The sequence below is a fragment of the Globicephala melas genome, chromosome 8 (genome assembly GCF_963455315.2).
Source record: "Globicephala melas chromosome 8, mGloMel1.2, whole genome shotgun sequence".
Lineage (NCBI taxonomy): Eukaryota > Metazoa > Chordata > Mammalia > Artiodactyla > Delphinidae > Globicephala > Globicephala melas.
The window spans coordinates 7,182,969-7,315,816 of record NC_083321.1 but is presented as its reverse complement, the minus strand read 5'-3'; the positions used below and the strand labels follow the sequence as shown (position 1 = coordinate 7,315,816).

Genomic DNA, 132,848 nt, shown 5'->3' with positions numbered 1-132,848 from the left:
AGAGAAGAGGTGGCCGGGCCAGGTAAGTGACATCAGGAATGGGAAGGGAGGCATCGCCCACCTGGTGCAGGGCATCCGCCTTGTTCGTGTGCTTCTGTCGGCTCCTCTGGGCGGCCGCACGGTTATTCTGTTTCTTCTTCAGCTGCCTCTGATGTTCCTCAGGGTCCTGTAGGGAGGCAGGCCAAAAGCTCAGGGGTCCTGGCAGGGGCTGGCTAGCTGTAAAGCCATGCCCTTCTTGAATCAAGTCCCCGAGGGTCCCCCTCCTCCTCGAAGCCCTCTCTGGCTCCCTCGGTGTCCACACACCCCATCGCAGACACAGCACTCCTCGGTGGATTGCCAGCCTCACCCACGTGTCCTGCTCACAGCTCACGATGGGGCAGCACAAGCGAGGATTCAAACCCAGACAGGACCAACTTCACACCCACCGTCTCCTTATCAGCCGTGCTACTCTGAGCAGATCACTCACTTCTCTGTGCCCAGCTACCTGATCCATACAGTGGAGGCACCAGCGCCTTCCTCGCAGGACATAAAGCAGGCAGGGGTTAATAAAAGCCAGCCGCTCTTGTTCTGATCGCTATTACTTCCACGGTCAAGGTGTTGATTTCTCTAGCCATGAGCTCTGTCTGTAAGGGCAGGGCGGGGGTTCTGATTTCACTCCATATTCCCATGCCTAGCTCAGGCCCAAAGCTGATATTCACTTACGCAACGCAACAAATATTTCTTGTGCACCTACTATGTGCCACACACTGAGCTATGGGGACACAGCAGCAAAGAAAAGAGGCAAAACTTCCTGCCCTCAAGTTGCTCGCATTCTAGGGGGACAGCAGCCTAGAATGGGTGAATCGAGTCCCTTCTGATAGAAGAGTGGACTCAAAGGTTGACAGCTGTGACCCTCCCCCTACACTGGGGTTCATGAAACTTAGATGAAATGTTTAACCCAAATGCCCAGGGCTCTGGAAGGTCAGACAAGAGGGAACATTGGAGACCCCACAGCCCAACTCGCCCTCCCACAGGTCACTCTGGGAGGTGTGTTCTGAGTGTAGGGACCTCAGGCAAGACCCTGGCCTCCCTGGTGGACAATTCTGTGCTCCTAGGTTCATGGCCATAGCAGGCCCCTTCTTGGTGATGTGGGGACTGAGAGACTGGAGCCTGGGGGAAAGACCTGCAGAGAGAGAAGTGGGTGGGCCTCTGGTACCTGGGTCCTGGGAGAGAGGCAAGGTTCCAAGGGAACCATGGCTAGAGAACTTGGGGAGGAAAGAGAAGCCTCCTCTAATGGCAGTGAGCAAACAGGTAGGTTAGGAGAGAGCAGTATTCAGAGGCTAAGTTCTAAACTGGAGGCTGGATCTGCAATGTGAGAGCAGGAAAGCCCTCGATCCAATCCCCTGGAGAAACTGAGGCCCAGAGAGAGGGTGTGTGAGCCCTCGGCCACACAGCCCATGTGAACAGAGCTGGCACTGGGCACCCTGGGGCATATTCCCCTTCTCATCCCCTGAACCTGGCCCCTGTACTCACCATCCTGATCAGCGGCCCATCAGCCCCACAGAGGTGCATGGTGGGGCAGGAGAACAGAGGCTCACACCCGGTTCAGGGCGTCCCTCCTCCGCTGTGACCTCCCAGTACCCTCTGGGAACCCCAGGAAGTGGCAGCTCTTTAAATTCCCCGTGACCACTCCACCCCCAGCAAGCCAAGTTTCAGTTTCTCCTAAAGCCACCGGCTGCTCAGAATCCCAGGCTTGGGTTGGCTCATGTGGCTGGAATTTCCTAACACGAACTGGCCTTCCGGTTGGGCCCCTTCTCTGGAAGGAGGACGGTGGAGGGTGGCGAGAGGAGGAGCCCGGATGCCAGGTGTGGGGAGGGGTGTTCTGGGAGAGGGAGGGCAGGCTGCCATGGACAGAGCCAAGAGGAAGCCAGTGGGGGACGGAGGGCTCACATGGGATACGGGAGAACCCCTGGTCTCTACAGTTGCAGGAGCCCAGGTTCACAGTCCACCTCTGGTTTGCTGGAGCTGTGCAGCTTTGAGAAGGCGATTTACCCTCTCTGAGCCTTAGCTTCCTCATTTGTAAAGGGAGATGATACAGACATCCACTCACAGGCTTGATGTTGGAACTAAGCAAGATAATACAACCGCCCCCAAACCCTGTGAGACTAAAGTTGAGGCATGTCTGCAAAAATAAGCAACGGCCCTTAAATAGGAGAACAGATGGCTAATGACTGTGTTTTCATACAACAGACCACGCAGCAGTAGAGAGAGTGATGTCTAGCAATTAAGAGCACAGCTTCCAAGCTATGTGACTCGGGTACATAATTTCACCTTTGTGTGCCTCTGTTTCTAAATCTGTAAAGTGGGGATAAAAATAATTTTGTCGTGAAGGTTAAATGAGTTAAGGCAGGTAAGGCACCTAAAAGCATGCCTGGTATAGAATGAGGGCTCAACAAACATTCACAATTATGATACGGTGGAAGATTCAAAGCTGCACTGATCATCACGCCTAAAAGTTCGTAACATCCAATTGTATGAAAATGACAAGTGGCAACAAGAGCTGAACAAAAATAATTTCTGTAGTGTTGAATAATATGGATATGTAATTATGTGAGAAAAGTATAAAAACATGCGTGAGAATGAGAACCACAAAATTCAGGGAGTGGTAGCCTGGCGGGGGTGGAGGCAGAGATGGACTGAAGGGGACACACAGGCATTTCGGTTGTGTCAGGGATGTTTTGTTGCTTCAACTGTGGGAACACAATTGTCTGTGATAATATTATTAACTACACTTTGGGGTATACCTGAATGTTTCATAATAAAAACTTCTATTAAAGACCTAAAAAAACCTGAAGCCCCAAGCAAACCTGTATGGTGGTTGTGTCTCTAAGAGAGGCCATGCTTGGAAGGGACAACAGTTCAAGGGATGGTGGAGCCATTAATCCCTCTCCAAGAACAACACAGCAACTGATGTACAGTGAAGAGTCCTGTGCCCTGCTGACTAGAGCATCTGGGGGTTGTGCCTGAGTCCTGAGGACTCAAGGCTGATGGTGTGGGCTCACCGGAATGGCAAATACTGTGGATTCGATCTTCTGATAGGAAATGGTGTCCTGGAGTACTGTGTTTAGGAGTTCACAGCTGCCTCTGAACTTACTAGAAAAGAACACTGCAATTGATCAGCAATGTCTGCCATCCCATGATTGATTAGTGATGTCTGTCATGAGCAGGGCATTAACTGTAATAGTCTCTTGCTATGCTATGAAGTGGGTATGAAACCAGTTTGGGCTTTAGAGTCAGACTTGACTCTGATACCTGGCACTCTACTCACCAGGTCTATCACCTGGAGCCTCAGTGTTCTTGTATGCATGCTGTGGATGACCAAGAAATTATACCTACTTATAAAGTTGATTTGAAGACTGAAAAGAATGAGATGAGAAGAGAGCTCTTTGCATATTGGCTAGGATCCATTCCCACTCCTGAGATTTATGGGTACACAGGATTAATTATGCAGCCTCATAATTTAAAACACCTGGGTGGGTGGGGCTGGGCATGACAGCTGGGCCTGGCCCTCCTTGCTTGTGAAGGGCATGGGAGAGGAGCCTCTCTGAGTTATTTTTGTTTCCCAGAAACCAGGAGGGCTGAGGCATCTTGCCTGAGGAGGGCACCTGAGGGGCTCATTAAGCCATGAGCTCCTCAGGGAAGGATCCAGAGAGCCTTGCATGATGTAACCAAGAAAAAACATCTGGAGGCAGATGGGGTGGGGGGAGGCTAGGGCCCAAGTATCCCCACTCTAAGCCCCCAGCCCCAGACCTGGACCACCAGTCTTCCCCTCTCAAGACCCTGGCTTCAGGTGTAGAGGAGACAGTCAGCAAGTATGCCTGTGGCCCCTCTCAGAGGCCCACAGACCTGAAGGAAGATGGAAGAAGGCAGCGTTTATGGCTTGATCTCCCTGAGGAGTGGCAGGGAGGGAGGGACACAGAGTGGGTAATGTTTAACCATGAATGGTCATGGAAAGCTGGCAGAGCAGGCTTCAGGGCCAACCAGTCCAAACTCTCACTTAGAAGGTGAGGAGCTAATGCCCAGAGAGGCAAGGTCACCTGGCGGAAGGGGGCAGAGCTGGTGGGAGGACGCTCTTCTCTCCTCCAAACCCTCAGTCTTTCTCCACACCCAGCATGGAAGGGCCTGGTCCTTTAGTCCCAAACCTGCTGCCCCCTGTGGGTGGAGGCTCAGAGGCCTCCCCAAACCAGAGCTGCAGAGTGAGCTCCTGGGCAGCCGGATCGTTGCCCATCTTACTCTCTGAAGCATCCCCAGTGCCTCAGACACTGCCACCACATAATAGGCACTCCATTAATGAATACGTAAGTGAAATCCAGCAGGCAGCTTGCCATCCGGGAACCCCAAAAGCTTCCTGGATGAGTAAAAAACTTCTGCTTTACTCATTCCCACAGGAACTTTCCTAGGTTCCTGAGGGACTCTCCCTAACCATCCTCCTCATTTTACCAGTGAGGAAACTGAGGCACCGGGAGGTGACAGTCACACAGCTGGTTTGGGAGAGGCCAGGATGCATTGATACCCTGTCCCAATTTCTTCCCACGCCTCCTGGGCTTGGAGAGATGCCTGCGGTCTTCAGCTGCCCGGGGATGAGGACCCCTCTCTCCAGGTCCCCCACCATGAGCACCCCTCATTTGCCTCCTCAGGGCACCTCGAGGGAGCTTCGGATGATGGAGAGCAGAGAAAGAGGCCAGGCGACTGCTGGTGGGGCTGAGGCTGGCTGTCGACTTCCTGCCCACAACCATGGATGGGCCTGTGTGGAAGCTAAGCCTCAGCTGAGAGGGGTTCACAACCAGATGGGGTGTAGGACACATGCCCAGCACATTGACTTGCAGGGCAGGGCAGGAGGGTGACAGCCTGCCTCTGTGAGGGCATCTGGGGCGGCCAGGGGGCACTTCCTGTTGGGGAGATCAGAAAAGGCTTTGCAGAGAAAGAGCTCTTTGGGAAAGACATTGAAGAATGGGGGGAGGGGCTTGATCCCAGGGCCTGGAACTTGATCTTGAGCAAGTCATTTAACCTCTTTATGCCTCACTGTAATAATATAAGTATTTAATGAAGTAATATATGTAAAGGGCTTAGAACTGTGCTTGGCACACAGTAAGTCCCATAATCATCTGTTCAATGCACTTAATAATGACTTAATAAATGCACTTAATAAACGACTGATGAATTTTTTGCTCACATACAGCAGGCTTGTATTTTATTATTATTATTCTAAGAAAAAACGGCAGAATGCAAGAACAGGGATGAGTTTTTTTTCTAATGAAATACATTTGATGAAAAGAGTGTTAATGATTGTGTCCATATGTAAGAAGCAGCACTTAATATTTGATGAAATCTGCTAAAAATTTCTCATGCTTACAAAGGAGTCTCAATAAGAGATGGGAAATTAGTTATCTCTGGATCCTTAGCTTCCTAAATGATCTAATTAAGCTTAAGTTACTGACAAGTCTCGAGTATAACAGCTTCAGGTGGGCTAGATCATGATGCCCAAGCAATGTCATCAGCAGTCATTGTCTCACCCTATCTGCTCTCCCCCGGCTGGATACATCCTCAGGCAGGTCTGGCTCAAGGTGGTAAGCTGGCCACCTGAAACACCAGCTTAGCTGCCCCAGGAGGGCGCATCCCTCCATTCCCTGCCACTTTCCCAATACTTCCAACAAAGGTCCCAGACCTGGCTCTGCTTGGTCCGGCTTTAGTCCTGTGGCTATTCCTGACATCAGTCACTGTGGCCAGGAGATAAGGTGAAAGGGACTGGGGGTGAGGGAGGGGAAACTTCCAGAGGGTACTGGGGTGCTGTTGGCAGGAGAAGGGGGAACGAATGCTGGGCTGACACCACCACCTTGGTTCAGATTCAGATATGAGGAAGCTGCCGCTCAGCGGTACATCCCTTGGCCAGGTCACATCCCCAGGTGGGATGGACTCAATCCCCACTTGTCTCTGACACCAAGCCCAGCCCTCTCTCTTTTTATTGTTTCACAGGGACCCATAAGTGGGAAAGGAAAGGCTTGCTAAGGGGATGACTCCAGATGAACTGAATGCTGGGCAAGGACTGGGGCAGTGACATCGTGGGGACAACCCAGGGCATAGGGAGGAAAGGATTGACCTTCACTTCAGCACAGCACCTTGACCTTGGGGGCTCTCATTAAAGCTGGAATCTGCCAATAGCTGGGCCTCCCAGGAACTGGGTGACTTCACAGGGGCTCTATGACGCCATCACCGCCCAGTCCTAGGTGGGAGCTGGCGCACGTTCCCACCCCCCAGTCCTGCTGGGCCCCCTGCTGCCTCCAAAGCCTTGTGCTTCTGATTCTCTGCTACTCCTTGAACGTACACATCTTTCTGGGAAGCCGACTTAAACTTCTGGAAGAGGGCAGGGACTATAAATTATAAACAACTGAGCACTGAAGAGTCAGCGAGCCTCCCAGGGTTTCGTGGGATGTGACAGCAGTGACCACAGCACGTGGATTTTCCCCAGTGGTCCAAGTCCCAAACAGGCTTGAGTTCAAATCCCTGCTCTGCCTCTTTTAACCATGTGATCTTGGACAGGGCCCTTGGTTTCTTTGGGCCTCAGTTTCCTTGTCTGTATAATAGGCTGTCATGATAACTGAAACCAGGCATGGAAAGCAGTCACCAGGGAGCTCCTTCTTGTCCCAGTGTCCCTGGCTGTACCTCCCTTGTGATGTCACATTCCCACTGTGCACTTTGGATGGTGGAGAAGTCCATGCCGGGCACCCTGCTGAGATCCTGGACACTGGAGAGAAAGGACAATCACCCCGGCGCTGGAGGGAGCCTTTCCACTCCTCAAACAGCTCTCTCCCTTCTTAGCTTCTGTGTCGGTTCCCACAAGAGCACTGAGAGACAGGAAGGCCTCACTCAGAGGCCAGTTTGGGGAAGTGGCCAGCCAGGGTCACGAGCAAGAGCCTGGAGGGCTGGGGTGGGATGGGGGATAAAGCCCAACCCTGTGTGGCCAGTGACTCACAAGCACAGACAAGAGAGGGCTTGCCTTGGCCGACCCAGCCCGGGACTTGTACCAAGGGTGCTGAGAGCTCTGGCAAGGTGGACTGGCCGTCGGTCATGGTCAGAAGATTCTAGAGATTGTCGTCCACTCTCCTCGCTTTATAGCTGGGGAAACAGGCTCAGTGAGAGGAAGGTACTTGGCCCCGGGCGGGGAGGAGGCAGAGCCAGGCAGACGGGGTTCTGTTGCAGCTCCGGTGCGCTCTTCCCATCTTACTCCTCGCCGAGCCAGCTAACATCTCCCAGCTCTGGAGTGGAAATAACAGGGCACCCTCAGAAGGGTGGGGAGCATTCGCACCTGTGGCAGAAACCTGCCGTGGGTCAGAGGGGGCAGGACTGCTGAACTTCACTGAAGCACCATTGAGGATGGGGTCTCCCACGGGTCCTGGGCCAGGGTTCCTGAAGCCGGGAGGGGGCCCCAGCCAGAAGGCGGCTAGGAAGTTGTCCCAGGAGAACTGGGTTCACCTGCAGTCAGGTGCTACCAAGTGCAAGGCCTCAGGCAGCCTTGTGCCCTCTCTGGGGCTCAATTTCCTCTATGGAAAATGAAGGAATGTGACAACTGACCTCGGAAGGCTCCTTTTCTGCGGCTGGAGGTTGGGATTAGCCTGAGGCCTCTTGGGAGGTGGACACCTCCAAGGCTGAGGGGTGTTGTGCCATTTGAAAGAACAGAGTGGGCATTTTACCGAACCAGGGGCTGACCACTGAACTGAGGGTGGACGTGTGGGCACAGGAGACCTGGCACTTCCCTGCCTTCCACTCCAGGCCCCAGCTCCCACTCTGGACATGTGCAGGAGGGCTGCCTATGAGATGCCCTCCTTGGTTTGGGCCTGGTCTAGGAGTTACCCTCTGTGGGATTTCACAGGAGACAGTGGGGGCCAGGCCTGAGAAGCCTGGAACAAGGCTGATGAGGTTCTGCTGCTTTCTGGTTGGGTGAGTAGCTAGAAAGCAGTTAATGAACCCTCTGCTCCATTCCTTTTACTTAGTGGATATTTATTGAGCATCTACTATGTGGCGGGCCTTGTTCTAGGTGCTGCGAGACAGCTTTAAAAAAAAAAAGATCCAACTCTCTGCCCTCATGGTGCTTCCATTCTAGAGGGGACGGAGGGGTGGGGGAGAATAAATGTAATAAATTAAGGGAATTATATAGGCTGGTAGAAGACCTTAACTGTCATGGGGGAATATAGAGCAAAATAAAGGATTTGGGGAATGTGGGTAGGGGATTGAGCAGTTTCAGACTTAAATAGGGCGGTCAGGCTGGGCCTTATTGTGATATTTGAACAAAAAAATTTTTTGAGCCATTGGACATTTGAGCAAAAAATTGAAAAGAGGGAGGTGACAGGGAGGTATGGGTTAAGGGTGCTGGCCCCTAATGCACTGGCCAGCTGGAGAATTGGTAAGCAGGGGAGGAACAGGTGATGGGGGCACAGAGCCATGGGGACCACTCATGCAGGGCCTGGTAGGTCACTGAAGCCCTTGGGCTCTAACACGTAAAGATACGGGGAGTACCCAGCAGACAGTGGAGGGCTTTTTTTTTTTTTTTTTTAAATATTTATTTATTTAGGCTGCACCCAGTCTTAGTTGCGGCATGTAGACTCAGTTGCAGCACGCAGACTCTTAGTTGCGGCGTGCGTGTGGCATCTAGTTCTCCGACCAGGGATCGAACCCAGGCCCTCTGCATTGCAAGCGTGGAGTCTTACCCACTGGACCACCAGGGAAGTCTCCAGTGGAGGGCTTTGGGCAGAGGCCAGACATGATGTGACCAGAGGTTAAAAGGTCCCTCTGCCTTGGGGAGGAGGAACAGGGAAACGGGTGGAGAGGCTACGGCAGCAATCTGGGTGAGTGGAGCCCCTGGCTCACCTGTCGAGTGGAGGTAAGTGTGGTACCTGCCTCTCAGGTTGCTGAGTGAAGGCACAGCAACTACTCCCTCCCCCCAGCCCCATTCACCAGGCCAGGCCCTGCAGAGACACGAAGCTGCTGGCACAGCCTTACTCTTGGGGATGCCAAGGCACAGGTCAGGTGGACGTGGACGTGATTGCTGGAATAGCTCAGATTGTCATATCCTTAATCACTCCTAAGGTTCTGGAAAGGCCTGAGGATGTCACGTGCCCTGAGGAGGATGACAGGGGTATAACAGCTCATTGCGTTATCTGGAAGTTGAAGAGGATACCTCCTCTGTCTCCCACAAGAGGCAGCTGGGCTGAGACCTAGAATGAGGATGCTCCAACACTCTGACTTGCCATCTGAGGCGTTCTGCTGTGGCCTGCACGTTGTACACATGCACTGGGGACAGGATGGCCCTTGGATACTTAAGGCTTATAGAGAGATAAGGGGTGGGAGTGCAGGAGCAGGCCAGGGTAGAACTGTCGTCTGTAGGCAGTTGCTGGTTCAGTGATTAGGATGTACATTCAAGCCTCCAGTTGTTTACTCATTAGTAGGACGAAAGCTGCACTTGGGTATGCTGCCATCAAGTGCTGGTTGGTGACTCTGTCATATGCATGTGGTCCCCAAAATAAAACTTGCATCACAGATGTGTTTCAACAGAGAGAAAAATAGGATTCCTCTTATCAAAACTGTAACTTGATTTTAAACCACCTCACATGAACATTACAGTTTAAAAGAATCAAATAGGAAATTCATCTAGAGCAAGTTTAAATATTTATATATACAAATAAATAAATAAAATACTTAGATATACTTCTTGCTAATGCTTAATGATCAACAATTATACTTAAGCAGCATCTTTTCCCCCGGCTTTTTGTTGTTCTTGTTGTTTCTGAGTAAAAAATAAAGTTTCTTTTATGATTATAAAGGTGATACATGGACTGTCTGGATCAAAAAGGCTACACCTCTTAAAATTAAAACCATAAAGCCAAATTTTCCTCCCCAGACATTGGGTAAATTTGCCCTTTTAAAAGGCATCTAGAACTCTACCCTCAAGTTATAATCCACTTACTTAGCCCCAAGAAACTCTCCTTTCAAGCGCCTGTTTCACAGCTGTTAGGATTTGGGTATTTTAATCTCATGATTATTTCCTGTGAATATATATATATATTCACAGTTATATATAACTACAGCTCTAGAGATCTTCTTTCCCAGTTTTCTTCCAAAGGTATTCCCCAAAGATTTTATTTCCTCAGGAGCACCCTTTCCACCTTTCCATGAGGCAAATGAAAATACTGTCATGAGGCCCCTACATCAGTCCTTAAAAGCCCCTCCACCTTCACTCCCCTACCCTTGACTTCTAGCTCCTGGCAATCATTATTCAAAAGTTCAATACAGTTACCCCCTGGTCTCCTAATGTTTCACCAAGCTATGAGGTTGTTTTTCAAATTGGTGTCCACTGCAATCCTACTCTAACCCCTGGGAAGCTACACTAACAGCTTGGACAGGACAGGGCTTTAAAGCCTGACATTTAAGGATTTCAATGCCAGTAGTAATAGTGAAGTAAAACAATCCAGAAGTGCTTATGGTAACAATTTTAAGTTTCCCTCAAAACTGCTCCAGAGTCAACAGCTGAACTGCAGCAATTTTAAAACTTTTGGGACTGTGACTCAGTGTGTACATATATCCATATAAGTATCTGAAACAAATGTTTCAACAAACACCACTTACCTGCTCTTCAAGGGGGCAGCGGCAGCAATGTTTTCTGCTCTGTTCATTCTACTTAATTTTTGCTAATGCTACTAGGTTGAGCTATATGAAACTGATATCTTTGTTGTCAAAATGGTCAAATATGGGCAATTTCATACATTTCAACTTGTGACACTAAAATAATTTCACAATATACTTAATGGGCTGTATCCCATAGTGTGAGAAAACATTGTTTAGGGGGTTATTGTTATTTTAAATGTTAAAATGGGTTTGAAATTCGGGTTTGTTTTTCACTTAATATGGCATGGACAGCTTTCCACGCAGGTACTTCACCTTTCTCAAAGGCTTCATGGAACCCACCACACAGGGGTACCCCGGCTTAGGTAACTGATCCCTGGTGAAGGCACTTAGATTTTTTCCAATTTCTTGCTGTTCCAAACCATGCCAAAGTGAACTTCCTTGTCATAAAGGTCCACGTGCTGGTGCTAGAAATTCTGTAGTATAGACTCATGGAGGCAGGATGGCAACACATTGTGATCTTAGTTGTGTCTCAAAGGCTTTGAAGAGGAGTTCCGCTCACTTTCTTCCCTTGTGTGCGCTTGGTGGAGAGCAAATGGTGCTGATGGAAGGGGCCCAGCCAGGCACCCGCTTCTGTCCAGCCCTCATCTGTCTACAACCTTCTTCTGCAAGATGGGGAGCTCCAGCTCACTCCAGACCTCTCCCTCTCTAGACAAACACCATGGAGGGACCCAGAAAAACAGTGCCCTTTCCTGTTGACCAGACCCGAGTTTAAATTGTTGCCCAAGCTCCTTAAACTCTGGGGACTCCACTATCACATCTACAAAAAGGAAATAAACCTCTCAGGGTTGCGGGGAGGATAAAGTAGAAAACGTGAATGCTTTACAAAATGACACAGAAGTTAGCCATTATCTTCATCTGATGCCTCACTGTTCTTTCCCAAGCATTAGAAAGAGCCCACTCTGCTGCCTACTCACATTTACCCTGTGGTGGCCTAGGGGAAGGGCTCAAGAAAAGACAATAAGGCTCACCCTTCTGTGTTTACAATCTGTCTAGTCCTCGGCCTCGGCTTCCTCACTTTTTCTGGACTTGAGCGCTAAGGTTAAGAACCAAACGCTTGCAGTCATTCATTCAACCACAAATATTTACTGAGCACCTACTGTATGTCAGTCACTATGTCAATCACGCTAAGCACCATGTGAGCTTCAATTTTCTTATCGGCAAAATGAAAATTATGCTTCTCAATAACGAAACAATGAGCATCTTGGGCGGGACAATTCTTTGTGCAAGTCTTTCCCCTGACCTCTAAACGACAGGGACTCTACCTTGTAATCGGTACAATTCAATGACGCCTCCACACATTTCCAAAGGGGCCCTAAAGGCCATTTTCACCCTGGGTGGAGAATCCCCGGGCTACCCTCTACGATTTCAGGAGCCAGGAAAAGTAGGGAAGCCCTGTAACTGGTAGATTTGGGATGATGTCGAGTCCCAAGATGAGCAGGATATGGACCATGCTTCCGGGGAACTGAGCCTCACAGTGGCCGCAGGGTGACGTCAACATCCTTGGGGCTCTTGGTTCTGGCTCCTAAGTCAGAACTCCTACTCCCTATATGCAGCCAAGATACAACCCAGGAATTTCAGGTTTCCGTTCCCAGCCGAGCCTGGGATCCTGGAAAGGAAAGAATGGCGATGCTCTAGTCACCCAAGCCCTCGGGATGCTAAGGGTTAACGCAGGTGGCCGCGCAGAATCCGCCAGCGCCGCTAGAGGGACCTTCCGTCGCAGCAAAGCCAGGCAGCTTCACAGTCACGTGGGAACGAGGGCGGGACTAAGCGCGGAGCCCACCAATAGGCTGTGCTGTCTGTGGGCGTGATAGCCAATAGGAGCAGGGAAAGGGGTCCCGGGATTACGAAGAAACGGCGGCCGGTAAGGGGCTACTGGGACATGGGGCTTCTGACCATTCTGAAGAAGATGAAGCAGAAAGAGCGGGAGCTGCGACTGCTCATGCTGTATCCTCCCCGATGCCGGAGCCGCGAGGGTAGCAGGGGGCCCCCGCCGGGTGGGCGGTGCCAGGCGCCCCCTACCGGCTGTGGGATGTGCTGCCGGCCGGCCCATACCAACTGCCCTTTGTGCGTCACGCTCGTGGGCCCTACCAAAGCTTTTGGCGGGTGGCCGGGAGGAGGCCGTACCACCGGCTCGGGGCGCGGGGGGGTCGAGAGGCTTCGTTCCTAAGGCCAAAGGTGTGGGCGTAAAGGCGCAGCGGCCGGACCAGATGTCCCAGTGTAGGGGGAGGTGGGGCCCGGAGGTGACTCGAACGTTACCACCCGTCGGTCTGGCCCGAGCGTGGGGCCGCTGTCCTCTCGGGCCCTGGGCGCCTCCTCTCCCTGTCGGAAGGTGCCCGGCCTCGGCCCCGCCCTCAAGGTCGGAATCCCGGGGGCGTGTGGGCCCCGCCCTTCACTCCTGGGAGAAGTGGGTGTGCAGTCCGCGGGTTGTTCAGCCCGTGGGTCCAACCGTGCGTCTCCTTACTGCTTCACGGCCAGTCGGTGTCCCAGCGGCTGACGGCTTGCAGGCCCGAGGGCCCCGCTGACCTTCTGAGTCCCATTAGCAGTCATCTGCACTCGTTCGCCCTCCTCTGTGCCAGGCCCGGGGGCACCCCTAGAAGAGAGAAGACACTTCTGTGCGCAGATAACTTAAAAATAAAATTTACATCATGTCTGTTTTGAAGAACTCTGAGAAAGGCACAGAGAATTCACTCATGCAGTAAACATTTATTGAGCGCCTACTGTGTGCTAGGCACTGTCCTGGGGGCTGGGGTAAAACAGCAAAACAAAAAAACCCGAACTTCACGGACATTCTAAGTAATGCTGAGGGGAGAAAGACCTTAACAAAATGAGTAAAATGCATAGCATGAACGGAGAATAATGCAGCTTAAATAAGGTGGTCAAAGAAGGCCACACTGAGAAAATAACAGTTGAATAAAGACAGGGAGGTGAGGGATGAACCATGTAGATACCTGGGGAAAATTATTTAAACAAAGGGAGCAGCAAGGGTAAGGGTCTCCAAGGAGGAGCTCAGCTGGTGTGTTCAAAGGACTGTCAAGGAGGTCAGATGGAAGAGCCACCTCACGTGGGACCTTTTGGTTCTGGACTTTTCCTTGTTTTTCTTCTTTTAATTTATTTAATTTTCATTTTATATTGGAGTATAGTTGATTTACAATATTGTGTTTGTTGCAGGTGTACAGCAGAGTGACTCAGTTGTACGTTTACATATGTCCATTCTTTTTCAGATTCTTTTCCCATAAAGCTTATTACAGAATACTGAGTAGTGTTCCCTGTGCCATACAGTCGGGGACTTTTCCTTAAATGAGAAGTGCAGAGAGGAGGTGAGATCTGGGACTAGTTAGGCCACTGCAGTAACACAGGTGAGATACTATGGGAGCTTGGATCACGATGGAAGCAGTGAGGTGATGGAAGTTGAGGGACGTCTTGATAGTAGGCCAGTAGGAATTGCTGCTGGATTGGACATGAGTGTGAGAAGGAGTGTAAAGTCAAGTGTGACTCCTAGGTTTCTGGCCTGAGCAATTAGAAGAATGAGGAGCCACTTGTTGAGAGGTAGAAGGGGGCGGGGAACACATTCCGGGGGGAGGATGAGAGCTCAGCTTGCGCCATGTGAGATGCCTCTGAGACATCCTAGAAACGTCATCTAGGCAGCTGGATATAGGGACCAACGTCCAGGGGAGCAGCTGGGTGGGACGTGTGAATTTGGGAGTCATCAGCATAAAGATGGTATTTGAAGCCGTGATCCTGGATGAGATCACTGAGGGAGGGAGTGTGGACAGGGAAGAGAACCTAGGCTGCTCAGATCTAGAGGTCAGGGAGATGAGGAGGAATGACCAGGTAGGCCAGGGGAGACCCAGGCAAGGGCGTGGCCCGGAGTGGGGGGCGGGGCTGGGCTCTGTGAGCGCTGCTCATTGAGCCGGGGGAAGAAGGCTGAGGACTGCCCAGCCAGCTGAGAACAACATGGCGTCTCTAAGGACTGACGTTGGCCAGAGCAGTTTCGGGGAAGCAGTGGGAGCAAAAGGCTAACGGTTTCCAGAAAGAGAAGGAGGATAGAAATTGGAGAGGGTGAGTATGGACAACAGTTCTGAGATTTGCTATAAAGGGAAGGAAATAAAGGAAAAAGTCAGGGGGAGAGGGATCAAGAGAGGTGTTGGGGCTTCCCTGGTGGCGCAGTGGTTGAGAGTCCGCCTGCCGATGCAGGGGACACGGGTTCGTACCCCGGTCCGGGAAGATCCCACATGCTGCGCAAAAAACAAAAAAAAACAGAGAGGGTGTTGTTTGCTTCTTGTCAGCTGACAGAAGCATCCAGTGGAGAAGGAAGCATGGATGCTGGAGCTGCGGCGGGTGAGGGGGGACGATCAGCCGCCAATTATCAGGGACTACGGCTGGGTCTCCGGAGAGGTCCTCCCGCCCCCTCCCAGCTGCAGGCCCCCTTAAGTGTTCGAAGGAAAGAGGAGGGTGGTTCTCTCCTGCTGCTGAACTTACCCATTTGTGCGCATGCTCAGCAGCAAAGGGTTTGGAATATTCGAAAAACAGAAAAGGCAAGGGTGGCTGCCCCCACATACTTTGTTTTGTTATTCCCTCTGCCTAGAACGCTCTTCCCCCAGTCCTTCAAAAAGCTGGCTTCTTGCAGTTTGGGCCTCAGCTCGAGACGGTCAGAGAGGCCTTCCCTGGTGCTGAGCTAAAGGAGGCTCCTCGATGGCCCTCTCCGAAAGCCTCTTCACTGCGCTGACACTCACCGGGCTCTGACAGCGCCTTCCTTCTCACTTGTGTGCCCCGTGCCACTGTCCCGCCCTAGAGTGTAAGCTGCACAAGGTGGGGACTGTGGCTCCAGGCCGCCCGCAGCACCAGAGGTGTTCTGGCTCAGAGCAGGCCGCCAGTATATGTCGTGGGATGAATTAAGGAGCCTCTGGTCAGAAGATGATAAGGTGTTTCTTGACACTTTCACATGTATCGTGTGGGTCTGGCATGTATTCAACTTATTTTGATATGTGGTGGGAAATGATTTGTCCCCCAAGAGAGGGGCACTGTGACGATGTCCCCAGGCTGCAGAGCATGGGGACTTCTCCTTAACCTGGTACACCCCAGTGGCCTGGACAATGCTGGCAAAACAACCATCCTCAAGAAGTTCAATGGGGAAGACATCGACACCATCTCCCCGACGCTGGGCTTCAACATCAAGACCCTGGAGCACCGAGGGTGAGCGGGGTCCCCGAGGGGGGGCCCGCCCAGAGCAGGGCAGGGAGGGCAGGCGAGGGGCCAGGCTGACCTCCAGCCACCCCCTCCCTGTCCAGATTCAAGCTGAACATCTGGGATGTGGGCGGCCAGAAGTCCCTGCGGTCCTACTGGCGGAACTACTTTGAGAGCACCGACGGCCTCATCTGGGTGGTGGACAGCGCCGACCGCCAGCGCATGCAGGACTGCCAGCGGGAGCTCCAGAACCTGTTGGTGGAGGAGGTGGGCAGGAGGCCTGGCTGAGCAGGGGAAGCGGGGCTTTCCCCCGTGTCCGGGCCCCAATACTTTGTGCGCATATGTGGATGTGTGCACGCCTTCCTCAGCAGATTCCCTGAGGGGGCCGTGAACCCAGAGGGACACCTCAGGTGGGGTCTGTTCCTTCACTGAGCCCTCACCACGTGTCCAGCACCCTTGTGGAGGCAGAGACAACCTGTACACCTGGTCTAGGGAGGCCCACGGTGCCTTGAGCAGGACACTCTGTGGATGGAGACATTAGTTTACATCCCTGCGATGTCACTGCTTCACCACCCTGAGCTTCAGTTTCTGCACCTTGAATTGGGCTTCAGGGAGGATGACTTGAGGCCAGTGTGTGAAGCTTTGGGAAGCAGTGGAACCTGGCTCAGCAGTCGGACTCTTCGCTGTGTGACCTCAGGCAAGGCACTTAACTTCTCTGAATCTCCACTGCCTCATCTCTCAGATGGGCATTATAATTATGGCGATCTTAAAATTTATTGTCTGGGCCAAAATGCTCTTCTTTAAATAAAATTTTAGATCTACAGAAAAGTTACAATGATAGTAAAAAGATACCCCATATACCTTTCACCTCGCTTCTGTTAATGTGAACATCTTACAGAACTGCCATACAAATGGCAAAACTAAGAACTTAACATTGGTAAGTTACTATTAACTGAACTCCAGGTTTTATTTGGATTTCACCAGTTTTTCCACTAATGTCCTTTCTCTGTTCCAGGGTTTGAGCCAGGTTACTACACTTCATTTAGTTGAAAACCAGGACACTTTTGAGAGTAAAAGAGAGCTGTTAATAATTATGGAGGGACAACTGGCATAAACAAGGGTGTCGAGCAGGTCCAGTGAGACCCTGGCTGTTGAGTGCTCAGCCCTGGGCTGGCATGTCATGGCCCTTTTTAAGGGCCAGATCCACCATCCACATGGAGGAACTCCCAGTCACAAACACATATATGGAAATAACTGGAATCACAGGCAGAGAGTGAGGCCTGTCAGGGTAGTGGGACAGTTAGAGGGTTACATGAACTTGGAAGAGGGAAAGGTCATTTCCAACAGACCCCATAGCCTCTGGGACAGTCGCATTCCTTGTGCATGTCAGGTCATCAGATCGGAGCAGTCTAGAACTGGGGAGCATCTTACCCATCACCCCCTCCCCATTTATGGAAGAGGAATGTGAGGCATGGAGGAGAGAAGTGCCCACTGGGCTGGTGATTGGGCTGGAACCAGGGTCTCAGCCCAGCCCAGGGCTCCCTCCACCCCATAAATGGCTGGGCACGAAGGCCGTCTCCACACTACCCACCCCGCTTGTGCCTTCGCAACTACCACGGGACGTTGCCCTGAGCTTCCAGGTTGATCTCTGCCCCCAGGTGCTCTGGGTGATTCGTGCAGGGGCCAGGCTGCCCTCTGAGCCTCCGCCCCCTTGACCCCCTCTGTTTCTCTTCCCCAGCGCCTGGCTGGAGCGACCCTCCTCATCTTTGCCAACAAGCAGGACCTGCCCGGAGCACTGTCCTCTAATGATATCCGTGAGGTGAGTCCAGGCCTTGACGCAGGCTCACGGAGGAAAAGGGGCATGCATTTCTTTGTTAATTTATTTAAAAAACATGTATTAGCCCCTCCTGTGTGGCTGGACCTATTTGGGATACTGGAGATTCAGTGATTAATAGGATATAGTTGTGCCCCACAGCCTGGGGGAAGGCAGACCTGCAAATAGATTATTCCACAGGATAACAGTAGCCAACAAGCAGTGGGTGCTTTCTATGTGCCAGGCCCTTTGCATAGGTTAACTCATTCAATTCTCAAAGCAACCTCATGAGGTAGGAACTCTTATAATCATTCTACAGAGGGTGAAGCAGGCTTAGAGAGGTTAGGTAACTCACCCAAGGTCACACAGCCAGTAAGCAGAGAAGCCAGGATTTAAACACAGGCCTGTGTAACCCCAGGTTGCATCTTAACTCCTATTCTAGGGCTTGAACACCAGAATGAGAAAGAGTGGGGTTAGAATCTAGGTTCTGCCACTTACTAGCTGTGTGACCTTACACAGGTTGCTTAACCTCTCTGAGGTTTCCTCCTCAGTAAAATGGCCAACACATCCCTGGCTTATGGGGCTGTTGTAGGGCCCATAGCACAATGTCGGAAGCCCTTGTTGCCATCTTATTACTAAGGGGTAGTACTGGCGTGGCGGTGTACAGAGAGCCTGGGTGCCCTGGGGCCCTGACATCTTCACCAGGGGTCAAGGGAGGCTTCCCAAAGCAGGCCCTTGAGGGAGGCATGCATTTCCCCTGGGCCAGCAGAGGGCAGGGGCTGAGGGTGGGCAGGGCCTGTGGTTACTGGGGCCCACCATCACCTTCTACCCTCCCAGGCCCTGGAGCTGGACTCCATCCGTAGCCACCACTGGTGCATCCAGGGCTGCAGCGCTGTCACTGGGGAAAACCTGCTGCCCGGCATCGACTGGCTCCTGGATGACATCTCCAGCCGCATCTTCATGGCTGACTGAGGCGCTCCCAGCAGGCCCTCACCAGGCACCATCCGTGGGGGGATGGGAGTAAGCCAGGCCAGCTAACACCCCCTGCCCACCCTGTAACCTGCTGCTACTGCTGCTGACTGCTGCGCTGTGGCCAGCCGGTTCCCATGGCAGGAGGGCTGCCGCCCTGGCTGTCACCCTGGCTCCTGACCCGGCCTGCTTGCAGCTGCTGTACCAAGAGGAGAGGGCTGGGGCTGGGAGGGCCTGCCTCTGCTGCTACCGAGGCTGTGAGCCTTGCCATTCGCTCAGCTGTGAGAATAAATTGTTCCTCGCTCCCATTCCTGGCTGAGTCATTTGTTGATTCAACAGCTCTAGAGACTGCCTAGAACCCACAGTCCAGTGGGGGACAGAAAGGGACAGATGATTTCAGTCAGAGGGTTAACTGTCGCTGTGTCAAAGGGATGGCAAAGAATTATAGAAGCACAGGACAGCGCTGTGTAATTGCATTTGGAAGAGTCCAGGTGGACTTGCCAGAGGTGGTGACATGAAAGCTGAGAGTTGGGACTTCCCTGGGTGGCGCAGTGGTTAAGACTCCACGCTCCCAATGCAGGGGGCCTGGGTTCTATCCCTGGTCCAGGAACTAGATCCCACGTGCATGCTGCAACTAAGGAGCCTGTGAGCCGCAACTAAGGAGACTGCCTGCTGCAACTAAGGAGCCCCCCGGTTGCAACTAAGACATGACGCAACCAAATTAATTAATTAATTATTTTAAAAAGCTGAGAGTGAAGGATGAGTAGAAGTTTTCTGGTGAGAGGATGGGAGGAAAGTTTACTAGAGCAACTGCTACCATCAGGGGGTATGAATTAGAAAAAGGAATGCACCGCCACATCAGGGCTCACAGCTTATTGACTGGAACGTGGGCTGAATTTCAGCTCCCAACTTCCCACTGCAGCCAGGAACCCATGTGCAGTAGACAACCTGCACAGCCCTGTGAGGCAGCATTGGTTCAAGTAGAGATAATTACAGGAAGAAAAAAAGAAAGCAGAGCAAGGGCTCTTGGGAAGCACAGAGGGGTAAGGTCTCCGGTAAAGGATGTGGACATCAAGCCAGGTTAGCTCACCAAGAGCGGAGCTGGGAAGGGGCCTTCCCTGAAGGCTAAAGGGCACTCTCTGAAGCTGGGAAAGAATGGGAACTGGTGCGGGGCGGGGATGCCAGGGCCTCCATCCAGGTGGCAAGATAGACGGATGTTTTCACAGGGCCCTCTGCTATGGTCCTACCAGCGGGGCCTTACTCTGTAGGGTTCGGTTTGAAGCAGTCTCACTTGCCGTCACATTGAAGAACAGCCCCAAGCAGGACAGACTCTTAGTGTCCCCATCTGTATAAGAACTGAGCCTCCAGAAGTTTACGGGACTTACTCAAAGCCACCCAGCTAGGAAGCAGGGGGGCTGGGATTTGGACCCAGCATGCTTAGCCACTACACCCTACTAACCTGTTTTCTTTTTCTTTTTTTTTTTGAATTCGGGTATAGTTGCTTTTCAATGTTGTGTTAGTTTCTGCTGTACAGCAAAGTGAGTCAGCTATATGTATACACATATCCCCTCTTTTTTGGATTTCCTTCCCATTTAGGTCACAGAGCATTGAGGAGAGTTCCCTGTGCTATACAGCAGGTTCTCAGTAGTTAATCTATTTTATACATATTAGTGTATATATGTCAGTCGCAATCTTCCAATTCATCCCCACCCTTTTCCCCCTTGTGTCCATACGTTTGTTCTCTACGTCTGGGTCTCCATTTCTGCCTTGCAAACTGTTCATCTGTACCATTTCTCTAGATTCCACATATATGCGTTAATATATGATACTTGTTTTTCTCTTTCTGACTTACTTCACTCTGTATGACAGTCTCGAGGTCCATCCATGTCTCTACAAATGACTCAATTTCATTCCTTTTTATGGCTGAGTAATAGTCCATTGTATTCTGGCTTTGTTTCTCTGCTTGAAATTCAAGTGCCAGATAGAGGGAACCTAATGTGTTTATGAGGGAAGGTCAGTTTTCCCAAGGGAAAGGCGAGGAAGAGATACTGACTTACTCGTAGACTGCCACTGGGATCCCTCGTGGAAGAAGGGAAATGGATGTTGGGTGGACAACCTTAGAACATAAACTGTCCTTCAGTGTAGAAATTTAGAACCTCTTGCCTTGTCCTCTGTGCAAGACTGGCACTGTGGTCCCCAAGGTTCCATCCCTGCGGTGAGTGGACACCCAGTCTCCAGAGCCAAACCCTGGCTCTGCCACTCACTGATTGACGCTGAGCAAGTTGCTTAACCTGTCGGTGCCTCAGTTTCCCCATTTGGGTTAAAGATAGTGTCACCTACCTCCTAGGGTTGGGAGGAGGACCAAATGGGTGGGTTCCTTGTGTGTCATAAGCACTGTATGTCAGCTATAATTATCATTATTTGAACCAGTAGGATCCAATCAATGTGAACTCAGCCATCCACTGATCTGGGTTGACTCACTCATCTGGGCAAGGGAAGGGAGGGAATGATGGGCAAGAAGGGAACTTGGAGCCACAGCCCTGCTGAGAGAACTCTGAAGACCAGGAGCGGATGTCTAAAGGGGTCTCCAGAGGAGCCCTGGTGTGGGCTGTGGGAGGGGACACCACTCCATCCCAAACACCTCCTGCATGTACTCCCCTCTTTGCATGCTCCCAGGAGTCTGATTTGAGAGTTTGCTTTGTGTTTCTTTCTGCAGTTACAGCGCCCACTCATCTGAGGTCCAGTAACAAGAGTAGCCATGAGCGCTTCACCCATGGTACTGCATTCAAGCTTCGAAACCTGGTGGTGGTGGTGTTACCAAAAGCTCGGCCTCTCTGTACACCAGTGCCGAACCAAATCCCGGAGACAGAGTTTTGGGTGAAGTAGAAAAGGATAGCTTTATTGCTTTGCCAGGCAAAGGGGAACACATCGGTCTTCTGTCTCGAAAAACTATGTGCCCCGACCCCAGAGGATTTGATGGAGGGTTTTAAAACAGTGGTTCAAAGGTGGGGTCTTTGGGCTTCCCTGGTGGCGCCATGGTTAAGAATCCGCCTGCCAATGCAGGGGGCATGGGTTCGAGCCCTGGCCCGGGCAGATCCCACATGCCGCAGAGCAACTAAGCCCGTGTGCCACAACTACTGAAGCCTGTGCCCCATGCTCTGCAGTAAGAGAAGCCACTGCAATGAGAAGCCCGCGCACAGCAACAAAGACCCAATGCAGCCAAAAATAAAAAATAAAATAAATTTAACAGCAACAAAAAAGAAAAGGTGGGGTCTCTGACAAGATAAGGGCGTAAGCAGGCTAATCTCAGGTGGTCATCTCAATCTGGGTGAGCTTCTCTGGTCCCTTTAATCTCGCCTCAGGTGGTTTCTTGGCTGCTCCTCCCTTGATGAGCAACTGTTCAAATCCGCCCTTTGGAACTCAGGAAAGGTCATGGAGGCTGGAGTCTTGCCTAAAAGAAATGGTGGACAAAAGGAGGCCTCTGTGCCCAGGCCCCACTCGGTTTCAGCAGTATCAGTCAGGGTCCTGGATGGTTTGCCCAGACACAGATTACTGTCTTTAGCAGAAAAAGCCTCTCTCGGAAGGATACTGGGAACTCATGGCATCTCGATGGAGGTCGGACATCCAGGCTTAGAAAACAGAGTGCTCCAAAGGCTGGGCAGCCAAACCCACAGCCAGCACTGTACTCAAGGAACAACTTAGTCCCCTTGCCAGGCACTGTGCCCTCTGTCCCTCACTCAAGATTCAAGGCTTCAGGAGGGAATCCCCCACCCCCACTTGGGACCTGGAGCAAGGAAAGGGGCGGGCATCTTCGGATTCTGGACTAAGAGGCTGGAGGGCTGCACATACTAGCGAACTACCTCTAAAGATCTGGTGCTATGGTGCTAACAGAAAGAGGCAGGGGTGAACGCTGGACAGACCAACAAAGGAAAAAGAAATATCCACTGCAGTAGATTCTATTATAAACATCCCCATTCTAGAGATGACAAACTGAGGCTCGAATAGTTAAGGGAATCTTTTGCAGCTAGTAAGACATGTGACTTCAGAACCCATAACGCCATTGTGCTTCTCTGGAGTTCTTTTTGCTCCCCCCACCTTTCCAGAAAACGTGAATTTAGTGAATCCTCGGGAAGGAGACAGGGAAATGACTTGGCGATGTCTGGCACATACTGAGCACAATAAAAGTTGGGTGGATGGATGAAAGAAGGGAATTGGGGAGCAAAGGAGAGGTCATTTGGAGATATGTGATGAGGGTTTACGATCGCATGGGGTGGGCTTATCTCTAAGCAGACCTGAGTTGATCCAACCTCCCCAATCCTTATTCTCAAATCACTTAGTTCCTGCTTTACCAACAACCGAGGACTTTTTAGACGCTCCCTTGGCCAAGCGCCCTGGCCGAGAATTGCACTGTCACTTGCGACCAGCTCCCTGGGCCCGAGGACGAAGGGCGCAGGCCCGGGAGAGGCTGTGGCTGGCGGAGACTGACCTGGAGGGGCAGGGGCGGGGGCGGCGTGGAGGAGGCGGAGGCCGGCGGTCAGCTCTGCTCCAGCTCGATTGCCATGTCCCGCCAGGCGAAGGACGACTTCCTGCGGCACTACACAGTCTCGGACCCCCGGACCCACCCAAAGGGCTACACAGAGTACAAAGTGACGGCTCAGGTGAAGTGGGGCCCAGCGGGGACTTTGCCCTTTTAACAAGGGGGGGCCGTGTTTTACGTTAAGGCAAGACGCTGCTGTAAGCTCCCATGTTAGACGACAGATATGGATTTCCCCTTTAAGGGGAGGAGCCGGTAGGGCCTTAGTTTACTTCTTTAGCCATCAAGGGGCGGGGCCATAGGAGGGCGGTGCCTTTTTAAAAGGGCGTGACAGCCGTTCCCAGACTGAGGTGTGGGTGACCACGCGCAACGCGTGACATCTATCCGTCAGGCTGTGAATTTCTTTTAAGTTAACATGAAAACTCTGGCTCAACTCAAATACTGGTTAGTTCTCCAATCTCTTGGAGTAAGTTTTATCTATTGGTTTGTTTGATATTTATATAAAAGCCCTTTAAGGAGTTGAATTACTTTTAATTTTTAAAAAAAAAATGCTTTGTGTATGACTAAAAATTCATACAGGTCAAAAGAAATTAAGGAGTAAGCCTCTTCACACAGCAGGAAGTCAATAGATAAAGACTGAAGTTGATGTATGAAGCAGTAACAACGTTATAAGCATATATAAAGACGGAGGAAATCATGAAAAGAATTAAAAACAAACAGTATAACAATATCTGTAGAATGATATACAAGAACTGCCTAGGGAAGATTTTTCACTGTAAAATTTTTGTACTTTTACAATTTTGAAGTAGGCAAATATTAAACTGGTGCATTAATGACTATTAAAGTGGAGCAAAAATGTAGAGACTTCCAAAGTGATTTAGAAATTTATTTATTTTTATTTTTGGCTGCGTTGGGTCTTTGTTGCTGTGCGCGGGCTTTCTCCAGTTGTGGTGAGCGGGGGTTACTCTTCGTTGCTGTGCGCGGGCTTCTCATTGTGGTGGCTTCTCTTGTTGCAGAGCACGGGCTCTAGGTGCACAGGCTTCAGTAGTTGTGGCGCACGGACTTAGTTGCTCCGTGGCATGTGGGATCTATCCGGGCCAGGGATCGAACCCGTGGCCCCTGCATTGGCAGGCGGATTCTTAACCACTGTGCCACCAGGGAAGTCCTCCTCAATGTTTTTTAAATATAGTTTCTTTTATCCAAAATATTTTAGGCAAGTCTGTTGTGAAAAGCAAAGTCCAGGGTTTCATTGCTAGCAGTCCCTCCACAGGTCATGTCCCCTCTCTGAGCCTCTACTTCCTCATCTTTTAAATGGGCATGTGAATCGTGTCTGCCTCCCTGGGGTCTAGGATAATGAACAGATGTTTTGAAAACTGTCAAAGTTACTTCAAACTGTAGGATTTTTTTTTTATTATTATGAACGTAACATAATGAAAATGGAGTCTTTTTTTCCACCTAAGACACCAGTCTGCTCTTTCTGGGTCACAACCCCAGTGAGGGTTTCTTCTGTGTCTGGGAGTGTTCACACACACAGGCTTCCTCCTTTAAGGGAGAAGTGGCTCCTGGGACAGAACCTCATTCTTTAGAGAACTTGGGGTTCTTTGTTTTCCGAAGGAGATGCAGGAACTTGGCCCATTGAAGGACCTGAGATAAAAGTTGGGCTGAGAATGGAGTCCTCTAGATGGGCCTTTAGGGACCTGGGGCCCTTTACTGGAGTGCTTGCACTTGCACCTAGACAAACAGAAAAAACAAAGAAACTATAAGGGGCTAAAAATAACTGTATGCCTGCAAAGCCTAGGCAGTTATGAACAATAAGATACAAAAAGACCACAAACCAGTTGCCACTTCTGAGGTGCCTGGAGCAGAAGCAGGGTACTGCGCATGATCCCCGCACACAGCACCAACAAGGGGGTGGGCAGACCACCTAAGCCGCCCCTCCAGCCCAACCCACAGATCTGCCCCTGCCCTCACCCCATTTAAGGAAACAGTCAACCCTCCTCGGAGACAGCGGATAAGGGCACATGTTACTTGTTTTCCATCCCAAACCAGTAAAGCCTTAGGTCCCAATGAAGCCGTGCCTGAATTTCTCAGCTGGCCTCATCAATTTCTGTTGATTAAAGAGTCCAAGGACCGGTAACAATTTGACAGATGAAGAAACTAAAGTGCATGGTAGAAAAACTGCTAAAAGTTACACTCAAAGCCTTAAAGCCAGGACACCTTGATACCACTGGCCAAAGCGCTCTAACCCCTTTGAAGGTGGCTAGGAGGTGGCCCCGATTTTACAGGGTGATGGGGTGTCTGCGATGTCAATCTCTGGTCTCACTGGTTCTTAACTTTCTTCCTCAGTTCATCTCAAAGAGGGACCCGGAGGATGTCAAAGAGGTGAGCCTCCTGGGAGGAAGGGACCATTTCGTAATTCCAGATCTGGAAACAGTAAAGGGACGGGGGTAACTCTGCCAGGAGACCAGCCCCCTTCCTCGCTGGCCCTGGGAGGAGAGGGTGCTGTGCCCTAATGCACACACAGTGTGGGGCCAGGCTGGGGGTGGGGAAGGCCACTTCCTACTGTTGTTCAGCCCTGTCGAGTCACGTGTCCCTCTTAGGTGGTGGTCTGGAAGCGGTACAGTGACTTTCGAAAGCTGCATGGAGACCTGGCCTATACCCACCGCAACCTCTTCCGCCGCCTGGAGGAGTTCCCTGCCTTCCCCCGCGCCCAGGTGTTTGGTGAGTCTTGATCCCAGCTTTCAGGCCAGAGATGGAGAGGGCATTGAGCAAAGGGGACCCCTGCTGGTGAGGGCTGGATAGAGGGACCCTGAAACTCCTGGCAAAGACGTGTTTCAGACAGCTGGAAGGGCCCTTAGAGATGGCCTCATTTGACAGATGGGGAAATTGCTCTGCCCTTATTGTGTGTTGAGCCCTTTAACATTCCTGTTCTCATTAGCCCCATTTTCAAGATGAGGAAACTGAGGCTCAGGGAGATGAAGGGGCTTGACCTGTAAGTGGCAGAACCTGAACTCCAAGCCACAAGCCAGTGTTTCCTCTAGACCTGTGCAGCCACGGACCACCTGTGGTTGAGGAGCCCCAGAGATGTGGCTAATCTGAACTGAGATGTGCTGTCTGATCGAATACACACTGAGAAAAGAATGTAAACTATCTCAGTAATTTACATATTGATTACATGTTCAAATCAGAATATTTTGGATATACTGGGTTAAATAGAGTGTATAATTAAAATTAACCTGTTTCTTTTTACTTTTGTAAAATGTGGCTTCTCGGGAATTCCCTGGTGGTCCAGTGGGTAGGACTTGGCACTTACACTGCTGTGGTCCTGGGTTTGAGCCCTGCTCGGGGAACTAAGATCCCACAAGCTGGTGCAGCACGGCCAAAAAAAAGAAAAAAGGTGGCTTCTAGAAAATCGTAAATTATACGTGAGGCTCATATTCCTTGTTACGTGTATCTCTAGACTCAGAGGAGATGTTCTTTTGTAGCAAGGTGAAAGCTTGTTCCTGGTAGATTATGCCAGGTAATGCGAAGTACAGCAGGTTCCCCACCCTGACAGCATGATAACTAGCCCAGAGTTAAATAACCCTGCATGATACCTAGACCAGAACAGTGAAACTGTAAAAATGGGGCTACTTGCTGTGTGACCTTGGGTGAGTCAGCTCCCCTAAGTCTTACTTTCCTCCCTAATACATCAAAACCACCTGTAATTATCTGTTTCCTGTTGGTTGCCTGCTTCCCCCTGTCTAGGATGTGATACGCATGAGGGCAGAGACCTTGCTTTTCTCTCATTCACCTTCTGAACCTAGCACATAGTAGGTGTTCAACAAACATCTGGTAAATGGATGAATAGGGAGGTTGGTCCCTCCTTGCAAGACCCTCACCCCAGGCAGAGCCAAGGAAGATTCCTAGGAGAATGGGGAGGGGGGCAGTGGGCTCCTCAGAACCAGGAAAAGTGGCCTGGGGGCCAGAAGCCCTTGTGGGTCACTGTTCTCTCCCTGCCCCTTGTCCTGGCGGGTGCAGGCCGGTTTGAAGCCTCGGTGATCGAGGAGCGGCGAAAGGGGGCCGAGGACTTGCTTCGCTTTACTGTGCACATCCCCGCACTCAACAACAGCCCCCAACTCAAGGAGTTCTTCCGGGTATGTGTACCTGCTCTCCCCCTGTCCTCCGCACCTGGGAAGCTTACCTGCCCACCAGGGTGCACCCTGTGACTCCCCGTGGCTGGTCTTTCTCTCCTGAAGGGTGGGGAGGTGACACGGCCCTCCGAGATGTCCAGAGACGTGCATATCCTGCCACCCCCTCTGATCCCCACACCGCCCCCTGACGAACCCCGGGTGCAGCCTCATGAGCCCTGGTTGCCCCAGCCGCTCCCTGCAGAGAGGAGGGGCCTCGAGGAGTTGGAGGTGCCAGGTACATGGGGTGGGAGAAGGAGCCAGGGCTGGAGGGCCCAGAGCATGTGTATATGGGGGGTGGGGACCACTCCCTCCTCAGTGAAAAGCCTGGGGTGTTTCGCAGCTCCTCTACCACCATCCTGCTGAGGAACTCTGCACAGGTCATTTTCCTTCTCTGGGCTTTAGCTTCTTAATCTGTAAAATGGGCACAAACCCTAAGAACGGGCTTATGTATGCCTGTGGTTGCTGAAAGGATACAGTGAGAGGGTAATTACATTTTGAAAGCTGGGAAATAATAAAAGCAGGCATGTCCCCAATGATCTATTCCTCAGTGGACCCCCTGCCATCCAGCCCTGCCCAGGAGGCCCTGGATCTCCTCTTTAACTGTGGGAGCACCGAGGAGGCGTCCAGTTCCCCCGGCCGAGGCCCCCTCACCGAGGCTGAGCTTGCCCTCTTTGACCCCTTCTCCAAGGAAGGTAACAAGTTGGGACAAGTGAGGGGTGGGGCGAGGGCGGTAGCTGGGCAGGAGGTCCTTAGGGGCAGGGAGGCAGAGGCGGGCACAGCCAGTGGCTGGCCTCGCCTTGCCCGTGTAAATCTGAGAAAGGAGGCCCCTGTGGGTGAAAGGCAGCCTTGGTGAGAATTAGAAGCAGTGACCTTCCCCCGTGCTGGCGAGCTGGACGGTCCCGTACAGTGAGCAACCACGGAGGAAGTGAGCCACTTCCCACCATGGCATCTTCTCCCTGAGAAAGCTGTGGAACCAGCAGGATGTCACTGTGCCCCGGGAGGATTTCAGTTCCTTTGCTGGAAGCCCGAGGTGGGGTTTCCTGGCTAGCTTGGGGTCTGGCTGTAGATCTTCTGCCAAGAGGCCCTGTTGGTCAAGGGAGGGGAGGTCTGGGTTCAGAGGACAGCAGAGGAGGCCCCTGGAGCAGCCACTGACATGTGACGGCACCAGAGATGGAAGGCCCCCCATGGAGGCCCTGGTCCTGAGCTCCTTGTCAGATCAGGGACTTGACCATCCCAGGCTCTGAGACACGGGGTCTTTCCGTTTTAAAATTCTCCAAGTTTATGCTGTTACTGCAACTGGGGTATTGAAGTGGCTGACTGCACTTCCGGATCATCACGCAGCAGTTTCATTCTGGATTCCGCAGCAGTCTTTTTAAGCCCATTTTTTGGCTTCCCTTGGTGACCTCTTGGGTAGGCCCTTAGCTTTCTGAGGTCCGATCCAAATCAGGACCTCAGTCTCCCATCCACTTTTCTCCCATCCACGTCCCCGCCAGCTCAGGCCTGACTGCCCTTGGCCATGGTGACAAGGGTGTGAGGACTGTCCTTTTACTCTTCTTGTTCTTCTTATCCCCCTGCCCCGCTCCCAGGGCTGGGGAAGGGAAAGAAGGGACTGGAGGGGAAAGGCAAGAGTGGTGTCACCATGGCTGATGAACCGGCCACAGGTGGGCGGGCATCCAGATACTCTGCCTTGCCCCAGCCAAACCCCCTGGGGTACCCAGTGCCCAGATGCTTGGGCAGGAGCCTGTCAAGACTCCTCAAAGGCAGCTCCCATAAGACATTCCCTTGGCCCACGGACAAACTCCTAAACCCTTGCCCACACCAGGCCTGGAAGTGCACTTCACTCAGATGCTGCCTTCTACCCTTGCCCCTCTTTGTGGGCACCTCCAGCCAGCCTTTCACCGTCGGAATTCTCCAGGCGAGGAGCCGGCGCTCGTCTCTCTCTTTTCAGCACATACACCAGGGTCTTGAACTCAAGTACTAGGGCATCCCAAGAACTCTTCCGTCTTCTGCTCCATTAGCAACACAGGGAGGGCTGTAGTCCAACTGGGAAGTGAGATGTCACCTCCCCTTCCTGTAAGAGGCCCCTGGTCTCCACATGGGGTCCCTTGGATAGGGTTGGAGAGAGGCCCACCCTTCCCTCTCCAGGCCGGTGGTGTGCAGCGGTGGTTCCCAGTCCTGCACCTTCCCTTCAAAGGCCCTTTCATCAAAGATTCACCAAATCTCTAGCCTTCTTTTGTGTAAGCTATGGAGGGCATCTTTAACCATCTCTTTGCCAGTCCTAGAGGATATGAGAGCCCTTCTGTCTGGAATGTGCGAATACCTACCACCCCCTGTCTTCACATTTGGGGGCCTCAACTGAAATTGTAAAACCTTAAAAAAGCCTTGAGATTTTCTGGATCCATTATCCTAAGATTACAAGGCTTGGAGCATTTCTGCCCTTGACCTGGCATAGTTGGTCTAGCATCCTTCAGTTAAACTTTATGGAGGAAATTCTTGGATTTATAGGTCAAGCGTAGTCAGGACGGAAGTAGAACCAGTGACCCAGAGCTTGCAAACTAATGTTAATGTGTACCTAAAGAAAGAATTAGGCTACACTGTACATCTGAAACTTATATAATATTGTAAATCAATTATACCTCAAAAGAAAGAAAGAAAGGAGGAAAGAAAGAAAGAAAAAGAAAGAAGGAAAGGGAAACAATGAATTAGGGAAGTAAGGGTGTTTTTACCAAAGTACATGAACTCCACCAATCAAATAGATCATGGCTAGTGTGCTATGTACAAGTGGCTTTTGGATTGCTCAGGCACTGAAGAACCCAGGACAGGCTGGTGGGCAAGAGAGGTCTGGGGATGGACAGCAGGCCCTGGGAATAGGAGGTCCAGTCTGGCTTGAGTCCTCCATATCTGATTGCAGAAGGTGTAGGCCCCAGTCCTACCCACATGGGTGAGCTGGCAGCATTGGAGGCAGAATCTGAAAGACTGGACCAGGAACCCTGGGAGCCAGGAGGGCAGGCGGAGGAAGAGGACGAGGAAGGAGGGCCCGCCCCTGCCTATCTGAGCGAAGCCACAGAGCTCATCACCCAGGCCCTACGGGATGAGAAGGCAGGCGCCTACCCTGCAGCTTTGCAGGGTTACCGGGATGGTGTGCACATCCTGCTTCAGGGAGTTTCTGGTGAGCGGGACTGGAGGGCGGAGGGTCAGGCTTGGGGTACTGGCTGGTGCAGTGAAGAGAGAGGAAAGTAAAAAACAAGTCAAGGATCAGAATTGCTCCTCACTGGCCAATTGTATAACCTTGGGTGGCCTCAGTTTTATTTGTAAAATGGGGAGAATATACCTCCCTCCCAGGGAGCAGGGAAAGACACATGGTGATGCTCTGAACTGTAAGGGGCTAGACCAGGGGTTCTGAACCCAGGTATCTCTGCTGAGCCATTCTGTCTTCACAGGTGACCCATCACCTGCCCGCCGGGAGGGTGTGAAGAAGAAGGCGGCTGAGTACCTGAAGCGGGCAGAGGAAATCTTGCACCTGCATCTGTCCCAGCTCCCACCCTGAGACGGGAGAGGACCCTTTCCCAGGACTCTAGCTCCAGCACTGCCAGCCACCCTCTTCTCCTCTCCCTGGTGCCTGGCCTGATCTTCTGGTCTTGTAACTCCAGAGGCCATTTCTGTGTGTAACTGGACCAAGAATGAGACAAATAATGAATTCTCAGCTCCCTGACCACACCTGCCACCTTGGAATCAGGGACTCACAAGTCTGATCCTGCCTATCTCTATCTTGATATGTGAGCAGCAGCTCTGGTCCCTAGGCTCTTTGTTTATCCATCTAGAACCGGGGTCTGCAGACTATGTCCCGCACCCAAATATGGCCCACTGCCTTTTTTTGTAAGGCCCACAAGCCAGAAGAGTTTTTACTTTTTTTTAATAGTTGAAAAAATTCAAAAGAATAATATTCTGTGGCAGGTGAAAATTACATGAAATGTAAGTATCTAAAAAATAAAAGTTTATTGGAACACAACCAGGCTTGTTTGTTTATGTGTTGTCTATGGTTGCTTTTTCACTACACCAGCAGAGTTGAATAGTTGCAGAGTTGACTGGTTACGACCTGTAAATCCCAGAACATTTACTGTTCTGGCCCTTTGCAGAAAAAGTTTGCTGACGCCTGATCTAGAAAATAGGGAGAAGAGTCTCCAGGGAAACATTAGAGAATGACAGCAAGGCCCCTTGAGCCAGGTTATTGGGTGAAGAGGAACCAAAGCGGGTGCACGCACTTCGGGCCCGTGGTTCAAAGCCAAACCGTGATGATTCAGAGGGCTGGAGCCTGGGAAGGCGTGGCCCCACTCCTGCCCCGCCTCTCCTACAAAGCGATTGGTTCCGGAAGGGACTACAAACCGGAGCATCATGGGAGTGGCCCAGACCGCCGAGGTGCATGATGGGCGGGCTTTAGCTGGGCCTGAGCGTGAGGAACAGTGTTGACCCTGAACTACAACGCAGAGCATCTCGGGAGGCCTGCTCGAAGATCTGTGGGAAGCCACAGGACTCGGTGAGAAAACGGCGGAGCCAAACGAACGGCGGGGATGCTTAGACCAGGGCGGGGAGGCGGGCCCGTCGGGGTCGGCCCCGCCCCGCCTCCCCTGAGCCTCCGCCGGCCTTGGCGTGCTCTCCCGCAGGATGGGGCGAGTAGCCGCACCTGTGCACGGGATGCTGAGCGCCCATCCTTCCCCCCCAGCCCACCCATGCCCGGCTACGAGCTGCCCGTGGGCACGTGCGTGGACATGTGTCCGGCCGCTGAGCGCGCCCAGCGCGAAAAGGAGCGCCGCCTGCACCGCTTCGAGGTGGCGCCGGGGTGTCGCGGGCACAGGCCCCGAGCCGACCCGCAGCGCGCAGTGAAGGAGTACAGCAGGCCGGCCGCCGGGAAGATCCGGCCCCCACCGAGTCAGCTGCGTCCGCCGTCCGTGCTGCTGGCCACCGTGCGCTACCTGGCCAGCGAGGTGGTGGAGCGCACCGACGCGTCCCGCGCAGAGGTAGCCAGCTTCGTGGCGGACCGTTTGCGCGCCGTGCGGCTGGACCTGGCCCTGCAGGGCGCGGGCGACGTCGAGGCGGCGTTGGTGCTGGAAGCGGCGCTGGCAGTGCTGCTGGCAGTGGTGGCGCGGCTCGGACCCAGCACAGCGCACGGGCCAGCGGACCCGATGTTGCTGCAGGCCCAGGTGCAGGAGGGCTTTGGTTCTCTGCGGCGCTGCTATGCGCTGGGCGCCGGGCCCTACCCCCGGCAGGCCACCTTCCAGGGCCTCTTTCTGCTCTATAACCTAGGTGAGTCGGGGTCCCCACGATAGAACAAGGGGCAGGCGGCCCTCCGTGAGGACAGTGGAGGCCGGGAAAGGAAGGAGAAGCCTTAAAACCTCACCAGAAGCTCCCTCTCCATCCCTGCCTCCTAAGTGTGTGTCTCAGCCAATGCACAAGATGTACCGGCTCCTACTTGGACCTTCTGGCCTGTCTCTTCCCATCTTTGGGTCTCAGTTTTCTCGTTGCAAAAGTGGAGGGGATGGGGTTAGAATGGGACAGTTGACCTAGATAGTGTTTTTTTTGTTTGTTTGTTTTTGTTTTTGCGGTACGCGGGCCTCTCACTGTTGTGGCCTCTCCCGTTGCGGAGCACAGGCTCCGGATGCGCAGGCTCAGCGGCCATGGCTCACGGGCCCAGCCGCTCCGCGGCATGTGGGATCTTCCCGGACCGGGGCACGAACCCGTGTCCCCTGCATCGGCAGGCGGACTCCCAACCGCTGCGCCACCAGGGAAGCCCTAGATAGTGGTTTTCAACCTTTTTTTTAAACCTCCAGTTCAGTCAGTGTTACAAAGCAGCCAAGAACACATATGCTAACAAACGTATCTGAAACAGAAGGTTCAAGACTAGATCTTTTCTATGGATGGATGGTGCATTTTAATAAATTCTTTTTAATTGTAATAAAATGCTGTTGACTTCACAACCACTAATGGGTCAGAAGCCTCAGTTTACAAAAAGTGACCCAAGTTTCCAGTGTCGTGATTCTTGGAAGGGGAGCAGAGGCAGAATTTGAAAAAATAATTGCCTCACCAGGCGGACAGAGGAGGATGTGGCAGAAGCAACTCCCAAATCTTGGGGCAGCTACGGCAGTGGAGAAAGGGCTGGGTTGGAAGTCAGAAAACTCAAGATTTGGTTGGGTCAAGTTCTACTACGTACAAACTCTAAGGCCGTCTGAGGCAAGTCATTAAATTATCTGGGCCTGTTTCCTTCCTCTGTAGACACTGCCTCACTTTATTATGAGGACCCAGACTATTTGAAGGGGTTCTCGAACCTCTGGCAACAAATTCTGATGTGGCTTAGGAAGGGGCCAAGGGGGAAAGGGGGAGGGAGGGTGGGCTTGGCCTGGGGGAGGGGCGTGGCCAGACTGGGAGGTGGGGGTGGGGTGGGGAGTGAGGTAGCGTGATGAGCTCCGAGGAGGGCCGGAAGGAGGTGGCGGAGGTGGCGGAGGTGGCGTGGCTGAAGACCCGAGCAGGTGGGAGGGGAGATAGGGGGAGACCTAAGGGGATGGCACGGGAGGTGGGCCTGCTCCAGAAGGAATCAGCGTCCTCATTTGGGCTTCCCGCCCTCACAGGCTCGGTGGAGGCCCTTCACGAGATTCTGAAGCTGCCCACTGCCCTGCGTTCCTGCCCAGCCCTGCGCACTGCCCTGGCAGTCGACTCTGCCTTCCGCGAAGGCAACACTGCACGCCTGTTTCGCCTGCTCCGGACCCTGCCCTACCTGCAGAGTTGCGCCGTGCAGTGCCATGTGGGCCGTGCCCGCCGGGGAGCCCTGGCCCGCCTCGCTCGTGCCCTGAGCACCCCCAAAGGCCAGACCTTGCCCCTGGGCTTCATGGTCCACCTACTGGCCCTGGATGGGCCCAAGGAGGCACGGGACCTGTGCCAGGCCCATGGACTGCCCTTAGATGGACAGGAGAGAGTTGTGTTCCTGAGGGGTCACTACACTGAGGAGGGGCTGCCACCTGCCGGGACCTGCCAAGTACTGGTGGGGAACAAGCTTGGAGGGCGCACCCTGGAAGAGGTGGTCACGGCAGAGGAGGAAGATGAGGCTGTAGACACACCCAAGTCTGCGGCATGAGGAGGGCTGTGCAGTCTCCCAGAGCCCCAGGAGTGGGGCTGAAGCGCTCAGGGTTTTTTTTCATGATTCCCACACAGTAAAAGGAACTCGTTGGGCATCCCTGGTGGCGCAGCGGTTAAGAATCCACCTGCCAACGCAGGGGACACGGGTTCGAGCCCTGGTGAGGGAAGATCCCACATGCCGCGGAGCAACTAATCCCGTGCGCCACAACTACTGAGCCTGCGCTCTAGAGCCCGTGAGCCACAACTACTGAAGCCCGTGCGCCTAGAGCCCATGCTCCGCAGCAAGAGAAGCCCCGGCAATGAGAAGCCCGTGCACCGCAGTGAAGAGTAGCCCCACTCACCGCAACCAGAGAAAACCTGCGCACAGCAACGAAGACCCAACGCAGCCAAATATAAATAAATAAAATAAGTCTAAAAATAAATAAATAAATAAGTGAAAGGAACTTGTCTTGCAAGGACAGCAGCTAGGCTCAATTTATTTGGGGAGGGCAGGGAGGAGTTGAGACATGCTAGGGGCGTGGGGGGAGCGGAACCCAAATTGGGCAATGCCCTATCCACCCTGGGCCTCAGTTTCCCTGCTGGTCACTGAGGAGTAGCTCTGGTGGTCTCTGAGTTGACATCTAAGGTTGCCATTATGCGTCCCATCCTAACCCACCCACCACCAAGAGCAGTTGGTGGTTTTGCCATCCCCACCATCCCTATCTCCTGTTCACCCTCTGCCAACCAAGAGCCAGGAAGAGGGAAAGTTTCATCTGGGGCTTGTCACTCCCTTCAAGTGTCCGCACCGGTGGGGCCCTGAGCTGTTGCCTCAGAAGTTTGAGAGGGTCCTGTGGTCGTGCCCTTTCCTAGCATCAGGAGAGACGGGGACACACTCAAAGAAAACTGGAGTGGGAGAGGGTTAGGATAGGGTGGGGATGGGAGCTGAAGAATGAGGGCTAGGGTCAGAGGTCAGCCACAGGCCTCAGGGTGGCTGCTGCGCCCTCCAGGGCCACCACCAGGATGCTGAGCTGCCTCTGCACCTCAGCCCAGGCTGCAGATCCGGGGCCTGTGTTCATGGCCTTGGAGCAGGCATTGGACAGGCCCGGGAACGTGGGTACAGAGCCGGTGCGGGGTGCCCAGAGCACATGGCTGACAGGAGAAATGGGGGAGGATAGGACCATTCAGGGGCCAGGAGAGAGGGGAGCTTCAGCCCGGAACAGCTCCTGTATACGGCTAGGCACAAAAGCCCCTCTCCACTGGTGGTGGGAAGAGATGCAGGTTCTAGTCCCAGGGTGACCTTCACCGATTTGCCTCCCATCCTTTAAGCCTGACTCCCCAACTGTCTCAAGGGAGTGGGTTGTGCTCTAAAGGCCAGCAAAACTGACATTTTCGTCCCTCCAGCGGGTGCCCATTGCCCAGCCTCACTGCACCTCGAAGAGCTTCAGGACAGGTTCACCTGTAGTAGCGTTCCTCTGGGAAGGCTCGCGAATTCAGGAAAGTCCGTTCCAAGAGCATCAGCTGGTCATTGAGCATCCGCACCTGCAGGGGGCTGGAGGCGACAGGGCCCTCTGATCACCCTACAGCCAGCAGCCCAGCTGCCAGCCTGCGTCCTGCCCTGGATGCCGCCCTCCCAGACACCTGCTTGCAGCCCTTGCTCACTCGGGGGTGCCCTTCTGCAGTGCTGATACGTGTTGGCCCAACACCGTGGCTGCCTCCTCAAACTTCTCCACTGCGGTCACCAGAGGTCCTGTGGGGAACAGCCAGCATCTTAGCCCTGGGGGTGCAGGGCTCCCCATGCCTCAGTGTTGGGGGGGCTCCATACCCAGGCTGATGTTGTGCTGCTCCAACAGGCCACCAAGGTCCTGCTGGGCAGCCTGCAGGAGGCTGCGGAGGGTCTCGCTGTAGTCACTGACATTGAGAGGCAGGAAGAGGCTGTCACTGAGCCGGAGAAGCACACTGCCCACGGTCTGGGCCACGGCCTGATGGCTGCTGAAACCTTGCAGGAAGCGCAACAAGGCCAGGACTCAGTCTTCAGCCCATCCTCCTCCAGCCTCAGGATGCCCCTTGCCCTCATCCTCACCAGGGTCCACAAACTTGTCCACGTAATCAAAGGTGTCAAAGGCTGTGTGGTAGGTAGGGTAGATCCGGGCTGAGGTCTTGCTCTGGGGGAACAAGACCCAGAGGTGACAAGCTTGGGATGGGAAGTGGAGGGAAGCATACAATGTAGAGACATTATTTCAATTCAATTGTCACCACATCTGTGAGGAAGGTTCTAGGATTCCTACTTTACAGAGGTGGAAGCAGGCTCAGAGAGGTTAAGTAACCTTCCTGACATCACACAGCTAATAAGTGGCAAAGCTGGGTCAGGTGCCAGTTTCCCGTTTCACATGAAGGAGAAGAACCTGGGGTTTGCAGTCAGACAAGAGGATTCACATCCCAACTCCACCACTCAAGAGTGGTGTAGCCATGGAGGGGTGAAAGGGCCTTTTGGAGCATCAAACAGGGAGACAGGTTGGGCACTCTGCATCCCTTATCTCACTTTACCCTCAGACCACTGGTTTATACTGTTATTTAATCTATTCTGAGATAAACATTTTAAGATCTCTGGAATCAGGATGCTTCTTACAGTCAGTGTCATCCTGCAACTACCTGACAGTGCTTTCTTCCCTCCTGAATAGTGCGTATCATGACAGTGCATCTTATACTCAGCTGTATCTTAAATTTGATAAAATAACATAGATGAGGGTGAACATGCTCAAGAGAGGTAAAGAAACTTGGCTGAGGTAGCACAGCTAATGAGTGATGGAGCTGGGTTCAGTTTGCACTGGAGCGGCCCGAAGGAGAGGAGGGGGCTGGTGGAGCAAGGAACCGGGATGGGGGACGGAGGGGTGTCCGCTTACCCGGTCATAGGTGTAGGCGATGTCCATGGAGGAGATGCCCAGGAAGTGAATGAAGGGTGCGTAGTCGCTGCTCGCACCCAGAGTGCCCAGGCTGCGGTCAGGAAGATGGTTAGGCTGCAGGGCGCTGGGCCAGCTCACCAGCCCGGAGTCCCCAGCCCGGCCCTGGGCTCACCTGGGGACCAGGCCGTACACCGGGCTGCTACGGTTGGAATATCGGATCCAGTTGTCATAGATGCTGAGACTGCCGGGGCCTGGTGCGCGGATCTGAGCGGAGGGGGATCTAGTCTCGGGGCTGGCCCCTCCCCAGGCCCCACGACCAGGCTGCTCCTCCGCTTTGCCCACCCGAGCCCACGCACAGTCCTGCGGGTCCTACAAGGCCCACCCCGCAGCCTCAGTCCCACCCCCAGCCCTTCTAATAAGTACCAGCTCCAGCCCCGCCTACCCCGTGTAGCCCCGCCCCGCCCGTCCTCCTCCCAGCCCAGCTCCCAGCCCCTCCCATTTCCACCTGTTTGGCTGCAGAGAAGATGACGCTTTGGACCGGGGGCGTCCCCTGCGCCCTCAGGGTGGCATTGGCTGTGAGGGGATCCGAGAAAGACTCTATTAGGGCCCCGCCCTTTCGTCTCCCTCCTCCCCGAGTAAGCCCAGCCGCCCCTCATACCAAACACCGAGATGTCCACGTTGATGTAGGCTACGGCGCGCTCCTGCAGCTTGCTGAAGGACTCCTGCAGGCGGGTGGGACCCCGTCAGCCCCGCGCTGCCCTGCCCCGGAAACCCCCTCGAGCGGCGAGCTGCGGGGCTCGCTCACCTCCGTGAACTCTGTGGAGCCGATGAGCCCAAACTCCTCTGCCCCCCAGCTCGCAAACACGATGGATCTTCGGGGACGCCAGGTGCCTGGGAAGGGGGATAAAGGGCTGGAGGGCAAGATTCCTCGGATCATGGGGTGGCTTAGGGGGAAGGTTGGGGATGTGGAGAGGAGGGAGGACTGGAACGGGCCGGGCACAGGCTACTGGAGGTAGGTGCTGGCACCTCCCTGGCCAAGCCTTCCCTGAGGCTCCATCCTCCTTTTACCCGCGCCCCTCCGCTTCTGTGACAGCCCCCAACATTGACGCCAACACCGATCTCCCTCCGTCAGGGGGTCCCTTCTGCCAGAATGCCCTATCCGCCTCTTCTCTCTGGCTATGCTGATTAGAGGTCCCCCAACTCTCTCCTCCATGCATCCTATGCAAAACTCTCCCCTAATCATCTTCACTTGGCGATGATACATTCACATTCTCCTTAGAGCGTTATCCACATTGAGCCAATCCTTACAACACGTCGTGAGGGACAGACTATGACTCTCTCCATTGAGGAAACTGAGCCATAGAGAAGTTTAATGACTTGCCAGGATTACACAGCTGGTAGGCAGCAGAGCCAGGGTTCAAATCCAAGGCCTGGCTCCAGAATCCAGGGGCTTAACCAATGTCCCACATTGCTTCTCATAGCCTCCCACAGCCTGGCTTCCATCTCCAGTCTCTGTGCTCTCGCTGCTCTTGCCACAGGCCTCAGCCACCTCCCGGAAGCCTCCGAGGTCCTTGCTTGACCCCCTCACCGCCTTCAGATTCCCCCTACCCCTCCACAGCGCTATGGGCTCCTGGCTGTGCTCCCGTCTCTGGATGCAACTCAGTCCCCTTTGATCATTCCTCATCTTTTTGTTTTAAACCAAACTTTTTAAGTATAGGGACTTCCCTGGTGGCCCAGTGGTTAAGACTCCGCGCTCCCAAGGCAGGGGGCCTGGGTTCGATACCTGGTCAGGGAACTAGATCCCGCATGCCGCAACTAAAAGATACTGCGTGCCACAACTAAGACCCGGTGCAGCCAAATAAATAAAATTTTTAAAAATTTATTTTATTTTATTTATTTATTTTTGACTGTGTTGGGTCTTGATTGCTGCGCGCGGGGTTTCTCTAGTTGCAGCGAGCAGGGGCTACTCTTTGCTGCAGTGCGCAGGCTTCTCATTGCAGTGACTTCTCTTGTTGCAGAGCACGGGCTATAGGTGCGTGGGCTTCAGTCGTTGTGGCTCGCGGGCTCTAGAGCACAGGCTCAGTAGTTGTGGCACACGGGCTTAGTTGCTCCGCGGCCCGGGGATCTTCCCGGACCAGGGCTCCAACCTGTGTCCCCTGCATTGGCAGGCAGATTCTTTTTTTTTTTTTTTTTTTTTTGGGTTCGCGGGCCTCTCACTGTTGTGGCCTCTCCCGTTGCAGAGCACAGGCTCCGGACGCACAGGCTCAGCGGCCATGGCTCACGGGCCCAGCCACTCCGCGGCATGTGGGATATTCCCGGACCGGGGCACGAACCCGTGTCCCCTGCATCAGCAGGCGGACTCTCAACCACTGCGCCACCAGGGAAGCCCGGCAGGCAGATTCTTAACCACTGTGCCACCAAGGAAGCCCTAAAAATTTTTTAAGTATAAAATGATTACATGCTTGCAATGAAAAATTCTCATTTTTTTCTGCCAAAAATGCATAAGATGAATCTAATCAGACAAACCCAAATTGAGGGACAGTCAACAAATGAAATATCAGGATCATGAAAGAAAGAACAGCTAAGAAACTATTACAAATGACCCACGCAACTACTACATGTGCAACGTGTGATCCTGGATTGGTTCTTGGACGAGAAATTTCTTTTGCTCTAAAAGTTATTGGAACAGGGGCTTCCCTGGTGGTGCAGTGGTTAAGAATCCACCTGCCGGGTTTCCCTGGTGGCGCAGTGGTTAAGAATCCGCCTGCCAATGCAGGGGACATGTGTTCGAGCCCTGGTCCGGGAAGATCCCACATGCCTTGGAGCAACTAAGCCCATGCGTCACAACTACTGAGCCTGCGCTCTAGAGTCCGCGAGCCACAACTACTGAGCCCATGTGCCACAATTACTGAAGCCCGTCACCTAGAACCCTTGCTCCGCAACAAGAGAAGCCACTGCAATGAGAAGCCCACGCACCGCAACAAAGAGTAGCCCTCACTCGCGGCAACTAGAGAAAGCCCGTACGCAGCAACGAAGACCCAATGCAGCTAAAAAAGTAAAATAAAATAAATAAAGTACTTTGCCCATTTAAAAACAAAACAAAAGTTTTCAGAACAATTGGCAAAATTGTTAATTTCCTGATTCTGAGCATTGCACTGTGGTTATGAAAGAAAATGTCCTTATTTTTAGGAAATATCGAGCTCTGCCACCTGGTCCAGCTGCTCCTTCCCACATGCTGTGCCCTCCACCTGGATCTCCACCCCTACCGCTCCCAGAACTGCCGCCTCCCTGCGCTCTGGCTTGCATCTGGAAAGCCTGGTAGGTATTTTTCCTTATAGCACGTTTCACAGTTGTCATTACAGCATGAACTCTGGTGTTCACTGGGGGATGTCCAGTGCCTAGAACTGGCCTGGCACATAGTAGCCACGGGGGACATATTTGTTGAGTTGATGATTGTCCGTCACCCCTGCCTCAACTGGGCTGAGACTCCCTGAGGGCAGAGCCTGGGCACTGCCTCGCTCGAGGCCACATCTGGCCTCGCTTCATTGGAGGGGCCCAGGAAACCCTCAGAAGGTATTGCACAAGTTCCCTGCACCACACTGGGCTACTCGAGCGAGGCCAGGGCTGGTGTCCATGCATGTCTGCCCCCAGGGCCCTCAAGCTTCGCCCAAGTGGGAACTGGAGAATGAGAGAGAGGAGGGGGGACAGGACGCCCAAAAGCTCGGGGAGGACTGAGCTGGAGGCGACCTCCTGGGGAGAGAGTCCCTGGACCAGGGGAGCAGGATCCGCTCACCCTTCTTCATCAGAGTCCCCAGGACGCGGGAGAGCTCCAGGAGGACAGCAGTGCCACTGCTGGGGTCCACGGCCCCGTGAACCCAGCTGTCCCGGTGGTTTCCATACAGCACATAGCGGTCTGGCGGGAGGAGCAGAGTCAGACGCCCAAGTGGAGGAGCGAGGGTGGGTGGGGCAGCCAGGCTGGGCAGAGGGGGCGTGGTCAGGGGCGCTCAGAGCAGGGCCGGGTCCTGGGGGCGCAGGGAACAGTGAGGCGGCGCTCACCAGGCTCCACGGCCCCGCGGATGATCCCCAGGACGTTGGAGGAGTTCCGCAGCTCCAGGCGGTTGTAGACACTCACGTTCACCTGGCTGGGGGAGCGTAGGGGTGTTAGGAGTCTTCCCCTCCACCAAAGTAGGAGAAACTGAGGCCCAGAGCAGGAAAGGGACCTGGCAAGATCACTTGCCTGGAAATACCAGGAGAGACAGCGAGGCTAGAGCCCAGCTCTTCTGATTCCAATTCTCCTTTGTACTCACTCACTTATTGGATACCTAGTGTATGCCAGCAGCGTACCAGGCTCTGGGCGATGACTGAGACAGACATGGACCCCACCCTCGTGAGGCCTCGCTCTCCTGAGGGAGGCAGACCCCAAGGAAGTGAACAACTGCAGGCAGTGAAGGGGCTTGGGAGGACACCGACAAGGTACCTGGTGGCAGGTGGGGAGGTTAGTGCAGGCCAGGAATGACAGAGCGTGGGGAAGGATGTTCCCATCAGCAGGAACAGCAAGTGCAGAGGCCCTGATGTGGGAAGGAGCTGGGTGTGTTCAAGAGAGGGGGCGGCTGGAGAATGGAGGTCCAAGGTGAGGTGGGGGGGACCCCACAGGGCCTTGTGAGGCACGCAGCTGTTTCACAGGCTTCCCCAAAGACAAGACAGATACTCTGGAATCAGGGAGGGGTTGGGAGACAGGAGAAAGGGAAAGGCCAGGCCTTGAAGTGAGCACTGAGGAAACCAGGATCAAGGAAGCATAACAAGGGAAGAGAAGGGAAGCGTTGGGGGAGGAGGGGGCCCCATCTCACCTGCCTGCTGGGAAGATACCATCAGAACGGAAGCCGGGCCCCAGCTTGTAGTCACAGCCCAGGGCTCCCTGCCAGGCAGCCGGGGCTGAGGCTCCCTGCAGGTTGCTGGGGAGGAGGAGGAGGCCCATCAGAGCAAATATGGGTGCGGGGGTTGAAGTTTGGGGGCCACTGGAGAGTGGGAAGGAGACCCCAGGGCAAAAGCTCACCAGAGAAGGACTTCTGCATCCTTGAAGCCAATGGGCTGAGTGGGAATTGGGGGAAATCCGGAGGCATTGTCAGAGTCCAGGCGGAAGGAGGAGGGGTTGGCTGGAAGGTAAGGAGTCAGGGGGTCCCCAAAATACTCAAAGTAGGAACCTCGCTCCACCCCCGAGGGAGGAAGTCCCCAGGAGTGCGGGAAGGTCTCGTTCGGCAAGCTTTTCCCGTCGTTGATATCTGCAGGGTCCGTGTACACCAGCACCCCAGCCACCCCATACTTGGCAGCATTCACAGCCTGCAGAAGGCAGAGGAGGCTGTGTTTAGGGGAGGGACGAGAAGGGGGCACATCTTGTTCCTCTTCCTCCCTCCCTCACTGTGGAAGCCAGGACAGATCTGTCTTCCCACCGGCAAGATGATACTTAACGCAAGTCATTTGTTGCAGTGCCGCTTGAGGCAGCAAAAGACTGTTGAGCCTAGGCAACGGCTCATTAATGGGGTCATTAAATAAACGGAGGTACCCTACAGTGGAGTACTATGCAGCTGTGTAAAAGAAGGAGGATGTGCTCCTAAACCCATGTTCATATAAACACTGTTCATAGTAGCCAAAAGGTGGAAACAGCCCAACCGTCCATCACTGATGAATGGATAAGGAAAACCTAGTATATAACGTGCAAAGGAATATTACTGATTCTTAAAAAGGAGTGAACTTCTGATACATCAATGAACTTTGAAAACATTGTGCTAAGTGAAATAAGCCAGACACAAAAGGACAAATATCACATGATTCCTCTTATGTGAGGTACCGAGATGAGGCAAATTTATAGAGACAGAAAGTCAAATAGAGGTTACCAGGGGCTGCAGAGGGAGAATGGGGGAGTTAGTGTTTAATGGGTACAGAGTTTCATCTGGAACCATGAAAGCATTCTGGAAATGGTTAGTAATGATGGTTGCATAATATTGTGAATATCCTTAATGCCATTGCAGTGTACATTTTAAAAATGGTTAACCTGGTAAACTGGTAAAATGTATGTTACATATATTTTAGGACAGTAAAAACAAAACAGTACATTAAAAAAAAAAAAAGATCAAGGACAGAGTTTATGCACCAATTGAGAATGATCTCCAGGACGTATTAAGGTGAAAAAAGCATAGCTCAGAACAGTATATTTATGCTACCTTTATATAAAAGGAGAAGGAAGTAAGAATATATCTTCATATGTTCTTCTTCCCAAAGAAACTCTGGGTACATATCCCATAAACAAACAAACAAGCTACCTTTTTGGAGGATGGCATTATGAGAAAACTTTTTCACTCTATACTTTTTTTTTTAAACTGGAAGTTTCATAATCTGTATAATTCCACCACGCCTGTTCGCCTTTCTTCTCTTTTCTTTCCATTTTTTTACCCCCAGCTCTTATCATGGGCACTTCTTTTATTTATTTATTTATTTTACTTCTTTTTAAATTGTGATAAAGTACACATAACATGAAATTTACTATCTTAACCATTTTAAAGCATACAGTTCAGTGGCATTAAGTATATTCCTATTACTGTGCTACCATCACCTCCATTCACCTCCAGAACTCTCTTCATTTTGCAGATTTGAAACTCTGGACCCACTAAAGACTAACTCCCTAGTCCCTGCTCCCACTCTATACCTTTTTATATCTAAAATAAATAAGTAAACATTTAAGAAAACACAAACATGTAACCCTCAGTCAAAATTTTGTGTTGAGGGCTTCCCTGGTGGCGCAGTGGTTGAGAGTCTGCCTGCCGATGCGGGTGACATGGGTTTGTGCCCTGGTCCGGGAAGATCCCACATGCCGCGGAGCGGCTGGGCCCGTGAGCCATGGCCACTGAGCCCGCGCGTCCGGAGCCTGTGCTCCGCAACGTGAGAGGCCGGTGTACCGCAAAAAAAAAAAAAAAAAAGTTTGTGTTGAAAAGAAGCGAGTTGTGGAGGAAGGGACAACAGGAGGGATTTAAGTCGAATGTTCAGAAGAACTATGTCACAGGAGGACTTAGACTTCCAGAATATACCAAAGCTGAAAAATGTGCCCAATTCCTTTATTTCCCAAGGCTCAGGGAGGTTAGGGGAGATATCAAGGTCACACAGCACCTAAGTGTTCTTTGGGCCAATCAATGGGCTAGAGCCTGGCTGGGCAGAGTGCCAAAGCAGGCCATTGGTGGGTGGAAGGAATCCTTCACCCTCTGCTGCCCTGAGCCCAGGGCTTGGCCTACCCCTCAGCCCTGCTCCATCCCCTTCCCCACACATCCTCCTGTCCACTGGGGGCTGCTGCTTACCTTAGCCCTGCGCCCTACACCCCCATAGCGGGTCAGGACGATGCTATCTTGGAGTTTGATGCCCTGTTGGTATAGCTCCATGAAGTCTTCTTCCGAGCCCCGGTTAGCATAGATGAGGAGGCCCTGTTCCCCAGAGAAGGTGACCCTTAGAGCCAGGCCCAGGAAAGAAGGGGAAAGGCTGAGTGGCAGGATGAAGGATTTAGATTCTGTCCCCCAACCTCGCCTAGAGCTTATAAGCTCCCCAAGACAAAGTCACACCTGGTTTGCTCTGTGTCCAGGTACCCTGTATCAGGCCTGGCTTTGAGCAGGGCCCATTAGTGTTTATTGAATGACTAAGTGATGGGCAAAAGGAGTCGTAGTGGAGTGTGGAAGCAAGTAAATTCTGGGTGGGGCTGAGCCCCAGTTGAGGCACTTTTCTTCAACTGCCCGTGGGTCAGGATGGGAGCAGCTGGGGTAGAAGCCAGCGGGAGCTGGGCCATGGCAGTGGGGAGGGGGTGTCCCAGGCCCACCTGAGGGGTTCCGGGGGGAGCATAGGCAGCATATGGTGGTACCACATTGGGGTCCCCCTGCTCCCCAGTCAGGTTCTCTTCACTTCGTTGGGAGGAGAAGAGGATGCCCCCAGCAGGACCCACTGTGGAGAGAGGGCAGTGTCCGGGCTGGGCCGGCAGCTCCCCCGGCCCACAGGCCTCCCCAGGCCAGAGCAGGACCTCACCAACATCCACACGGTTGGGCTGCTTCTGGCTGGGGAAGGACAGCAGCACTTCGTACTCAGAGGTCCCGGCTGAGTCCAGGCCCGACTCGGGGTCCTGCCAGCGCCGCAGTAGCAGCTGCACCAGCGCCTCATCCCGGGGGCTGGTGGCCAGGTGCGGCTCCTTGGAGAGTTCTCTGCAGGGTGGGCCCAGGGTCAGGGAGGAGCCTCTGGCAAACAGGAGGGGCACCTGGGCAGGCCTCTCACCTAAGGTTCTCCCGGATCCTGTTGGCATCGAGCTGTCCCACGACAGCCTCAAGGATCTCCAGGTCCAGATCCTGGGAGGCTGAGGCACTGGGGGCTGGCAGGTCAGTCCCCTTGGGGATGGCAAAGTGGCCCAGGATGATCCCCAGCCCCAAGAGGGCAGCGGCCCCCAGCACCCCTCCAAGCACCTTCACGCACTGCATCCTGTGGAGTCTTGGCCAGCTGGTGTGGCTCCTTATAGATGGGGTGTCGGGTCCAGTTAACCATTACCTAATAGGTGGCCCTGCCCTTTGGCCACTAGCTGGCAGGGAGAGTAAGGGAGTGTCCTGCAGGAAGGGCCAGGAGCTCTTCACATCCAGCTCGATTTCTGCAACATTCACTTGGAAGAGACCTCCAAGGGGCATCAAATCCATACCTGGATGCTGAGGCTTGGAGAGGGACAAAGTTTCACCCACGGTCTCCCAATAGGAGAGGCCAAGGTAGGACTAGAGCAGGGCTGGGCCTGCTGCCCACCACCCCTGCCTCTGTTTCCCTGGTGTCATTCCATCTCCAGCACATCCAGCCCTGGCTACTTGATTGGGTTTTAAGTTCAAATCCCATCCTTTGCTAGATGTAAGTTGTGTGACCTTAGGCAATTCACTTAGCTTCCCTGAGCCTGTTTTCTTAGCTGTAAAATGGATAATAGAGCCTATTTCACAGAACTGTGGTGCTGTTTTCATTAAACAAGGCCACATCTGTAAAAATGTCTAGCGTGGTGTTGAGCCCATAGTAGGAACTCAGTACACTTCAGCCACTCCTGCCTCATCTGACCCCTTAAAATGCTAAGCCTAGAGCTAAGGGGAAAAGAGGGACTCAGAAGAATTCTCTGTAACTATCCTGCAGGGGTCCCAGTTTATGGGAGAAAGTGGGACTCTTAGAAGAGGAGACTGGGCACTTCACTGGTGGCACAGTGGTTAAGAGTCCACCTGCCAACGCAGGGGACACGGGTTCGAGCCCTGGTGTAGGAAGGTGTCACATGCCGCAGAGCAACTAAGCTTGTGAGCCCCCACTACTGAAGCCTGTGTGCCTAGAGCCCGTGCTCCGCAACAAGAGAAGCCACCGCAATGAGAAACCCGCGCACCGCAACGAAGAGTAGCCCCCGCTCGCTGCAACTAGAGAAAGCCCGCGTGCAGCCACAAAGACACAACGCAGCCAAAAAGTAAATTAAATTAAAAAAGAAAAGAAAGGAAGACTGTTCTAGAGGACAGAGCCGGAGAAGCACACTTTCTTGACAAGCTGACCTCCATCCTCTGACCCTACCAGGAATCCATCCATCTATTCATTCATCCATCCATTCATCCATCCATCCATTCATTTATTCACTCCTACCTGCAAGCACCTTTCATTTATTCAGCCCTATGCCACCTCCATGCCAGGCCCTGGGGAAGACAAGGTGCCCAGGGACTCAAGTCTAGCAGGGGAGTCAGATAGGCTTTGGGTTCAACCATGTGGTAAGCGCCCCTATAGAGGGAGGACCACCATGCTCCCAGTGGAGAGAATGACAAATTCTGTCCAGAAGGGAACACTTGAGGGGAATCTTCCAAGGATGAGAAGGCATTCAGCGTGCAGAGGAGGCAAGGGGCAGGCCATCCTTACAGAGGGCCTGGCACGTATAAGGGCTGAGAGGGAGAGGGAACCACCAAGTACTCGCTTTAAGCCTCTTTCAGACTTCATAGACAGCCAGGCAGGGCTGGGAAGGTCCCTGGGGCTCAAGTGTGACTCCTTCCACCTGCCATGGCCTATCCTGCCTTGGGATTCTGCCCAGCCAGGCTGCAACCCATTGGGTTTTTTTGTTTGTTTGTTGTTTAAATATTTATTTATTTGGCTACATTGGGTCCTAGTTGTGGTGCATGGGCTTCTCCAGTTGCGGCATGCGGGCTCTCTAGTTGTGGCGTGTGGGCTCCAGAGTGCGCAGGCTCAGTAGTTGTGACGTGCAGGCTTAGTTCCCCCTCAGAATGTGGGCTCTTAGTTCCCCAACCAGGGATAGAACCCGCATCCCCTGCACTGGAAAGCGGATTCTTAACCACTGGACCACTAGGGACGTCCCCAGGCTGCAACCCATTGATTGGCCCAAAGATGCCTGGAAATCTGGGGGAGCTGGGCACGGTGTGCACGTGTGTGTGTGTGTGTGTGTGTGTGTGTGTGTGTGTGTGTGTGATTTCACAGCACCCTCTCAGAGCAGCCCCCTTCCTACTGCTTACAGCCCCATTCACCTGCACCACCGTACCCACGTCCCCTTGAGCTGGTTGGGAGGGTTAGCGTGTTAGAGTGGCGGGACTAAGGGTAGGGTATAGTGTGATCAGGGACTTCAGGAAGGTGCACCAGAAAGCCACAGTCCTTGGAGAGCTGATTATGAACACCTAGAATATAATATTATCAGAAGGCCATCAGTGTGGGAGGCACACACATTCCTTATGAGGGCACAGGGGGACAGCCACCACCAGGCAGCCAGCCAGACACCAAGGTCAGCTGATAAGCTGAGGAACAGACATGGTGATGACACCATGAGGCAGCAGCTCCATGGTCCTGCCCCACCCTCACCTGGAAGGAACATGTGAAGCCACAGACATGACATCTGGACAAGAGCGTGTGACATCTGAGTGGGTGACACCAGAGATCTCCGGCTCAGGCTGTTGGAGTCAGCTGATGTCTGTGCTGCTGTAGGCACCAGACAATAACTCGATCAATCTTTTTTCCCCTTCTTGGATGGGAAGATCGTATGGCCCCTCCCTGAACATTTTGGACTGTGAGTGTTGATGGAAATCCCTTTAGGGAGCTAATGCATTTGATTTCCTTTTTATCTTCCCACCTCGCTCGCTCCATCACTCGGACTTGGAGAGTTCTTCCACCCCTCCAGGACAGCCAGTCCATTGGTGCTAGCTCCTTTCCACTCTCCCTCACCTCCCACGTGTGCTTTCCTCCCTCCTGGCCCAGCCTGAGTCCCTTGCAAACCCTCTCCACCCCCTTGATCCTCTCTGTTTTGGTCACATTCACTGGAAAACCCCCGACCTGGTTACATCCGCCCCTCCACCTACTCTGAACCTGCACCCTTGACCCTGAATATGCCTGTGGAGTCAGATGACCTCCCTCATCTCGCTTTAGGTTTACGATCCTAGATCTCAAACAGGTCCTCAGTACTGCCCGGCAGTCCTACCGTCCTTCGCCGGTCCACACTCCCACCAGCACTCCTAGATGGGAGTTGCACATCCCCTCCTCTCTTCTCAAGCCTCCAACACATTCTCCTCCACCCTCACGCCCAGCTGATGACCGTGCTTCCTACTTCACTGAGAAAATCAGAGGGAACGTCACCGTGATGTGTGATCCACACCCCTGTCCAAGGCAGCCTCTCCCCTGTGCAGAGCCCACCCCCTCGCTGCTCAAGGATGTGGCCCCACAAGCCTCCCTGCCTTTAGTGGATCACTTCCATCCACCTAAAGCCCCTGTTTATGGTGTTTAACACCATCTTTAAAAAAAAATCTCTCAGGCTTCCCTGGTGACACGGTGGTTGAGAGTCCGCCTGCCGATGCAGGGGACACGGGTTCGTGCCCCGGTCTGGGAAGATCCCACATGCCGCAGAGCGGCTGGGCCCGTGAGCCATGGCCGTTGAGCCTGCGCGTACGGAGCCTGTTGCTCCGCAACGGGAGAGGCCACAACAGTGAGAGGGCCACGTACCACAAAAAAAAAAAAAAAAAAAATCTCTCAATTCCACTTGCTCCTCTAGTAACCGTCCCATTTTTCTGTCCCCTTTTATGATAAAACTCCTCGGAAGAGTGGACCATGCTGGTCTCCAGATCCTCTCCTCCTATTCTTTTTTTTTTTAATTTATTTATTTATTTTTGCCTGTGTTGGGTCTTCGTTGCTGTGCACGGGCCTTCTCTAGTTGCGGCGAGCGGGGGCTACTCTTTGTTGTGGTGTGCAGGCTTCTCACTGCAGTGGCTTCTCTTGCTGCGGCGCACGGACTCTAGGCGCACGGGCTTCAGTAGTTGTGGCTTGCAGCCTCTAGAGCACAGGCTCAGTAGTTGTGGCGCATGGGCTTAGTTGCTCCGCGGCGTGTGGGAGCTTCCCGGACCAGGGCTCGAACCCGTGTCCCCTGCATTGGCAGGCGGATTCTTAACCACTGTGCCACCAGGTAAGCCCTCCCGTTCTTTCTAGAGGCCACTCCATTCAGGCTTTACTCCACTAAAATTACTCTTGAAAATGTCCACTTTGCTCCATGTTGCTGGATCCAGTGGTCAGTTCTGTCCTCTCTTCTTACTTGACCCGGCAGCAGTGCTGGTCACAGCTGATCAATCGTCCCTGGATCGCTTCTCTAGCTACACCCATTTCCCAGGCCATCTCCTGACTGTAAATTCCATTGTGGCCCCTCCCTCAGGTCCTCCACATCTCTGCTCAAATGTCACTTCTGCACGAGTGCCACTTTCTCTGAATTGTGTTCCTTCTCCTCCCTCAGGCTTCCTCTCCGTCTCCAGCTTCATTTCTCTCCATTGCATCTATCACTCTCTGACATTAATTATTCCTTATCTCCCCTCCTAGAATGTAAGTTCTACTGGGGCCTGGATCTTTGTTTTATTCGTCGCTGAATCTCCAGAACCAAGAGCAGTGCCTGGCATGTAGGAGGCGCTCAATAAATACTTGTAGAATGGATGAAAAACTGACCCAAACGAGCTCAGTTCCTCCACCACCCTGGGCATTCGTACAGCTGTCTGATATTTAAGGAGTGTCCAGGGCAACCACAAGGGATACAAAAGGTGGGCACAGAACTCCTGGGAAACAGACCCCATCAGAACAAGCCTCAACAGGATTGCTGAGCCAGCCGTGGGTGGGAGCCTGCATAGCACAGGGGCTGTGGGATTTAACAGACCTCTACGGCAGGATCTTTCTGAAGGATGATTCCCCTGGATGGAGGGTGACGCTGCCAGGCTGCAGGATAGGGGCCACCTTCTCGGGCAGGAATAGCAGGACCTTTAGGCTGGGCAGGAGTGGGGAGCCTGCTGGGAGCCTCTAGAGGTACCCCAACCCACTTCCACTGGGCCTCCGAAGCCAGTCGGAGGTTTGGGTAGATCTACTGGAGGTTGGCTTCAGCAGAGAGATGGGACCATGCGGACACAAGAGGCTGATTTGCCGACCTGGCCCCAGCGCCTTGATGGCATAGAGGCAGGAAGATCTGGGCACAGCTTGTGACGAACACAGTGGCCTGCTTTGACTAGTAGTTCTGGGGGAAATGTGTGTCTGTGTGTGAATTAAAATACCTGGTAACGCCCTGGGGCCCACACAGCTTTGCCTTGGGACTTCGCCTTGAGAAGGGCTTCCTGACTGGGCTGCAGGATTGCAGGGACGTGGCATCCACAGGAGTGGTTGTAGGGACTGAGCTCGGGGCCATGCTGGGGCCCTGGGCTGCTGGGCCGTGGCCAGGTCGCATTTGGGACATCTGTCAGCACTTCTGTGGTTTAGACATAACTGGAGAGGGGGCTCTGTAACCGTCTCCATTTCCTGCAGCCAAGCAGCGTGGATGTCGCCACATGTGCTTGCTTTCCCAGGCTGAGATGCTGGAGGCTTTCAGAAAAAACTCTTTTAAAAAAAATAAATAAATCGTGGATTATTTATACAGCAATAAAAGAACAAACTACATTTACATACTCTCACCTGTAGCAACATGGATGAATCTCACAAACGTAAAGATGTGCAAATGAAGCCCGACACGAAAGATAATATATTGTAGAATTCCATTTATATGAAGAGTCAACTCATATGAATTTATATGAAGTATATTAGTTATAGACTGTTGTTGCAGGAGGTCATTGACAGGACGTGACCGCCAGTTGACCCGTGAGCTGGACCGGGGCAACTGGGGGCTCCTCGCCCCTCCCCTGTCTTCAGAATGTCCGCTCTGCCCCACAGTTCCCACACTAGGAGCTGTTTTAAGGATGCAGCCTTGAGAGAGTAAGGTGGTGTTGAGACCATCTGGACTGAATACCTGACCAAGCCCAGTTAAAGCCTCTATATAAATCTTCAGGATTCTGGCAGGCGGATGCAGGGATCTACTGGTCTTTTGGAGCCCAAGATAAGCCTTGGATGTAAGTTCCTTTGCTTATCAAAACTGCCGCCTATCTTGCCAAGGGTGGGGGGGTAGGTGGAGAAGGGATGGATAGGCGTATGGGATTAGCAGATGCAAACTATTATTATATATAGAATGGATAAACAACAACGTCCTACTCTATAGCACAGGAACTATATTCAATATCCTGTGATAAAACCAGCCTAAGGCAGACACTCCCCACTGTCCAGGTTATAACCTGGTGCCAGCAGAGACCCCAGGGAAGACAGAGCTGTTCCAATTCTGTATGTCTTCTGTAGAGGGGATTACTGAGACAGGGAAGAAAAGTGCAAGAATTGGTCGCTGGTGCTGCATGGTGGCAGCTTTGACATTTCTCTGGCTTCTACTTTATTTTTTAAATATTTACGATTCTCACCTGCCCTAATCCAATATTTATAAAAGAGGCAGTCTAGAGAAAAAAAAAATATATATCTATATCTCCTGTAATAAACCATATGGAAAAGAATATGAAAAAGAATATATTTATGTATAACTGAATCACTTTGTTGTATAGAAATGAACACAGCATTGTAAAACAACTATACTTCATAAAATAAAGTTTTAAAAATATGCCACCTATCAAATGGGAGCATTCTGATGACGGTGTCTTGGTGACAGAAGCCCTTAAGTGCTTACATTGATTTAACCATTTAGCTGTTGGTCCAGCTATGCCCCTCAATCTCAGTATCAGATGATTCCCATCAGGAAAATAGCAAGATGGCTGTACAGCTGGGTCACTGGTTGGCGAGGCCACTGGTCAAGAGCCAATCAGGGAGATGCCTGGGAGCCCTGGAGCCATCCAGGGGAGGAGGGTAGGGTCTTGGGAGAGGAGAGGAGCTCAGCTCAGCCTAAAGCTGTGACCAAATCAAACCTTCACTAATCAAGTGTGTCATCAGTTTTTGGCCTGGGCAAGGTCCCACGGGTCTTAGTCAAACCAGGTCTGACAAGGGGCCACAAACCTGGATTTCCATCCTCTTGGCTAGTGTCCCCCCTGTAGTGGGTATAAGGCAGAAAGATGGTCACAGTTCTTTCCGTGTCATATTAGAGGATTCTGCCCAGTAAATAATACCACCCTTAGGGTTAATGGGACTTTGCGAAAAATTGCCCTATAGCATATTGACTGATTTTGTATCTGATTTAGCAATCTTATTTCAGGATTCCTTCCATTTTTCCCCCATGAATATATATATATATATATATATATGTGTGTGTGTGTGTGTGTGTGTGTGTGTGTGTGCCACTTTCTTGTATCCTCCTTTAAAGTGGCTTTGTCATCTTGCTGGCTCTGTCATCTCCCTCATTAGGGAGTTAAAAAAAAATCGAAAGCACATTCCTTGTCTAGTTGTATGGGAATTATTTCTAAGTTTTGAATATTCTACCTATACATTCTCTGTGTGTCTCTGTCTCTCTCTCTCGTTACATCAGTAACCAGGGGATGCTTAGAAAGCCTCCCTGGGGCTGGACCGAGTCTGAGGGCAGCAAGGCTGATGGGCGCAAGCCTTGAGGGCCTGTCGGTGGCCAGGGCACAGTGACCACAGCTGGACACTCAGGCCTATGGATGGGGTGGGGGTGGGACCTATGACCCAGGACAGGGAGAGCCCCATTGGTGAAGGGAAGCAGGTCTCAAGGGAGGCCCCAGGAGGCCCTGGTTGAAGGTGGGAGTGGGAATTCAAATTCCAGAAGCACCTCCAGGCCTGAAGCATGTTGCATGTTGGGCCCTTGGGAAGCTTTCACTAGCCCCTCCCCATGACTTGAGTGACAAAGAGGAAGAGACTTATCCAAGGCCATAGTATGGGAAGTGGCTCTTCCTACCCCTCCCTAGTCTTCTGCCCTTTGGAGTTAGACCTGGGGCTTCCAGTCCTCCCCAGGAGAGGGTGTGGCCCCCTTCCAGTCCCAGCCCAGGGCTTATCACAGGGGCATTGATCTTGAGGCTGATAAGAGCCAGACCTGGAGCCTCCTGGGGGTGGGGGCAGCTCAGGGCCAAGGGAGGTGGTGGACGACGGCCTAGGGCCCACAGACAGGCAGGGGAGCCATGGATCAGCTGCGGAAACGTTTACTGCTGGGACTTGGAGAGGAGCCACCAGAATGGCTTCCCAAGGAGATGTCCTATCTCCAGCCTTGGGCCTGGTTAGGGCTGACATTGGTTTCCATTGTCACGGGCAGTGTCAGGCTGCAGGATGACCAGTTCTGCCTTCTGGGAGCCGGCTCGCTGCAGGCAAGGGGAGCCGGGTGAGCAACGCTGGGAAAATGTGTCCTCTCTCCCCACCCACGAGTAGGTGGAGGCCCGGGTACCTGGAGCAGTGCCCCGTCTTGGGCGGCCTGGGCTCCCTCCTGGGTGGCCTTCCCTTCCTCCAGGATGGCCTTCTCTCCCTTCAGGATGGCCTTTGCTTCCTCCTTCAGGCTCTCATACAAGGAGTTGGGCTGGAACAAAGGGTTGCAGGGTAGCTGACGCCAGGCAGGACTGCCTGCCACGTGCCCGCACGGGAGCTGGGCTGGGAGTCAGGGAGGAGGCACAGCAAAAGAAGGGGGTCCTGGGCTGAGGTCTCACCAGGTCTTGCAGCTTCTCCCCCAGCGCCAGGTTGTCTGCTTGGATAGTGCTCAGAGACTCCCGAAGCCTAGGGTTGAAAGCGAGACCCCCGTCAGGCCCCAGACTCTTGTCCTAGGCAGTGCCCCACACCCACAAAACACAGCTCTTGCATGAGCTGCGTGGCCCGGCACAGCCAGGAGCCCAGGGTTTCACCAGCAGCCGCGTCTCACTCTGGCAAAGCTACAGGCAGGGAGGGAATTGTTCTCCCCATGTGACTTGCAGCAGGGGACCCAGACAAAGACGAATTGTGCTTTTCCTCTTCTCCAGCAAGGGAAAACCAGGCTGCTTCATCGCATATGCTAGGCTGGAAAGCCTCTAAGGCAGCCTCGGGCTAGCTGCCCATCCCTCTGAGCAGCAGTGGGGGCAGTGGCAGGGCTCTGTGTGGAATTAGCCCTGCCTGAGCGTGCAGGCCAGCTGTGTATGAATAAAAGCGCTGACCACTCAGATCCATGGCTCTGGGAGCCACATGCAGCCCTGGGGAAAGGACTGTCACACTCCCCCCACCCCAAGACCTCTGTCTCCAGGTGGAGATCGGACCCTGGCATTGCCACTGACAGGCAAGCAGCCATGGGACTCTGCAGACCTAAGCTCCAGAGCCAGACATCCAGAGAACAGACCCCCACCCCCACCCCCCGCCTTCTCCACAGACCAAACTACCCCTCAAGTCCTTGGATAATTAAAGATGGCGGTCTTGGGACTTCCCTGGTGGTCCAGTGGTTAAGAACCCACCTGCCAATGCAGGGAACACAGGTTCGATCCCTGGTCCGGGAAGATCCCACATGCTGTGGAGCAACTAAGCCTGTGCGCCACAACTACTGAGCCTGCGCTCTAGAGCCCACGAGCCACAACTACTGAGCCCGGGTGCTGCAACTACTGAAGCCCACTTGCCTAGAGCCTGTGCTCCGCAACGAAGAGTAGCCCCTGCTCGCTGCGACTAGAGAAAGCCCGCGTGCAGCAATGAAGACCCAACACAGCCATAAATAAATAAATATATTAATTAATTAATTTAAAAAACCCAACCAATACCTATTAAAACAAAAAAGAGAGATGGCCGTCCCTTGCAGGTAGCTTCATAGACTGCCCACTAACCAGGCATATAGGCACATTGATGGGAAAGAGCTGTGGCCCCCACTCCCATGGGGCAGGTCCTGCTCACATACAAGGACACTGATGCTTGGGAGGGAAGGGACCTATTGGCCAGCAAGGGGGTCACCCAGAGTAGAACAGAGAGAAGGCAAGGGAAGGAAGAGGGCCAAGTGAAGGTGCCAACCCACAGCTGTCAAGCTCCAGGCCCTGACCTCCATCGGGCAAGGCCCTGTCACCTTCCTGTCCCCACCTGCCTCCGCCCAGCTCACCTCACGCAAACATTCTGCAAACAGCTCATTTCCTTGGAGGTCCGCTGGGGGCCCCAGTCTTCCTTATCCAGGAACTGGCACTCCTGGATCTCCAGGTCCCTGGGTGGGTGCATAATGAGGGCTGGACTGGAATCTGGAGGCTGGGGAGGGTGGGGCGGGCAGAGAGGGGAACCAAGCCCGAGGCCCCGGCTTCTTCAGTCCTGTCTGGGCCACACCCCCTGAACCCCACCGCAGGCTGAGTCCCGGCCCAGGTCTGAATGCTGATGGCGGGGGAGCAGTACACTGTGCCCGCCTCCCCCCCGCAGCCTCACGCACGTTCACACGGCCTCACTCTGCAGGGTCTTTGGTGGACTCTGCTGTGCTCAGGAGCGTAAACAGGAACGTGACGGTGGCTTCCTGTTGCAGGCCCAGCTTCTGCTCTGAAGAATCTGAAGAAGGTGGCTTTGGCAGAGAGGGTGCCTTGGTGACTGAAGTGGCATGAGGCTGGCAGCCCAAGAACCGGGGTCCTCCCACACCCAACAGCAAGACAGTGGAGTGCAATGGTCGGGTGTTCAGATCTCCATCCAGGCAGGAGGAGAATTTCTCTAGCCCTCCTGCCACCCCGGCCCTCTGCCTTGGGAGGTCCTGTCACCTCTGTGCCCTGCTCCCTGGAGACCTGAGTGTCTTCTGGCTGCTGCTCCCCAGGAGGCTGCGGCAGCGGCTTCTCCTTGGGCTTGGAGTGGGCTCTTTGTCCACCCGTGGGAGACTGAGGGAGACGGAAACTTGGTTGGTGAGCCATGCCCACCATCCTGCTGGCCTCCCCTTTCCAGCCTCCCCTGGTTTTCTTGGGGCGGCCTCCAGCCTCGAGAACCTCCACCACCAGCTCTGTCCAGTAAACCAGATCCCTCAAAGTTTGGGTTGCTAGATTTAGCAAGTAAAAATAGGACACCCAGTGAAATGTGAATTTCAGAATAAATAGTGAGTCATATTTTTCAAGCATAAGTGTATCCCAAATATTGCACAGACCATACTTATACTTTAAAAAGTATTTGTTTTCCATCTGAAATTAAAATTTCACTGGGGTGTCCTGTGTTGTGTTTTCTTTCTTTCTTATTTTTGTTTTTTGTCACACCGTGCAGCTTGTGGTATCTTATTTCCCTGACCAGGGACTGAACCCAGGCCCTTGGCAGTGAAAGCGTCCAGTCCTAACCACTGGACCACCAGGGAATTCCCTGGGGTGTCCTGTGTCTTATCTGGCAACCCTACTAAAGCTACATGTTGACAGTATTTTGTAAAAATGAATTTCTGCAAATGCAAGGTGTCAGGGTAGGGGGTGGGATCCTATAGAAGCTTATAGGAAAGTGGAGACTCCCTCCCATTCTTGCTGTAGAAATCATCTATCAGTTGGGCATTGAGAAGCAAATAGTGTGGCATTCAAGACCCTGAACTATGGACACCCTTGTTTGTAACCCACCTACTATTCCACCGTCCTTGAACAAGCCTCTGCTCAGACTTGGCCAGGAGCTTCCCTTCCCAACACCACCCCAAATGTCCCCACCACCGTGCTCTCACCCACACTGTTGCCCCCCTCCCATTCCCTCCTGCCTTGGTAATCTGAACCTGGTCCACTCTTTTCTCTGCTGAGCAAAGACGGCACCTCCCCCGGGACCCCCTTAGATCCGTGGTGGAGCCGGAGCTGCGCTGAGCCTGAGGATGCTTCTGTCTCTATGAGGTGGTGTAAGATGTCCCACCAAGCAGGCTTGAAATAGCAGCTTCTCCCCAAGTCACAGAAAGCCTTAAGTCAACAAATGGACTCGTCATCATTTTTCGCTCTCCAATTTTTCAGAATCTTGTACGCTTGCTGGCCAAAAGGTGAAGGAAAATCCAACTGGAGAACAAATGGTGACCTCAGAAGCCTCTTTCTTTACACTGAGCTCCACCTGGGCTTCGGAAAGGCCTGTGGGTTGTGGCAGGAATTCTGTGCCATGTGCTCTCTGCATTACATCGAACCTTTCCAGATGGCGCCTGAAATACCACAGTCCCATGCATGTGATGTAAACAGAATCTCATTGGCTGGCAGTGCCCGCAGAGGGCCTGTTACCCTGGGGACTCGCTGTGCCTCAGGGTAGACCGATTCTTGGAAGCAGGGAGCTCTGCCACCGGGTTTGATCTGTCCCAAAGGGATGCCGGCAATGTACAAGATCTGCAAAACTAGCCAGACCCTTGCCCTGGTAACTTTGCTTTGGAAACTAGGCCTAAAGAAACAACTCCAAAGGAAATAGAAATAATTCACATGGAGGTCCACGGTAGCCGATTTACACCATGAAGAAAAACTGGAACCTGCCTAAAGGGCCCAAATATAAGAAAAGGTAAGTAAACGATGACTTATGAACATGATAGAACACAATCCACTCTGAAGTTAATGGTCCCCAGTAAACACTGGTTGACCAACCACTGTCTGTGGGACAAGCCTCGGGCTGGGCCCTGAGAACACACTGATAGATGACTGTGACCCGGTTCTGCCCAGGAGAAGCCCCCAGGGATGAAGGGGTGGCCCAGGCTCCCAGGTGACCACAGGGCAAGGACATGTGCCATCCAGAGGCCTGTACAGAAAACCTTGACCAAGAGAGGAGGGAGCCACTGGGCTTAGGAGCACCAGAAAGACTCCACCGAGGGGTGCTGCTTGCTCTACGAGTCGAGTCAGCCAGAGAAGGAAGAAGGGCAAGCCAGAAGAGGGAATGGTTTGGGCGGGACGGTGCCAACAGGCATGGTGCGTCCAGGCGTGGGGTGCTCCCGCTAGCTCCCAGGGTGAGCAGGCCTGGGCTGTGGCCCCCAGGTGACAAGGAGGCATGGGAGGCCTTTGAGTGTTTGTCTGTGTGGGTTGTTTGGGCCGTAGCTGAGAGGATGGATGGGAGGAGGAGACCCTGGGGGCAGAAGCCCAGGGCCTTGGGGGTGAAGGAGAGGGGCACGCACAACTGCTGCCCATGACAAGTGTCTACACTGTGTTAATACCAGGGAAGGCGAGCATGGTCTGTACGTGCTACGTACCAATGCACCGCACAGGGTTGCCAAATAAAATACAGGATGCCTGGTTAAATCTGAGCGCCACATAAACAGTGAGATTTGTTCTAGTATGATCATGTCCCAAACATTGCGTGGCATGCACTTGTACTGCAAAATTACTCCTTGTTTATCGGATTTGGGACATGCTTATGCTAAACAAAAATTCATCGTTTATCTGACATTTCAAATTTAACCAGGCATCCTGTATATTTTTATTTGTTACATCTGGCAACTCTAACACCATGCCCACCTGTTGGTACCCATCAGAGGAAACTGGGAGGCACGAACAGCTTCCTGGTTACCAGTTAGTAACCAGGAAGGATTGGAGAGGTGGATGACTGGAGATCTAGGTGTGTATCTGAACAATCAGCGATACAGGAAGTTGTAATAAGATAGGGAGTCGAGGGTCACTAGTTCTTTGACTTCCCTCGGTGCCCCCACCGGCCTTCAGCCTGGCTAACAGCTGACTGTACGCAAGCTCTCTCCCCGCAGTCCGTGGAGCTCTTCCCCAGAGAATGCCTGGGGTTCCCTTGGTGCCCCCTCAGGGTCCCACTAGCCAAGCTTAGACAGGTGCTTCATTCAGATTTAGAGAGAAGACAGCTCAGAGCTGAAAATCCATAAACCCGGGTTCAAGTCCTGCTCTGCCGTTCAAAGGTGGGGCAGCCCCAGGCACTAGGCTCAATTTCCTAGCCTCTAGAATGGGTATTCAACTCCACAAATATTTACAGAGCCCTGATTTTATTCAAGGCCTTGCTCTGAATGTGGGGAGGATACAAAAAGGAATTTCCTCCTTTAAGGAGTCAGTCATGGACTGAGTACAAGAATACTAGCAGTCAGTTATTACACTCTATCAGGTGCTGTGCATGTGACCATCAGCCTGGAAAACAATCCCCAGAGCAATTCTGTAATAGAGGTAGAATTAGCCCCACTCGGGACTTCCCTGGTGGCGTAGCGGTTAAGAATCCGCCTGTCAATGCAGGGGACACGGGTTTGATCCCTTGTCCAGGAAGATCCCACATGCCGCGGAGCATCTAAGCCCATGCGCCACAACTACTGAGCCTGCATTCTAGAGCCTGTGAGCCACAGCTACTGAGCCCACGCGCCACAACTACTGAAGCCCACACGCCTAGGGCCCGTGCTCTGCAACAAGAGGAGCCACTGCAATGAGAAGCCTGCGCACCACAACAAAGACCCAATGCAGCCAAAAAGAAAGAAAGAAAGAAAGAATTAGCCCCACTTTTCATAAGAGAAAAGTGAGGCTTGAAGAAGCTAAGTGACTTGCCTATAATCTCATAAGAGTCAAAGCCAGGGTTCAGACCCAGGGCTACCCGGGCCTCCACCTGATGGCTGTCAGAGAGTTTGACAACTTGCCAGCCAGGAGATGGAAATACGTGAGGGGAAGGCAGCCTGCTTGAAGCCCGTATATTGGGAGGACCACCCGGGCCTTGGGCCAAGGCCTCACCTGAAGGTTGGCGGTTGCAGGGGCTCAGGACTCAGGCTGAGGAGGCGAGGGCCGTGGTTCGGGTAGGGAGCTGTCCTGTGGAAGAGGGAGGGTGCAGTCCACTCCCAGGGCCGTGGGGGTCAGTGTGAGCCCTGGGGCTGGAGCCAGGATTCATGCTGGGGGAGGCAGAGGCCCCATGCCTGAGTGCAGGCCACCCAGGGGCCACTGCTCCTGACTCCACCTGCACCTCTCTCTCCTCCAGGGCACCCAGAAGCTCTCAGCCCCTAGCTCCTACAGGAGGGTGTGAGCTGCTGTGGACCAGGCTGGAGGGAAACCACCACCCCTATTCATCCATGATGCGCCCGGATGCTGGGGGGACAGAGACAAATACGATTCTGCCTCCACGCTCGGAGCTAAGACTACCGTGTAAATGTGTGTGCCCCACAGACAGACTCGAGCTTACAGGAGCTGTGAGAGAGGTCCGGGAGTCAGAAAGGAGGGAGTGGTCAGGTCTCCCTGAAAACAACTACTGTTCACCAAGTACGTATCACATACTAAGCACTTTACCTGTATCATCTCCTCTCTCACCTAAACCCCATGGGGTGGGGAAAGGTATCCCCCGCTTTTCCAAAGTTCACTTTATGCCAGTCACTTTTACAAAAGACCTAACATTAGCACCTGTTTTTGCTAACTGAAAGAAATCTGAAGACAATTTTCATTTTTAGGGAAAAAGCGAAAATAGCTTCCAGCATCAGTTTTGCCGTGTGCCGGTAGAGGCAGCTCACACCCCGAGCAGACTGCGTGGCCCCGCCAAGCGCCTCCACCAGGAACTGCACCTTACATCTCAGCATTGTGAGCGTCTGTGCTTTAACCTCGATTTATGCTGTGTATCCGTTAGCAAGCGGTTGTGACCTAAGGTAAATTGCGTCTTTGCTTACGCCATTTCGGCTTACAAAAGGTTCACAGGAATGCTCTACTTTCAGATAGCGGGGAAACCTGTACTATTATTGTTCTCATTTTACAGATAAGGAAACTGAGGCACAGAGAAATTAATTAACTTGCCTGGGGTCTCACATCTAGAAACTGGCAGCGCCAGGATCCAAAGTCCATTGAACTCCGGAATCTGTGCTGTTACCCACCATGCCGTTGCTGCAGAAGGGACAGGCAGGTAGGAAAGACTGAGCAGAGGTGACGCTTGAGCCAAAGCCAAACCTAATCAAGTCAGAACTCAGCAGGTGAGACAGCACTGGGAAGAGCAGGTGAGGCAGAGAGCAGTCTGAGCAAAGGCTGGGAGGGAGGACCTTGCAGCAGCTCAGGGTCTGCACCGGTTCTGTGGGCCTCAGACTGGAGATGTGGCCACCAGCCTCACCCTGGAGTCCTCATGAGCCCTGCCAAGCAGTCTGGAGCAACAGGGCTCTGGGTTGCAAACAAGAGAAAACAACATTGGTTAATTTGAGCAAAAAAGGACTTTATTGGAAGGATACTAGGGAGTCGCGGAACTCATAGAACAGACTCAAAGGGCAGGAAGTATGGGATGCTGGCTGCCAGGACCACATGAGGACCCTGCCACAGGAGCCAACGGTAGTGTTCTGCCATCTCCACACTGGACGGCGGAGGCCCAGGGCTGCCGCTGGACACGTGAGGCCACCACCTCGCTGAATCCTCAATTATCTTTCCCTCTCTTCCTGGTCCTCGTTCCAGGTCCTCATGCAAAATCTGATTGGCTGAGCTCAGGTGAGATGCCTATGTCCTGGTTGCTGGGATCACGGGGAGCAAGTGTCTGGCCTCTTCATGCCCATGGAGGGAAGTGGCGTCTTGCAGTCAGCGCATTTGTAGAGGTTGAGACTGGGCAGCCAAAACCCAATAACCATCCATTACACGACTGCACGGACAATGGGAAGTCGCCAAAGGGTTTTTTTTTTTTTTTAATTGTGGCAAAGTACATAAAATTTACCATTTTAAGCATTTTAAGTGTACAGTTCAGTAGCGTTAAGCACACTCGCATTGCTGTGCAACCATCACCAGCATCCATCTCCAGAACTTTTTCATCTTCCCAGAGTGAAACTCTGTCCCTGTTAAACAAGAACTCCCCATTCCCCCCGCCCCAGTCCCTGGCGCCTACCATCCTACTTTCTGTCTTGATGCATTTGACTGTTTCAGGTATCTCATACAAATGGAGTCATACAATATTCGTCCTTTTGTGTCTCATTTCACTTAGCATGTTTTCAAGGTTCATCCATGTTGTAGCATGTGGCAGAACACCATTCCTTTTGAAGGCTGAATATTCTATTGTACTTCTATATTGCACTTTGTTTATCCATTCATCCATTGATGGATATTTGTGTTACTTCCACCTTTTGGCAATTGTAAATAATGCTGCTATGAACATGGGTGTACAAATATCTTAAGACCCTGCTTCCAATTCTTTTGGGTATTGTACCCAGAAAGGAATTGTATCAAAGGGTTTTAAGCAGGGGAGAAACAGCATATTTTTGTCTCCTAGAAAACTCATTCTGGCCGCAGTGTGGACAGTTTGTAGAGGTGAGAGTAAAGGGAAGAAGACCCACTAGGCCAGAGCAACTGTCCAGTGGCCGTGGGGATGGAGGGATGTTGAGGGTGGGGCTGATGGGATGGGGTAAAGGAGAGTGTAGAGCTGCAGAGGACCCCCAGTTTCCTGGCTTGTGCAACTTGGGCCAGCTGGTGGTGTTGCTAACATCAGGGGGAGCACAGGAAAAGGCAAGCTGGTGGATGAGCTGAATTTGCGACGACTTCTGAGTTGAGATACAATTTTTTTTTTTTAACATCTTTTGAGATACAGTTTTAGAAGACAGTTCTAGATTCCAGTTTGAAGCCCAGGAGAGAGGTATGGTTTGGAGATAGACTAGAAAGCCTTGAGCAAGGAGGCAGCCCAGAGAGAGCAAGCAGATCGGAAAGAGGGTCCAGGACTGGACCTGGGTGTCCTGATATTTCAGGGGAATCCAAGACAGAGGGGCCAGCAGTGCCAGGGCCCCAAGAAGGTGTCCTCCGCTAAGGCTACAGAGGCCCGAGTCTTTAGCACTGGGCATTAGGCGGTCACTGGTTACTTCTGCCCAAGCAGTAAATGGAGTGATGAGGGCACCCAAAGTAAATGAAACAGAAGCAGAAAGCAGTTTTTGAACATTTTTCAAGGAGCTTAACCTTGAAAGGCGTAACAGTAGCTGAAGACAGATGCTGGACAAAACTTTTTGGTTAGGATTAGGGTGGTTGTTTTTAACAATAAAATGAACATAAGCTTGTTTAAGGCTTGTAGGAGAAAGAGGAACAAGGTCTCAGAGATGAGGGAACTGGATCAAAAGCCAAAATGCAAAGCTTGGCCTTGAAAAGAGGAGCCTGCTCTCCTCTGGGTAAGGGAAGGAGGTAGAAGTGGGGAGGTTTAGGGAGAATTAAAGAATTTAAAGGCCTTAATTTGTTCTAAGGACTAGGAGGCAAGGACAAGTGTAGGAAGGATGAGGGGAAGGACAGTGGTTGTGACACCTGCATCAAGGTGCACGTATGTCCCTGGGCCTCCTCTGGCCGAGTGCCATAATTCCTGGGAATCACACCTTTGACTAGCTCCCCAGGGGGTTCTGCACCCACTGCTGTAGAGCACCCAGGTCGGGCCAGTGTGTGAGGAATTGGCTCCTTCACAGGAGTCTGTCAGGAAGAGGGGGCGGGGAATAAGAGCTGGACTCTGTGGTGGAGGGTTGGTTCCCAGGCACTAAGCGAAGCTCTTAGCAGCCTCACCGCAGACCGACTTCTTTCCTCCTGGAACAGGAGGGTACAGGGCTCCCCTTCTTAGAGGAGTGGGTGAGTGACTGGACAGAAAAAACAGACCTGGGGGTGGGGTGGGGGTGGGAGTGATCTACCACAGGCTACTGGAGGTCAGGCTGGCAGCCCCCCATACAAAGGGACAACCCTGGTGACACAGCCCAAAGAAGGCATGGCTTCCTGGGTCCCACACCTTCAGCTCTGCCTTTGACCCAACAAAGAAACAGTCTATGAACAGGCAGAAACTCTTTAATTGTTGTTTTCTTTAAAAAACAAACCCCAGTTTTTCCTTAAACTCCATTCTTAGTTTTTCAGGGACAAAGAGAAGTTTGCAATCATGACATCAACTCAACATCATTTGGCTACTCCCGATTCTGCAGGACTAAGACATTTCCCAGGAGTTGTCCCGCCAGCCAGCGAGGACAATTGCAAAGAGTTTAACTAGCACCCACCAGGCCCGTGCCATTTCAGGGATCCTAACCAAGCAAGCACTCATCTTCCCTGATATTCTCTGCTATCCACTAGCCTCTCCACACTCCTCTTATCCCCTACTTCCATGAACCTGTAAACATCAAAAGGCACAGAGGCCTGGGCTATGGAGGAAGTTGTGGTTGGGCAGCCTTTGAAAGCTCACCTTTTAACAATATTGAGAAAAGAGAAACAGGGGCTAGGGGAGTGGGGATCCCCAGAGACAATGAGATGACCCCACCCTCCCCCTAGTTCAACTCCTAGCACCTACCTCAGGCAGTGTCCTACTGTGAGAGGACACTAAGGAAGCTGAAAGTTAAAACTGCTATCAACCCTGGCCCCTTTCTGGCACGTGAGAAAAGCTTCCTAGAACTTTACGAAATGCTAATGTCACCAGGACCATTCAACCCCTAAGTTCTTCTTCTAGAGCTAAGTAGATGCTGAACACTTTGTTTTGTAAAAAACAGGTATGAGTGATAAGAGGGGGGGCCTCCTGCCATGGGCCCCTTCCTGCCCTCTGCAGTTATCCGTCCATATGCCCTGAGCCTCAGGTTCTGGGGGGTCTGGAGACACCTTCCCTCCCCAAGCGGCCACTGCTCCATCAACCTGCATTTAACCGAACATCTGAGCCACAGCACACAGAACTATAAAACACAGCTTCTGTGCAGCAGACATTTATAGTCTGAGACCCAACCAAGGCTTCCCTCCCTCCTTCAAAACTTAAGACTATAGGCTGAATATTCTGCTTCTTCCTCACAGACAGAATTGTCTCCAATCCATGGCGACAGTCCTCCCGGACCATCTACAGAATCTAAGAGGAAACCCAAGCCTCGTTACCTAGATGCACTCATGGCTGGGAACCAAGCCTCAGCAGAGGCAACTCAGTAGAGAAAGCCCGAGGCTGGCTGTGGCCCTCGGCATCCAGCTCTGGTGGGGCTGCCGCAGAGCGGCCACATTTCCCCACAAGAGCAGAGGTGCTCTCTCTCACCCCCAGCCCCCAGCCCTTTAACCTCTTCTGGCTGGGCCAGTGATTCCTACTCCCTAGTCTGAGGCCCGACTGGAAACAGGCTGGGATACTCTGGGACGTAGTGGGGAAAGGATGGTAGGTGACTGACTACAGGCAGGACACCAGTGCGGGGCTGGGCCAGGCGGGCCCCGTTTCCTCAAGCTGAAACGGCCGCTGCCGCTGTGCCAGCCCTCAGAGGACAGGCCTCATGTGCAGCAACAGCGCGTGCACAGGTAACGAGACCAGGGGAGGGGACCCCCAGTGTCTTCTCCACAGGGAGAGGGGACTATGTACAGGGGGAAGAGGGGAGTCTGGCCAGGGACAGCCCCACTTCATCTCATTCAACCAGGAGATCAAACTGCTCAGCAGCTTCAAACTCAGCATTCATGGCCGCGGCCCACTCATCCAGCTCCGATTTCTGGGGGAAGAGAAATGGGGGGCAGGTGAGTGGAGAAGCGGGCACATTGGCTGGAGCATTTCCACCCATACCCTGCAGGCGCCGCCTTTCTCCCGTGACAGCCAGGGCCGAGCCCCGGCCCTGCACGTGTCCCGGTGCGTCTCCCCGTGTGTCTGGCGTGACGGCAGAGGAAGGCCCCTGCCCCTCACTCACCAAGATCTCCGGCACCTTCCTCTTCTTTCGTTTCTCTTTCACGGCCGGGGGAGAGATTCCAGGGAGAGTTGTGTCTGGGGCCCAGGGCTTCACAGGGACCCTGGGGACCTCAGTTAGCTTTGAACCCACCACAGGCGAGACTCCAGCCAAGTCTTCTGTGGCCAGCAGCCCCTCAAAGCCAGAGCAGGACCAGCGACCCGGGGTGGAGGTGGAGGCCGAGCCAGGAGTCTCCAGGCGGCTGTAGGATCGCCTGACTTTCTTGGACATTTCCAAGTCTCTGGCGTCCAGGTCTCCTTCCCTGGAGTCGGACTCAACATTCAGGGAGCACAGCGCAGGAGTGGAGGCGGAGGTGACCCGGACACTGCGTGTCGGGAAGACGTCCTCCCGAGTAGGCTCCTTGCTAGGAGGGTTGTTTTCTTTCTCCAAAAAAACAGCGATCTGTACCAGGACAGAAGAGAGAACGCCTCCCTGTTACTTGGCTGTGTTACTTACTTCAAGAAAGGCACAAGGAGATTTAGGGCAGAAAGAAAGACCCACAAGACCTAAAATGTCCATCCAGTCAATAAGTCCTTATTGGCCATCTGCCAGGCACTGGGAGTAGAGCAGGGAATAAAACCGAGAAGACCCGTCTCCACAGTGCTGCCACTCTGGTGGGGAAAATAGAGAATAGGGAGAATCATGTCGTATGTTAAGCACTTTGGAAAAAAACAACAGGACTGAGCATACTGGGTGGGGGAAGGGTTTGGAATTTTAAGTAGGTGTAGGTCAGTGTAGGCCTCACTGAGGTAGCACTGGAGCTATGACTTGAAGGAAATGAGGGAGTAAGTCATCTGGAGGAGAAATGTTCTAGGCAGAGAGAACAGAAGGTGCAAAAGTCCTGAGGTGAACGGGTACCAGTCAGGGTCAAGGAACAATAAGGCTAGCGTGGCTGAAGTGAGAGGGAGCGAGGCGAGGAACTGAGCATGGGGTTCGAGAGGTAATGGGGGTGTTATAGGGCATTTTGCAGGCCACTGTAAGGGGAGACCCATGGAGCCCCTTGCTCCGAGACCCAGGGAGCCATGGCAAAGTTCTGAACAGGAAAGCACTTAATCTGACATGTGTATTAAGAGGTTCACACACTGGCTTCTCATAATTCCAGTCTCAGCTGAAGTGCTGCCTCCTCAGGGAGGCGATCCCTTACCGTGGAACGGAGCAGCCCCTCCTCACCTTTGCTAGTCACCCTCTGTCACAATGACCTCTTTCCTGAACAGTGAGCATCACTATCTGATTGTGGCTGTTCGCTGGGTGACTGTGACGCCAACTAGAATGTGCGCGTCACATGTGAGCATCTTCATCTGTCTCGCTGACCTTGCCTGTGCCCAACACCTTCAGCAGAGCCCTGCGTGGAGCCGGTGTTCCATAAATAATCACTGAGTTAACTTTCACAAAACTTGACACTGAGCTTTGTGCCAACCAAGACAAGGCGAGAAACAAGACAAATTTAGGGCCCTTGTGGTTTAATAGAATTATATTGGTTATCAAGAGAGACATTTCCTGGCTACAGATTCTGGGGAATCTGCCCCATGAGTCTTAGTAAAAGGGATACTGAACAAAATGGGAGTCACCCAGACGACTTCTTCTTCAATCCCTACAGCCAAGCAGTCATCGAAGTCCTTGTGCATTTTTTGTTCAATATCTCATGAATCTATCATTCAACCAACAAGAAAGAGTGGCCACCATAGGGGAGACAGAAGTCCCTGCCCCTAAGACAACAAACATGCAAACAAAATACTCTCGGCTATTCATAAGGCCTATGGAGAAATGTATCAGGCAGGCTTCGGGGAGGCAGTGCCCTTTGAGCTGAGTCCTATGTGATGCGGTGGTCACGCAGTGGGTCAGGGGAAGAAGCAGCACTCTGCCTTTACCTAACTTCAGGCTCCCACCATCTCACTTCGGGATTCCTTTCATGCCCGCCCACCTGGTCTGGGGGTCCCCAGAAGGCTTTCTGCAATCCATTCTCCACCCAGACCCTAAAGAGATCTTTCTAAAATACCCAAGCCTGCCTCAGTCACTACCTTAAGACTCTCCAAAGCTGCCCACAGAACAAAGGATGAAGTCGAAGCTCATCCTCATGCCTCATCAGGATCTGCTCTGGCTTGGCACGCTCCCTCCCCTGACAAGGTGTGGGGCAGACACATCAAAGCTGCTGTTCCCCAAACCTCATGCTTTTCCTTGTGGACTCCAGGCATCTGCAAACACAGCTTCCTTTGCCTAGAACACTCCTAACTTGTCTTCAAAGACTCAGTTTAAACACTTCTTCTGTGAAACATTCCCTGAGCTACCTGGTCTGGGTTAGGTGCCTTTACAGCATCTAGTACTTTCTTTCTTTATTGCAGTCCTCAGCACACTACGTCATCACTTATTCGTCTTTCTCCCCACTTGACTGTAAGCCCCGTGAGCCACTCAAAGGCAGTTAGTATTTCTCATTCATTATATCTTCAGGTAGAGATCTCCTTTTAATGAGACATCCTTAACAATAACTTCTGCTAAAACAGTTAAGGACATTATACTACACTGAGAACAATAGACGAGGAAGAAGAAAGTAGTTAAGACACAGCTCAACTTTTAAAGGAAAATGGTAGAGAATACAGGGCATCAATAGCTAAACGCACCAAGTGTGCAGGAAGTAAGCAAGACTGGCAATACACATAGGTGTCCAAAGGCAAACTGTTTCAAAATACAGCAAATAGCTCCCTGGGCAGACGTGAGCAGCCATTATATTCCGCCTCAGCTCTAGACTGTCTGTCCTGGATTTCCCTTAACTAAGAAAATGAAAATGAACTTACCCGGGGGCTCCTTCGAGGCGAATGAACAGACGGGATCTGTGGAGACAACACTAGTTGATCACATCAACACTAGTTGATCCCACTTCTGGCTCCCCACCTACAACCCCTCTCTCTGTCCTCACCTCTACAGTATGGGCCACGATCTTCTTCAAGACGATGGGCTTTCTGACTGGAGTCGCCTGGGGTGCCTGGAGAAGAGGGGTGAACTTGAGCTCTACATTAGCCCAGGGGCCTCCGGGGCAGGAGGAACTGAGGAACCCGGGGCTCACCTTAGGCCAGATTTCCGGGAGGATGCTTGGGAGATCAGAGCCTGATTTCCGCTGGGACCTCCGCAGAGACTGAGTGGAAGTTGGGGCGCTGGGCCCTGGAAAGAGACAAATTTAGCAGGTAGGGGAGGACTCTAGACCTCAGAGTCTAGAGAGAACAGGAGTTGAAGAGAGCGAGAGTTCCCAAACAGGCCCTTTGGGGGCGCCTTCTCGGGAGGGGGACGAGCCTCCTAGGGCGGTGGGGGGAGGGCCTTCCTCACGGAACTGCGTCCCACAAACTGCTCAGCCCCATCTCTCCCGCGCGCCCTCCGCTCACCGGAGCACTGGGCGGCCCCTCCGGACCGGGTTCGCCTCTGGGACATGTCTAGCCTTGGTCTCGAGCTCTACTGCCGCAGCCGCCGCAGCCACCGCCGCCAGAGCTCGCGCCAACCCGAAGGGCAAACGTTCGAATTACCCGCCTTACCCGGGAGGAAGCGGAAGTGACGTAAAGCGGGAGGGCCGCCGAGGTCTGGTCACCCCTTTTCCACCCGCCTCCACGTCTAGCGTCTGCAGGGGCGGGGCCAGAGGCGAGCTGGTGTCATCAGCGCGCGCCGCACCCGGAAGAGACGTGGCAGTGGAGGGATAATCGGAGGGTTCTGAGCTGGAGGGAGCCGAGCGAGAACTCGGCTGAGTGCTGTCTGACCTTCCGCACCTCGGACCGGCGCTCGCGCCCGTGGGGACGAGTGCCGCAGCCGATTCGTAACACACAGTGGGGTCTGTGGGGAAGGTGGGGGCGGGGCTTGGAGGGGTGGGGCTCGGGAGGGGCCCCTAGGGGCGGGGCCGGTGGTATCGGAGAGACTGATGGAGGGGCCTGGCCAGGTTTGGGATGCGGGAGGAATCTGGGGTCTCCGGAGGTGGGATTTATGCAGGGGGCGTGGCCGGAATGGAGAGGGACGGTGGGCAAGAGTTTGGGGTTGGGGCGAGTACGAGAGGTGTCTAGGGCAGGTAAGAGTGGAAACAACTGGGCTGGTGAGTGCGCTGTGGCGGCCACCAGAACCTGGTTCCCTGCCAACTCAGACCCCTTCCTCAGGGTCGACTATGGGGCTTTGCAAGTGCCCCAAGAGGAAGGTGACCAACCTATTCTGCTTCGAACACCGGGTCAACGTCTGCGAGCACTGCCTGGTAGCCAATCACGCCAAGGTGGGTGTTCAGAGGAACAGCTGAGCAGGGCACTAGGTGGGCAGGTAGTATTGACTTCCTCCAAATCCGTGAAGGGCCTGGCCCTAGAATGGAAGCTCCACAAGGACAAGGACTTAGTTTATTTTGTTCACTGTTGTATCCCCAGTGCTTAAGTCAGAGTATGGCACACTGTGTGTGCTCAATAAATGTTTATTGATTGGTCGAACAGAAGTATCAATCTCCTCTGTGATGAGAAAAAGAGGCATCTGGGCTTTGGGGAGATGGGCTGTGGAGTTCTTGCTCCAGTTGTGACCTCTTTCTCCCACTTCAGTGCATCGTCCAGTCCTACCTGCAGTGGCTCCAAGATAGCGATTACAACCCTAATTGCCGCCTCTGCAACATACCCCTGGCCTCCCGGGAGACGACCCGCCTGGTCTGTTATGGTGAGGCCTGGGCACCTTATGGGGGGATCAGGACAGGCCCAGCGTGACCAGTTTCCAGGCACTCCCCAAGCAGCAGGACAGTGACCTCTCAAGTCTGGGAGGCTGGAGCCCCAGGTTCTGGTCCAGCTAGGTTACTTACCTGCTGTGTGAGCTCAGGCAAGTCATTTCCCCTTAAGAGGCCTTAGTGTTTTTCCCTAAAAATTAAAGCTTCTAGCTTCTTCCCTGCCAATCTCTAGGGTTGAGCAAGAGCCAGTCAAACTTGTGGGTGTGGTTGTAGCTGTGAGCAGTAGCTGGCCATACCAGCAGTGAGCTGAAAGCATGGGGCTTTCAGACATTCAGGATCCATTTCTGATTCCAAGATTAAACAGAGAGGAACTGCATTCCTCACAGTAATGTCAGCTAAAGGAAGTCAGCAGGGGCATGTGTCATGACCTTGACCTGACTCTGGTGTAAGAGCCTTAGCTCCACTTTTTGAAGGAACTAGTGTAAAAGAGTGTGCTCCGTGTATGTGTTTCTCACTGTGTTTATATGTGCATGAACTGAACGTGCATTGTGTCTTTACATAAGTGTTAGTGTATTCATTAGTACTATGGGGGAATGAATGGGTAACTGTTGTATGTGAACATATAAGCACAGGTGTGTTGTGGGGTTGCAGGAGAATTCCTAGGTGAGGGTGCTTAAGTGTTAGCAAACGTGAGTGTATAGATGTGTATGTGAGAGTTAGTCTGCCCGTATGTGTGGATGTAGGGGATGGCACCTGCGTTTGACATGTATATAAACACGTGTATATCTGTGCCCATGGATGTGTACACCCATACGTGTTCCTGTGTGTATGTCTAGTAACCTTTTCTGAAACTGTTCTTGATGAGCTGTTAGCCCAATGAGCTTGTGATGAGTGCGAGTCCAGAGAGGACTCATGGAAAGGGTAGGTGGCATCTTCTTCCCACCCACTCCCACCCCCTAGTGGGCTGGGAAGTTTGGTAGCATCTGCCTTAACTTAGTCGGATAGTGGTGGCCAGGAAGGCCAAAGTCTTAGGGAATACTGATGAAGTGGACCTGGGGTGAGGATGGGCAGGAGAAGGCCCTGGGCTTACACTTATGTGTGCATGTATCTCTGCAGCAGGCTGGGGGCTCTTGCTGGGCTAGGGGTCCTAAGTGTCTGCTTCTGCATGTCTTTCCTCCACTACTTCATGGGCCCTCAGATCTCTTCCACTGGGCCTGCCTCAATGAACGTGCTGCCCAGCTACCCCAAAACACAGCACCTGCTGGCTACCAGTGCCCCAGCTGCAGTGGCCCCATCTTCCCTCCAACGAACCTGGCTGGCCCCGTGGCCTCCGCACTGAGAGAGAAGCTGGCCACAGTCAACTGGGCCCGGGCAGGACTGGGTCTTCCTCTGGTGAGAGCCTGTATCCCCTGGGTCCCACCTGGGCCAGGTGGGTGGGTGGGGACAGCACGGGGCAGGCTGGTGACATCTGTTCTTTCCTCCAGATTGACGAGGTGGTGAGCCCAGAGCCTGAGCCCCTCAACACTTCCGACTTCTCTGACTGGTCCAGCTTTGATGGTAAGTGGTGGTCTCCACCTGCTGTTGGGGCCCTTGCCTCCCTGCTCTGCTGACAGCTCTCTTCCTGCCCACAGCCAGTGGTAGCCCCAAACAAGAGGAGACAGCCAGCGCTTCTGCTGCCCCAGCCTTCTACAGCCAAGTCCCCCGGCCCCCTGCTTCCCCGAGCCGACCCGAGCAGCACATGGTGATCCACATGGGCAATCCCGAGCCTCTGACTCACGGTGAGCCGGGGAACTGTCCAGGCCAGAGGAGGATAGAATGGGAGTGGGGTGCTTTGCGTGGAGGGAGCTCGGGGGTCTGGACACCCACCCACAGGGACCCTTCCTCACTGCATCACAGACGTTACCTCCCCACAATTCCGAGATGCTGTTAGGCTGAGAAGGGCCGGGATCTCCTGCCCTCCCCTCTCCCCACCCCGCTATGGGCCAGTTTTCCTGAGCCTGTGGATGCCGGTGGCTCTGCCCCTGCAGCCTCAGCCCCAAGGAAGGTGTATGACACGCGGGATGATGACCGAGCGCCAGGCCTCCATGGGGATTGTGATGATGACAAGTACCGTCGCCGGCCTGCCCTGGGCTGGCTGGCCCAGCTGCTCAGGTACATGGGGTCAGGTGGGGCAGGATGCCAGGAAGGGGGAGGAGGGGAAGTGAGAGCCAGAGACCCTGGCAGGGCGATTTCATGACAAAAGGGGCTTGTTCTGGGTAATAACGGGACCTGGTATAGGGGCTGTGCACCGAAGCCTGGGCTTGGGTCTGCCCCCCTCTGGGTGTTTCCTTGCGTGCCACGTATGAGGTTCGGACTCGGGCTCTTTGAGGCCCCTTCCTGCTCTGACACCCCCCAATCTTTGTGACTCTCCTTATGCCCGACACATTCCAGTTTCAGAACACAGTTGTTGCCTCAGCTGGTTTGAGCTGCAGTCAGCCTGGTAGTGGGCAGGCGCAGGGATGACCACCCTTGAGGAAACCAGGCTCAGGGATGGTGGCGCTGGGGCCGGAAGACGAGCGTCATGGCTGGGGCTCCTCTCCCGGCTGCAGGGGCCGCCAGGGACTGGAGGCCTGACCTGACTTCCCCTCATCCCCCCAGGAGCCGGGCTGGGTCTCGTAAGCGGCCGCTGACCCTGCTCCAGCGGGCAGGGCTGCTGCTGCTCCTGGGGCTGCTGGGCTTCCTGGCCCTCCTTGCGCTCATGTCTCGCCTGGGCCGGGCTGCGGCTGACAGCGATCCCAACCTGGACCCGCTCATGAACCCTCACATCCGTGTGGGTCCCTCCTGAGCCCCTGCTTATGGCTGGGCCAGCCTAGGAGCTGGGGGCCTGAGGGTGGGTAGAGGGGGAGGTCCAGGGGCCCTTCTCTGCTCCTCTTCCTCAAGCCTGAGACACTAAGATCCCAGGCCCAAAGCCAAGTCCACCAGAGTGGCTGCAGGCTAGGCCTGGGGTTCCTGCAGATCAAACATTTGTCTTGACCTTCTCCTCCTGGGTCTCCAGCTTTCCCCCTCCCTCCCCCAAAGGAGCTGACAGGTGGAAATAAATTACAGACTTTATTAAAACACCCGAAGCAGCCTTTTCCTTCCCCCTTCTCAGCCTGGGCCCCAAGCCTCAGTGGTTCTCTTCCCGGTACTCTATGGCCAGAAACTCCAGGGACAGGCGGTTGAAGAAAATGGCTCCGTTGAGCACTGGGCAGAGGAGAGAGCCCCCATCAGCCTTGCCTGCCCCCTCCTTGCTGCATATCAGGGTTCCAGAGCTCCCCCCTCCTGCTGCGTACACCCTACTCACTCAGGACGGTCAGGGAAAAGCATCGACGAAACTTGTCATGTGTCATCTCAGCGTAGAGTGACCCCATGGCGGCCCAGCAGATGCCGATCACCTGGGAGAACTGTAGGCCCCATCCCGTGGAGAGTGGCCCCCTGACACACAGGGGGGTTTCCATCAGCCCCTGGGCCTCCCCTGACCAGCCCTCGAGCCCCTGCCCTGGCCTACCATCAGGACAACTGTGTAGCGGAAGCTCATGCGGTCATAGTGGTGGGTGATACAGAAGTTGTGCACGTCGCTGGCGAAGACGGTCAGGTGTACGAAGAAGAGCATCAGAGCAGCCATGGTGAGAATCATGCCTTGTGGGAAGAAGAGCACGGCCACGCGGTCCCGCCACCGCATCCTGGCAGCAGCACAGACTCAAGGCAGCTGGTACAGCTTGAGCAGGCGGACACTGCCCAGGAGGAGCAGCCGACCCCTCCGGTTCTGGAGCGCACAGTCTGGAATAGCCGTAGGATTCTAGAATCGGGAGGACATAGAGAACAAGATTCTCGAGCACAGGCTGTTTCCAGCCAATACAGGAGTGTTTCATGGGTGGCCAGGGCAGCTCTGAACTGTGGAGGGGGGCTGGGCTAAAGGTACAGAGCAGCGGGGCCCTACCGTGTTGAGGGAGGGACAGTGTACCTCACCATCCCAGCCCACACACTTTGTGCTCTTGGGCAAATCTTCTCACTAAGTCCTCAACAGTTCCACGCAGGAGGTAGTGTGGGCACATTCTGCAGATGAAGAACTGGGGCTCAGAAAAGCGAAGGGGGGACTTCCTTGGTGGCACAGTGGTTAAGAATCCACCTGCCAATGCAGGGGGCACAGGTTCGAGCCCTGGTCCGGGGAGATACCGCATGCCATGGAACAACTAATCCTGTGTGCCACAACTACTGAGCCTGCAAGCCACAGCTATTGAAGCGCACATGCCTAGAGCCCATGCTTCACAACAAGAGAAGCCACCGCAATGAGAAGCACACGCACCACAACGAAGAGTAGCCCCTGCTCGCCGCAACTAGAGAAAGCCTGCGCACAGCAACGAACACCCAACACAGCCAAAAAAAAAAAAAAAATGTGAAGGGGCATGTAGGTCCTCAGCAAGTCTTAGGCAGATGAGAGGTCAGGTGTAATCTCTCCTAATGAGATCTCTCCAGTAGAACTGGAGGATGTAGCCAGGTGAGGGCAGGCCTGGGCTGGATCACAAACTCCAAGTATTTGTTCCAGCCCCTAATGGGGAGGAAGTAAGGGAAGGGACAACAGATTCTCCATAGCTGTCCCAGGACCTTCCCACATCCTCCCCAGGTGGGCCCTGGAGAGCAACTGGCTTTTCCATCTTCTCCCCAGATGTTCTTCCAACACATGATGCTGACCAGCTCTCCCCTCTGCTGCCTTCCAGCACTCAGCATCTTAACACTCATTGTCTCTACCATTCCAAGAGTCCCGTGAGAAAGCTGGGACTGGTGGCACAAATCCTATTTTACACACAAGCCTGGGGCACAGAGAGGGATTGTCAGCTCAAGTTTTCGCAGCCAATGAGTGAGGGAATCAGTACTAAGACTAATATCCACTTCTACCTGAGGCTGTGGAATGGGTAGGGACAATTAGATGCCAAGAAAAAAACATTTCCTCTGTACGTGTGAGAAGTGAGAACTCCAGGACTGTCAACAAAATAAGTCAGAAAACTGGCCAGAAATGGTGTGGAGGGACATGCAAACTCCCAGGAACTAAAGTATTGTAGAAGAGTTGATGTTGAACTTGGCCAGCCCCATTGCCTCCTGCCTGACTGTCTGCCCCAGAAGTCAGGTCCCAGGTCAGGTCAAGGCCGGAAGTCTCCTGCCTGGAAGCAGTAAGGTTAAATAAAGCCTGACACCACCATCCGTTATTGCTGCCCAGTGTCATTAATCACAAGAGACCCTCAGACCCCCATCTTAACACATTGAAGGGGTGATGCCCGATGCCCAGCTGTGTTCACACCATTGAAACAATTGTTTGCACTTTAGTTCTCATTTGAATACAAACGAATGTTTTTATGTTAGGGCTTCTACCTCAATGTCATTAAAAAAAAAAAATTACCCCCAGGGGCTTCTCTGGTGGCGCAGTGGTTGGGAGTCCGCCTGCCGATGCAGGGGACACGGGTTCGTGCCCCGGTCCACGAGGATCCCACATGCCGCGGAGCGGCTGGGCCAGTGAGCCATGGCCGCTGAGCCTGCGCGTCCGGAGCCTGTGCTCCGCAACGGGAGAGGCCACAACAGTGAGAGGCCCGCATAACGCAAAAAAAAATAATAATAAATAATTACCCCCATAGTGTATGAATATGTTCTTGTGAAAGATTTGCATCATACACAGGCATACAGAGGAGAATGTACCAGTCTCCCCCCTCCACCCTCACACCTACGGAGGTAACCCCTTCAACAGTTCGGTGAGTGGGCATCTTTTGAGTTCCTTCTTTTTAAAAAAATTTTTTAAAAATTATTATTATTATAATTTTTGGGTTTTTTTTTGCGGTATGCGTGCCTCTCACTGTTGTGGCCTCTCCCGTTGCGGAACACAGGCTCCGGACGTGCAGACCCAGCGGCCATGGCTCACGGGCCCAGCCGCTCCGCGGCATGTGGGATCTTCCCAGACCGGGGCACGAACCCGTGTCCCCTGCATCGGCAGGCGGACTCTCAACCACTGCGCCACCAGGGAAGCCCTATTATTATTATTTTTAATTTATTTGTTTATTTTTGGCTGCGTTGGATCTTCGTTGCTGAGCGCGGGCTTTCTCTAGCTGCCGCGGGGGCTACTTGTTGCGGTGCGCGGGCTTCTCATTGTAGTGGCTTCTCTTGTTGCGGAGCATGAGCTCCAGGCACATGGGCTTCAGTAGTTGTGGCACGTGGGCTCTAGAGCGCAGGCTCAGTAGCTGTGGCACACGGGCTTAGTTGCTCCGCGGCATGTGGGATCTTCCTGTACCAGGACTTGAGCCCGTGTCCCCTGCATTGGCAGGCGGATTCTTAACCACTGTGCCACCAGGAAGCCCTGAGTCCCTTCTTGATGTTAACTTCATACACCTACGTGTACATCTACATGCATAATTTAAAAAACAAAATCACACCATGTGTACTGTCAAAGTATAATTTTCAGAAAGTTAAAAATATGATCTCTAAATAAAGAATAAACATGTAACTAAGATGTCTTAACTCATCGGTGAAGGGTTCCCCCTCAGTAAGGTAGGAATGCGTCTTGAGGAGCTGGATATGGATAGGCATTTAAAGAGAAATATTAGAACATGATTACTAGGTTAGATACAAAATTGGCTGGTGTCCTACAGGGCAAACAAACCAAATTTTGAGGTTATTTTTCCATTGGATATAGATGTTTTGCATCTCTTTGGGACAATATCTAAATAGCAAGATCAAACAAATGTACACTCCTATAGGTAATTAAATAATCCTTGGGTGGGCTTGTGAAACAATGCCCCAGTATGATATTGGAAGGTCATGCTACCGTCTGTATTCCAAATTTTGGATAATTTTTCTTAACAGTATTCTGCAACTTTTTTTTGAAGTTTATAGATTTCTTGGAGTAGATCTACATCTTTCTACTCTTTTTAAAGACTATATTTATTCAGGCTGCGCTGGGGCTTAGTTGCGGTGGGATCTTCGTTGCAGCATGTTTAGTTTCGGCACGTGGGATCTTTAGTTGTGGCATGCGGACTTCTTAGTTGCGGCATGAGAACTCTTAGTTGCAGCAGGCATGTGGGATCTAGTTCCCTGACCAAGGATTGAACCCGGGCCCCCTGCATTGGGAGCGCAGAGTCCCACCCACTGGACCAACCAGGGAAGCCCCTAAATCTTTATACTCTTTTCTTCATTTTTCTTAAGATTATAGCTTGATAAGCTTAAATCTTCATGTATATTTTTTATACAGCCTCTGAGTATCCCATAGAGTCAGGGGTCAGCAAACTTCTGTGAAAAACAAGAGAGTAAATGTTACAGGTTTTGCCAGCCGTACGTCTCTGTTGCAATGACTCAACTCTGCTGTTGTAGTTAAAAGTAGGCATAGGGCTTCCCTGGTGGTGCAGTGGTTAAGAATCTGCCTGCCAATGCAGGGGACGTGTTTGAGCCCTGGTCTGGGAAGATCCCACATGCTGTGGAGCAACTACGCCCGTGTGCCACAACTACTGAGTGTGCACTCTAGAGCCCGCAAGCTGCAACTACTGAGCCCGCGTGCCACAACTGCTGGAGCCTGTGTGCCACAACTACGGGAGCCCGCGTGCCACAACTACTGAAGCCTGCATGCCTAGAGCCCGTGCTCCACAACAAAAGAAGCCACCGCAATGAGAAGCCCGCGCACCACAATGAAGAGTAGCCCCCGCTCGCCGTAACTAGAGAAAGCCCGCGCGCAGCAACAAAGACCCAAGGCAGCCAAAAATAAATAAATTAAAAAACCAAAAGCAGGCATAGATAATATGTAAATGCATGGGCATGGATGTGTTCCCATGGACCCTGAAATATGAATTTCATATGATTTTCACATCATGAAATGCCATTTTTTTTCAACCATTTAAAAATGAAAAAAAAAAAGCTTACAGGCCATATGAAAACAGGTGGTGGGCTGTGTTTGTCTGGCAGGACCCCTGCCAAAGAATAAAGTGGTTTCCATTCCATCCCTGGCCCCCCCAGCCCATCATAAGTAATGTTTCAAGGACCACACTGACACAGTCTTTTTCTCCTTTTCATCCATTCAAACTCGGCGTGTCTCAGTTTGAACTGCAAGTCTTTCCCTATCTTCAGCTCTTCACCTGGGTGAACAGCTGTACCTTTGTCCCAATCGGAAACCTGAGAATTATCCTCAACATCTCCACCTAACCCCTCCGTCAGCACATCCCATCAGTCACTTAAGATGTGCCAACTGTGTCTTCTAAGCGGCGTATAATAGGAGTTCTCAAGTTCAGGTGCACCAGAACTGCTTGACTTAAAAAAAATAAGCTAGGTCTGAGGGGAGCCCAGAGTCTTTGCAACACGCCACAAGTAATTCTGAAGGCAATTCTGATGCACGTCAGAGGACCAGGCCTTGAGAAACACTGCGCTAGAGCCACTGTGCAGCACTGTACATGCATTTAATCCTCGCAGCCCCCTTGTGAAATATGTACCCCAATATTAGGAATGGGGGAAACTGAGCTGCTACCCCCGTAACAAGGCAGTGGCAGGATGCCAGACATACCCTCTCTGGCTCCACGGCCCGCGCTCCGTCCACTGCATCTAGGGACATATTCCGCAGCCCCTGTCTGCGGGGGTGCAGGGTTGGAAGCCACGACTCGTCCTCCTTCTGGGAGGACAGCGACTCGACCAGTTCCACAAAATCCTTCCTGCAAAGCTGGGGGAACCCAGGGCTCTGGCGGAACCTCTTCGCTCGGGGAGGAAAGGTGCGGGGGAACTCCAGTCTCGAAGGACCCAGGGCTGCAGGGGGACGTTTCACCCGAAGGACTGCCTTGTTTCAACAACAACTTTATGGCTCCCGGAAGTACCTCCTCCCTATCCTCTGCCCAGCTTCACTCCTGTGGGCTGCACTTGGAGCCATGGCGGCGGCAACCGCAGGAGGTGGCCCGGGCTGTGGACCTGGGGACTCCCCAGAGGGGGCCGAGGCGGAGGCTCCGGAGCGTCGGCGGAAGGCGCACGGGATGCTGAAGCTTTACTACGGCCTCTCGGAGGTGGAGGCGGCGGGGCGCCCCGCGGGGCCGGACCCCTTGGACCCTACAGATCTCAATGGGGCGCACTTCGACCCGGAAGTGTATCTGGACAAGGTGTGTGTATCGGGAGGGGGAACAGGCCCCCGATATATTGCACCCCACATCACGCCTGCGACTTTGTTGCGGGGGGGAGGGTGGGGCGAGGGAAGAGGTGTTCATAAAAGCAGGATGACCCTGGGCCGGGCAATAGGGGCAGAGCTGGAAGATAAGGGGTCGTGGGCAGACTTGGACTGGCCTGAGATGGTGCGAAGTCTGAGGTCTCCTGGGCTGAGGTTCTGATAGACCCGATATAGGGGGCGTGGCCCAGGCGCTGACAGGCGTAGGACTGGGCCTTGGCTGCAGCTGAGTATTTCAAATGCCGACAAACCCCAAATAGGGTCTGACCTGGTAACTCCTGAGCTATGCCACTTATAGGTTCCTTGTCTGAGATTCCTGGCAGGGGTGGGATCAGGGTTTTCTTGCACCAAAAGCCTACCAGTTAGGGGCAAGGCTGGGGGACATGAGTGCCCCCTTGTCCTGGATACTAACCACCTAATTTCCTCCAGCTGCGAAGAGAGTGCCCACTGGCCCAGCTGATGGACAGTGAGACGGACATGGTGCGGCAGATCCGGGCTCTAGACAGCGACATGCAGACCCTGGTCTATGAGAACTACAACAAGTTCATCTCAGCCACAGGTGATTCCTACTGGGGCACACTCCTCACAGTCCCACATCCCCCAGTTTCTCCTATGTTGGGGAAGCCAGTAGAGGATTTAGACAGAGCAGACCCAGATTCTAGTCCTGCCCTGACACTAATGCACTCTCATCTTTCTCGCTCAGAGCTGTCGTGGTTTGATGACTATTGAGGTGATAACTGTTCTCAGAGGGTTGTTTTGAGGACCAAAGGGGAGAAAAGGACAAAATGAAATTTTAAAAAGAAATGAATTTACCTGAAGTACTTAGAATCTCTGACACTAAGGTTGTGTCACTAATCTCTGACACTAACCATGCCTAAGTAATGGTTAGTTTCTCTCATTAGTGGTAGCTTTCTTCTCTGGTTCAGGTCTTTCTCGAGAATGGGCTTATCTCTCTTTCATTCTCTCTTTTTTTTTCTTTCTTTTCTTCCTTTCTCTCTCTCCTTCTTTCCTTCCTTCCTTCCCCTTTCCCCTTTTCCCTTTCTCTCTTTTTAAATGAAGCAGGGATAGAAAATGTATGACATTAAGGGACAAACATCATATAAAGGTTTTTTTTTTTTCCCTTCTGTCCCCTTTATTCTCTGTTCAAGATGGTACTAGACAATGTTCAGTATCATCCACACTAGCTTTTGTCCTGTGTTGGTGAAATGCACTGTTCAGATTTTTGGGACCCACATGTACTTAGTCCTAGAGGCAGATCCTGCAGGTCTACCTGCAGTCTATGGGAATGTCTGTCCTCTGAGTGAGATGAACAGAAGAATGGGGTGACCTGACTGTTGTTTTAAAAGGATCCCTCTGTCCACTTGTTGAGAGTGGACTATAGGGAGGCAAGGATGGCAGAGACACCCATTAGGAGGCTATTATAACAGTCCAGGCAAGATGCTGGTTGTATGGACCAGGGTGGTAACCGTGGAAAAGTAGAATGGCTCAAGATTCTTAAAAATTTGTTAGTTGAGGGATCTGGAATTCAGAGAAGGCTGGAACTTGAGGTACATGGAACAAGATGATCTCTCCTGGGGGGAGTGTACAGAGAGAAGAGGTCTGAGGACTGAAGCCTGGTGCATCCTAACATTCAGAAGTCATGAAAAGAAGGAAAATCTCACAAATCTTCTTTCTCAAAGAAACAAACATTTGGGAATGTTTGAGAACGACCCAGACCATGGCTGTCTTAGAAGATAACGAAGAAGGCATTCCAAGAAATGGAATTGATAAGCTTGACCAATACATTAGCTCATGGAGTGCTCATCAGTGGTGCAAGAGAGGGAAGAACTGCAGAAGCAAAGTCCTCAAGAAAGAGGGAGGGGATTGAGCAGTGCACATTGGAGAGGCTGGCCTTAACAGGAGGTCAAGAGCTCATCTACTGTAGCAGGAGGGAAAGCAGACTGTGGGCAGAGCCAGTCAGGTGGATAGGTGTGGTAGAGTTTAACTAGAGACCTTTCAGAACACATTAAGGAATTTTCCATTTATCTAAAGAGTACTTAGCTAATCAAAGTGTTTAGACAAATGAGTGATGTGATGTGTGTTTTGAAAAGATCCCTCTTGTCCCTGGCTACATTGAAAGGAATAGATTGGAGAGGTGGCTGGAGTGAGGCCATTTCAGCAGTCCAGACCAGAGATTCTGGGAGCTAACACCAGGATGATAATGGGGGGGATGGACAGTGATGAGTGAATTGAGAAGTGTTAGGAGGCAACATCGACAGGACATGCTGTTGAGGAGCTTTGGGTGTACAGAATGACCTAAGTTTCAACTTGAACAGTGGATGGTGGATGTGGTGCCCAAGAAACTGCAAGAAGATCAGGTGTAGGAAAAGGAACATAATGAGCTAGGTTTTGTTTTGTTTTGTTTTTTTAAGGGGAGCAAGGCATGAGATAAACCTGGATGAGCCTGTGGGGCCAGATCATGAAGGCCTTTGTAGACAAAATAAGAAGGATTTTGGTCTTAATCATAAGAACTCTAGAGATCCATGTCAGATAATCACAGCATCTCAGTATGGAAGGAAGCTTGAGGGGGTCTAGTCCAATCCATCTCTTCTTTCCTCAGAGTATCTCTAAGGAGTGGCCTTCTGACTCTTGCTAGAAGTGGGGAACCTTTACCTAGTGGTGAGAACTCATAACTCTTTGAAAGAACTTTGAGGCTAAGGGAGCTAGGTTTTGAGGTTTTGGAGCTGTGCATAAGGAGCTAACAAGAAGGCAGATGCATATGTGGCTCTGGAGCTCAGAAGAGAGATCTGAGCTAGAGGAATAAGCCTTGGAGGCAGCTGTGAAGAGGAGGAGAGTTTAAAGGGAAGTGTGGGCAGGGTTGCTTAAGAATGGGATAGAGCCTGAGAAAAGAAGAGAGCCCAGGACAGAGCTTGGAGGAGCACCTCCGTTTGATGGCCATGGGGAGGAGGAGGGTGAGCCTGTGATGGAGACAGGAGTGGTCATAGAGGGAGAGTGGTGTCAGTATGAATATACATTAATTCAACTGATTCATTCATTTATTCAATCGCTTGTCAAATATTTGCCTGTGTGCCAAGTACTATTCTAGGCACCAGGGATATAGCAGTAAATAAGACAGTTTCTCAGCTGTCACAGAATGTACATTCTAGAGAAAGAGACAGATAATGAAGAAAGAAAATAAGATCAGTTCACTTCAACAAGAGCTCTGTAGAAAATGAAACAGGATAATATATTAGAGAGTGGGTGGTTGGGACTGATATAGAGAGAGTGGCAGAGAAAGACTTTTCTAAAGAGGTCACAGTTAAGGTGAATGATGAAAAGTTGACGATGGGAGGATTTGGGGGCGGAGTGGCCCAGGCTGAGGAAACAACTTGTGCAAAGGCCCTGGAAACTCTACGACCAGAGCAGGGAGAGCAAGAGTGTGGGGGTGAAGGGAGCGGGGTCTGACTGCATAGGATATACAACAGGGGTGGTGAGGTTTTTCTTTTCTTTTCTTTTCTTTTTTAGGTTTTCTGAAAGGACCAAAAAGTAAATATTTTAGGCTTTGTGGGCCATCTGGTTTCTGTCACAACTACTTATCTCTGCCATTATCATGAAAGCAACTACAGACAGTATAAATGAATGAGCATGGCTGTATTCCAGCAAAACTCATTTACAAAAACAGCCCTGGCATCCAGAGTGACGTCAGCAAAAATAGTGGAGTAAGTGCATTTGAAAATATCCCCTCCATGAAAGCAGCCCTGAACTGGCCAGAATGGTTACAATAAGCTTTCTTAGAACTCTGGAAAGTAACCAGAGGTGTGCAGCAATCAGAGGAGCATTTATTCAAGAAAAAGAGCTGAATCATGGTAAAAATAATGAATCCTATGGTATTTTAGCTTGTCCTAGCCCCACCGTTTTCTCTTAGCAGTAGCCTTGAAAAATAGCCCATACCCCTAATACTAGAGGGAGCAGAACAAGGCTGGAGTTCTTTCAAAGCCTCATGCCCAAAGAATTGTCATTATTTAACCTGTCTGGTGGTTTCCTGAAACAGTCTACCCCATAGGTTTGTCTTGACCTGGAGGTCACCCAGTGCTAAAAGTCTCTCACCAGGGCTTCCCTGGAGGCGCAGTGGTTGAGAGTCCACCTGCCGATGCAGGGGACACGGGTTCGTGCCCCGGTCTGGGAAGATCCCACATGCCGCAGAGCGGCTATGCCCGTGAGCCATGGCCGCTGAGCCTGCGCGTTGGAGCCTGTGCTCCATAATGGGAGAGGCCGCAACAGTGAGAGGCCCGCGTACCGCAAAAAAATTTTAAAAAAGTCTCTCACCAGAGTTGTTTGTCAAAAACAATTACAGGCAAATGGTGTGTCTGTCTGAAGTGATAGATAACACTTGGGCAAACAATAGTACCAACCCAAACGCTTAAAAGGAAAAGCTGAGGAATGAGATGTCCCTAGGGGCTTTGACAAGCTCTGACACATTATTAGGAATCTTGAAGGCCACAAATGTGTACAGTAGTACACATACTTAGAAAGACCTGAGAGACTTCCCTGGTGGCGCAGTGGTTAAGAATCTGCCTGCCAATGCAGGAGTCACAGGTTCGAGCCCTGATCCAGGAAGATCCCACATGCCACAGAGCAACTAAGCCTGTGTGCCACAACTACTGAGCCTGCGCTCTAGAGCCCATGAGCCACAACTACTGAGCCCATGTGCCACCACTACTGAAGCCCATATGCCTAGAGCCCATGCTCCCAACGAGAAAAGCCACCACAATGAGAAGCCTATGTACCACAACGAAGAGTAGCCCCCGCTCGCCACAACCAGAGAAAAGCCCGCATACAGCAACGAAGACCCAACGCAGCCAAAAATAAAATAAAATTAATTAATTAAAAAAAAATCCACCTGCCAGTGCAGGGGACACAGGTTCAAGCCCTGGTCTGGGAAGATCCCACATGCTGCAGAGCAGCTAAGCCCATGTGCCCCAACTACTGAGCCTGTGCTCTAGAGCCTGCGAGCCACAGCTACTGCACACCGTGGAGCCTGTGCTCAGCAACAAAGAGAAGCCACTGCGATGAGAAGCCGGTACACCACAACAAAGAGTAGCTCCCGCTCGCTGCAACTAGAGAAAGCCTGTGTGCAGCAATGAAGACCCAACACAGCCAAAAATAAATAAATAAATAAAATAAATGTATTTTTAAAAAAAAAAGGAAAGAAAGAAAGACCTGAGAACGTCCTAAGCTCTCACTTCTGGCTTACTTCAGGCTCAGTGCAAGCAGGAAGTGAAGGTTAAGGGAGAGTTGTAAACCTCCTGGCTGAGTGTTTAAGGTATGCCCCAACACACACACACACACACACACACACACACACACACACACACAGACACACACACACACACACACACACAGCCCCTCAGTAAATACTAGGAGATTTATTAGTACTAGATATTTAAGGAGATCATTGTCCAGTCATTAGCTAATCACTAAGCTAACCAAGTAAAGGTTTCAGTGGCTATACACAGCAAAGAATACAAACTTTACAGAGTTGGTTCAGAAACGAATTAGTACAGGTTTAGTAACTGAAAAATAATTAAACAAACAATAGCAACAAGCGGCAACAACAAACCCTGGGGAGGAGAGAGGATCTGGTTTCTAGAGTTGCCATGTTGTATCAATATTATCTAACATGTCTGTTTTTTCAATAAAAATTGATGAGGCATGCAAATAAAGTAGAAAATCAGACCCATACACGAGAAAAAGCAGTAGAACCTGTCCCTGAAGAAGCCCAGAAGTTGAATTTACTACGTAAAGATTTAAATCCACTATTTTAAATATGTTCAGAGACCTACAGGAAGCTGTATCTAAAGAACTAAAGGAAGGCATAAGAATGTTTCACCAAATACAGAATATCAAAGAGAAGAAATTACTTAACAAAAGAACCAACTAGAAATGATGAAGTACCACAATGAAAATGAAAAATTCACTAGAGGGTCTCTATAACAGATTTGAACAAGCAGAGAAAGAATCAGCAAACTTCAAGATAGGTCAGTTGAAATTATTCAGTATGAGGAATAGAAAGAAAAAAGGATGAAGAAAATTGAACAGAGCCTTAGAGACATGTGAGACACCAAGTGTACCCACATATGCATAATGGGAAGAGTGAGAGGAGAGAGAAAGTAGCAGAGGAATATATGAAGAAATAATGACCCAAACCTACCCAAATTTACTGAAAAACATTAATCTACACATCCAAGAAGCACAACAAACTCCAAGTGGGATAAATGCAGGGAGATTCACACCTAGGCATATCACAGTGAAACTGCTAAAAAAAAAAGAGAGAGAGAGAGAAACTTGAAAGCATCAAGAGAAAAGTGACTCATCACATACAAGTGATACTCAATAAGATTAACAGCTGATTTCTGGTCAGAAACCATGGAGGTCAGAAGTCAGTGGATTCACATTTCAAAGTGCTGAATGAAAAAAATGTCAACAAAGAATTATATACCCAGTAAAAATATCCTGTAAAAAAGAAAGAGAGGGACTTCCTTGGTGGCACAGTGGATAAGACTCCGTGCTCCCAATGCAGGGGGCCCGGGTTCGATCCCTGGTCAGGGAACTAGATCCCACATGCATGCCGCAACTAAATTTGCATGCCACAACTAAGGAGCTCATGTGCCTCAACAAAGGAGCTGGTGAGCCGCAACTAAAGGAGCCCTGGAACCGCAACTAAGGAGCCCACCTGCCGCAACTAAGGAGCCCACATGCTGCAACTAAGACCTGGTGCAACTAACTAATAATAAATAAATATTTTTTAAAAAAAGAAAGAAATTAAGACATTCGCAGATAAGTAAAAACTGAGAGAGTTCATTATTAGCAGATCTTTACAAGTAAAACTAATTTATTAATAGTTATATATAATAGCAAGTTTAACTGGTTAATACTAGGCAATATTTATTGAGTGTTTAATATAAAACTGCACTGATTGAACTGCTTACATATATTAATTTAATTCTTACACATCTATGAAGTAGTTAACTATATCTCCATTTTACAGATAGGGAAACTGAGGTAATGAGATGCTAAATAACTTGGCCAAAATTTTATAGATAAGACATAATGTTTAATGCCTTGTTTCAAACGCAAAACAAGTCCAAAAATAACTTTAAAAAATCAGATTTTTTTGTTCTAGTACCTGTAGAAGGAACTGCATTTCTATAAAAGACAAACATTATGCATAATAAATAAATCCCTAAATGAATAAGTTTTATGTTAGACTGTTGTTTAACAAGTGAAAAATAAAATCATGACAATCAGAGAGTAGACAAATAGACTAAAAAAAATACTGCCATAAAGGAGAAATAATAATTCAAGAAAATCTAGTAACCTGGGACCACTTGGTGTGGGAACCAACAGCTCTGTCAACATCTGCAGTCACTGGCAAATCATTATCTTTGCAAAAAGTTTATAAAGTTTATCCAGAGTCAAGAAAACAGTCTAAATTACATCCACAATATTATATTTAAGAAAATAGAGGCAAGGTTTATATATTCAAAACATATTTAATGAAAACCCCTGCCACTCACTTCCTACAGGGGAAAAAAATCCTTAGTATTTGTGTGAGTGTCCTATGGTTGCTATAACAAACTGTCACAATTTTGGTGGCTTAAAATAACAGAAATTTTAAGAAAATAACAGAAATTATGGTCTCATAGTTCTGGAGGCCAGAAGCTCAAAATCAAGTTGTCAGCAGGGCTGCACTCCCTTCAAAGGCTCTAGGGGAGACTCTCTCATGCCTCTTCCAGGTTCTAGTTGACTTAAAACATTTCTTGCAGTTGCACCACTCTAACCTCTGCCTCTGTCTCCACATGGCCTTCTCCTGTGTCTGTGTCTTTATTTCTTTAATGTCAAGTGGCAGTGAGGTGGCTAGATGATAGGTCAGATTTTGCCCTCTAGTCCCATTAGTTGTGGCTGGGAGTGAAGAGGTAGCAGTCGATGACTTTATGGTATAAAACCTTTCTATTGCAGGAGAGAGACTTGTGGATCAGGAATTAGAATATGGCCAGGGCAGGTAACAGTGCTTTGACACCCGCTAGTATTGGAGGGTCTCCTGCTAAGGTGGGGGCCGGCTTTGGCTCACTGTAGGGACAAGGACACTGGCAGTGGCAGTTCTTACTGGCGTGAGCCCTCGTGAAGGCTGCCGTTTTCTCACCAATATCTGGCCCCACGTAACAACCTGTAGGCTTCTGTAAATTGAATAGAATTGAGTCCAGAAATAAACCTGTACATCTGTGGTCAGTTAATTTGTTTTATAAGGATGCCACAGTTACTCAACAGGGAGAATAGGTTTTTCAACACATGGTTGGGATACCTGGATAGCCGTATCAAAAGATTGAAATTGGATCCCTACCTCACACGCTATACAAAAATTGACTCAAAATGGATCATAGACCTAAATATAACAGCTAAGACTAAACACTCTTAGAAGAAAACATGGGTGTAAGTCTCATGTCCTTGGATTAGACAAGAGTTTGTTAGATATGACACTGTGATTTGTGATTTATAATAAGAAATATACATTTGGTCTTTGTGCACCATCCCTGGAATAGCTCCTAACCCCTTGTAATTTCCTATATAAGAGCCTTGTTAACAATATTTAGTTCTGTTCCCAGTTCCTGAAATAGCTCTAGTGAAATAAAGTGACGTGGATGTCTTTTGGTATTTATATAACAAGCCCTTTTCAACCACACCTGAGTTTATGTTAATGAGGTGATATTTGGAAAACTCCTAGATAACCCACGGATGGGGGCAGGTTGCCAGCAGAACCAACCATGTGATTAGAGGGTTGGAACTTTCAGCCCTACCCCCCAGGCCTCCAGGAAGGGGAGAGGGGCTGGGGATTGAATTCAGTCACCAATGGCTCATGGTTTAATCAATTATGTCTATGTAGTGAAGTCTCCATAAGCACCCACAAGGATGGGTTGGTGAACCATGTGGAGGTGTTGGGAAAGTGGCATGGCCAGAGAGGAAATGGAAACTCTATACCCCTTCCCACATGCCTTGCCCTATACATCTCTCCCATCTAGCTGTTCCTGAGTTGTTTCCTTTTGTAATAAAACAGTAATCTAGTAAGTAAACTGTTTTCCTGAGTTTGCTGAGCTGCTCTAACAAATTAATTGAACCTGAGGAGGGGGTCATGGGAACCTCCAATTTAGAGCCAATCAGTCAGAATCATAGCTGACAACCTGGACTTGTGATTGAAATCTAAAGTGAGAGAGGATAGTTTTGTGGGACTGAGTCCTTAACCTATGAGATCTGACGCTAACTCCCGGTAGATGGTGTCAGAATTAAGTTAAATCATAGGATGCCCAGCTGATGTCACAGAATTGCTTGATGAGTGGAAAACCCACACATCTGGTGTCAGGTGTGAAGTAGTGTTGAGAGTAGAGACACACAGGAGTGGGTTTTTACTTTATAGACACCAAAAGCACAAGTAATCAAAGGAAAAAAATTGGATAAATTGAACTTAATCAAAATTAAAATCTTGTGCTTCAAAGGACACTATAGAGAAAGTGAAAGGACAGCTCACAGAATGGGAGAAAATATTTGCAAATCATATAGCTAATAAGGGTCTAATATCCAGAATATGTAAAGAACTTTGATTAAGTCAGCACTAAAAAGACAACCCTGTTTAAAAATGGGCAGGGGCTTCCCTGGTGGCGTAGCTGTTAAGAGTCTGCCTGCCGGTGCAGAGGACATGGGTTCGAGCCCTGGTCCGGGGAGATCCCACATGCCGCGGAGCAACTAAGCCTGTGCACCACAACTACTGAGCCTGTGCTCTAGAGCCTGCGGGCCACAACTACTGAGCCCACATGCTACAACTACTGAAGCCCACACACCCAGAGCCTGTGCTTCGCAACAAGAGAAGCCACCGCGGTGAGAAGCCCGTGCACCACAACGAAGAGTAGTCCCCACTCACCGCAACTAGAGAAAGCCTGCACGCAGCAATGAAGACTCAATGCAGCTGAAAATAAATAAATAAAATAAATAAATTTTTTAAAAATGGGCAAAAGATTTGAATAGACATTTCTCCAAAGAAGATATACAAATGACCAACGAGCACATGTAGAGGTGCTCAACATCACTGGTTATTAGGGAAATGCAAATCAAAACCACAATGAGATAACCACTGCACACCCACTAGGTTTTCCAGAAAACGGAATAAAACAAATGTTGGTGAAGATGTGGAGGATTTGGAACCCTCTGCATTCCTGGTGGGAATGCAAAATGGTGTACCCGAAAACAGTTTGGCCATTCTTCAAAAGGCTAAGCATGGAGTTATCATGAGGCCCAGCAGTTCCACTCCTAGGAATATACCGAAGGGAATTGAAAACATATGTTTACAAAAACACATACACAGTTGTTCATAGCAGCGTTATTCATGACAGCCAAAAAGTGAAAGCAGCCCAAATGGCCACCAAGTGATGAATGGAAAACAGGTGTGGTCTATTCCATACAATGAAATATTATTCTGCCATAAAAAAGTATGACGTACTAATACATGCTACAACTTAGATGAGCCTTGAAAACATGCTAAGTGAAAGAAGCCAGACACAAAAGGCCACATACTGTATGTAATTCCATTTATTTTATTTTTTTGGTATTATTATTTATTTATTATATTTATTTTTGACTTCGTCGGGTCTTAGTTGTGGCACGTGGGATTTTTGTTGAGGTGTGCACGATTTTTCGTTATGGCGTGTGGGCTCTTCCTTATGGTGCGTGGGCTTCTCTCTAGTTGTGGTGTGCGAGTTTTCTCTAGTTGTGGCACACAGGCTCCAGAGCACGTGGGCTCTGTAGTTTGTGGCACATGGGCTTAGTTGCCCCACGGCATGTGGGCTCTTAGTTCCCTGACCAGGGATCGAACCCACCTCCCCTGCATTGTAAGGCAGATCCTTTACCACTGGACCACCAGGGAACTCCCTAATTCCATTTATTTTAAATGTACAGAATAGGCAAATCCATGGAGACAGAAAATAGATGAATGGTTGCCAGGGACGGAGGTGAGAGTGAAATAGGGAGTGACTGCTAAGGGATACAAGGTTTCTTTCTGGGGTGATGAAATAAAGAATTGGATAGTAATGGTTGTGCCATCTTGTGCATATAATAAATATACTAAGAACCACTGAATTTTATGCTATGTCCATTATAGCCCAGTTGAAAGTCAAAAAGCCAAACCGCTATCAAGCCAGGTTTGACCCGCAGGGTATATAGTTTGCCAGCCTTTGGCCTAGACACTGCGTTTGTTTATGTAATAATGCATTTTTCTGTTCCAAAATTGGAAAGGTCCCAAAGGTTGTATAGTGAAAAGCCTCTTCCCCTTCCTTTCCCCAGGTAAAGACAAAACAATCTTTAATGGTAAACTTTACTGAAGATTAACAGAAAAGTGCACAGGTCATAGTGGCCAGCTCCTGGAATTTCACAAATGGAACACCTCTGTGCAGTCAGCACCCCGGTCAATCAACAGCATGACCAACAAGGCCCCCTCCAGCCTCCTACCAGTTACCACCCACTCTCCTCCCAAGGAGAGTTTGCTCTAGTTGCAAACTACTTATCTTAGCAAGCCTGAAAGAGTTCGGGGATGTACAGTGTAGTCTGTAGTGAATTATTATCGAGATCCTCTCATATTGAGCCGTCCTTGCATTCCTGAAATAAAAACCATTTGGACATATTTGTCAATTATTCTTTTAATACATTGCTGGATTCTGTTTGTTAATTTATATGTGTATCTCCATTTATTTAATTAATTTAATTAATGTATCTATGCATCTCAATTCATAAGATATGAATGTGTCACTTTCATTTTTGAGCTATTTTTGTCACATTTTTGTATCAGTGTTATGTTTCTTCCACAAAGTTAATGTGAACGCTTTTCTAATTTTCTCTGCTTGAGTACTTCTTACACAGAGCTTTGGAATGAGCTGTCCTTCAGAGCTATGGCAGCACCCCCATGACATCCTCTGGCACCTTTGGGGGGGGAGGGAGAATCTTTCTTTTTTTTTTTTTAATTTTTAAATTTTTGGCTGCATTGGGTCTTCATTGCTGCACGCGGGCTTTCTCTAGTTGTGGTGAGGGGGGGCTACTCTGTTGCGGTGCACAGGCTTCTCATTGCAGTGGCTTCTCTTGTTGCAGAGCATGGGCTCTACGTGTGCGGGCTTCAGTAGTTGCAGCATGTGGCCTCAGTAGTTGTGGCTCGCGGTTCTAGAGCACAGGCTTAGTAGCTGTGGCGCACAGGCTTAGTTGCTCCATGGCATCTGGGATCTTTCCAGACCAGGGCTTGAACCCGTTTCCCCTGCATTGGCAGGCAGATACTTAACCACTGCGCCACCAGGGAAGTCCTGGAGAATCTTTCTTTGACAACATTCTCAGTTCTCTCTGTTCATGTATTCTTGCTCTTCTGGAATCCATTTAGGTAAATTCTGGTTTTTTGTGGCAAATTATCCATTTCATCTAGGTTTTCAATTTCTTTACACAGAATTGAGCTAAGTTGTATCTTGTGATTTTTTAAATATCTGTGTATTTGTGATTGTTTCTCCCCTTATTTCTTACTTTGTGTATGTTTTTTTCCCCATTTAAAGATTAGGGTAGCTCACATTTTATATATTTTGTTTTTCAGTTTTTTTCAGTGACCCTGACCTTTGATCTATTTATTAGTTCTCCCATTTAAAAAAATAAATTAATTTCTGCTTTTAGCTTTATTAATTCCTGCTTTCTTTTTTATTTTTCTGCTTTCTTTTTCTGGTTTCTTTTGTAGTGCTTTTTCTAACTTCTTGAGTTGAATGTTTATTCTAATTAGTACTATAAGAATTTAGGACTGATTTCCTGAGAACATTGCTTCAGCTGTATCCTATAGGTTCTTATAGTGTTTTGATTGTTGTTATTTTTTACATATACAGAAATTTCAGCTTTGATTTCCTTTTTGATCCAGTAGTTGATAATAATGAGGTTTTCTCTAAATAATGGGATCTCTTTATTTTCTAGTTTTGTTATTAATCTCTAATTTCATTGCATTGTGATCAGGGAATGCTTTCTGTACCATTTAGTTTCTTTTCTTCTGTAAATTTATTGAGATTTTTTGTATGACCTAATATGTGGTAAGGTTTTGGTGTATTTTATGGAATCTTGAAAAGAATAAAAATCAAATCGGTCTTCCATATTAATGATATTATTTAGGACTTCTGTAGCTTCATTTGGTTTTTATCCTTTTGGTCTGTCACGGATTGACAGAAGTGGATTAAAGTCTCCTATAATAGATATGTTTCTGCTTCATCCTCATTGCTTTCATTTATGCATATTGATGGTGAGTTCCAGAGTGGAATTAGGGAAATTAGTTGGGAAATGTTAGTAGTAGTTGGACAAGAGATGACGGTGGCTTGGAAAGAAAATGTTGGAGGTAAACCTTATGCAACTTGCCGGTGGACTGAATGTAAGGTAAAGGAGAGATGAGAATCAAAGATGACTCTTAAGAAATGGCCAGGAGGGCTTCCCTGGTGGCACAGTGGTTAAGAATCCGCCTGCCAATGCAGGGGACACGGGTTCGAGCCCTGGTCCGGGAAGATCCCACATGCCACGGAGCAACTAAGACCACAAGCCACAACTACTGAGCCTGAGCTCTAGAGCCTGTGAGCCACAACTACTGAGCCCGTGTGCCACAACTACTGAAGCCCGCATGCCTGGAGCCTGTGCTTCACAACAAGAGAAGCCACTGCAATGAGAGGCCTGCACACCGCAACCAAGAGTGACCCCCGCTCGCCACAACTAGAGAAAAGCCCGCGTGCAGCAACGAAGACCCAACCCAACGCAGCCAAAAATAAATAAATAAAATTAATTAATTAAAAAAAATAAGTAAAGAAATAAATGAACAGGAGCCAAAATGGAAAAGGTTAGTGGAGGAACAGGTTTGGGGAAAGTCAAGAATTCTGTTTTGCGTATGGACACCAAGGCGGGAAAGTGGTGGGGAGGGGTGGTGGTGGGATGAACTGTGAGATTGGGATTGACATGTATACACTAATATGTATAAAATAGATAACTAATAAGAACCTGCTGTATAAAAATAAATAAAATAAAATTCAAAATTTTTTTTAAAATTCTGTTTTCGACATATCATATTTGAGGTACCTGTTGGCCATCAACATCAGGATATTAAGTAAGTTGTTAGGCAGGGCTTTGGTCAGGACTGGAGGCAGAAATGTCCAAGTCATCACAGCCGTGGGACAGGATGAGACTCCCTCAGGGATCTATTCACTCTGCAGGTTTGGAAGGAGTTGATGTTTGCTTGTATTTTCTCTGTGAAGTGTGAATCAAGGTCACCATTTGAGAGTTGGGGGCATGTACTGGCGTTTTGAGAACTGAGGACAAAATGTTATTTTGGAAAATGGAAACACAAGACTCACTAGAAGGTTTGGAAGGACAGCTGACCAGTGTGCAGTGCTGCTTTGGGACTTAAAGTCCTAACTTGAAAGGGAGGCCAGTTGGTATGATTTTGTGGCTCATTTTCAGCTGTCATTCTTAGGGAGTGGGTTGGTAATTGGGCTTAACCTGTGATAGGGTTCTGCCGACAAATAACGGGGGCCAGGGGGCAAGAGATGCAAGAGGGCTTGCAAATGGGTGCTGATGCTCGTGGAGGACCACAGATTCCAAGAGGAGTGAGGAAGGAAGTGCAGCCATGAGAGGTATTACAAACAGTGACCAAGTGGTAGGGCCGCTGGGTCTGGAGTTACTGAAAAGGCCAAAGGATTGTTAGGGCGGGGTCAACAGGGTGAATGATCAGAAGGTTGTGAGGCTTGAAGCTAAGGTTTTAGAGGATGCAATTCTTAGCAAGGGCAGGGAGAGTGTGGCACAGATGAGGCAGATGCAAGAATGGATGGAGTTGAGGAGGTCAGCAAACGGAGAGTCAAGAATGTCCAAAGGCTCATCCTTGTGTATGTTGATGTCCACGAGGAGGTGTGGCCATGATCTGGAACTGAGGGGCGTGGCAAAGAGGACAGTAGGGATGGCAACAAGAAGGGGTGTAGTTTGATGTCATGGTCTTCAAAGAAGCTGGGGTCTCAAAGGGAGGAGGAGTAGAAGCTATCTAGAAGTGTTAAGGGGCCAGGCCCTGAGGCATCTGGGTTGACAGGAAGAACAGCCTTCTTAGGCAGGTTTCTGTCAGGACCAAAGGGAAAGAACCCTTCAGGGAAGGTCAACCATGTTCTAGAAGGCAGAGTGAAAGGGTTAGGGAATTCTGGGAAAGAGGTAAGACTGAACAAGTATTTACTGTGTGTCCCATGGCAGGCAGGGTGCTGGGCATGGAGGATGCCCTTGGGAACGAGCAGACAGGTCCCTGCCAAGTGCCCTGGGCCCTCCTTTGGATCTGGGCATCTTCTGAGATCAAGGACTGCGGCTTCATGGGCATCTCCCCACTGCACTGGGGCTAGGGGCACACACGGGGTGTTCAGAAAACGTCTGCTGCACTGACTAATGACACCTCACCCCCATTTATAGTGACCAAGCACCACTGCAGTCCTTTTCAAGCACCTAATCATCAATGTGACCCTCGAGGAGTGAGCTCAGGCGCGTTTGGGAAGGGGGCGGGTGTGTGTGAGGGTATTTGGACTACCTCTCAAGCTGAGTGTTCTGCCTGTGCCCCTAGTCATCTGCCTTTCCCCCTCTTGCGCCCTTGTCCTCCTAGACACTATCCGGAAGATGAAGAACGATTTCCGGAAGATGGAGGATGAGATGGACCGGTTGGCCACCAACATGGCAGTGATCACGGACTTCAGCGCGCGCATCAGCGCCACGCTGCAGGACCGCCACGAGCGCATCACCAAGCTGGCAGGTGCGGCCCGCCCCAGAGCTGGTGCTAAAGTGGGCCACCCCCAGGGAGTTGGGGCTAACACCACCTCCCCCTGTCCCCCAGGGGTCCACGCGCTGCTACGAAAGCTGCAGTTCCTCTTCGAGCTGCCCTCGCGCCTCACCAAGTGCGTGGAGCTGGGCGCCTACGGGCAGGCGGTGCGCTACCAAGGCCGCGCGCGGGCCGTGCTGCAGCAGTACCAGCACCTGCCCTCATTCCGCGCCATCCAGGACGACTGCCAGGTCATCACGGCCCGCCTGGCCCAGCAGCTACGGCAGCGCTTCAGGTGTGGGCTCTGGGCCCTCATGTCACACCCGCTGGTTTCCTGGGTCTGCCCCCGCCCCGAATTCTGTCTTCTTGCCCTTCACCTCCCTCTCCCTTCCCGCAGGGAGGGTGGCTCTGGCGCCCCTGAGCAAGCCGAGTGCGTGGAGCTGCTGCTGGCCCTGGGCGAGCCTGCGGAGGAGCTGTGCGAGGAGTTCCTGGCTCATGGCCGAGCGCGGCTAGAGGAGGAGCTGAGGAGCCTGGAGGCGGAGCTGGGGCCCTCCCCTCCGGCCCCCGACGTGTTAGAATTCACTGACCGCGGCGGCAGCGGCTTCGTCGGGGGCCTCTGCCAGGTGGCGGCGGCCTACCAGGAGCTGTTTGCGGCCCAGGGCCCGGCGGGTGCCGAGAAGCTGGCAGCCTTTGCGCGGGAGCTGGGCAGCCGCTACTTTGCGCTGGTGGAGCGGCGGCTGGCTCAGGAGCAGGGTGGCAGTGACAACTCCCTGCTCGTTAGGGCGCTGGACCGCTTCCACCGGCGCCTGCGGGCGCCCGGGGCCCTGCTGGCCGCTGCCGGGCTGGCAGAGGCCGCCACAGAGATCGTGGAGCGAGTGGCCCGCGAGCGCCTGGGCCAGCACCTGCAGGGCCTGCAGTCGGCCTTCCTGGGCTGCCTGACGGACGTGCGGCAGGCGCTGGCCGCCCCTCGAGTTGCTGGGAAGGAAGGCCCCGGCCTGGCTGAGCTGCTGGCCAACGTGGCCAGCTCCACCCTGAGCCACATTAAGGCCTCGCTGGCCTCTGTGCACCTCTTCACTGCCAAGGAGGTGTCTTTCTCCAACAAGCCCTACTTCCGGGTACGATCTTCCCCTGGGCATCCTTTTTCTTTTTTTCCTTCCTTTTCAGGGCATTCTTTCGTTTATCTTGCATGCAGGTTGGCAGCTACCAGGGCACACAGTCCTCGCCCCAGGCAGTCTGGATGTGGTTTCAGGCTGCCTTGAGAAAGGCTGGCATAGCCTGGAGGGGTGGGGCAGGCTCTGAGGGCATCTGCAAGCAGGGTCCCCAGTGCTGGCTTTGCCCCCCTGCACTCCCTTCCCACAGCAGGGGAGCTGCTCTGGGGTTCTGGAATGCGGGGTGAAACTGTCCCTTGGAGAGAGGCCAGGGCACTTCGAGTCCCAGTAGAAGGTCACTAGCAGCCTCTGCCTGGAAGGTTGGACCTGCTGTGTATCTGGGGCGCTCCTCCTCACAGGGCGAGTTCTGCAGCCAGGGTGTCCGTGAGAGCCTCATCGTGGGCTTCATCCGCTCCATGTGCCAGACAGCTCAGAACTTCTGTGAGAGCCCCGGGGAGAAGGGGGGCGCCACGCCGCCTGCCCTGCTCCTGCTGCTTTCCCGCCTCTGCCTGGACTACGAGACCTCCACCATCTCCTACATCCTCACCCTCACCGACGAACAGTTTCTGGTGCAGGTGAACTGCTAGCTCAGAGCAGGGTGGGGGGAGGTGATGCTAGGAACACAGGAGGCTGGGCAGTGCCCTCATGGTCAGGGCTGCCTGTGCCCAACACAGCCTGCCCCTTGCCCAGCCTGTGCCCAGTTCCTGGTGGCCAGTGGCTGCAGAGCTGCCCCCAGTACCCACTGCCTGTCTGTCCTCTGCATCCCTGGCTCAGGACCAGTCTCCAGTGACACCCGTGAGCACACTGTGTGCGGAGGCCAGGGAGACGGCACGGCGGCTGCTAACCCACTATGTGAAGGTGCAGGGCCTGGTCATATCACAGATGCTGCGCAAGAGTGTGGAGACGCGGGACTGGCTCAGTACCCTGGAGCCTCGGAACGTGCGTGCTGTCATGAAGCGGGTGGTGGAGGACACAACAGCTATTGACGTGCAGGTGCTGCCCTGGGCTGGCCAGGGGAACTCTGACGTGGGCTGGGGGTGCTGGGAGAACAGGCCTCTGAGGATCATGCCAGGAGGGGCCAGACAGTGCCTGCATCTACGGTCTTCCTCCTCAGCCATGGTGGCCTCATCACCCCCATTTCAGCTAGGAGGAGGAAGCTGAGGCCCAGAGTCACCCAGGAAATCAGGTCAGGGTTGGCCCTGAAGATTTGGCCTCAGTACCAACTCTTATGTTCCACTCTTGCCCCACTCCACTGGTTCTGTAAATAGTGACTGGGTACCAACTAGGTACAGGCCCTAACTACCCTGTGGTTTTTATAACGGTTGTGATTCTTACAACAAATGAGTGTGTAACTTAGGGCATCCTTGGCCCTTGCCCAAGGCACCTGGTGGGCTGCATGTTCCCCGTGCCCTGGCCTCCTTGCACTTCCTCCTTCCACCACCAGGTGGGGCTCCTGTATGAGGAGGGTGTTCGCAAGGCCCAGAGCAGCGACTCTAGCAAGAGGACCTTCTCCGTTTACAGCAGCTCTCGGCAGCAGGGCCGTTATGCACCCAGCTACACACCCAGGTCTGGCTGGTCAGGGTAGGCGCAGGGAGGATGGAGAAAGGAGGACCGGGGTGCAGGGGTGGGCTCTGATTGCTTGTCTCCTCCCATTCAGTGCCCCAATGGACACCAACCTCTTGAGCAACATCCAGAAGCTGTTCTCTGAGCGTATTGACGTGTTCAGTCCTGTGGAGTTCAATAAGGTCTGAAGTCCACAGTGACCCTGCCTTCCCAGGGCCCCTTGGGAAGGTTGGCTGAAGCAGCCCCGCACTGGCCCAGGGAGCCCTAGGACTCTGATTCCCGCCCCACCGTCTGTGTTTCTGAGGGATGTTTCTAGGAGTGAGTGGTCATCCAGAGGCCCGCCATCACCATCTCATAGCCCTCTGCCCGCGTCTGGGTGATAATCTAGTATACCTCTTGGTCCTCGTCCTTATCCCCACCATAGCCCTGGGTCCTCCCCAGGGATTCCTAGTCACACCATGGGCCCTGCCCCAACCCAGCCCGTGCTCAGGGACCTGATACTCTCCCTCCAACTTAGTAAGCTTTTCCCCTCCCCATATCAGTGCTGACCCCCATCTCTGCCTCAGGTTGCCGGGCCCTCCCCGTCCACTCTCCTCCAGATGATGGTCCCTCCCTCTTACCTGGGTCCTGGGACTTTCCACCCCATCACAGCTACTGGCATTTTGCCGTCTCCTTGGCCCCTGCACAGAACGTGGGTGCCCTTCCTCGGGGATCTAGTACCCCTCCCCAACACCTGCTGTAGTGGGTCTGCATCCCTGTGTCCCTACGTGCAGGTGTCGGTGCTGACCGGCATCATCAAAATCAGCCTGAAGACACTGCTGGAGTGCGTGCGGCTGCGCACCTTCGGGCGCTTCGGGCTGCAGCAGGTGCAGGTGGACTGCCACTTCCTGCAGCTCTACCTGTGGCGCTTTGTGGCTGATGAGGAGCTTGTGCACCTGCTGCTGGACGAAGTGGTGGCCTCAGCTGCCCTGCGCTGCCCGGACCCAGTGCCCATGGAACCCAGTGTCGTCGAGGTCATCTGTGAGCGTGGCTAGGCCCGGTCACACCAATCTACTCATCCCCTGGTGGCCCGACCTGGTGGCCCGCCCTGGTGGCCCTTCCCCTCGGGGCCTGCCTAATAAAGACGTGTTGTCTCCTGCTCCCTGTCGCCTGCCTGGGCGGGGCTTGTGGGGGGAGGGAGGTGGAGCTGTGAGCCTGAGACTACAGAGGCGGCTTTGGAAGCGGTCCTGTTGGTCTCGCCCCTGAGAGACGATTGGCTGACCTGCTGGGCCCAGGATGGGCCGGGGGCGGGTCCATTTAAAGACCTCGGGACAAAAGCGGTCGCTGTCTGTGCTCCGTGCAGAGACAGGTGCAAGCCCAGCTGGGCTGGGTTCTCCGTGTCACCGAGCCCATCTCCTGGGGGATGGGGTGGGCTGTGTTTTCTTGACGGATTTTTGAGAGCCCCCAACCCCCGGCGGAGCGGAGGATACCATGGTCCCTCAGGGCTCCCGGGCTGAGCTGGAATTCGGAGGACCCCTGGGTAATGGGGCAGAGAGAGGGGGTATTTGGGGCCAGAGCTATGTGAGGGAGAACTGGAGGGTTGAGCTATGAGCGGGGATGGGGGCAGGGTCTGAGGATGAAAGTCTTTGAGGGGTATCGGGAGTCAGGATCTAGGAGTGTGCGGGGAAGCGTCTGGAGAGGGGGCTGAGGAGGAGCCAGTTCTGGCGGCTGCAGAGCAGGGGATCTGTGGCATGGAGGACCGGGCGGACTAGGGGGAACGCGAGCAGGACCCTCGAGGGGACCAAGACAGTAGTCAGAGAAGGGGCCGAGCGCTGAGAACGGGGTGTGGAAGGCGGCGATGGGAATGCTGACGGGGCCCTGGCTATGACAGGGCGCCTGTGGGGGTCCGGGAGAGTTGGAGAGTGGACCCCCGACGCGGCTGCCCCCTTCCCCAGGCGCTGCGGCCCTGCTGCTGCTGCTCCCCGCCACCATGTTCCACCTGCTACTGGTAGCCCGCTCGGGCCCGGCGCGCCTCCTGGGCCCACCCCCTTACCTGCCGGAACTCGAGGAGCTGTGGAGCCCTTGGGCGCTGTTGCTGTGTCTCACCTGGCTCGGCCTGCAGGCGGCGCTCTACCTCTTGCCGGCGCGCAAGGTGCGGACTCGGCTCGCGGACGCGCGGGGGAGGCGGGCGGAGAGAGGGGGCTCGGCGAGAAGAAAGACAGTCTCAACCCTTAGCGCCCTTTTGTGCCCACAGGTGGCCGAGGGGCAGGAACTGAAGGACAAGAGTCGACTGAGCTACCCCATTAACGGTGCTTGGGGGCTGGGTCCTTGCGCGGAGTTGTGGGGATGGGGTTGGAGCCCCAGGCCCGGTGGGGAGGTCTGTGGAGATGAGCCCGCGACCCCAATTTCTATTTTGTGCCTCTTTTACGCCCAGGACGTAGGGGGTTCCACTGGCTCCCTCCACACCCCTCCTCCCTCCACTCCCAGCATTGCTGCCACTCTATGCACCAGAGAAGTGGCTGGGGTGACCCTCCGAAAGCTAAAGTGTCTGACTAATGGCTCAGGACAAGGTCTGCGACCTCCCTGGGCTTTAGGCTGTGGGGGGGGGGGGGGAGGGGGAGGGGCACAATCCCCAGGTCTCACTGTGTGCTGTGGTTCAGGCTTCCAGGCCCTGGTGCTGACAGCCCTGTTGGTGGGCCTGGGAGTGTTAGCCGGGCTGCCCCTGAGCGCGCTCCCGGAAATGCTCCTGCCCTTGGCCTTTGCGGCCACCCTCATCGCCTTCATCTTCAGCCTCCTTCTCTATCTGAAGGCTCTGGTAGCCCCTGCCTCTGCCCTGGCACCCGGAGGGAACTCAGGTGAGAGGAGTCCCAGTAGGGTGTAGATGGAGGCAGATGGGGGTGCTTGCGTGCACCTCACCCTCCATTATTCTCCAGGCAATCCCATTTACGACTTTTTCCTGGGACGGGAGCTCAACCCGCGCATCTGTTCCTTTGACTTCAAATATTTCTGCGAACTGCGGCCTGGCCTCATCGGCTGGGTATGCTGGGCATGGCTAAGTGGGCTTCCAGCCAGGAGGAGGGGTGGGATGGGTGAGCAGTGCCTGGGCAGGGCAGGGCCAATATTGTGCTGACATAAATCATTAATCATTCATTCCACAAATAATTTGTTGAGTCCATCATGTGCCCAAGCACTGCTCTAGGTACTGGGAGACAAAAGAAAGAAAAGTTACAGGAAAGAAAGAAAAAAAATCTCTGTCTTCATGAAGCCTGCATTCTAGTGGGGAAAGACAGACAAAAAATAAGTAAAATAGGTATCGCATGTCAGGGGATGCTAAGTGCAGCGAGGGAGTTGGGGCAGCAGGTGCAATTTTAACTAAAGCCATCAAGCACAACATCTATTTCGAGAAGAGAGTGATCCTGTGCTGCTTGCTGGCCAAAGCGGTGCAGAACTTCAAACTGGTCACTGGGTTTAGCAACCTGTCTGTCACTGGTAGCCTTGAAAACAGGCCAACTGTGTTTTCTTGGTTATAATCACCCATACTGGACTGGTCAAGATTTCCTGAAGGGTTTCTTGGGCAAGGTCCCTGTCACCTTGGAAACTACCTCATCCAGAGACGGAGGAGTGCTGGGCGCCCGTCACAGATCTGGTCTTCAAGGCTGTTTCCTCATGTGTGAAATGGGATAAAGTAAGAGCTTCCTCCCAAGATTACTGTGAGGATTAGAGGTGGTAACCTGATTGGCAGCCCCAAGCCCAGTGCTACCAGAATGGGGGTGCTCAGTACAGGTTGGCTGCCAGCTAATCATTATCGAGCACTTACTAGGTGCTTAGCGCTTCACACACATTATGGTCCATGATTATGTCCCTTTTCTACATGGAGGTGGGGAAAATACGCTTTAGAGAGGGTAAGCAGCTTGCACAGGTGGCAAAGCTGAGATTCAAAACCAGGTCTGTTTTAACTCTCAAGCCTGAAGTATGCAGTCGCTCCCTACAGCGCTCTCCCAAAGGGAACACTGCAGGACACGGCAAGAGAAAACAGGTCAGGAGGTGGTCCAGTGCGGTCTCTCTGCCCCTGGGTACAGGGGCCGGAGCCACTCAACAAAGGCCTGGAGGGTTAGTGACGGACAGCTGAGAGAAGGGGACCGGCTGGCCACTGCCTTTCCAGGCGCTGCCACCTCTGTGGAGACGGACTGGGAACAGACTGCCCTGTCTCACCCTCTGTGTAACCCCCAGGTCCTCATCAACCTGGCCTTGCTGATGCAGGAAGCAGAACTTCGGGGGAGTCCCTCACTGGCCATGTGGCTGGTCAATGGCTTCCAGCTACTATATGTGGGTGATGCCCTTTGGCACGAGGTGAGGCAGGACTGGGCTAGGGAGGGAGAGGGTGCCTCCCACGAGAGGACCTCGTGGGGACTGAGCCAGTGTGTCTGGGTCCTGTCCCTGCAGGAGGCGGTCCTCACCACCATGGACATCATACATGACGGGTTTGGCTTCATGCTGGCCTTTGGGGACCTCGCCTGGGTACCCTTCACCTACAGCCTGCAGGCCCAGTTCCTGCTGTACCACCCAGAGCCCCTGGGGTTGCCCCTGGCCTCGGTCATCTGCCTCATCAATGGTCAGTCAGGAAGGGGCAGCGCTCTCCCTCCCCCTTTCATTCGTTCACTATTTATTCAGCACCCACTAGGTAGGTGCTAAGCCTCACACCCTTCTTTAAAGCCCAGGGCTGGGTCCTGGCTCTCCTGGCAGACTGAGTCCAGGCTGTGGGTAGTTGGTCAGGGTCAGAGAGAAGGCCCCTGACTGCCTGCTCACACTTTCTCCCAGCTGTTGGTTACTACATCTTCCGTGGAGCCAATTCTCAGAAAAACACCTTCCGGAAGAATCCTTCTGATCCCAGAGTGGCTGGTGAGCTGGGTTTCTGGGGTGCCATGAAGTGAGGTTGGGCAGCTGGACTTCCAGGGGGTCCCCCATCCCACTACGTCTTTCCCCAGACCTTGAGACCATCTCTACAGCCACAGGGCGACGGCTGCTGGTGTCTGGGTGGTGGGGTATGGTCCGCCATCCCAACTACCTTGGAGACCTCATCATGGCTCTGGCCTGGTCCTTGCCCTGCGGTGAGTGGTTTGGGTTGGCGCACGGCAGGGGCCGTTAAGTGTGTGAGGGGCAGAGGTGGAGTGGTGAGCACAGGATGCCCAGTCTGGGTGTGGAATGGAGAACAGGGCTGCACCCCAGTGGGGGGAGTAGTCAGGGAGCTGGGGATGGACTCAGGGTGTGGCTGAGCCAGACCTCTGTGACAGCCTAGCACGCCAGCACTCCCTGCAGACCTTGGGACCTTTCACCATGGAGCCCTGAGGGCCCCGTGAGCCATCAGCTGTGGAAACCTTTGTGAACCGGGGGGCTGGCTGAGTGGTCACAGAGACCCCTTTCCCCACAGGGGTGTCCCACCTGTTGCCCTACTTCTACCTCCTTTACTTCACTGCGCTGTTGGTACACCGTGAGGCCCGGGATGAGCAGCAGTGTCTGCGGAAGTATGGCCTGGCCTGGCACGCATACTGCCGGCGTGTGCCCTACCGAATCGTGCCCTACATCTACTGAAGCAGCTCCACGTGTCCCAGGTCGGGCCACGTGCCCACCCAGCTGCCAGCACACCCAGCACCAGGAGCCTAGACTCACCTGGCACTCAAGGGCCTGCACCCTACCCTGCTCTGAGCTCGGACAGGCAGGGGTGAACAGCCTGATAGGTGGTTGGAGCAAAAGGGGAACACGAAAACAAAAGGGAGTGGAGGGGCTGCTCTTCCTCCTTGGATAAACATCTGGAATGCCTGATGCTGCTTCTCTCCCTTTCTGGGGCCAGGTTGCTTAAAAACGGGCTGGGTCAGCCCCGATCAGGGAGAAGCTGACAGGTGGCCTGTGGCCACAAGCGTCTGGGGGTGGGTGGCACAGCAGCTGGCACTCAGAAATGGGCACTGGCGACAGGGCAGACCAGTCACAGCTTTATTAATGACAGAGTGTCCAGTTCAGTCAAGGAGCTCCTCAATGAGAGTCCTCCGGGCAGGTGGCAGGGGGCCTCCCCAGAGCTGCTCCAGCTCCCCAGTGAGGGCTGCCACCTCCACGGCTGCCACAGCGTGGGCTCGGTGGGCCCTGGCGCAGTCTAGAGCCAGGGGTGTGAGGGCCTCCTCATTTTCGTTGGTCCAAGACAGCAGGAACTGGCACTTCTTTCGGGCCCGGTAGAGGCAATCTCGTTCCTCAGGGGCCACAGCTCGTTTCCGGGCTCGGCCCAGGGTCTGTGTCAGGTCCCCCAGTGCTGCCAACGTGTAGCCTTTCTGGTTGGCCGGGCCCTCACCCAGCAGGATGAGGGCGGCCTCGCGCATGGCACCCCGTGTGCCCAGGGGTCCAGGGGGATGCTCGCCTGCTTCCAGCACGTGGGCTGCGGCCTGCAGGGCCTCCTCGGTAGAGGTGAAGACTTGCTGGGCGCCCAGGACTCCAGAAACGCTGAGCAGCGTGGCACAGAACTCAGAAAGCAGAGCCTCGTCGCCGCCGTGATACAGGGCAAGAGTGTGTGCGTAGGCGAACAGCACGTTGGGCAGCTGGAAGCGCACGAGCGGCGAGGCCCGGCCCCTGCTCAGGCTGACCAGCGTAGGGATGAGGGTGGGCACGGCGGGAGGGCAGGCCCCGGGGACGTCTCCGAGAATTGGCTCGGCAGCCGCAGGCTCATCCTTCTCGGGTTCCGGTGGCGTCCTCGCAGGGGAGGGCTCCAGCTCCTCGGCGTCACAGCCCGGGGCATCACCCAGCTCCTCCAGAAGCCGCGGCCCGGCGCCGCGAACCCACCACCATGGCCGCCACGGGGGCAGCAGCCGCCCGGCCTCGCCTCGGCGCAGCAGCCGCTCGAAGGCCGCCTTCTCGGCCGGTGCCAGCCGCTCCCAGAGTCCTGAGAGGCCGCCGGGCGCCGGACCAGGCCTGAGGCCTGCGTCCTCGGGCTCGTCCTCGGTCTCACGTTGCTGACGCAGCCGCAGTAGGGCGCTGGCCAGGCGGCTGGGAGAGGCGCTGCGGCCGCGCAGCTCTCCCAGCACCTGGTCACGGTAGAAGTCTTCGGCGCAGGTGCCATGCGCCCGGTAGCAGCGCAGCGAGCAGTAGGGCACGTTACAGCGAGGGCAGGTGTAGCGCGCTGGCTGGGCCTCCCGGGTGGGGCAGAAACCACAAGGCCCGGCCGGCTCCATGGCAACTGGCGCCGCACACCACACGGGAACGCACAAGGGCAGTAGATCACAATCTTCCGACGCTTCTCGGTTACTTCCGCCTCTTTGCGGGGCCGACGGAGTGCTTAGTCAAAGCTCTTCGAGGATTCTCGTCAGTTTCCGCCCACACTCGGAAGCCAAGCCCCACCCCTCTCTTGAGCCGCGCTTGGGCTATGCGCCGGAACCGGTGGGGAGGTACGAGCTCAGCCCGGGCTTCGGCGGAGCTCGGTCCTGCGCGGTGGGAGCGTAGGGAAAGTGCGTCCGGCGGACGCTTCGCCGGTACCAGCTCGCCCCCTAGTGGTTGCCTTTCGGGCACTATAAAGCGCTGCGGCAAAACCCAATCTTTGCTAACCTTAATCTACTCTGGGCCACTAGTTGTGCTAAACCCATGGGAGATGAGGCGTCCCTGCGCTGAAGGGGCAGCCATTCTACTAGGGGACACAGACAAAGGGGAGAGTGGAAGAAGGCCAAGGCGGGGTGCCTAGACTGGGTGTGTTGGGGGCATTTCCCTCTTGAGAAGAAGCGTTGACAAATATTTGAGCTCTTGCTCGACTTCCTCATCCAACTTTAAAGCGCAAACTTCACACTAGGCAGCGAAAACACACTGAAGAGCAAAATGAGATGAGGTTCCTGCCCTAATGGGCCTTACAGTTTGTGGTAGAGTGCAGGTGACGACTCACAAACTGTGCCAAGCGCTGTGAAGACTTGATCCATGGCACCCCTAAAAGTAAGCTCTGGTTCTTTGGTCCCTCACCTCACTCATACCCAGCCCCACCTCTAGTCAGCTCTGCCTTCGAAATACCTTGTCTCTATCTCAATTTGGGTCATCTGTTTCCCTACCATGACCTGGATGGATTTGAAGAGTCTGCTCAGTTTTGCATCCCCTTCACCACTGGTGGTCCAAGCTACTTGCTCAACTGGATGACACCAGCTTAACTGGTTTCCTTTTTTCTTGCCAGCCCTCCAGAAAAGTCAGCCAGAGAAAATACTAGATCACCAGTCAGATCACATCAGGCCCTTGCTTAAAACCCTGACCTGCACTTGGACTCAAACCAAACTCCTCTCCACATCTGACAAGACCCTGCAGGATCTGCCACTCACCTTTGCACACAGGTCTCTTAGCTGGAACTCTCACCATCTCACCACTTGATCAGCTCCTGTTTCAGGTCTTACACACATCCCATCGTCAGAGACCTCCCCTAGGACAGTTATCTACCTGTCACACTCCCTTTTATTACAGCACCCTGCTTACTTTCTGAGATCATTAACACTTGTAACTAGTTTCCTTGCTTTCCGCACAAGAATCTAAACTCCTAAAAGGGATGGGGGCCAATGTCTTTCTAGGAAGCTCACTGTAGAACTCAAAAATAGCCAATATATTTGTGCACTTTCTAGAGGGCAGGTGCTGATCTAAGCACTTCCCATAAAATCCTCAAAGCAACTCGCAAGAGATGATGGCAATGGACTTCCCTGGTGGTCCAGTGGTTAGGACTCGGCGCTTTCACTGCTGGGGCCCCAGGTCGATCCCTAGTGGGGGAACTAAGATTTCACATGCTGTATGGCACAGCCCAAAAAGAGTCAGCCAGCCAGTGAATAAATGGAACAGGGATCCAAACTCAAGGCAGACCAAGTCTAGAGCCCAAGGTCTTTACCCCGTAGTATGCTGTATTCCAAGAACCAGCAGGTTCAAAAAGCTTAGCAGAATGAATGAATGGGTATGCATGTGTTGCTAGGAGGAAACTTGAATCAGCCCCAGAGAACTCCAATTCTGGGAACGCTGAAACAATCAACTGCGCCACCTCACCTGTGATTAGGTTAGCAAGGCCCATCAGGTAATCAGAACAAATAAGATCACTGCAGTACTAATGTAATCAGGCAATACTTTCTGAAGCTGGGGCAGACCAGATTCCTGGTCTGGATTCTACTAAAGCCACAGCTGGTTCCAAGTGCAGGGAAATGCCACACTGGTGTTCCCTGATACATCTTCTACTCGATCAATCTCCTCTCCATTGCTGCCCCTATAAAATCTCTCCCACAACGATGGTTCCTGCTATCTTCTGTTTAAAAGAAAAAGACCAAAAAAAGAAAGTATTTGGAAGTTAATTATCAAGTTATTTAGCATTGGGATTGGAATTTTCCTCAACTCTCCATCTGAAGGGCTGGCATTTATGGTTACCAATTTTCATAGGAAGCTTTTTTTGTTGTTGTAGTTTACCACTCATCCACCTCCACCCACACATCCCTGCCAAGCTGCTGACTCTTGACACCGCCAAGAAAACCAAAATGAGGCCTCACTGTTCTTCATACCACCAGCCTGAGAAGCCACATCTATCCCTGAGGCTCTGCACATGAAGATGAAACAATGAGATAATTGGGTAAGTGACTTTATTAGAGAAAGCCAAGATGACAACACGCTTAAGAGTTGGCATTGGGGCCCTTCTTCTTGCCAAAGGTAGGCACAACGTTGACAAAGCGCCGGTTGTACTGCATACGCCTCTTGGCCCGGCCCGTCTTCTTCTTCTTTTTCTCTTGTTTGGCCACCTGGGAAAAGGGAGGGATGATCAAACCTGGGGTGCCTCTTCCATGCCTTCCCTCAGGTTCATCGCCAGGAAGGGAGAAAGCAAACAGGGCAAGGGCCAAGGGTTTTGGCTTAGCTGTGCCACAAGACAACGAAGTCCAAACAACACCACTAATACTCTCACTTACCTTCGGTGTCTGACCTCTTACTTTCCCGGCTCGGGCCAGGGAACCATGGACTTTACCTGTGATAGGAAAGGAGGACAGCAAGCAGTTAGAACAAGAAGGCCCCACCCAGCAGAACCCTTTCTCCCTCAACTCAAGTTTAAAGGCAAGATGGGCCCAAACAGGGAATGAAAACAAAGTCACAAAGACTTGAAATCTAAGAATGTCTAGTCTGGTACATTCTGGGGTGTCACTTCAGAATTTTCCAACTACTGACCTTAAGGCCTAAAGAGCACTTCGGAGATCTGGTCCGACCTCCTGATTTTAGTGAGTAAATTAGGACACAGACAAGGGTTTTATCTAGTAAGTGACTGAAATAGAATGACACTCTGGCTCAGTCTCCCATGGACCTCTCAAAAAGTTCGTTCTGAGAGATGTAAACAGGAAGAACCACCCTGGACTGAGCACACACCCTACACCCATGAGCTTACAAAGCAGTTCAAAACACAGACCTCCCCAACTCACCTCCAAGCATGCGGCCGGCTACTTCCAGAGTGCTCAGAGCCTCCACCCCACACTGGCCCAGGGTAGCCTCATCCTCTAGGGGTGTGCCTGCCATAAGCAGGACTTGATCTTCTGGAGCGATGCCCTCCAACGAGGCTACATGAGCCTACAGGGAAAAACGAGACTCAGCGTTCCCGCGGCGGGCGAGGATGAAAAACACAGAAGACCCCAGGGAGCACCACGGAGCCTTACCTTGATCTGGGCGACCGTCTCCTGGACGGTCACCTCGAGAGTGTGTAGCTCCTGGGCGCGGACAAAGAGCTGCATGTTGGCGACTGAAAAAAAAAAGGGGGGGGTGCTGTTAAGAGAAAAAATACTCTGGGCGAGAGGAGGGTCAGAAAATGGGTGGCAGGCCGGGGACGACGGCGCCGAAAAGTAGGTGGTCTCGGGGTCTCACGTGGGTAAGGCCGGGCCTGCCAGGGAGGTCGGACGGGGACTGGCCTGGCCCCCAGAGCAGCCCTTCTTCCCCCGTTTTTCCCGCGTCCTCTAACCTCGCGGCCAACCTGCGAGCCCTTCGGATCCATCCGTGGCACAAACCTTACCTGAACCGCGGATACCGCTGCCGCTACCGCGAAGATGGAGTCGAGAAAGAGGAAGGAGCTAGGGCGGGTACGGCCTCGTCGCCTGCTGCGTGTCACGTCACTGCTGAGCGACTGACAAGGCCTCTGACTTTTGTACCGCCCTAGGCCGCCTGGCTCCGCCTCTTTGTGCTTTGCGCAGGCGTTCTCTCGGTCCCGGGGTGGGTGGGGGTGGGGTGGGGGTGGGCGCCGGGCGAGCCGGAAGGGGCGGGACCAGGTTGGTTGCGCGCGCAGAAAGCGAGTGTACGGGGGAGTTGAAGATGGCAGCCACCATGTTTCGGGCTGTGCAGCGAGGCTGGAGGACCGGTGTCCTGCCGGGCTGCGGGCTGCGGCTACTGGTGAGAGCGCTGACCCTGAAGCTGGGGGCAGAGGGCTGGGTGGAGGCTCACCGTATTTCTTGTAGTCTAAAAACCGCGTCCCTATCTAGGGGGCACTTTTCTGGAGCTCAGATAAAAGATTGACAGGGAAGGTGGCAGGGCTTGGAGCGCGTTTCGGAGTGTGGGGCTTGAAATATGATTGGAGGACAACTTGAGTTAGTTGGAACTGGGAGGTGCTGCACATAGACTCTCGCTGCCTATTTTTTTGAAGGGGAAACCGTACCAGAGTGTGGGAATTGGCCCCAGATCGTTGGCGACACTTCTGAGAACCTAGGACTCACGATATATAGGCCACTTCATCTTCTCATTCTCATTGTAACCCTGGGGCCTATCAGGAGTCCAGGGTATCTGTTGGGAGAAGTATAGGAGGACAGACTCCGGAATGTGACCTTAGGCAGATTGTTTGCTAATGTCTTAATCTTTCTTGGATGTACACCGGGGGGTAATAAAATACCTGACTTGTCGAATTAAGTTGTAAGCACTTAGTGCCTGGTGGTGTCCATATGAGGCCGAAATATTCCAGGTGAGGGAGGGTCACATCGGATGAGTGTGAGTGGGAAATTTTCACGATTGCTGAAAGAGCCTAACCCAGAACTAGAATATTTCAGTAGAATCTTCACGGGAAACTTTAAAATACTGAAGAATGCCGTATTGGTCACACTTACGGTTACCCAGCTTTTCAGATGTATACACACACTTCTCATTTGAGTCCCACAAAAATCCTGAGAGAGGCAGGCCCTTCCGAGTTCCTGAACTTCTTTTTCAGACCCACTTGTACCCTGCACTCTAGCAAACTGAAGTCTGGTGCTTTCCTACCTCCAGCCTTTTATATTTATACTATTCTCTCTGCTTGTCATGTTTCTTTTTTCTACTTAACTGAAGTTCTCTCTATTCTGGGGTGGTGGGTGGGGCGTGGGGGATGGGTAGGCTGATGGAGAGATTTTTTTTTCCCCCCCTCGGAGCCAGACCCAGGGGCCTCCTGATTACCCCAGCTTCGTGGAGTCTGTGGATGAATACCGTTTTGTGGAACGCCTGTTACCCCCCACCAGCATCCCAAAGCCCCCAAAGCATGAACATTATCCCACTTCTAGTGGCTGGCAGCCCCCCAGAGGTGAGCTGGGTGATGGGGATGGCTTGAAGGCTGCAGGGAAACATCCCCCTACCTAGAGATCTATCTGCCCTGGCTGAGGCTCTGTACTCCCCAGAGGGTTCAGGACTTGTGTTGAGATCTCTCAGAGCTAACATCTGTCTTACGTTCAACAAAGGGCCAGGGATCGGAGACCTGTTTGGCTAGTACCCATCCATCCACACTACTGGGGTGAGGGCTTCCCATGTGGGAAAAGTGAAGCATAGAGAGAAGACCCAAGAATTTGGACCCCCACCTCCACCCCCGGCCATAATTGAGAACACAGCTTGGGAGGTGGGCAGTTCTGGGTCCAAATTTGGCTTTGCTGTCTATTGCCAGTATGGTTGAGTTAGTCACTTAGCTTCTCCCAACCTCAGCTGCAGCAAAATAGAGATCATCTGCTCAACACATAAAGCATGTCATGCAGAGCCCAGCCTGTGGTAGGTGTTCAGTTCTTATAAACCCCCATCCCTTTGTGCCAGAGATTGATTTTAGCCTCCCCTACCCGGTGGAGAAGGGCAAGGATTGGCTCCAGAGGGGGACTCAAAGATCCCGGGAGGCATAGCCCTGACCTTGTTTCTTCTTGAGCACCTTCTGGTGCCAGGCCTGTGCTGGGCCTTGAGGTACCAGGGTGAACAAGCTGGTCCTGGCTCTAAACTTAGGGAAAGAGCAGGTCTCCTGATCTGAAGTCTGGAGGTGGCTTTGCTGTTAGGTTCACTGACCCCCTGCACACTCTGAGGAGAAAGGCCTTGGCTGAGGTGAGATGAAGTCTGGGAACATTTGACTTATCACTGTCCCTCTCTGTCATAGACCCCCCACCCAACCTGCCCTACTTTGTGCGACGCTCTCGTATGCACAACATCCCAGTCTACAAGGACATCACGCATGGAAACCGTCAGATGACTGTGATCCGGAAGGTGGAGGGGGACATTTGGGTAAGTGGGTGGGTGGGTCAGGGTCCGGTTCTGACCTTTCAGGGCTGAAGGGATGGGAACCCTCTAGAGGGAAAGGTCTTACCAGGCCTGATTCATCATCTTCCCCCAGGCCCTGCAGAAGGATGTGGAAGATTTTCTGAGCCCGCTGCTGGGGAAGACACCTATCACCCAGGTCAATGAGGTGACAGGTACCCTTCGGGTCAAGGGCTACTTTGATCAGCAGCTCAAAGCCTGGCTTCTGGAGAAGGGCTTCTGAAGCCCAGCTGAGCAGCCTGCACGACCAGCGTCCCCCTGCGGCTGGAGTGCCGGGGATCTCAGGACGAGGGGAGTGGCTGTTGAGGCAGCTAGGGGAAAGGGGCACAGAGACCAGGGCTGAGGGCCTTGGAGCAGGCCTTGTTTGCATAAAGGAGGAAATGGGACTGTATAGGTGCCAGCACGGGGGGAGGGCTGTCTAATATTGGAGACCCACCAGGAACGGCCAAGCTAGGGGGGAGCATTAATTCCTCCGCCCCCCCACTTTGGCGTGTTCCTGCTTTCCCTTCATTGGAGCTCCTTGGACTCAGCTATTCAAGCTGTAGAGGTGATTGACTGCCCCTCTGTTGGAAGCAGTAGCCCAGCCCAGTTTACGGGAGGGTAGCACAGGGCAGACCCATTGGGCACATTGCTTCCTTGGCCCGCAGACCCTCACTGCGGCAGAAAAATCCCTGAGCCCTTGCTCTAGGTCATACCTGACTTGGTAGAGGCTACAGAGAACACAACACGACTCAGACGTGGGTCCTGGAGGTCTTCAGTTCCAACTGTAGTGCACGTCAGCCCCTTGGCTCATTCCTTTTACCCATGGAGAGGCAAAAAGGCCAGTTACCTCTATTCCATTCCATATTAAGAGTTGGGTCTGACTGGGTTTCCAGCTCCAGCAAATTAAGTGATTAGCTTTAGCTGGTCTGCCCACAAGGGGCTCCTTGAGAGCTCCTAGCAGCCCAGCACAGGGCCATCCTTCCCAGGTTGCTGACCTAGTATCAAGGCTGGACAGGGGGTTTGCAGGCAGGAAGATGCTGACCTTTTGTCCCTGCCATCCCATCCCACCCCGGCCAAGGAACCTTCACACCTGCCCCATCCTTGGGAGTCACAAGGGCCAAAAGCCAGAGTTCCCACCCCATCTCAGCAGCAAGCTGGCTTAAGACAGGGTTCAGAGCCTGGCTCCCCTACTTGCTCTGACCTAAGGCAGGGTACTTAACCTTTCTGGGGTTCAGTTTCTTCATATGTAAAATGGGTATATCTTTCTAATACCTTAATATTCAACATTGTGCCCAAGAACAGTGCTGGCTTGTGTAAGTAAACCCTCACTCCTGGAGATTCCAGGCCACTCTCGAGTCTACGGCCTGAGTTAAGAAAAAGGAGCATGGCACACTGATCCTATCACACCAGTTCCACCAGTCATTAATGCAAGTTTTTATTTGGCTGTATATACAATTTAAGCTATTAAAATTTGTACAATATTTACAAATTAAATAATCATCTGAAACTGTCTCCAGCAACTCCTGTAACACAACACTGAGGGGCAAAAGACAGGGGCAGGCAATGCCTTGGCTCCTGTCGTCCCCACCTGGCCCAGAGCCTTTTCTAAACTGGAAAGACAGGGAGCTTGGCACTCCTGCTCCCCTTTCCTGGGGTCAAGCATTCAAATTCAAAGACAAAATTTAAGCCAAAAGACAATAGCAAGGAAGTAATTCCAATTCTTCTAAACTCAAGAAAAATTCTGTAAGTTAAGAAGTTGCCTTCTGTAGGTTCTGGGGCTTGCAGTGGTTCAGAAGCAGACACAAGAGCCCTCAGCCTAGACTGAGGTTGCACAGTGGCTGCTGGGTGAGACCAGGGACAGTCTCACCTCAGACAAACTGCAGGGAGAAAAGGGCCTGGGGGGGAGGGGCAGAGCAGGGCCCTTCAGTGCTGCCGGCCTGCTTCTCCACCCCAGACACTCCTTTCCCTGAGCTGTGTGGTTGCCAGTAAGACATGGAAATGCCACAGGGCACAAGGGGCACAGCCACCACCACAGAGGGCTCCTGGGGAGTTCGGGTAAGAAAATGACATCAGTACCAGTCTTCGTGGGTGGGCCCAGGAGCAAGTTCCTGGCCTACCTCCAGCCCCTTGAGTCCACACTTGGGAACAGGAGCTAATACTGTTCGGCACTGCAGCGTGACTCCACACACAAGGGGGGCTCGGAGGGGCTCCCCTTCTCCCAGAAAGGGACTGGGTGGGTCAGAGGGCTTCTCAGACACTGCACCTTTCTGTCTTCGTGGCCCCAGCAGAACACAGGGCTGAAGGGTTGGAGAGGAAGGCTGGAACTGATCCAAGATCCCCATGGCTGCCTGGGACTGTAAGGGCTGGAGTCAACTGGGGCCTCAGGCCTCTTTCCACTTGGTCAGATGCCACCTCCTCTGTGTCAGAGCTGGGGGTTACTACTCCCTGGTGCAGACAGAGAGGGAGCTGCCACTTGGTGGCAGGACGTGTTCCAGCGCAGACTGCTCAAGAGTGGGGGCAGGGGCCAGGACTGGGGCAGTGTCAGTGGGCAACAGGGGACTCCAACTTCTGCAGGCGACGGCGGCGGAGCTCTGCTGCGTCAGGCTCCCCATCCTCAGGCAGCTCCTCGGTGCCCGCTGACTCAGGAGCTGGGGACAGAGAGGTCCAGAAGCGGAACCCAGAGAAGTCCCCTGCCCCACCCCACTGTAGGCTGACCGCAACTACCTGAAGGCTTTTCAGGTTCAGGGGCTGGTGGGGAGGCTCCCAGGGATGGGGTGGTGGCCTCAGAGCTGGGGGTGCTGGTGGAGAAGGCAGCAGCGACAGCTGTAGGGGCAGTCTCCTCAGTGGGGTTGGCTGAGGTGGCAGGCCGGGGGGGCCTAGGAAGAGAAGGGACAAGAGGAGGGCCTTGGCATCCTGGCACGACTCGAGAGATTCTGCCCTCCGTGAGCCTTGCGGGGTGCACTCCAGCACCGATGTGCCTCGCAGCCCCAGTGACGCAGACGCGACTGAACACGTGTTGGCTGGTGCTTGGAATTCTATACCACAGACTGATTGTAAACCACTTGCGGGCAGGGACCGTTGGCCTTGTTCACTGTTACACTGCAGGGTTGCCACTCTGAGAAGCCAGGCACCTTCTAGAGTACCCGCTAAGACAGTGCACTGAATAACACAAAGCACGCAAGTCTCAGACTCAAGCTCCCCTCCAAGTCTGTACCGACATTGCTGGGTGCCAGCACTTTGTCTATATCCCCTGCGAATAGGAATTAGAACTCTATTCAAATAAGGTAATGGAGGTCACAGAGCAAGTGAGTAATAAGATCAGGACTTGAATTCGGGCCAAGCTGGCTCCAAGCGACTTTGTATTTGCTGTCTCAGATCAGGGGCAGTGATTCCCAGTCAAAGTGTCGCCCTGTGTCAAGAGAGTATACGTGATTAAAGTACTGGGAATTATATACGAGGACAAGATTCAAGGATAGCTCTCTGATAAACACCACTCCTCCTCAGATCCAGACAGGCCTTCTGCAGTGGGAAGATAAAAAGGAATCAAGAACCCGACACCTTGGGTGTGCCTAGAGATAGAATGCCCGAATCGACACGTATCACAGGGTGGCAGGGGAGAAAAAGGCCCAGAACCACTGCTGGGGGCCTTCTCTCGGCAGCCCCACACCCCTGCTGCCCACCCTGGCCCCCGTGTAGGCATACCCGAGGGAGGCGAGCACGGTGAGGTACTGGTTGATCTGCAGCATGGCGGCATCCAGCAGCGTGTGGATGTTGCGCAGGCTCTGTAGCCGGGCCTCCAGGTGCTGCCGCTCGTGGCCTTCCAGAGCCCGCAGCTCCTCTGGGGTCAGCCCAGCAAAGCCGGCAGGAGGCACAGGCATCGGGGGGAAGGCTGGAGAGAGAGAGAGGCTCAGCCTGGGCTGCCTGGGCCTGACGCCCCCACACCTCCCAAAACAACCCCACGAGCGGCCCAGCTTACCAAAAGGTGGAGGCAGCGGCATGCCCATCCACGGGGGAGGGAAGGGGAAGCCTGGGGCAGGGCCAGCGTCAGGGGTGGAGGCCGAGCCAGGTGCTGGGGCAGAGGCAGCAGAACCAGCTGTGGTTGTGGCTGCTCCACTGGGCCGAGAAAGGGCTGCGAAAGAGCAAGAACAGGAAGTTAGTCCGTGCTGAGGGGCCTCTGCTTCCCTTCCTTCCACCGCCCTGGCTGGCGTGCTACCCAAAAGACTCACCTGCACTGGTGGACGGAGGGGCCACAGCGTCTCCAGAGCTGGGGGGAGGTGGGACAGGAGGAAAGGGGCCCATGGGGGGCCACAGCGGGAACATGCCTGGAGGGAAGGGAGGCAGGAGGCCCTGGGCGACTGCAGAGAGAGGACGGGGTGGTGAGAAAAGGTCCAAACTGAGATAGAGCCAAATCGCAGGCAAGGGACCAGGTATTGGGGCTCTGTCCTCTGCTCCCACAGGCCCTCTCTGAGCCCAGCACGGATCAGACATGACGGCAATCATCTGCGTCTCTTCCCGTGACCAGCCCCCCGGCCCCAGACTGAGCTTCGAGGGCAGGGACTCTGATTCACCTCCGCATTTCCCACTCCCAGTCTGGGGCGAGAACCCAGCAGTGTGCTGGATGGCCAGATGAGTGCCACTCACAGTTGGGGGGCTGGGGCAGGAGTGGTGGGGGGTGGGGGGCAGGTGGTGGCCCCTGATCCGCAGGCTCAGGGGGCGGTGGTGACTGGGTCGGCAGCGACGCCCGAAGGACATCCATACGGCAGGTGGGGCAGGTCTGCTGCCGCTGGAACCAGGAGCGCAAGCAGCTGGGGGTCAAGACCAGGCAACAGTTAGCAGGTGCCTCGGGGTCTGCCTTCCAAAGCCGCTCCCTCATGTGCAGGCTGCTCAGGGCATCTCCACCTGGTGTGGAAAATGTGGTTGCAGGGCAGTCTCTTGGCACCAGTCACCATCTCTTCTCGGCAGATGATGCAGACGTTGTCCATCGCCTGGAGTTCCTCTGGGGTGGCGTCTGGATACCTGGTTAGGACAGACCAAGGACACGTCAAGACCAGAGCTGGAGGCAGGGGCACCTGGGGCACAGCCTGGGCGAGCAGCTAGGACACGCCCACTTACAGTGTGTTCATGTTGCGGATAGCTCGGCGAGACATGATGGCATCTGTCACAGCTTTCTTGAACTGCCTGAAAAGACAGTTTCAGTAGAAGGAGGGAGACGGACGGGAGGGGTCAGAGCTGTGGCAGGGCAGGGCTAGGCTCACCTCATGGCCAGGTACATAGGCCGGATGGCAAAGAGAGGGAAAGTGTGCACCTTGATCATGATGGTCATGAAAGCCATGTACAGCAGAACCTTGATAAAGCCTGGGGGCAAGGGGTGCAGAGAGTGGCAGGTCACAGGGCCTGGTAGGCAGGGCTGGGGACACTGGTGCAGGTCAGGGGAGGTCCAGGCCTGTCTCACCTGTAAACAGCTCCGTGTAGAGCATGTACACGGCCTTATTGTCCCAGGGATTCTCGCTCTGGAGGTCCACAGAGTGCAGCACGTACTTGATGAAGATGGTGAGCACCATAGTCATCAGGATGGCATACTGGGGGTGGGGGGGTGGACATATGAACACAGGCCCCGGGCTCCAGCCAAACTGCTGTCCCCAGGCCTGTGCACAGCGGAGGGCCACGGTACAAGCACAGGCTTGGACACAGCCGGGGTCCTCCTAGCTTCTCCACTCACTAGCTAGTGTGACTTTCAGCAACTCGTAGACCTCTCTGAACCTCAGTTTGCTTGTCTGTAAATGACAGAATTAACTGTTCCTTTATAACAACGTTGTTTTGCTGATTGAAAGAGATGCAGGTCAAGTGCTCAGCACAGGGCCCGGCATACAGTAAGCACTCAACAGACGTGAACTGTTGTCACTGGACACGTTCTTCCTCTGCTGGGGACACACCTCCCCAGCTGTCCATCAAGCTAATTCCTTCTGTCCATCGACAGCCAGCTCCTCTGGCATCAACTTCCAGGAAGCCTTCCCTGAGCGCCAGGTCAGGGCTCCTCCTCCACACGCGCCTTTCTGCGCCGTCCCCGCTCTCCTAGGAGTGCGTAGAGGGCAGGGGCTGGGACTGACTGATGGCTGCTCCTTGGTGGCCCACACGGGCTGGCCACAGAGCAGGTGCTCGATAAAGGTTTGTCAGGGCACAACAGTGCCACCTTGGGCTTGTCCTCCCAACCTCCCAAGCCAGTTTTACCTCAAAGCCAAACACCAGCTGCACAGAGGCCCCACGGGTCAGGATGCTGTGATAGGCATGGCTGACGAAGAGGAAGTCCAGGATACCCAGGAGGAACATAAGGGCTGTGGGGACCCCCCAAATGGGAGGTTGGTGGGGTCAGCCCAGGGCCTGACAGCCACTTCCTGCTCTAAGACAGCTCCCACCCTCAAGCCCACCACGGCCCTAGCCATCTAGTCAGGTGGGTACACTCCACTGAACCCGGCCCCCTGGGAACTCCAGTTCTGCCTAGGGGTGGCCCAAGCTCCAGGTGAGGAGGCAAAGAGCTAAGGGGCTAGGCAGTTGAGAAGCCCTGGAGTGGAACAGGCAGAGATGATGCAAATTAACTTCCTAAATTATCTTTCCTGTACAGCTGAGGGCCGAGGGCAGCCTGTGCTCTACGGTACAGGTCCATGGTTAGTGACTTTTCATGTTCCAGTCCTTCATGGTGCCTCTTCTCCCTCCAGCTCCCTCCTCTCCGCTCCCATGGGTCTCACTCACACACAATGCGGCAGTGAAAGAGCCAGGAGATATTGGGGCTGCGTTCCATCTGAGGCAGAGGAGAGAGGGGGCCCGTCAGGAAGGCTGGGGCTCACTCCATGTCCCCAACCCAGCCATCACTCCACAAGCCAGCCCTCTGTCTGCTCCAGAGAACCCCCCGACCCAACTCACAAAGTCCACACGGTCCTCAGCCAGCCAGTGAAAACACTTGAGGAAGAGAAGGAGAGTGAAGAGTGCCACAAAGCGGGGGCTAAAGTCATCCCGAAAAACAGTGAAGGCCAGACAAGTCTCAGTGACAGCATACCAGGAACGTTCCAGGAGATGCTGCAGGTTGGGCAAGGAATGATGTGGAACTCAGACATTCTGCTTGCCCAGCTCCCTGCCCCTCACCTTTGGAGCCATGAACATCTCACCTCCATCTCTGCTGCCCTCAGCTGTCCAAAGAACACCTTGCCCATCACCTTGCCCAAGAGGAAGACAAGGACGAAGGCCTGGATGTACAGGACCTAGGAGTGAGGGGAGGCTATGGTTTGAGGTCACTTTCTGCTTTGCTCTGTCCGGGGCTCATCACTCAGGAGCCTCTCCACATCCCCATCACAATTTGTTCAAAGTTAGGCCTGGCAGCTACTTCACTTGTCTCCCACTTACCTGACCTTTAGCCCCACCCCTGTCTCAAACAGACTCCTCCTCCCCTCCCAGGGAGTTCCTCCCTCCCTGAGCCCTGAACTCACTGCCATGCTGGGGCTAGACTTGGTCAAGTACACCACGGTGGGGTAGAACTGGTGCTTGAGGTAGTAGGCATGAGCCACCACGGCCCCGGTCAGCGCCAGGCTGGCCGCCATCATCACGGCGGTGCGGAACATTGCCCTGGCCTAGGGACCTGCGGGGGGAAAGAACGGTGTGATGCCCAATACTGTGCACACCTAGCACAGTGCCTGAGACGCAGTGCTAATAAACAGGAGAAAGCAAAGGAAACCTCACTTCGTCCTCACCATCATCGCATCAAGAATAGCATATACTCCCCCATTTTACAAATTAGAAGACTGAGACTCAAAGGGGTTAAGTGATCACACTGACGCAAGGCCAGCAGCCTGGGTTAGTCTGGTTTCAGATCTAGGGCTCTTTCCACGCCGCCTGCCAGACCGCCGCCTCCAGGGAAGAATGAGGAAAGGCAGCAAAGTCGGAGGAGGAGGGAACTGCTCCCAGTGTCCCTAAAGTGACGGTGATGGAGTGGGATGCAAAAGCAGAAATCTCCCGCAGCGGGAACGTGCGGCCTGGACCGGGAGAAGCCAAGGCGCTGGGGGGCGCAGCCGGGCAGGCGACAGCGCCGGTGACAGCTCCGCCAGGGTGGGCAGCTCCGACGCGCGCCCCGCGGGAGCGGGCGGGGTACGTCAGGTTGGAACCCTGGCGCTCCCCAACCCCCGGGGCAGTGTCAACTCGGGGCACCGGAGAAACGGCCGACCGTCAGGATGCAGGGGCGGGACGGAGAGGGACCCGGGTCGCCTCCACGGTCGCGCACCTGTAAACGCCAGGAGCTGCGAGCGTCGCAGACGGGGCCGAGACTCTGAGAGCGGCCGCGCGGGAGCCTGTCTACGGCCAGATGACAGGCCGAAAGCGGGCGACGGGGCTGAGGGGGCGCGCCGACCCCGGAGACCTGAAGGGGAAAGATCCAGGTCCCGACTCCAACCCCAACCCGGGCCCGACCCCGGCCCCGGCCCACTCACCAGGTGCCCAGCACCGCGAGCCCGCTCAAACCCCGCGACTGCGGAGGCGACTCCGATTAACAACACTCCCCACCCACTGCGAGCCGGAACTTCGGGAGTGAGACACCTCACTTCCGGCGGGGCGGGGCGGGGAATGGATCGTACCAAGTGCCGCTTTCCCTTGCCCGCGCAGCGCGCTCCGCGCGGTGCTGGGAACAGTAGTCCCACCACCCAACTGGGGTTCGTGCTCACGGTTCTAGCGACAGATGGGAGAGGTGGTCTAAGGGGAATAGGCAATCCGGAGAGGATTACAGACTCCCTATTTATTAGTCACAGATGGTATCGTCTCCACCTCTGAGTGGACTCAACCTAGCGGAGGACTCTCAAAGCGGCTGGATGGGGGGGGGGGGCCTTGTGCGGGCCGTACCATTTGGAGGGGTGAGTATGCAAGGAACAGACATTACAGGCCTAAGAGAAATAAAGTGTCTTAGAGACTCATTCCAGGGGGATTCACAACAGTTTGACAAATCAGATGCTTTCTAAGAGAACTGGATTCAGGAAAGAAACATATGTCTCCTCCTAGATCACCCCCAAGTTGTGTGGGAGTGAGTTGGGTCCCCGTGGCTGCTACTGATTGCTCGAAATAGAGTTACGCGGCCCAGTAAGAAAAAGAAAGGAAAATCGCTGGCCTATCGAAAGAGAAAAGCAGGTGAGCGGTTGCTAGGGGCGGAAGGTAGCGTTGCCTAGGGCTGGGTCCAACCCGGGTGGGCCGAGAGTAGAAAAGGCGCAATCCGTGGGCGGGTGTTCCGAGTCTGCCCCAGGGGACGTTTGTTGCACTCCGAGAGGGAGCTGTGCCTGGGACTGAGGAGAAGGCAGACCTTTCATTCCGGCTAATCTTGGGATGGGAGTGTTCTGTGCAAAGGGATGGATTTCAACGTCGCATGCCCGCACCCCTCCTCAAGCCTACAGCTTTGCTGTCCTTATATCATTCATTCCTGGGCCGTAGGCGCAGCTCCCCCTGGTCTTGGCTGTCTATGTCTGTCTATGTCTGCTTCGCAGCCAACCCAGTCGGCTCGTTGACAGAATGGAGCTAATGCACCCACTTTGTGCCTTGCGTTTTCCTCCATCATCTAATTTAATCATCAGTCACTAAAGTTAATAAGCTGGGTGGTGCTATCCTCATTTTACGTGGGACCAATTGAGGTTCAGAAATTTAACAAGTCCTGGGATTGGCACCAGATCTCTCTGACCCTATATTCGTGTACCGTTAACCTCAGTTACCTTTACCACCACCTGTTGACCTGAATTGGCCTGACCAGTTTAGCTTGTAACCTGTCACTGAGTTGGCTCCCCCATAAGGCTGTCTATGACTTTCTAGTGACTGCGTCCAGTAGCCAGCTTTCAGTTCTTGCCTGACTCAACCTCTCTCTCCTTAAAAGTCTCCTCCCTGAGCTTCTGTGACCCCACATGCCTCTGCTTTTCCCCCCAGCTATGTCTCTGTCCCCTTTCTTTTATTTAAATGCTGTCCACATTGGCCACTTCTGTCTCCTTTCCCTGCATGATCCTCTCTGCTCCTGTGGTTTCAATACCCCTGCCCTGTTGCTGATGACTCCCATATGAGGTCTTCAGCTGGGCTGTCTCCTGCTTTAAAAAAAATTCAGTGTCCCTAGTCCTCCACCGCAACCCCAGCTCCAGAAACGTGGGCATCACACTCACCATCTCCCTCTCGATCTGCCCCCCACATCCAAACTGGTAATTAAGTTATTTATTCAGTTGTCTGCAAATACGTATCCCATGCTGCCTGTTCTAGTAACTTAGGATGTCAGTGAACAAAGCAAAGATCTTTGCCTTTGTGTAGTTTCACCCTAGTAGATGTGGTGGACAATAAACCATATACATAATGTAAGTGCATTATCTAATATGTTGGAAGGTAAGAAGTGCTGTAGGGGAAAAGTAGAGCAGAACAAAGGGGACCAGGAGTGTGGAGGGGTGCTCGAAGCAGGTTGCAGTATCAGCGAGAAGATGACATTTGAGCAAAGAGTTGAAGGAGCTGAGTGGATGTCTGGGTAGAGTTGCAGCTAGGTAAGGGTGGACCAGTCCTGGTTTGTTGGAGGAGGTGAATGTGGCTGGAGTAGAAATAGCAAAAGGGTGAGCAGTAGGAGAGGGGGGCAGGGCCAGAAGGTGTTGGCCATTATAGGAACTTTGACTTTTACTCTGAGTGACATGATGAGCCATTGGAGGGTGTTGAGTAGAGGTGTAACATGTCCTACTTAGGTCTAAAAGGATCCCTCCAGCTCCTGTGCTGTGGGATGTTGTGGGGTGGAGGACAAGCATTTGGAGCAAGGAGATCAATTAGGAGTCTCTTGCCGTACATCAGGCAAGATACTGGCTTAAAAAAGATGCACAACGTGAGAGTTGCAAGTTAAGTTTTATTTGGGTCAAAGTAAGGACTGTACCCCAAGAGACAGCATTTCAGATAGCTCTGAGAAGCTGCGCCAAGGAGGCAAAGAGGGGGAGCCCGGTTATATAGAAGCTTTGCAACAAAGGGCAGGTAGTCTGAACATCAAAAGATTATTGTTAATTAAAGAAAACCAGATATATCAAGTTAAGGAATTTAGTGCTTTTCTATGTATGGGAAGATGCAAGAGTCTGGGCTCAGTGAAATCATTCCTTTGATATGCACCTCAGCTATCTGGGGCTAGTATCCTGTGTTTTCACATCCTGAGCTTCCTCAGGGCTCACTGGCTCATGTTGGAGGGCTGCAATTGTTGATGGCTGTGACATCCTTTGTTTACTGATATGGCAGGAAATATTCCAGTTATCAATATTCCATTTATCAATATGAAGTTCTATTGAGTCTACCTCCTGAGTGTCTCTAGAATTTATTCTTTCTCTTCCCTCTTCATCTCCTAGTCCTAGTTCAGACCAGCATTATCTCATGCTTGGGCAAATGCAACAGTCACCTAACTGATCTCCTTTCCTACACTCTCCTCCCTATTAACTGTCCAAGCAGTGGCAAAAAAGATCCTCTGACACCTCAGTACATATCTTGCCTCCCTTTCCCAAACACTGCCCTTCAGGCCTATGCCCCATTTCTGGGGGCTCCCGATGCACCATACATACCATGACCCAAATGGGACCCTCAACTTTTTTTTTAAATTAATTAATTACTTTTGGGGGGCTGCGTTGGGTCTTCGTTGCTGCACGTGGGCTTTCTCTAGTTGTGTCGAGTGGGGGCTACTCTTTGTTGCAGTGCGCAGGCTTCTCCTTGCAGTGGCTTCTCTTGTTGAGGAGCACGGGCTCTAGGCGCATGAGCTTCAGTAGTTGTGGCATGCAGGCTCAGTAGTTGTGGCACGCGGTCTTAGTTGCTCTGTGGCATGTGGGATCTTCCCGGACCTGGGATAGAATGTGTGTGCCCTGCACTGGCAGGAGGATTCTTTATTTTTTATAAATTTATTTATTTAATTTATTTATTTTGGCTGCGTTGGGTCTTCGTTGCTGCGCACAGGCTTTCTCTAGTTGCGGTGAGTGGGGGCTACTCTTCGTTGTTGCGGTGCGTGGGCTTCTCATTGTGGTGGCTTCTCTTGTTGAGCATGGGTTCTAGGCACGTGGGCTTCAGTAGTTGCGGCATGCAGGCTCAGTAGTTGTGGCTCACAGGCTCTAGAGCACAGGCTCAGTAGTTTTGGCTCACGGGCTTAGTTGCTCCACGGCATGTGGGATCTTCCCAGACCAGGGCTCGAACCCGTGTCCCCTGCATTGGCAGGTGGATTCTCAACCAGTGCGCCACCAGGGAAGCCCTGGCAGGCAAATTCTTTATCCACTGCACCACCCGGGAAGTCCGACTCTCACCTTTTGTATAGGCCTTTCCTTCTCCAAAGACTGTCTTTCTCTTCAATTATCAACACAGTAAACATTGCTTAACTCCTTAGTCTGGATGGGGGCCCCTTCCATGTGTTCCCACAGTGCTTTGTGTTTCCCCATCATGGGGCTTGGCAACCTGTGCTGACTTTGGCAATGAACTTAAATCTCACTTGCAGAGGCCCTGAGCTTAAGGATGGAGGCCTGAGCCTTTTTTCCTCACACTGAACAGAAGAAGTAGATTTCCAAGCAAAGAATGTCACCAGTGTTAAAGAAGGTCATTTTATTATGATACAGGGGTCAGTCAATCAAGAAGATATATAACAATCCTAAACATTTGTGCACCTAATAACAGAGCTTCAAATTACAAGTAACAACTGATTGAACTGCAGGGAGACATAGGCAAATCCATAATAATAGTCAAAGATTTTAATAATCTTCTTTCATTAATTGATAGAACAACAAGTAGGCAGAGAACCAGCAAGGATAGAGTAGACTTAAGCAATACTATCAACCACTTGACCTGATTAACATTTACAGAACACTTCACCCAACAAGAGCAGAATACATGTTTTTATTAAATGTACATAAAACATTTACCATGACACACATATTTGGGGACATTAAACAAGACTCAATAAATTTAAAAGAATTCAATCCACATAAAGTATTTCTATGACAGCAATGGTATTAACTTAGAAATCAATAAGAGAAAGATGCTTGGAAAATCCCAAAATTTTCGGAAACAAAACACTTCTAAGGAAGTAATGGATTAAATAATAAATCAAAAAGGAAACTAGAAAGTCTTTTTAACTTAGTGAAAATGAAAACACACATCATAGGATTTGTGGGATTCCACTAAAGAATTTTGGGGAAATTTATAGTACTAAATTCTTATGTTAGAAAAGAAGAAAGGACTGCTTATGACCTCAGCTTCCACCTTAAGAAACTAGAAAGAGAAGAGAAAAATTAACTCCCAAATAAGCAAAATAAAGGAAGTAATTAACTCCAAAAAGGAAATCAATGAAATAGAAAACAGAAACAAAAAAAATAGAGAAAATCAAAGAAACCAAAAGATGGTTCCTTGAAAAGATCAATAAAATTGACAGACTTCCTAACCAGATTGATCAGGAAAAAAAGAAAAAGATACAAATTACCAATATCAGGATTGAGAGAGGTGACATCGCTATAGATTCTACAGATATTAAAAGGGTAATAAGGGAATATCACGAACAATTTTATGCCAATAAATTAGACGAATTCTAAGATGAGGAGCAAGGCAAGGGTGTCTGCTTTTCCCACTTCCACTCAACATTATACTGGAGGTCCTTGCCAGGGCAATAAAGCAAGAAAAAAAAAAAAGCATACAGATTTTAAAAGAAGAAATAAAACTGTCTTGGTTCACAGACAACATAATTGTCTATACATATAATCCTAAGGAAGCCACAAAAAAGTTACTAGAACTAACAAGTGAGTTCAGCAAGGTTGTAGGATAGAAAGTCAATATACAAAAGAAACTGCATTTCTAAATACAGTAAACAATCAGAAATTAAAAATTTTAAAATACTACTTACAGAGCATTAAAATATGAAATGCTTAATGATAAAATTAATGTAAAAATATGCAAGACTTATACAGTGAAAAGTATAAAACATTGCCAAGAGAAATTAAATATCTAAGTAAATGGAGAGGTATACCGTGTCTGTGGATCAGAACACTTAACACTTCTATGATGCCAATAAAATAGAGAAGATTAATGAAGTTCAAACCTGGCTCTTTGAATAAGCTAATAGGCAAAATTCTGGCAAGACTGATCAAGAACATAAAGTGAAGGTAAAAATAAACAATATAATGAATGAAAAAGGGAGATAACCACAGACACAATGGAGATTTAAAAATAATAAGTGTGGAGACTTCCCTGGTGGTGTAGTGGTTAAGAATCCACCTTCCAATGCAGGGCACGCGGGTTCAATCCCTGGTCAGGGAACTAGATCCCACATGCATGCTACAACCAAGAGTTCACATGCCACAACTAAGGAGCCCGCCTGCTGCAACTAAGACCCGGCGGCAACCAAAGAAAAAAAGAATATTCATCCTCTAACAAAAAAAAATAATAATAATGGTGTAGTAGGTGCAATTTTATGGCAACAAATTTGAAAACTTAGGTGAAAGTAACAATTTCCTAGAAAACAAAAGATGTGTAAAACTGACCCAACACGAAATAGAAAACATGACTAGACCGATAAATATACTTTTTAAAGTTGCTAAGGGAGTAGATATATTTTTTTGATATTTATTTATTTATTTGGCCGTGCTGGGTCTTAGTTGCGGCACATGGGATCTTCGTTGCAACAGGCGGGATCTTTAGTTGCGGCATGTGGGATCTAGTTCCCTGACCAGGGATGGAACCCAGGCCCCCTGCATTGGGAGCACAGAGTCTTAACCTCTGGACCACCAAGGAAGTCCCTCATGCCTGTTTCATAGATGAGGAAACTGAGGCACAGAAAAGTTAAGTGACTTGCCCAAGGTTTGCACAGCTAATAGGAAAAGGCAAAGTCAGGATTTAAAGCAGGCAGTGTGATCCCACAGCCCCCCCTCACCCTGTGTACTTTGTAACATGTCCATTTTCTCAATCCCCGTGACAACGTGTTGTTTCATTCATGAGAAAGCGGAGGCTCAGAGAGGCTGAGGGACTTAGGCTCAGTCACCCTGGAGAGTGGCTGAGCTGGGACTGTCTGGTTGCCTCACACACCACAGCCCTCCTAGTCAGCTGCCAGGTCCCACTGCCTGGTCCCCACTCCCCCAGTGCCTGTGAGGAGTTCCACCCCCCAATTCAAGCAGTGTCAGGGGGCTGAGTCATTCCCAACAGTCTCTGGGCAAAGCCGCGGAACAGCCACCACAAGGCTAGACAGCTTGGCCGTCCTCGGAGGGCAGAGCCGGGTCAGAAGCCCAAGTCTCTGCCTGCTGAAGGGCGCAGGCAGCCAGGTGTGAGGCCATGTCAGGACGCAACTCGGGCCACCATGGGCTTCAGGGAAAGGGACATACATTACAGGGGACAGCACCTATCACCCAAGTCTAGTTCAGACAAAGAAAGGTGTGGCTTGGGTAGTCAGCTGGCACCCGGCCAATCAACACACTTTTAATGGAATCTGTTATGTGTCAGACACGGGGCTGGGTGCTGGGAACTCAGGTGTGAGTAAAAAGACACCTTCCGCCCTCCTGAGCCTTCTTGCCCAGGGTAAGAAATCTGGGGCACACACCTTTCCTCCTACTTCTCGCTTGCTGCTGTCTCCTTCCCCTTAGAATAGATGGAGTTTCCCTCTTCCCATGGATTCAGTTGTTTATTCATCCAACAAGTACATAGTGAGTCCCCGCCATCAGCCAGGCCTTGTTCTAAGTGTAGAGAATGCATTTGTGGACAAAATAGATAAAAATCCCTGCCCTCACGGAGTGTACAGTCAATAAAAGACAACAAATACACAAGGAAACACACAGGGAAGTGAAGACTTTGGGAAATCAAGAGGGTAGGGGAGGTGGGGCAGATGAGGAGGACCCTGAGTGTTTGAAAGGAGGAGAGACAGTTCTATCTGAGCAGGAGGTGTGTACAGATGTGGATTCAGGTAGATTCAGGGGCAGGAAAAGAGAAAGAGTGTTGGAGGTGAGGAGTGAGAAGTTGTGATTAGTTATCTCAGAAAGAGGGAGTAGGAACTTTGTATCGAGCTGCATTAGGAGTGCCAGGAAGCATGAGTGTCCAAAGAATTTTATGACCTTAGAGCCCTGAGTTCAAAGTGAAGCAACCCTCTGGTTATCTGATTTGTTTTCTCCTCTGTTGCAGGTACTAAGTAGGTGGATGGAAGGGTGCAGCCAGGGTTGGAGTCTCCTAGGCGTGGTAGTTTTAGGATATGTCCATACATTCATGATACCTCTCTTTTCAAGAGGTGGACCCTAATTCCCCTCCCCTTGAGTATAAGCTGGACTCAGTGATTTGCTCCTAACGAATAGAACAAAAGTGATGGTGTGAGACTTTGGAGGCCTGGTCACGAAAGGCACTTTGGCTTCCTGCTTGCTCTGTCTTGGGTCAATCGCTCTGGAGGAAGCCAGCCGCCATGGCATGAAGACACTCAAGCAGCCCTATGGACAGGTCCACATGCTGAGGAACTGAGGCCAACAGCCAACAACCATGGCAGTGACACCCTGGGAAGGGGATCTTTCAGCCCCAGCCAGGCCTTCAGACGACTGCAGCTCTGGCCAACTTCACTACAAATCTCATGAGAGACTGTGAGTCAGAACCTCCCAGCTAAGTTGCTCCTGAATTCCTGACCCACAGAACAGCGAGATGAAATGCTTTTTGAAAAAATTTAAACCCCAAAGTTCTGGGGTAATTTTTACACAAATAGTTAACTAATACCCCAGGTGTCTTGGATAGAGTGAGGAGCGATTGGAGGGTGGGCTTCTCCCTGGTAATTCAAGAACCCAGGCTCCTTGTATCTGGTGGCCCTACCATTCCCTAGGGACCCTTGGAGTTACCTGGAAATATTCTGCATTTGGCTGGAAGTCAAATGACAGTGAGGCAGATCGTAAGAGAGGGAGGTTTTCAAAGGCCATACCTGGTCATGAATAATAAAAAGTAATGAAAAATGGGATGAGGAACTGACTTTTAAGATGGAACCAAAAGATGATTAGAAGGTAGGAAGGGAGAAAGGAATAAAGGTCCGTGGGAAGACCTCTGGCCTGAAAGTCTGGGTGTATTTTAGGAAGTAAAGAGAATCCCTGGAGCTTGGGGAGAGAGGCTGAGAATGGCTGAAAATGAGTCTGAGGAGGTGGGTGGAGCCAGATGGCGCAGGGTCTTGTAAACAGCCTCTTAGGACTTTATCCAGGGTCAGTGGGAAGAAACTGCGGGTTTCCGCAGGAGCGCCGGCCTGGAGGAGGGAGGGGAGCATGAGCTGGAGCTGGAAGAGTGGTCAGGAAGCTGCTGCAGCCGCTCAGGGAGAGATAAAGACAGCCCGCTCTGGGCTGGGCAGGGTGGACGGAGATGCTGAAGGTATGAAGGGCCAGGAGGCAGCATTTGGCTAAGTGTGTGTGTGTGTGTGTGTGTGTGTGTGTGTGTGTGTGTGTGTGTGTCGCGGGGGGAGCGGGCTGGCCGAGGGGAGGGAAAGGGCCCCAGCGGGCCCTGTCTTCTATGTGGAAGGTAGAATTATTCTCAAGGACGGGGGAATCCCAGAGACAGCAGGTTTACAAGGCAGCATGTTGAGTTCACTTTGTAAAATAATGCAATATTTGATACGTACAAAATAATCGATGTCAAATATACATAAGCAATAGAGTGAAATAATAAACACCCAACTTGAGAAACAGACTATTAGCAACATCGCCGTCTCCCATCACGTCTCCGTCTCCCACCACAAGATACCACACCCCTAATTTTATTATTTTTTAAAATACCTTTATATAGTGTATTCCTTCAGATGTATCCTTTTTTTAATTTTATTTTTTAAATTTTTGGCCGAGCCACTCAGCATATGAGATCTTAGTTCGCAACCAGGGATGGAACCCACACCCCCTGCAGGGGAAGCGGGGAGTCTTAACCACTGGACCGCCAGGGAAGTTCCCTATTATTTTTAAATATTAATTGTTTTTAAACTCATTACCTTGCTTTTATTTTTCTCATAAACCCAAGTGGTTATTTTATTATAAATATGCTTACAAAAATGTTCCAGTTAATTATTGAAAGGATTTTCTTTTTCAGTGCAAAATTTTTTTAATATACATTTATTTCTTTATTTTTGGCTGCGTTGGCTCTTCATTGCTGCACACGGGCTCTCTAGTTGCAAAGAGTGGGGGCTACTCTTCCTTGTGGTGGGCAGGCTTCTCATTGCAGTGGCTGCTCTTGTTGCAGAGCACAGGCTCTAGGCTCACGGGCTCAGTAGTTGTGGCTCACGGGCTCTAGAGCACAGGCTCAGTAGTTGTGGTGCATGGGCTTAGCTGCTCCACAGCATGTGGGATCTTCCAGGACCAGGGCTCGAACCAGTGTCCCCTGCATTGACAGGCAGATTCTTTTTTCTTCTTTTTTTTTTTTTTTGTGGTACGTGGGCCTCTCACTGTTGTGGCCTCTCCCGTTGCGGAGCACAGGCTCCGGACGCGCAGGCTCAGCGGCCATGGCTCACGGGCCTAGCCACTGCGTGGCGTGTGGGATCTTCCCGGACCGGGGCACGAACCCGTGTCCCCTGCATCGGCAGGCGGACTCTCAACCACTGCGCCACCAGGGAAGCCCAGTAGGCGGATTCTTAACCACTGCGCCACCAGGGAAGTCCCTTCAGTGCAAAATTGACTACACTCCAGGTAAAGCTGCCAATAACTTGATCCACCTCAGCAACTGGCTCAGACTTTCCGCCCAGCCACTGCCCCTCCCATTGCTTTAACCACTTGTCGCCTACGGCCCCATGGGATCTGTATCACTGGGCAAGGCAAGATGTGCCTCGGCATTCATTGAGATGGTGCAATTTTTCTCCTCTAATCTATGAAGGGGGTAAATTACATTAATTTCCTTGTCTCTAACCTTGCAGTATTGGAGTAAATCCAACTTGGGCACTGTGTGTTATCTTGTCTCTATATTACCAGGTTCAGTTTAATCATTTGCTTAGGGTATTGTACATCCGTGTCTATGAGCCTGCAGTATTTCTTTCTGTTTTAGCTTTTGGTATCAAGTATGCTACCTTTATGACATGTGAGAGGGAAGGTCCCTCTGTTTATATACCCTGGCAGGATTTGTACAAGATAGAATTATTTGTTCTTTGAATGTTCGGTTAATCTTACTGTTGGAGCCATATAGGCCTGGGGTTTTCTTTGTGATAAGATTAAAAAAAATTATTTTATTGAAGTGTAGTTGATTTACAATGTTGTGTTAGTTACTACTCTACAGCAAAGTGATTCAATTATACATATATATACATTCTTTTTTCAAAATATGCTTTTCCATTATGGTTTATCATAGGATCTTGAATATAGTTCTATGTACTGTACAGCAGGACCTTGTTGTGTATCCATTCTATATGTTTGAGGTAAGATTTTATCTACTGATTCAATTTGTTTAATATTATAGGACTAATCAGGATGTATATTTCTACTTGTTTTAGTTTTGCTGAGTTTTATTTTTCTACAGAGACTTGTCTATCTTTATATAAATATAAATAGTTAAATTGTAATAAAGTATAAAAGTTGGCATAAAGTTGTTCATAATATCTTCATATTTTTATTGTCGAACGTATCTCCCTTTTTATTCCTGTTAGTTAATTTGTGCCTTCTGTTTTATTAATTTTTTTTTATTTTCAGTTTTTGTTGTGCTTTCTCTTTTAAAAATTACTCTGAATGCATCTTGTCAGAAGTTTGTCAATTTTATTGGTGTCATCAAAGAACCAAATTTTGACTTTTCTGGTTCTTTCCATTAGTATATGTTTTCTATTAATTTCTGCTCTTTGTTACTTTATTCCTTCTATTTTTAATTAGGTATATTTTTCTGCTCTTTTTAAAAAGATACTTATTTTGAAATAACTTTAGAGTTACATAAAATTGCAAAAACAGTGCAGAATTCCTGTATACCCTTCACCAAACTTCTTTTGATGGGAACATCTTACACAAGCATATGACAGTTGTTGAAGCTAGGAAATTAACAGCGATATACTGGTATTAGCTAATCGATATATCTCATTTTAATTGTGCCAGTGGTCCCACTGATGCCTGGGACCAGGATCCAATCAGGATTCCAAATTGCGTGTAATCAGTAATTCATTGTTGTGTAATAAACACCCTAAAACTTAGCAGCTTAAAACAACAAACATTTATTATCTCCTAGTTTCTGTGGATCAGGAATTTGGGAGCTGCTTAGCTGGGTAGTTCTTGCTCAGGGTCTCTGATGACATTGTACTCATGATGTCAGCCAGGACTGAGGTCATCTGACGTCTTAACCAGACTGGGGGATCTGCTGTCAAGATGGCTTATTCACAGAAGAGCAGGAGGCCTTGGTACCTCACCACGTGGGTCTCTCCATAGTGATGCTTGAGTGGCCTCATGACAAGGCAGCTGCCTTCTCCCAGAGAAAGTAAGGTTGAAGTTGCAAAGTCTTTTATGATCTAGCTTCAGAAATCACAGGGTGTCATTTCCACAACGTCCTATTGGTAAATGGGTCAACCCTATTCCGTGAATACCAGGCTCACTCAGAGGCCACCTGGGAGGCTGCCTACCACAGCTGTCCTGTCTCCTTGGTCTTCTCCAATCTGGGGAAACATCTCAGATTTCTTTTTCTTCTATGAACTTGACACTTGTGGAAAGTATTGGCCAGTTATTTTGTAGAGTATCCCTCAGTTTGGATTTATCAGAGGTTTTGTAATGATTACTTTGAGGTTATTCATTTGGGAGAAGAATAAAACAGAAGTGGGGACTACCCTGGTGGCGCAGTGGTTAAGAATCCGCCTGCCAATGCAGGGGACACGGGTTCGA

At 52.0% G+C, this 132,848-nt stretch overlaps 14 protein-coding genes and 2 long non-coding RNA genes across 31 annotated transcripts in view; 9 read left to right on the top strand and 7 right to left on the bottom strand.

The window, feature by feature from the left end:
• The window catches only part of BATF2 (basic leucine zipper ATF-like transcription factor 2), a 6,159-nt gene extending 4,533 nt beyond the window's left edge, over positions 1-1,626 (bottom strand). For 2 of the 3 annotated variants that reach the window (XM_030833683.3, XM_030833684.3), the window contains exons 1-2: positions 1,513-1,626; positions 62-166 (exon numbers count right to left, since the gene is read on the bottom strand). In XM_030833683.3, the coding sequence (XP_030689543.2) occupies positions 62-166; positions 1,513-1,551 (144 nt within the window). In that variant the 5' untranslated portion in view covers positions 1,552-1,626. Of the gene's footprint in view, positions 1-61; positions 167-484; positions 624-1,512 lie in introns of all 3 variants that reach the window. The other variant, XM_060304385.2, reaches the window with a different exon arrangement.
• A 10,876-nt stretch (positions 1,627-12,502) lies between these two features.
• Positions 12,503-18,994, top strand: ARL2 (ARF like GTPase 2). The gene is made up of 5 exons (XM_030833682.3): positions 12,503-12,660; positions 15,799-15,909; positions 16,005-16,167; positions 17,639-17,719; positions 18,551-18,994. The coding sequence occupies exons 1-5, from the start codon at positions 12,596-12,598 to the stop codon at positions 18,683-18,685; spliced, it is 555 nt and encodes a 184-aa protein (XP_030689542.1). The 5' UTR covers positions 12,503-12,595; the 3' UTR covers positions 18,686-18,994.
• A 4,014-nt stretch (positions 18,995-23,008) lies between these two features.
• Positions 23,009-31,397, top strand: SNX15 (sorting nexin 15). Of its 3 annotated transcripts, none has more exons than XM_030833677.3 (8): positions 23,013-23,340; positions 25,563-25,598; positions 25,817-25,937; positions 27,237-27,352; positions 27,455-27,623; positions 27,937-28,080; positions 30,300-30,557; positions 30,829-31,397. In XM_030833677.3, the coding sequence occupies exons 1-8, from the start codon at positions 23,242-23,244 to the stop codon at positions 30,933-30,935; spliced, it is 1,050 nt and encodes a 349-aa protein (XP_030689537.1). In that variant the 5' UTR covers positions 23,013-23,241; the 3' UTR covers positions 30,936-31,397. The 3 variants fall into 3 exon arrangements, with proteins under 3 accessions (XP_030689540.1, XP_030689537.1, XP_060158931.1); XM_060302948.1 differs by lacking the exon at positions 23,013-23,340 and adding an exon at positions 23,351-23,682; XM_030833680.3 differs by lacking the exon at positions 30,300-30,557 and having other exon boundaries at positions 23,009-23,340.
• A 637-nt stretch (positions 31,398-32,034) lies between these two features.
• SAC3D1 (SAC3 domain containing 1) lies at positions 32,035-34,963 on the top strand. The gene is made up of 2 exons (XM_030833673.3): positions 32,035-32,689; positions 34,009-34,963. The coding sequence occupies exons 1-2, from the start codon at positions 32,116-32,118 to the stop codon at positions 34,509-34,511; spliced, it is 1,077 nt and encodes a 358-aa protein (XP_030689533.3). The 5' UTR covers positions 32,035-32,115; the 3' UTR covers positions 34,512-34,963.
• On the bottom strand, positions 34,711-46,134 carry NAALADL1 (N-acetylated alpha-linked acidic dipeptidase like 1). Its single transcript, XM_030833672.2, has 18 exons — positions 45,691-46,134; positions 45,448-45,620; positions 45,245-45,366; positions 44,736-44,858; positions 42,446-42,729; positions 42,240-42,344; positions 41,449-41,534; positions 41,186-41,305; positions 38,198-38,283; positions 38,051-38,114; positions 37,898-37,965; positions 37,565-37,656; positions 37,393-37,483; positions 36,573-36,654; positions 36,315-36,488; positions 36,152-36,239; positions 35,949-36,041; positions 34,711-35,641 (listed from the first exon to the last, which is right to left on the bottom strand). The coding sequence occupies exons 1-18, from the start codon at positions 45,888-45,890 to the stop codon at positions 35,455-35,457; spliced, it is 2,238 nt and encodes a 745-aa protein (XP_030689532.1). The 5' UTR covers positions 45,891-46,134; the 3' UTR covers positions 34,711-35,454.
• Positions 37,916-56,277, top strand: LOC138842772 (uncharacterized). Its single transcript, XR_011377611.1, has 3 exons — positions 37,916-38,279; positions 40,582-40,710; positions 56,168-56,277. It is a non-coding gene; the product is annotated as an uncharacterized lncRNA (long non-coding RNA).
• A 4,237-nt stretch (positions 56,278-60,514) lies between these two features.
• Positions 60,515-62,167, top strand: LOC132597654 (uncharacterized). 2 transcript variants are annotated; one of them, XR_009564789.1, is made up of 4 exons: positions 60,515-60,785; positions 60,971-61,162; positions 61,270-61,413; positions 61,947-62,167. It is a non-coding gene; the product is annotated as an uncharacterized lncRNA (long non-coding RNA). The 2 variants fall into 2 exon arrangements; XR_009564788.1 differs by having other exon boundaries at positions 61,270-62,167.
• A 1,853-nt stretch (positions 62,168-64,020) lies between these two features.
• CDCA5 (cell division cycle associated 5) lies at positions 64,021-69,690 on the bottom strand. 2 transcript variants are annotated; one of them, XM_060302947.1, is made up of 6 exons: positions 69,670-69,690; positions 69,210-69,304; positions 69,063-69,128; positions 68,941-68,976; positions 66,116-66,553; positions 64,021-65,923 (listed from the first exon to the last, which is right to left on the bottom strand). In XM_060302947.1, the coding sequence occupies exons 5-6, from the start codon at positions 66,380-66,382 to the stop codon at positions 65,843-65,845; spliced, it is 348 nt and encodes a 115-aa protein (XP_060158930.1). In that variant the 5' UTR covers positions 66,383-66,553; positions 68,941-68,976; positions 69,063-69,128; positions 69,210-69,304; positions 69,670-69,690; the 3' UTR covers positions 64,021-65,842. The 2 variants fall into 2 exon arrangements, with proteins under 2 accessions (XP_060158930.1, XP_030689526.1); XM_030833666.2 differs by lacking the exon at positions 69,670-69,690 and adding an exon at positions 69,523-69,586.
• Positions 69,691-69,762: 72 nt separating this feature from the next.
• ZFPL1 (zinc finger protein like 1) lies at positions 69,763-76,166 on the top strand. 5 transcript variants are annotated; one of them, XM_060302943.2, is made up of 8 exons: positions 69,763-69,972; positions 70,276-70,385; positions 70,696-70,807; positions 72,010-72,203; positions 72,296-72,368; positions 72,443-72,589; positions 72,839-72,962; positions 73,449-76,166. In XM_060302943.2, exons 2-8 carry the CDS (start codon positions 70,284-70,286, stop codon positions 73,633-73,635), a joined length of 939 nt encoding a protein of 312 aa, XP_060158926.1. In that variant the 5' UTR covers positions 69,763-69,972; positions 70,276-70,283; the 3' UTR covers positions 73,636-76,166. The 5 variants fall into 5 exon arrangements, with proteins under 5 accessions (XP_060158926.1, XP_030689525.1, XP_060158928.1 ...); XM_030833665.3 differs by having other exon boundaries at positions 69,765-69,959; positions 73,449-76,162; XM_060302945.2 differs by lacking the exon at positions 69,763-69,972 and adding an exon at positions 70,020-70,064.
• Positions 73,886-79,649, bottom strand: TMEM262 (transmembrane protein 262). The gene is made up of 4 exons (XM_030833669.2): positions 79,357-79,649; positions 74,338-74,628; positions 74,134-74,233; positions 73,886-74,033 (listed from the first exon to the last, which is right to left on the bottom strand). Exons 2-4 carry the CDS (start codon positions 74,509-74,511, stop codon positions 73,957-73,959), a joined length of 351 nt encoding a protein of 116 aa, XP_030689529.1. The 5' UTR covers positions 74,512-74,628; positions 79,357-79,649; the 3' UTR covers positions 73,886-73,956.
• On the top strand, positions 79,635-99,700 carry VPS51 (VPS51 subunit of GARP complex). Of its 2 annotated transcripts, none has more exons than XM_030833657.2 (10): positions 79,635-79,936; positions 80,428-80,557; positions 95,699-95,845; positions 95,927-96,146; positions 96,249-96,966; positions 97,359-97,574; positions 97,774-97,992; positions 98,444-98,565; positions 98,657-98,744; positions 99,336-99,700. In XM_030833657.2, exons 1-10 carry the CDS (start codon positions 79,712-79,714, stop codon positions 99,594-99,596), a joined length of 2,346 nt encoding a protein of 781 aa, XP_030689517.2. In that variant the 5' UTR covers positions 79,635-79,711; the 3' UTR covers positions 99,597-99,700. The 2 variants fall into 2 exon arrangements, with proteins under 2 accessions (XP_030689517.2, XP_060158923.1); XM_060302940.1 differs by lacking the exon at positions 79,635-79,936 and adding an exon at positions 83,503-83,696 and having other exon boundaries at positions 80,426-80,557.
• A 118-nt stretch (positions 99,701-99,818) lies between these two features.
• On the top strand, positions 99,819-104,358 carry TM7SF2 (transmembrane 7 superfamily member 2). 4 transcript variants are annotated; one of them, XM_030833662.2, is made up of 10 exons: positions 99,819-100,081; positions 100,497-100,693; positions 100,796-100,850; positions 101,202-101,396; positions 101,475-101,578; positions 102,772-102,891; positions 102,985-103,153; positions 103,360-103,440; positions 103,527-103,649; positions 103,970-104,358. In XM_030833662.2, the coding sequence occupies exons 1-10, from the start codon at positions 100,033-100,035 to the stop codon at positions 104,128-104,130; spliced, it is 1,254 nt and encodes a 417-aa protein (XP_030689522.1). In that variant the 5' UTR covers positions 99,819-100,032; the 3' UTR covers positions 104,131-104,358. The 4 variants fall into 4 exon arrangements, with proteins under 4 accessions (XP_030689522.1, XP_060158925.1, XP_030689519.1 ...); XM_060302942.1 differs by having other exon boundaries at positions 100,796-101,111; positions 103,548-103,649; XM_030833659.2 differs by having other exon boundaries at positions 100,796-101,111.
• Positions 104,359-104,512: 154 nt separating this feature from the next.
• ZNHIT2 (zinc finger HIT-type containing 2) lies at positions 104,513-105,967 on the bottom strand. The gene has a single exon (XM_030833663.2). The coding sequence runs from the start codon at positions 105,750-105,752 to the stop codon at positions 104,553-104,555; it is 1,200 nt and encodes a 399-aa protein (XP_030689523.2). The 5' UTR covers positions 105,753-105,967; the 3' UTR covers positions 104,513-104,552.
• A 2,171-nt stretch (positions 105,968-108,138) lies between these two features.
• On the bottom strand, positions 108,139-109,706 carry FAU (FAU ubiquitin like and ribosomal protein S30 fusion). The gene is made up of 5 exons (XM_030833667.2): positions 109,559-109,706; positions 109,209-109,291; positions 108,978-109,122; positions 108,477-108,532; positions 108,139-108,311 (listed from the first exon to the last, which is right to left on the bottom strand). Exons 2-5 carry the CDS (start codon positions 109,281-109,283, stop codon positions 108,186-108,188), a joined length of 402 nt encoding a protein of 133 aa, XP_030689527.1. The 5' UTR covers positions 109,284-109,291; positions 109,559-109,706; the 3' UTR covers positions 108,139-108,185.
• Positions 109,707-109,827: 121 nt separating this feature from the next.
• On the top strand, positions 109,828-113,643 carry MRPL49 (mitochondrial ribosomal protein L49). The gene is made up of 4 exons (XM_030833656.3): positions 109,828-109,932; positions 110,938-111,082; positions 111,908-112,032; positions 112,142-113,643. The coding sequence occupies exons 1-4, from the start codon at positions 109,855-109,857 to the stop codon at positions 112,286-112,288; spliced, it is 495 nt and encodes a 164-aa protein (XP_030689516.1). The 5' UTR covers positions 109,828-109,854; the 3' UTR covers positions 112,289-113,643.
• On the bottom strand, positions 113,467-120,627 carry SYVN1 (synoviolin 1). 2 transcript variants are annotated; one of them, XM_060302939.1, is made up of 17 exons: positions 120,519-120,605; positions 120,314-120,448; positions 119,526-119,674; positions 119,208-119,300; positions 118,966-119,118; positions 118,795-118,843; positions 118,276-118,379; positions 117,500-117,626; positions 117,303-117,402; positions 117,160-117,225; positions 116,947-117,063; positions 116,689-116,852; positions 116,274-116,402; positions 116,024-116,176; positions 115,750-115,936; positions 114,772-114,923; positions 113,467-114,695 (listed from the first exon to the last, which is right to left on the bottom strand). In XM_060302939.1, exons 3-17 carry the CDS (start codon positions 119,655-119,657, stop codon positions 114,589-114,591), a joined length of 1,833 nt encoding a protein of 610 aa, XP_060158922.1. In that variant the 5' UTR covers positions 119,658-119,674; positions 120,314-120,448; positions 120,519-120,605; the 3' UTR covers positions 113,467-114,588. The 2 variants fall into 2 exon arrangements, with proteins under 2 accessions (XP_060158922.1, XP_030689514.1); XM_030833654.2 differs by lacking the exon at positions 120,314-120,448 and having other exon boundaries at positions 120,519-120,627.
• Positions 120,628-132,848: the final 12,221 nt, after the last annotated feature.

Excerpts from the sequence above, each read along its gene's own strand:
- ARL2 (XM_030833682.3), top strand. The coding sequence starts at position 12,596 with ATGGGGCTTCTGACCATTCTGAAGAAGATGAAGCAGAAAGAGCGGGAG. Across the intron at positions 15,910-16,004 it reads AAGACCCTGGAGCACCGAGG|ATTCAAGCTGAACATCTGGG; the intron begins GTGAGCGGGGTC and ends CTCCCTGTCCAG. Across the intron at positions 16,168-17,638 it reads AGAACCTGTTGGTGGAGGAG|CGCCTGGCTGGAGCGACCCT; the intron begins GTGGGCAGGAGG and ends TCTCTTCCCCAG.
- SNX15 (XM_030833677.3), top strand. The coding sequence starts at position 23,242 with ATGTCCCGCCAGGCGAAGGACGACTTCCTGCGGCACTACACAGTCTCG. Across the intron at positions 25,599-25,816 it reads ACCCGGAGGATGTCAAAGAG|GTGGTGGTCTGGAAGCGGTA; the intron begins GTGAGCCTCCTG and ends TGTCCCTCTTAG. Across the intron at positions 30,558-30,828 it reads CCTGCTTCAGGGAGTTTCTG|GTGACCCATCACCTGCCCGC; the intron begins GTGAGCGGGACT and ends CTGTCTTCACAG.
- SAC3D1 (XM_030833673.3), top strand. The coding sequence starts at position 32,116 with ATGCCCGGCTACGAGCTGCCCGTGGGCACGTGCGTGGACATGTGTCCG. Across the intron at positions 32,690-34,008 it reads CTTTCTGCTCTATAACCTAG|GCTCGGTGGAGGCCCTTCAC; the intron begins GTGAGTCGGGGT and ends CCGCCCTCACAG.
- NAALADL1 (XM_030833672.2), bottom strand. The coding sequence starts at position 45,890 with ATGCAGTGCGTGAAGGTGCTTGGAGGGGTGCTGGGGGCCGCTGCCCTC. Across the intron at positions 37,657-37,897 it reads TCTTCTCTGCAGCCAAACAG|ATCCGCGCACCAGGCCCCGG; the intron begins GTGGAAATGGGA and ends CCCTCCGCTCAG. Across the intron at positions 36,655-37,392 it reads TCGCCTACACCTATGACCGG|AGCAAGACCTCAGCCCGGAT; the intron begins GTAAGCGGACAC and ends TTGTTCCCCCAG.
- CDCA5 (XM_030833666.2), bottom strand. The coding sequence starts at position 69,568 with ATGTCCCAGAGGCGAACCCGGTCCGGAGGGGCCGCCCAGTGCTCCG. Across the intron at positions 68,977-69,062 it reads TCGTGGCCCATACTGTAGAG|ATCCCGTCTGTTCATTCGCC; the intron begins GTGAGGACAGAG and ends TTGTCTCCACAG. Across the intron at positions 65,924-66,115 it reads GGAAGGTGCCGGAGATCTTG|AAATCGGAGCTGGATGAGTG; the intron begins GTGAGTGAGGGG and ends CTCTTCCCCCAG.
- ZFPL1 (XM_030833664.3), top strand. The coding sequence starts at position 70,109 with ATGCAGGGGGCGTGGCCGGAATGGAGAGGGACGGTGGGCAAGAGTTTG. Across the intron at positions 70,191-70,275 it reads ACGAGAGGTGTCTAGGGCAG|GGTCGACTATGGGGCTTTGC; the intron begins GTAAGAGTGGAA and ends CCCCTTCCTCAG. Across the intron at positions 72,963-73,448 it reads TGGCTGGCCCAGCTGCTCAG|GAGCCGGGCTGGGTCTCGTA; the intron begins GTACATGGGGTC and ends TCATCCCCCCAG.
- TMEM262 (XM_030833669.2), bottom strand. The coding sequence starts at position 74,511 with ATGCGGTGGCGGGACCGCGTGGCCGTGCTCTTCTTCCCACAAGGCATG. Across the intron at positions 74,234-74,337 it reads GCTACACAGTTGTCCTGATG|TTCTCCCAGGTGATCGGCAT; the intron begins GTAGGCCAGGGC and ends TGGGGCCTACAG. Across the intron at positions 74,034-74,133 it reads CTTTTCCCTGACCGTCCTGA|TGCTCAACGGAGCCATTTTC; the intron begins GTGAGTAGGGTG and ends TCCTCTGCCCAG.
- VPS51 (XM_030833657.2), top strand. The coding sequence starts at position 79,712 with ATGGCGGCGGCAACCGCAGGAGGTGGCCCGGGCTGTGGACCTGGGGAC. Across the intron at positions 96,967-97,358 it reads CCAACAAGCCCTACTTCCGG|GGCGAGTTCTGCAGCCAGGG; the intron begins GTACGATCTTCC and ends TCCTCCTCACAG. Across the intron at positions 97,993-98,443 it reads CAACAGCTATTGACGTGCAG|GTGGGGCTCCTGTATGAGGA; the intron begins GTGCTGCCCTGG and ends TTCCACCACCAG.
- TM7SF2 (XM_030833659.2), top strand. The coding sequence starts at position 100,033 with ATGGTCCCTCAGGGCTCCCGGGCTGAGCTGGAATTCGGAGGACCCCTG. Across the intron at positions 100,694-100,795 it reads ACCTCTTGCCGGCGCGCAAG|GTGGCCGAGGGGCAGGAACT; the intron begins GTGCGGACTCGG and ends TTGTGCCCACAG. Across the intron at positions 102,892-102,984 it reads GTGATGCCCTTTGGCACGAG|GAGGCGGTCCTCACCACCAT; the intron begins GTGAGGCAGGAC and ends CTGTCCCTGCAG.
- ZNHIT2 (XM_030833663.2), bottom strand. The coding sequence starts at position 105,752 with ATGGAGCCGGCCGGGCCTTGTGGTTTCTGCCCCACCCGGGAGGCCCAG.
- FAU (XM_030833667.2), bottom strand. The coding sequence starts at position 109,283 with ATGCAGCTCTTTGTCCGCGCCCAGGAGCTACACACTCTCGAGGTGACC. Across the intron at positions 109,123-109,208 it reads AGACGGTCGCCCAGATCAAG|GCTCATGTAGCCTCGTTGGA; the intron begins GTAAGGCTCCGT and ends TTTTCCCTGTAG. Across the intron at positions 108,533-108,977 it reads AGCCGGCCGCATGCTTGGAG|GTAAAGTCCATGGTTCCCTG; the intron begins GTGAGTTGGGGA and ends TTCCTATCACAG.
- MRPL49 (XM_030833656.3), top strand. The coding sequence starts at position 109,855 with ATGGCAGCCACCATGTTTCGGGCTGTGCAGCGAGGCTGGAGGACCGGT. Across the intron at positions 109,933-110,937 it reads GCTGCGGGCTGCGGCTACTG|ACCCAGGGGCCTCCTGATTA; the intron begins GTGAGAGCGCTG and ends CCTCGGAGCCAG. Across the intron at positions 111,083-111,907 it reads TGGCTGGCAGCCCCCCAGAG|ACCCCCCACCCAACCTGCCC; the intron begins GTGAGCTGGGTG and ends TCTCTGTCATAG.
- SYVN1 (XM_030833654.2), bottom strand. The coding sequence starts at position 119,657 with ATGTTCCGCACCGCCGTGATGATGGCGGCCAGCCTGGCGCTGACCGGG. Across the intron at positions 116,403-116,688 it reads CCTGCCCCAGCCCCCCAACT|TCGCCCAGGGCCTCCTGCCT; the intron begins GTGAGTGGCACT and ends CTCTCTCTGCAG. Across the intron at positions 114,696-114,771 it reads TGAACCTGAAAAGCCTTCAG|CTCCTGAGTCAGCGGGCACC; the intron begins GTAGTTGCGGTC and ends CTCTGTCCCCAG.